Source organism: Hemicordylus capensis, chromosome 2, assembly GCF_027244095.1.
Source record: "Hemicordylus capensis ecotype Gifberg chromosome 2, rHemCap1.1.pri, whole genome shotgun sequence".
Taxonomy (NCBI): domain Eukaryota; kingdom Metazoa; phylum Chordata; class Lepidosauria; order Squamata; family Cordylidae; genus Hemicordylus; species Hemicordylus capensis.
Genome location: NC_069658.1, coordinates 81,348,399 through 81,492,577, shown reverse-complemented (window position 1 = coordinate 81,492,577; position 144,179 = coordinate 81,348,399). Strand labels below are relative to the sequence as shown.

The following is a 144,179-nucleotide window of genomic DNA, read 5'->3' as shown; positions in this document are numbered from 1 at the left end:
AGATAGGGAGGAGGAGCCTGTGCCACCATGGTGATTGGGCAGTGAGGATTTCATATGCAGATATGGAGCAGGAGCCTGTGATGGTTAAGGTCAGTTGGAATGCAACTGTTACTAGTCGGAAGATGTTCTTGATTGTAGAGGAGAGGAATCTATATATATATAAAGATAGCGGGCAGGGAAGAGAGGGGTCGTGAGGGAGGACAGAGCCCCTTCAAGAGAAGGAGACTGCTGTTGTGTGAATTAGATGAGGAAACAAGATGAACAAGATCTGTTAACTCAGGAAGAGAGGGGGGAGGGGAAGAAAGACAGGCGAAGAGTGAGTGGAGGAGAGAGAAAGAGAGAGAAAGAAGGGAGGTGAAGAGAGAAAGAAGGAAGGGTGAGGGATGGGTCAGAACCTGTCAGAGGCCTGAGGGGAATGAGCGGCCATGGCAGTGCTTATTGGCAGCAAGGAAGAGCACAGTCAACCACTGCTGCTGTTTGGGGCTACCAAGGTCATTGGTGGAGGCAGGCAGGCAGGCAAGGGATGGGCCTGTTAGCGGCCTGAGGGGAACAAATGGTCATGGTGGCAGCAGCAGTGAGGAAGGGCCTGGTCAACTGCTGCTGCTGCTGCTCCTGTGGGGAGGAGCTGGAGTGGGGCTCGGGTGAGGCTGGGGAGGTCTCTGGAGATAGGGGGCTGCAGCTTGGCCAGTAGGTACCACAATGCTGCAGCTGCAACCAAGAGGGGTGAGGGGGGTGGAGCAAAGGGATGGAGAAGTGACCAAGAGTGGTGAAGGGGATGGAAGCAATGGGATGGAAGAGGAGGAGCAGGAGTTCGGCTCTGGTGAGGGTGGAGAGATCTCTGAGGTGGGGGGGCTGTGGCACAGGGTGAGGGGAGCAATCAAGCACTAGCGTGCAGATGCTCTCCACGGATTAAGCTAGTTTAAAATATATAGATGTTACAATAAACAGTATGTTTGTGAATCTTTGATTTATTTATCACGCTGCCACCACCAAATTAAATTCTAATGTGTGTTTCTAACACTAACTTTTGGATTGCGCCCAAGTGATAATGTGCGGAGAAGTGGTTTCTGAGACAAAGTAACAGTGTTAGACTAGGGATGTACACAAAACAAGGTTCAGCATGCGGGGTCTTTAAAAAAGACGAGAGCAGGTCCCTACCTGCTATTCACCACCACATGCAGCTTCCTGCTATGACGGTGCTGCTCCCAAGAACCTGTGCATAGCGCTGGTAAGCACACATACATGAGCACCGTTTGCGTGGTCAGCAATACCATGATGATCTCACCCAAACCAGTTCATGCTCATTCCTACCTTAGAACTGGCAAGACTGTACACCACCTCTTATATTTCGAACTTCTATTCAAACTCAAGTACTTAGAACATAAGGCTTTCTAACATAAGGTACTTAGAACATAAGACCCCTGCTAACTTGGCAAAGAGACACCTTTTAACATGGTGATTCTCTTTATTTATTATTATTATTTCTTGTTTACACAGTCAGACAGGTGTTATTGACTGGTTTGTTTTATCCAGACATCGAGTCCTTCCCAAGGACCTGGGATGGCTGAATTTTATCATCAATACTGTTGGTTATTATAGATATCATCGCAAAATATAGGCTGTTGTTATTATTTATTTATTTATTTATTTATTTATTTATTTATTTATTCAATTTTTATACCGCCCTTCCAAAATTGGCTCAGGGCAGTTTACAATTTTTTTTAAAAAAAAGTTATAATGGACCTTTCAGCAGTCCCATAAGTGCACATGGGGGGTGCTGGGGTGGCCCAGAGCGAGTGGTGGTGTAGTGCACATAGGGTGCCAACCACCCCCATGGGTTTCTAACCCATGGGTACAGGGTTCTCTTGTTTCTGAGGTACTGAGTGTGGATTCTATGATAGCAAATGAGATTTTCAATGAGACACCATGAATCCACTCTAATATGCTATCATAGAATCCACACCCTATGTTGGCACCCTATGTGCACTACACCACCACTCGCTCTGGGCCACCCCAGCACCCCCCATGTGCACTTATGGGGCTGCTGAAAGCTCCATTATAACTTATGAGGAAAAACCTTATAGACGCGTAAACTTCAACAATTAACCAAAAATCAGCCCTCTGCCCAAATCCTTTGAAAAAATTCAGGTAGCTTCCCTGCCCCTAACCGGCACTACCACCAACCCCACACCGCTCTAGGCCACCCCTTTCCCCCTGACGTGAAGCGATACACCCTTCATTATACCTAATGGGGGAAAACCTTAAAGATGCGTAAACTTCAAAAATCACTTAAAAATCATCCCTCTGCCCAAATCCTTTCAAATAATTCTGATAGCTTCCTTGCCCCTACCTGGCACTACCACCAACCCCACACTGCTCTAGGCCACCCCTTTTCCCCTGACGTGAAGCTATACATTTGCTGACACCTCCACGCTTCTTTATGGAGAAAAACCTTAAAGACGCGTAAACTTCAAAAATCACTTAAAAATCATCCCTTTGCCCAATTCCTTTCAAATAATTCTGATAGCTTCCATGCCCACCCTAGGAACTACCACCCACCACACTCCACTCTACGACACCCCTTTCCCCCCGACGTGAAGCTATACATTTGCTGCAATCCTAATTGTTCTCTATGAGGAATTCAAAAATACTTTAACAATTCACCAATAATCAGAGGAGTATCCAATTGCCTTTGAAATTTTTGGGTGGTAGGCACCCCTGTCTGTCTACCACCCACCCTGCTTTTGTGCCCCTAGGTGCTCCACAATAGGGGATATGGATTGGTTAGGGTCCCATTATACTCAATGAGAAAAATAATTAAAAATATTTCAAATATTCATAAAAAATAATAGGGGTGTCTGATTGCTTCAGGGTTTTCATGGTTGTTGGCACCCATGGGTGCTCCACAATAAGGAATAATTTCCTGGTTCGATTCCCATTATATCCTATGAGAAAAAAATAAAAATATTTTTCAAAAATTCATTAAAAATCGTATGAGTGTCTGATTGCTTTGGGGTTTGGGTGACAGGTACCCCTGGGTGCCAGCTACCATCCTACCACTTTTCATGTCTCCAAACCAGTCCAAACCAGTCCAAACCAATTCGGATCCGAACCAAACCAGGGGGTGGTTTGGACAAAACCAAAACCAAACCACCCCCTCCTGGTTCGGACCCGGTTCAGATCCGAACCGAACCGGGTGAACCGGTTTTGTGCACATCCCTACTGTACCGGTGCATAGAACAGGTAGCATTTCTGAGAATGCTGCCTTGGGGGTCCTGGACTTCAATACGCTACTTAGAAGCCTAAATTTGGCTTCCAGGACCTCCTGACTACATTTCCCCATATTGCGGTGCTGATGTGCACCACAACAACTGTCTTCTCCCCAGCACTGCCTAAGAGCCTATCTAGACGCTGCATGATGTCCGCAACCATTGCACAGCCAGGCAAGTCACCTTGCGGACAACACGCGGGTCACAAACCCAGCTCTCTATACCTCTAATGATTGAATCACCCATTACAAGGAGGCCTCTACCCTCTGGAGGCATATCCCCATGTGAGAGGATATGGGCTCATCTTCCATGGAAGAGGCCCCTTCTAAAGGAGCATTTCCCTCTTCCTCATACCGATGTCCTCCTTCCCCAAGTCCTTCATTCACCTGACAGCAGAGGAGCTATCAGCCCTGGAGTGGGATGCCTTCACCACGTCCCTGAAGCTCTCATCCGCATGACTATCTATCTCTCTGAGCTTCCCCAGATCTGCTACCTTGGTCTCGAGGGAACAAACTTGTTCCCTGAGAGTCAGGAGCTCCTTGCACCAAGCACACACCCATTACTTCTGCCCATGGAGCACTCTGTGCAATACACTGGGAAGTGCCCCCTCCCCTACTGACTTTCTACCTTCATGCTGGTTTTGTTGGCTGTTTACAGTATTTAGAGATGATTTATTAGAAGGATAGGTCTCAGCTGTAATGGTCAACTATTTAACTGTCCAAACAGCCGTTCTCAAGAATACGAGGGAGGGATCAGTACCAAAATGAGGAGGGATTTGTACTTACCTTCTCTTCTCTGCCAGGCTGCTTTCGATCATACGGGCTTGTTCCAGGCTCCCCCGTACACTTCCCACTAAACTCCTGCAAAATTCCAACGTCCTGTTTGCTATCCCTGTTCGCTATGCTCTTGGGCTTTCACGTCTTATATAGAGAGTAGGTTTCAAACTGAGAAACAGAATGTGGGTCAAAGGAATGTGAGGCCTACCACAGCCCTAGCTGACTCCACCCCCTCCAGGCAGGGACAAACAAAAACACTGGAGTTTGCTAGCCATGGCAAATGCTAGCCCTGGGAAATAACACACAGACTAGAACTTATCCCTTAAAGAGAAACCAGTCCCTCAAAATCTCCCCTCCTCCTATTAGTTTGAAGGGGGGAAAGGCTAGATGTGGTTCTGTTTAGAAAGGCTTGCTCACCTCCTGAAGCTGCTTCTGCTCTTCCCAGAGTAGGCTATAAACTTATGTAAGATTGTGTCAGTGCATCAACAAAGGCTTTACTTTCAAGTTACGGAGGTGACTGTTTAGAAATAAAAGCTTCTTTAGACTTTCAACACCTTTGCTGGGATACAGCTGCCCTGACTGTATATCCTGTGTAATCAACCATGCACTCGGGGCACTTATATTTGATAGTCAAGCTTGCTTTACAGAGGTCATGCCTGGTGTGTAAAGCCTATGCCCCAACTTCCCAATTCCATCCTTAGTCCTGCACAAGAGACACTAACCATCACCAACCCTACCTGTCCCTCTCTGAATCTGTCAGTTAACTCCAACTGAATTTTATAGCCACTTGTTCAGTCCATTCCAAAGCCCCTCCCTTAAGAATTCTCTCCAGAGGAGGTTCTTAAGTTTAAGTTCCTTTTGATTGAAAATGCTTGCTAGCCAATCACCACAGTCCAATGTCATCTCTCTTCCAAAGAAGAAGATTTTATTATTCTTTCACAGCAGGGCTCTGTTTACACACTGAGGCGGGTCTCACGATCAACAAGACCCGCCTCCAGAGGGTTTGCGGAGAAAGCGGGCTAAGCCCACTCTCCCTGCAGACGAGCAGCAAGACCTGCCTGGGCGGCCACTGTAGCCGTGCACATGACAGCTGGCTCTGTGATGGAGCCGGTGGGGGCTTGAGAGTTCGGGGGCCACATGGCCCCCGGTAGTTCCAGCATGCCCTGCATGAGCATGCAGGACATGCTGGAGAGCTCCCCGAGCCGGGAGGCTGCTTTTCAGCCTCCCAGTCGGGGGTCTCCTTGTGAGTTGCTGCAGTGTGGTGCTGCGCTGCAGCAACTCACAATCTGTTAACCCTGGTTAGTGGAGCACTCATACAGCTAACCTGGGCTAAGAGGAGGGCTGCTCAAGTGGGCTAGCCTCTTGTAAGCCGCCTGGCTCGCCTGCGAGCCAGGTGGTTTACACGAACAGCAAAAATCGGGCTAGGTTCTCCTATCTCAATTTTTGCTGGTTGTGAGAATAGCCTCACTATGTGAGATTTCAAGCTGTGTAACCTTGATCAAGACCAAAAGTTCATCAATACTAGGGAACTTTTGTTCATGTAGATATTACAGTTATCATCTATGAATTGAGCTAACTACAGAACCTTTCACAAATGTGTTCCATGTTCTCCTCCATGATCACAATTAAAAACATCATTCTCATGGGACTTAGTATCACACAAGCAGCCGCTGATAAGACTACACATTTCTCTTTCAGAGGTAGTTAATAAATTATATCAATTAAATGATCATTTGTCACTTAAATAGTAACTAAACCACTCATATCAGGAAAGCTGCCAACATTTTGGGCAGATTTACATAGTGTGCATGGAATAATTTCAAACTAATTAGTAAGATGAAGACACTGATCTTCTAGGCCTGTCTTTTCAATTGTTTGTATGGCTCTAAGATATGAATCACTTCTAGCTAACAAGAGAATAAACACAGTGGCTACAATCCTTTCTTTTAACATTCTGACACAATAAGAGCAGTAATGCAAATGCCTCTCACCAAACTGATATTCACCTCCCTTCCCTGGACAAAAATCTATATGGCGAGTGCACAGGATGTAAGCTGGACACACAAAACCTGCTGTATGGTGAGATAACCAATGGTAATTGAACCGTAAGCTGTCCAAAACTCAGATATAGGGATATTTCTAAACATGATTGAGAGACTTTGACATTAATGAGTAGGAAGCTCTGGCAGGCAACAGGAACATCTGGTGCTTTAAACTCTGGGTTGGCATGCAACTTTATGATGAGAAATGGATTCTACAGTGATAGAACAAGTGTGAGCATAAAACAAAGCATTGTTATTACCTTTCCACCAAAGTTTACAGATGAGACATCCAGCCAAGTCTTGTGATTTAGATTGGCTTTTTCAGGCATCTAAATCAATGAGGTTCACATTAACCCAAGTCATTCGAAGAGATGCCACAAGCAAGTCCATCTCTTTTACAAAGGCAGATAATCCCAAGGTATGACCTGCATATGAAGTGCTAGCAGCCAAACAATTCCAGCTTTGCGGCCTATGTTACCTTGAGCCAAGTGTTCCAATAAACAAAAGAGTGTAGGAAATGAAAAAGCTGTGTTTAAAAAACAAAACAAAACAACCAACAGAAGCTCTCACCAAAGCATGATCTCTTGACAAGGTTCAATAAGTTTCAGTTCAGCTTAATGCTGAAATGTAATTTTAGTACCAAAAGGAGTATTGAGCACTTAGAATTCCTCTTCATATCCACTATGAATGTACATAACAAAACAAGTTAAAGAATTTTATATTCAGTGATTCAGTGAAAGCACAGCGGATGGTTTAATGATGTGGAGCTACCATCTTTCAAATGAGAGATTTATGAAGGAAAGCCCCTTGGTGCCTCAGAAAAATAGGAAACATATTGCAGTTCCAAACTCCAAAGCAGCAGTAGCAGAAGCTTAAAGAAAGCATTTGGGCTTCACTTTCCAAATGGCCACTACAGAGCCAAGGCTTCTAAATTATGTTCCATTTTTGATCACGTAGGCATTTAGCATAAATTTTAAGTCTCTTCACTTAATTTTTTAAATGCTAAACTCCCATTAATTCATTTTAAACTATGTGAGAAAGTGCATCAAACAGCTTGATGCCAGTTGGCGAGTTTTTAAAGACAAGCCTTGAAAAGAAATTGAAATTTGTTTCTTTATTAAATTCTGTGGAGTGAATAAAGATTTTAGATACTTAAGACACCTTGCAACAGTCTACAATGCTTTCTGACACAACATATATCTTTTAATGTTTTACTATAAAACATGACGGGCAGGGAGCTTGCCCTGGATGGCCAGATCGGCCACCCACATGATTACCGGCTCCGTCATGGAGCTGGTTGGGGCAGTGGGGATTTGGGGTCTCCCAGCCCCCCAGAGTCTCAAACTGCCCCATGCAGCTCCTGGTGGCAAGCCTGCTGAATTCCCTCCCTTAAACAAGCTTAGCAGAGCGAGCGCTCCGCTAACCTCATTTGTCTGATCATGTGCCACCATGGTGCGGCTCTGTGGCATAGTGACTCATGAGGAGACCACTGACTGGGAGGCTACAACAAGCCTTCCGTCATTGAGGGGCTCCCCAGAATGCCCTGCGCACTTGCGTGGGGCATCCTGGGACTCCTGGGGATAGGGAGGCCGCCAATCACTGTCGCCTCAACCAGATCCGTGACGGAGCCGGTAACTATCTGGGCAGCTGATACAGCTGCCCAGGGCTAGCTTCCTGCTCATCTGTGCGGAGAGCAGGTGAAGCCCTCTCTCCCCGCAGAACCCTCTTGATGTCTGCATAGGGTTATAGTCAATGTCATATTAGCTCTGCCCTTATATATGCTTAACATTCAGCCAGTTCAGATGAACACAGACCCTGACACGCAATAATATTGGGATCATGGTGAGAACGTGCCCACCTTGATGTCACTGGCAGACATGCCAACCCACTCTGAGCACATCCTCTAACTATGTGTAAGGGGTGTTTAAATCCTTTATACTTTGTTATCCACAGCAATGTGATACATTTTTAAAGTATTAGGTCTTAAAACCTAGTGCCACATTGCTCTAAAGTAGCACAAGAATTCTACAACAATTCAGTTGTGGCTCTCTGATCTGAGATCTCTGGCTCTTATACAGTGTCACAAATGTATTCATTCACGTTGCGATCTATGCAACTCTTGAACATCCTCACAAATCAGTGCTATTAAGGACCATAGTTTTATTTTGTCCATCTTATTTTTTATTTTGTCCATCTTATTTTCTGCTTTGCACATTTCATTAGCAGATACAAAAAATGGACTTTCCCAGTCCCCAGTTCCCCCTCCCCCACCTAAGATTCTGGCTGATTAATTGTTTTCTTGGGCCTTTGTACAAAATATGAATAATATGTTATGGTCTTTCCAGAGACAAGTGAGTTGACATGTATGCATATTTATAGAACTATTACTGTGTCTGCTTGAGCTGAATTCAGTTTAAGGTTCTTAGCTGACCTTAACCTTGTTTTTGTAAAATATACCTTTCTCTTAAAAAAGAGTGGCTTAAAATGTTTTAGCAGATAGTTGTACCCATTAAAATTCCTGTTGGGGAGGGCTGTGCATGGTGAAAGGATTATATGGATGCTCTTCTTGCGTAATTACTGTGTAAAAATACCTTTGTCAATAACCCACTTTTTCCCTTAATTAGCCAGTAGAGGATCAAGAGATGCCTCAGAACAACCAGAGGAGGCATGGCTGGACAAAATTAAAGGTATCCTGGAGCATGAATTTTTAAGAAGCACTTGAAAACCCACCTTTTCACCAAGCTTTTCAAGCTTTTTAAATTTTTATCTGTTCTTTTAGATTGTTTAAATTGTTTTAAGTTTTTGTGTATGTTTTAACTTGTTTTCTGTTACTGATAACCTCCCAGAGATGAAAGTATGGGGCGGTGTACAAATCAGATAGATAGATAGATAGATAGATAGATAGATAGATAGATAGATAGATAGATAGATCAGCCAATTACCTGACTGGGTCCATTGGTTCATGTACCAGCCAATCTGAATGACTATCACATTTTGTTCTATGTCTTTCACCCCAGCCTTATCTCATGAGATAAGTAACTAGGGAGCACACTTGGTACCCTTTGTACAGGAAGCCTGTGCTATTGCTCTGGGCTATAGCTTCATATAGGACACTATAAGTCCTGAACTATATGGCTGGGGTATTGGTCCTATTTATTGGACTGGGGGAGGAAGCATACATGTGTTATGGACTAGGCTTTGGGTAAACGATAAAGGCCCATCATATACGTACTATCTTCTGTCTGCTATTGTAGCTGCTTGCTAGATCCCTGGGAAAATATATTTCCCTTTTCTCATCTAAAGTTATTGCTGCTGGTAAGGCTCTCAAAACATATAAAGGCTCTACACATGATCTGTGTGTAGAGCTGGAAGGGGGTTTGCGAGGAGAGCGGGTTGACCCACTCTCCCTGCAAATGATCAGGGAGCCCTTCCAGGGTGGCTGAGTCGGCCGCCCAGATGATTCACTGCTCCATTGCAGAGCTGGTTGGGGCGGCGGGGTTCAGGAGCCTCCTTGCCCCCTGGGAGTCCCATAAGGCACAGCGCGAGTGTGAGTGCCTTCTGGGGAGCCTCCCAATGCTGGGAGGCTTGTTGTAGCCTCCCAGTCAGGAGGCTACTCATGAGTTATAGTGGCACAGAGCTGCACCATGGCAACACACAGTCCAAGAACCTGCTTTTTGGGTGCTCTTGCGCCCAAAACCCAGGTTAAGCAGCGGGCTACCCAAGAGGGTTTGCTGCCACGCTGCTGCCAGTGGAAACCGGGCTGGGCTCCCTTAATCCGGTTTCCTCTGCATGTGAGAATAGCCTCATAGAGTTTGTGTGGAGATGCCATCATCTCCCATGTATGAGAACTGAATGCACATGATCTGTTTCCCATTGCCTTGTTCTTTCCCTGATTACTGAAAATTAGACTGATCCCATGGGTACTTGCATCAGCAACAAGTAGTCAGGAAGATATGATTCAATAAATGTTATTCTTGTACAATTTGCCAGAATCATGAGGCTATCCATGATATTGATTTGACAAAACTGCTACTTCATACAAAAATCAATTAGGGTGGGGCACAATGGGAGCACAACTAGGGAAAAATCATAGGGCACCTTAGGCATGTTGTCCATTGAGGAAAATCCACATTGGTGCAAATCTACATGCTTGCATTTTACTCCAATTGATCAGTACCATAGAAGGAAAGACTTGCTCTCCTTGCCTCCCCAAAGATGTCATCATATCTGCACTGTGCAAACTGCTCTCCGCTAGTTCAGCTATGTGGATCTTTAAAAATGAAGTATTGTTAATAATTTTAACAATCCCAAGTTAAATACATTTGAGACTGTGCAGAACAGTGATTATAATCTAAGTTAGTCCCTATGGGAGCAGAATGGTGTGGTATTTACTATAGATGAAAAAATCCAGAGTTAAAAACTGGTTTTTAATTCTGTCAGATGGACCAAGAGTCCCCGTTTCAAGTGATGCCTCTCTTATCTTTAGCTGGGGGAACGACTGTCCCCATTCAGCACATCATAGAATCCCTGCCAGTGGCTGTTGCTGGTGTCTCCCCTGTGCTTCTTTTAAGATTGTGTGAGCCTCTTTGGGACAAAAAACTGTTTATAACTCCTTTATTCTTTAAATAGCTTTAAGAGAGTATTATTGTTTAAAAGTAGTATATAAATGCTGCTGCTAACAACAACAACTAGCTGAACCGGGTGCAGAGCATCTGTACCTCTAGTTCTCTTCTCGGCTTTCCTCTCGCCCTCCCTGCCCAATGGCCACCACTTGGCTGTTCTCCTGGCCAGCAGTTTCTTTTTCCCCACCCACCCGTCCCTGTCACTATCCGGCAGCTGCTTGTGAACTCTCGTGAGAACTGCCACACATAGGATTAGTGGTGAGTACGTTTAAGAGAAATAGATAGATAGATAGATAGATAGATAGATAGAGAGAGAGAGAGAGAGAGATAGATAGATAGATATAGTAGTGATAGTAATAAAATAACAAGAACAACAACAATTAGCTGAACCCACAAGGAACATCTGTGCACTCTTTGGGGCTGGTGGTTCCCCCTTCCCCCCACCTTCTTCCCCAGTCTCTCCTGCCCTCCCTCCCGCCTTCTGCCCCAGTGTTCTCAGCTTTTTGTCCCCGGCCGCCGGCAATGCTTTCCTTCCTGTCTGCGCGCAGCTCCACTGTCTGCCTAGCCAGGCTGCTCTCAGTGGTGCAGATCTACCGCTGCCAGCCTCCTCCTCTTCCTGGTGGCCCAGCCACCTCCCCGGGCCGGGCCAGGCTGCCACCGCCTCCATTACCGTGGTCAGAACCCTCGTGCGACCTTTCGAGAGTTCCGCCGCTAAGAGCTTGACACGCATCCCCATGGTCGGCTAAGAGAATTAATAGTATAGATAATAATTAATAATATTTATTATTATTATTTATATTTGTATAATGCTTCTCACCCTAGGATCCTATGGCAGTGAGCAACAGACTTTAAGATGATAATAAAACTTAATACAATTACAAATCAAATCCAACACAGCAACAGAGTTGTACACAGAGTTGTACACTAACTCCAGGTCTGAAGGGGCCGTTAGCAAAGCTCCCTCTGTGAGCCTCTCCTACATAGGGGCCATCCATAAGGTTGTGGTGGGCTAGGGATTCCCTTAGCCCTGTTAGGAGGTGAAATCTCCTTCTTGCCACTATAGGTGGTGGTGGTGGTGGTGGCGGCGGTGGCGGTGGCAGTGGCAGCAGCAGCAACAGCAGCAGCAAATCTCTTCCTCCATTCCTCCCTTTCCCTTATCCATTCTACCCCCAACACCAATGGGGCTACATGTGCCCCCTTTTTTACCTCATTCCTTCTGCAAATGGGAACGTACACCCCAAGGCCCCTGTGTCATTGCAGGCACCACTAGGAGCAGTTTCCATTTGAGATGGGAAGGCAGTGCTGGAGCTCTACTGCTGCCTTCTTCTGGCCATGCCATCCACAAATGGGAGATTTCCTCAGTGGTTCCTGCAGTGGTACGTGGCTCTTTGGATGCAACTTCCCATTTGCAGATGGGGTGGGAGGAGAAAAGGAGCACATTGGTTTGCACCATTGCATGCAGGTGATTCTTCACAGTCTTTGCAGCAGCCTCTGAGGCAAGCTCCCATTTGCTAATAAGAAGACTGGGAGAAGGTAGTGACAGAGTCTAGTAGGTGAAGAAATTGCTCGAAACACATGAAGGTGGGCAGGCACTCTAAGGATAGTTAGTGGCCCTTCTGAGGACTCAGGGCCTTTAGCAACTGTGCAAAGATGCCAGTTTTTGATGCTGGCCCTGAATGGCAGCTGAATGGTATGCAAAAAGGGATAATGACTTAATTCCTGTCCAAATGTATACTGATAATATTAGCATTTGCCCTGCAAATTGCTAAAGGTCTGTAGTGGTGGGGCCTAGGCACCTTATTTCCTGTGCCATCATGGCAGTTTACCAATGGTGGGGAATGCCTGGCTCAATCTTGTCTTCTGCACTGCACTGCTGCCGCTGCAGATGGCCTGCTATGGCACTGCAACTCCCAACCTAACAGGGATCAGGTACCGCAAGGAGCTATTGGCTGTATATCACCTCCACAGTGATGATGACAGCTCACCTAGTTCCTGTCATCATGGACTGTCATTATCCCAGTCCTGACTAGTGACACGGACCAAAGAGGTGGGACCAGCATCAGACTCAGACCAAGGCCTTGACACTAATTTATTTATTATTTAGTGCCCTGGTGGCGCAGTGGTAAAAACTGCCGCCCTGTAACCAGAAGGTTACAAGTTCGATCCTGACCAGGGGCTCAAGGTTGACTCAGCCTTCCATCCTTCCGAGGTCGGTAAAATGAGTACCCAGAAATGTTGGGGGCAATATGCTAAATCATTGTAAACCGCTTAGAGAGCTCCGGCTATAAAGCGGTATATAAATGTAAGTGCTATTGCTATTTTTATACCGCCCCAACCCAAGGTCTCAGGGCAGTTCACAACAAATAAAAACAAAACATTAAAATCAATTAAATATTAAAAACAGCTTAAAACAAATCAATAAATAATCCAAAATTTAAAAAGTTACAAAGTTAAAAAGCTAAAAGGCCTGGGTAAAAAGATAAGTCTTTAGACACTTTTTAAAAGCCGTTAGAGATGGGGAGACTCTTATTCCCACGGGAAGCATGTTCCAAAGTCTCCGGGGACTTTGGAAGGCCCGTCCCTGGGTGGCCACCAGACGACATGAAGGTAGCCACAGACGAGCCTCCTCTGATGTACGCAGTGGACGATGGGGATCATGCAGAAGAAGACGCTCTCTTAAGTACCGTGGGCCTAAGCTGTTTAGGGCTTTATAGGTTAAAACCAGCCCTTTGTATTTTGCCCGGAAACTTATTGACAGCCAGTGCAACTCCTGTAATATAGGAGTAATATGGTCTCTTCGAGATGACCCGGAGACCAACCTGGCTGCTGCAGGTTACCAACAAGTGTACTACTGTTTTGAGATCATGAACCTCAAGAAACGGACGCAGCTGGTGTATCAACCAAAGCTGATATAAAGCACTTCTGACCACTGCCTCAACCTGGGGAACCAGGGAAAGGTGTGGATCCAGAAGAACTCCCAAACTGCGTACCTGTTCCTTCTGAGGAAGTGTGAACCCATCTAGAACAGGTAGATCAATATCGCTTCCCGAGTGATAACCCCACACAATAAGTACCTCCATCTTGTCTGGATTCAGTCTCAGTTTATCATCTCTCATCCAGCCCATTACTGCTTCCAAGCAGGCATTCAGGGAGGATATGCCTTCTCCCGATGATGTTGACATGGAGAAATAGATTTAGGTGTCATCAGCATACTGATAACACCCAGCACGAAATCTCTGGATGATCTCTCCCAATGGTTTCATGTATATATTAAAAAGCATTGGAGACAGTATGGAGCCCTGAGGGACCCCATATAAAAGCTCAGATTTTGAAGAGCAACAGTCTCCAAGCAACACCATCTGGGACCTGCCAGAAAGGTAGGAGCGGAACCACAGCAAAGCAGTGCCTCCCACCCTCAACCCCCTCAGACGCTCCAGAAGGATACTATGGTCGATAGTATTGAAAGCCGCCGAGAGATCCAAAAGGACCAACAGAGTCACCCTTCCTCTGTCAAGTAGGGATGGGTCCAGATTGGTCCGGAGGCCATTGTAAAGGCCTCCGGACCGTCCGGACCGGTTCGGACCTGGCCGGTCCAGTCTGGGTGGAGGGGGTTCCTTTAAGGGCGGGGAGGGTTTACTTACCCCTCCCACCGCTTTGCTCCCTCCAGCGCTCATATTTACTCATATCCCTCCAGCGCTCATATTTACCTTCGCTTCTGGGGGCTTGGATTCTGACTGTGTCACTTCAGGGGATTCAGGCTCTGGGGTGCTGTCTGGAGGGGCCCCATATTTGGAGCTTTCTCAGGCATTAGTGTCTATCTAGACCCATTTCAAACTGGTTTTCGGATGGGCTATGGGGTGGAGACTGCCTTGGTTGGCCTGATGGATGATCTCCAATTGGGACTTGACAGTAGGGGTGTGCACGGAACTGCACAGCTGCGGTCTGGCACTGTGGAGGGGGTTCTTTAAGGGCGGGGAGGGTTTACTTACCCCCCCTGCTGCTTTGCCCCCTCCAGCGCTCATATTTACTGTAGAAATTGGAGCGGCAGGATACCTCCCTGCCACCCCTTGCCCCTCCGGAATTCCAAAGGCTCCGGAAAGCCTTTTGCGCACGTGGACGTCGCGCGCAAGCTTCACGTCTCCCCGACGCCGGAGGCCCGGTCTACCCAGCCTCGGCCCCTGCCGGCAGGTAGACCGGGCCTCCGGCGGCGAGGCCAGGTAGACCGGGCCTCCGACCGCCGGAGGCCCGGTCTACCCGCCAGCAGGGGCCGAGGCCGGGCCTCCGGCGTCGGGGAGACGTGAAGCTCACGCGCGACGTGCGCGTGCGCAAAAGGCTTGCCGGAGCCTTTTGCATTGCGGAGGGGCAAGGGGCGGCAGGGAGGTATCCTGCCGCCCCAATTTCTACAGTAAATATGAGCGCTGGAGGGGGCAAAGCAGCAGGGGGGGTAAGTAAACCCTCCCCACCCTTAAAGAACCCCCTCCACAGTGCCAGACCGCAGCTGTGCGGTTCCGTGCACACCCCTACTGTCAAGTCCCAATTGGAGATCATCCATCAGGCCAACCAAGGCAGTCTCCACCCCATAGCCCATCCGAAAACCAGTTTGAAATGGGTCTAGACTCCTTGATATCTGCACATCAGCAATGGCAACAGGCAAGGCAAGATCAGCTGGAGAGGGTGAGAAGCATCAAACTCCAGACCAAAGGACTGGCCCTTTAAGGCTGCCATTTCTTAGGCAGGTAGGCAGAGCCCTATAGGAGTAGACTGAGCTTAGAGACATTTAGGAACATAGGAAGCTGCCATATACTGAGTCAGACCATTGGTCTATCTAGCTCAGTATTGTCTTCATAGACTGTCAGTGGCTTCGCCAAGGTTGCAGTCGGGAATCTCTCTCAGGCCTATCTTAGAGAAGCCAGGGAGGGAACTTGGAACCTTTTGCTCTTCCCAGAGCGGCTCCATCCTCTAAGGGGAATATCTTATAGTGCTCACACATGTAGTCTCCCATTCATATGGAACCAGGGCAGACCCTGCTTAGCTAAGGGGACAAGTCATGCTTGCTACCACAAGATTAATTCTCCTTCCCATTTAAGAACTCACTTTGTGTCTGGTTGTTGTCAGATCAATGTGTCCCATGGACCTGTCCATGGTGCTGTCTCTACCAATTCTGGTGCCTTGTTGCCTTACCTCATTAGCTTCCTGGGCTCTACACTGCAGGATGGGGCAGGACATGGATGTGTTGCTGCTGCTACAGTAAGTGTACTCAGCTGCATTCAGTGTAATAGCTAACATTGTGCCCAGGTGTCTCTGATGATCCCTTAAAACCTCTGTGAGATAAGGTGATGAGTTTGCAAAGATAAAAGAAATCTGGGTCCTCCTCTCAACCACCCATCTTCTCTCACTCCTCACCTTCCACCACTGTGCCATTTTATGATGGCATAATACTTCATAACAGCATAGTGAGGTCACAATGTCATGGCAGTGCAACTACAGCTGCTTCAGTGCTGGGATTTCAAAGCAATTCTCCCCATGTCTGTAAGGCATGTTTTGCTAATAGCTTGAGGATAAAATTGTATTATTTATTGTCTCAATAAACTGAAGGTCAGTAAAATAATGTAGGACTCAAAATACCCCATCATCTATAAATGGTGAATAAATATTATTAAATATATAATTTTACATCACATAGAATCTTGCACAGTTTTATGTGGAAGAGGCATATAGCAAAATGCATAGCCAACTCAGATATCTCCGTCATCTGTCTGCTTGTTCACATAGAACTTCTGCAGTGACCAATATAAGAAAATTTACCTTTAATATGCTAAAATACAACTGTTCACAGAGAACTTGCCAGTTAAAGTGTTGCTTATTACCACAGAAGCTGCAAACTTTGTGTGAACCCATATCTGTGTCTTTTGCATACTACGCATACTACACTCCAACAATATGAACATGTGTAGCCAACATTCATTATGCTAGGAGCTCTTTTGTCATTGCCCTTTTATCATAACTGTGTTGGATGTCTGCATACAACTAATACAGCAATGATAACATCCAAAATGGTGGCTACTGTAGGACATACGACAGTCACCATTACCCATTAAGCATGGTTGAAATATATTCTGAATAAATCCAAATTTAATGATAAGAACTGGCTTGTAAAGCATCACCATGGACATGATGAGCAGCCACATCTTATGGACTTGAGCATGGACTCGAGTCTCAAGGACCCTACAATCCCTGTTTTTCCAAATCAATAGTGGTGGTGGGGAGTTTGATCTGTCTTCAGGCATCAAATAAATATAGCAGGCATGTAGTTTCCATACTAAGCCCTAGTGAAGGCTGCTTCCAATTGGCAATTCAACAGAGATCACAACCCCGGCATCAGCAAATAAACTCTATCAGCACAAGACTTCAGGAATGTTGATCCTACACTATTATGACTCATTAACTGCATATTAATAAAAACACACAACACAAAGCACATTGAGGGGAAATGATAAAAATGTGCTCTTCCAATCAGTGGGCAGCAATACACTCAACTCTTGCTTTCTTCATTTTTATAAAAACAATAAAGTCATCAGGAAAAGCACAGTAAGCTATGGCTGGAATCCCCTAGTGTGTGTGGAAACATTTTCTAATATCACACATTGGGAAACAACAAGCTATTTGTGAAGCTAGTAAGATTTATGTGAAGATTAGAAAGACAGAGGGCTCATTTTATTCATGGTTGCATTTTCCAGCTTTTCCAGACTTTCCATTTTCTTATGACTTAGTCATTGTTTGCTGTTCTCAAGGACAAAAAGTGAAGAACAGAATCAAGTGGCCACAGTGGAAAAGGCTGAAAAGGTTGAAGGGGTTGAGATGGCCTATTTTAAGATAATACGAGGCAATCTATCCAGCATAGCTGTTATCTAAAGCCTCAGCTGAAAAAGCAAATTGAATGCAATATACCAGAATAGCAGCTGACTAAATTGACTAGAGGAAGTCCTAGATATGTAGTAGTCCTTTACGATAATTCCTGAGTAGTGCTATTCAGTAAGTTAATCAGGATGTCAGCAACTGTGTTGACTTAAACATGTACTTCTTCTGTGCAGTCACATGAATATCCTCAGCAAATTTATCATAGCTCTGAAATGAAGAGTTTCTGATTTTTCAGCTGATGTAGCTGGGCAAATAGAGTCCCTGCTGTACTAAATATAATATCTATTATATTAATTTTCGTAGATGTGCCTCTGTGGGGATGGGGATGCGTCCTGGCAACCCAATGGATTGGCTGGGCAGCGGTTGGGCAGCAGTAGGGAAGTGGCCGCTTAGGGAGGAAAGGAAAAGAAGGAAAGCAGGCAAGCGGAGAGAAGAACTGAATGGACTAAGGCAGAAGGGAGGGGGGAAACTGCGGGGAGAGAAAGCGGAGGAGCCTGGCTGGGCAGAGACACAGAAATGGCTGGCTGCTTCGGAAGACACTCGCTAGAGGGAGGGCCATGCAGGAAGGAGCCGGCTGAACGCTTGGCTGCCCGACACTAGGGACTGGAGGAAGGAGGAGGCGGCAATGGCTAGTGGGGAAAACACAAGCAGCCTAGAAAGCGGAGCGGTGGGGTGGGGGAAGCATGAATGAGAGAGAAAAAATGAGAGAAAGAGGGGGAAATGGAGGAGGGAGCAAGCTGGGGCAGAAGGCTTGGTGGGGAGGGGACTGGGGCAGAAGGCTGGAGGGGAGTGGACTGGGGCAGAAGATGGGGGGAGTGTACTGTGGAGGCAAGCGGCGGGCCGCGGAGCTGGTACTCGGCCCAGCGGCGGGCCTGCCAGGCATCCCTGCTTGCTGTGTGGCCTCCACGGCCCAGCTCGCCCGTGGAGGCCTGGCGGCAGCAGGCCCAGCTCGCCCGTGGAGGCCTGGCGGCAGCAGGACCAGCCCACCTGCGGAAGCCAGGTGGCGGACCACGGAGGCCATGTGGCAGCGGTGGGCCTGGTTTGCCTGTGGAGGCAAGGCGCCCGTGAGAGGCCGGGTTGGGAGGGAATTGGGCCGTGAAACTTCCCTGTTCACCACCCAGGAGGAGGAGCGGCGGCGGTGGGGCCCTTTTCGGCCACCCGCCGCCCGGTAAGGCCTGTGGCAGCAGAGGTAAAGAACTCAGTGTGAGGAGGGAGAAGGCAAGAGTTAATGGGGGACGGGGAGGAAGGAGGGCAGGAGAGAGTGGGGCAGGAGGGGGAGGGAGGGCAGGAGAGAGTGGGGCAGGAGGGAGGGGGGAAAGCCAGCCCCAAAGAGCACACAGATGTTCTGTGTGGGTTGGCTAGTATGTGTATTAAATATGTACTGTATGTACTAAATATATCTGAGAACATCATCATCCTCATTATTATTATTATTATTATTATTATTATTGCCTTATTGTCATTGTTGTCATCACCATTATCATCGAAAGAACAAAAGCATTTAAAAAGCAGCATCAGGATAAAAGAATAGTAAAAGTAGAGCAGCATCTGCATTATAAAGTTTTCCTGATCAACCAGGTCTTCAGTGCCTGTTAAAAAGAGAGCAACAACTAGGCCAAGTAGGTCTCATTTAGGACAGAGTTCCATAAACATTGTGCCGCAGCTGAGAAGACCCTGCCTCTTGTGCCTACCTACCTTACTATAAAAAAGAAAGGAAAGATTGTGCCGTTGAGTCAGTGTCGACTCCTGGCGACCACAGAGCATTGTGGTTTTCTGTGTAGAGTACAGGAATGGTTTACCATTGCCCTCTCCCATGCAGTATGAGATGATACCTTTCAGCACCTCCCTATATTGTGAGCCAGCGTGAGCCAGCATGGTGTAGTGGTTAGAGTGCTGGACTAGGACCGGGAAGACCTGAGCTCAAATCCCCATTCAGCCATGATACTAGCTGGGTGACTCTGGGCCAGTCACTTCTCTCTCAGCCGAACCTACTTCACAGGGTTGTTGTGAAAGAGAAACTTTCCCCCTTTCCCCCCTTTTGCTCCAGATCAGGGTCCTAAGTACCCTCATCTTTCCACCTACGCACTAATAGTGATTGGATAAAGAAGGGGTCCTGACCATCCATGACCCTCGGGTAACCTGTCCCCCCTTGACATTTAACATCATTGGCTAGGGGAGATGTGAAAGAGGAACAAGGCGTGGGCCAAGCGACCCCGCTTCAAATGAAACACCGAGTCTTGGCGAACTTTTGATCTGAGGTACTGAAAAATGAGGAAGTGTGCCTGAGCTGACAGGCTCATAATGGGTAACTCGGTTTGAGGCTGGAGTGTGTTCCCCTCCCTTGGTGGAAGGGTGGAGGTCACTCTACAAAAAGACAAATGTCATTCAATTCCGCAACAATTTCCCCATCCCAAGTAACCACTGATATACAATGCAACACCCCGATATCCCCTCCATACAATACAGGTTATGTGTGGGTGTAGGATGTGTAAGTGCGCAGTCCACGTGGTCTGCTTTTGTCAAGCTCTCACCCTGTTTTATCTGGTGGATGGTCCACCCAGAAAAACATAGCCGTGTCATGTAAGTTCAGGGCAAACAGCAAGGTCATCATCACCGCACAGTACCAGATTGAAGGCAACAGTAACCTTCGCACACGGCGGGTGTCTCTCACACCCTCCATTCCTCCTCTGGCCATTGTGCCTGTATTTGGGATAAAACACTTGCAAAATTAAAATACATGTCAAAAAGTGGGGATGAGGGTAGCCTTCAAGGGGAAAGGAAACAGGAGGGGAAAGGAAAAGAAAGAAGGAAAATGCAGGAGGGATGAGAGTGTCAGGTATGCAAGCACGGAAGTAATGGATGAGATCACCCCCATCCTAAATACAGCAGACGCACCACCGAACCGATGGGACACCAGGATAGGTTCCTGGGCTTGCATTCTCAAACACCTGGGGCCAAGTGAGACCGCCCCACCCCATTGCATAAAACACAGGATCAAGCTCCTGTCTCGGGGTTGGGCAGATCCTCCTCTGGTCAGTCAGGATCTTAGATGTGCGAAGCCAAACACCAGATGGACTAAGCCACCAGATGTCATACAGCATTCCTCCCCATACTTTGGAGATAAGGTCATGACTCATAACTGGAAAGTAGGCCGAATCTCTCTAATTTCAGACAAAAGCTCTAGATGGGGGCTGCTCCTGACAGCATGGTAGATTTGCTGGAACAGGGGAATTTGGCATGATCAAACATGGTCAAACAACAGGGGAATCTGGCATGGTCTCCTTTCTGTCCAACTGTGGGAGGCTTAGGTACAGGCTCATAAGGAGGATATCTTAATTTGGAGCATTGTGTGGGATTTGAAAATCCACCTTCTATGACGGCATTCACTCATGGGTTCATGCTAAGATCAAGGCCTAAACTGTAGCAAGCAAACAGACTCATGTCAAGCATTCATCTAATACAATATGGCTAACTTGTTCAAGCAGTTCTTCAATGTAAAATTGACCTGATTAGGCCTTACAGTTGCACGAACTGTCAGCAGACCTGTTCTTGGTGTCCTTATGTCTGTGCAATGAAAGAATCTGAAGCCATCACAAGTTTCTTAGAATTTGACAACAAAGCCACATGACTGGAGAGAAGTGACTGACAAGCTAGCACCCATTAGAGATATTTGGATCTTGTTTATGCAGCAGATGCAGCAGTGCTACATTCCCAGGTCTGATCCAACAGTGAAGGTTAGTTGATGAGTTTCTGAGGGTGATGACCCTTCTGGCAATACATGCCATGAATTGCAAATATGGTGGTGTTGTGATGCAGAAACATTCTTCCTTCTTTGAATGCAAGCTGGAGAACCACCACAAACATACATAGGCTCGCATGTTGTGCAGCAACTTGTGCAGCCATGGAACAACTCTTGGAGGATTGTGGTGAGGGAGTGTAGAGCTGGCAGTCAGAGGCTCTCCTCAGCAAGGAGTTGGTCCATGTAGGCAGTATAAGTCAAAACAAACCAGACGTACCCCTAGAAATGCAGTCACATTTATGAAGAGGACCACACTCATCTGTATTGATCTTTGATTGACAGGAGACATTGGTATTATATGTACCAAAAAGGACAAGGCTGTACTGTTATCAACCATGTATCATGATATAGTGATGGAAGGGGAAGAGAAGAAGACACACATTATTTTGCATTTTATTTTTTGTTTGATTTCTATTCAGTTTTTCAATAAAATAATCTCAAAGAGGTTTACTTTATAATTAAAACAACACACAATTAAAATACAAAAAGTATAGATATTAAAAATAAAAAATCTCTATTTAAAAGTTTAAAAACCTATATAAAACAGTAATACACAAAACAGCAGCAGCAGCAAAAACTGTACTCTCATATAAAAGCCTGAGTGAAGAGCCACATTTTTACTTGTTTTCTAAAAACTGTGATGGAAGCTGAGAAGAGTATGACAGACAATTTAGACCACCTGGTGAGAATGTGCAACTGCAAATGAAAGACCAATGGGTAGCCATAGAAACTAACAATCTGATGGATGTTGCTGCTATTACAAGATTCATGGTACAGTTGTCCAGCCATCCAGACTGGAAACAATGGCCTGCAAGGATAAGACCATGCTTGTTCCTTTTCCATCTCAGGGAACAACTCATGATGCAAACATACAATATGCATATCAATCAGCAGATAAAAACAGCATAGATTGTGCTAGACTTAGGACTATCATCCTTCAAGTGCTGTAGAATGTGCAGGGTGCCACGCTAGGAGTGGGGTGGTCACTGCTGCATACTTGAAAAGTAAAATATGTGTTCTGCAACAGATGGGGGAATCTAATGTAACCTACAGCATTATGGCATAGGTTATTACAAGTATACTAGCTGACCTGGCGCAGAGCATCTGCGCCCCTAGTTCTCCCTGTCTCTCTCCCCCCCACCGTGCCTTCAGTCATTCTCTCCCCGCCCTCTTTCAGCCCCAGTTCATTTTCTCTCGACAGCTGGCCTGGCCATTCATGAAATCTTGTGATTGCTGCCACACATGGGATTAGCGATAAGCTTTATAGAAATTGATAGAGAGACAGAGAGATGTTGAAGGAGCAGCTAAAGGTAAACCAGTGTGTCAATTTGTTAGGAGGTTGGCAAGTGGCACACCTACAGAATAAACTGGATAAATGGCAAGTACCTGAAATAAAACTAATTTTCACCAAGGTAGATATCTCAGTGATCTAATGTGCATGTGAACAGTAACAAAAGTACTGCAACCCTTGCAGTTAATTTTTTTAAGATCAACAGGCTGACTTCCAAATTCTTGTATTAAATATCGAGAGGAAAGGGCCTAATTTTATTCTGCATCATTCCACTGACTGTAATATGCTTTAAATTCTTACAGACAGGTTAAAAATGTCTCTAATGCCTGTATGTCGTGGATTTCCAAACTGCTCTTCAGAAGAGAAACAGGTTAATGATTCAACATAATTGGGTACTGCACTGGCAGCCCTGTGCTTGAAGCAAGGGGCTGTGTGGAAACCCCGTGGGGAACAATTTTAGATCCTTTATCCTTCCACTCCCTACTTCTTTCCTGTTTGTTCTTGAGGTGATGGACAATCCGTTCAATGAGAAAACTCATTTTAAGTGAACCTTTTCTCCAGGAGACACGTCCGTCACGAAGTTCCAGTGTGACTCACACTGAGAAAAACAAAACTTGGTATGCGAGAGTTTATTTGAGGAGGAGTTGGGCTACAATGAAAAGGGCATTACAGGCCAGCGCAGAGTTGTTGCTTTGCCCTGCCACCAGAGTTCAAACTGTGGAAGATGTCTATGGTGGAACTATTTCCCAGAAAACATGTTCCGTCTCTCTCTTACTTCTTGTCTCTCAAGTTGTACTGATGATCTAATAGCATTTTTCTTTGTGCATATTTTGGCAATGCCCCACCACCTGGCAGCCTGCGTACTAGTCTGAGGGAAGTCGAAATGCCTGCATGTTAACCCTAGACAGTGGGGTGCTTATGGATTGGAAAGACCCCGCCGCACCGTGCGTGCCTGTGTGTAGAGGGAGAATAGCCGCCTTGTCTTGTTTATCTGTCTGGAAGCTCAGGACCGGGGTAAAAGAGGAGGCTGCAACGGGAGGGGCGGGAAGGAAGGAAGAGAAGCGAGGGAGGGCAGATGTGGGGGAACTGTCAGGCTCGCACGTTTCGAATCGCATTACGTGAACAAATAGCAGAGGAGCCGCCTGCCAGTAGAATGGGCTTGTGTAACTTTGCAAACGTGCCAGAAAGTTAAAAAATCCCTCATCTCCTCCCCCTGCCTCGCGCCCGGCCTCCCTCCCTCCTGCCGCTCCACTCCAGACACAAACGAGAGCGATTACTCGTTGCTGCGCCCGCAATCCCAACCCATTTCTTTACAGAATACAATACTGGGAAGAAGAGGAGAAGGGAAAACTAAACTAAAAACCGGCCATCTCTTTGCGTGTGACTGCAAAGAAAAGTCTGCTGCCCCCGTGGGAAAGAGAGAGAGAGAGAGAGGAAGGAAGGAAGGAAGGCAACAGGACTGTTTCCCAGTCCATCCTTCCAGTCCAAGAGCGGGGATCCCGCTTGCAACACGCCGTGGTGATGATGAGACTCCTCTCCCGGCCGCCGGTTCTCCTGGGGCTGGCCCAGCTGCAGGCGTGCGTTTACTGGAGCTGCCTGCTGTGGCTGCCGGCGGGTGGGCTGCCGCAGAGGAACCCACCACCGCCTCCCCCACCAGCCGTGTGGAGGCAACGGATTCAGTGGGAGAACAATGGGCAGGTGTACAGCCTCCTCAGTGTGGGCTCCCAGTACCAGCCGCCGCTGCCCAGGCACAGCCAGGAGCCTGCACAGGGCGGACACGTCTTGCTCCTTAGGGGCAATGGCACTTCCCCGCGCAGGGCGCCGCAGCAGGCGGCTCCTGCCGTCGACAGAGGCACCGCCGCCGCCGCCACCACCACCAGGAGGCCGGAGGCGCAACATTGGTTCCAAGCCGGCTATCAGCAGCCAGCCAGTCATGGCGGCCAAAGAGGCCCCAGGACTCAAGCCGGCGGCAACTCACAGGTACGAACCCCGCGCCCCGAGAGCGCCCCCTCCAGGTCGGGCAACAGGAACAGCCCGCCTCCACTGAGCAACCTCCGCCGTGAAGATGGCATGGTGGGCGACGACCCCTACAACCCTTACAAGTACACGGACGACAACCCTTATTACAACTACTATGACACCTATGAGCGGCCCCGGCAGAATAGCCCCTACCGGCCCGGTTACGGCACCGGCTACTTCCAGTACGGTAAGAGCGCGCGCTCCGCCCACCACCGCGCGGCAGAAGCGCAGCCCAATCCTTGGCAGGTTTACTCGGAAGTAAGTCCCACTGTCTTCAATGGGACTTACTCCCAGGTAAGTGCATCCCTATGGTACCTGTATACTTTGCCCCGCGGGGCAAGTAGCGCGCGTGCAGGACACATTCGCGTCTAGGGAAAGCGGGTTAACCCTCTCCTACTCTATGAGGCCCGGATCGGAACCTGCGGTTACTTTTTAGCCATTTTAAAAACCGCGGGCGACCCGCTCATAGCTCTCCAGTTGCCGCGTCCCGTTTGGCCCTTAGGACCTCTCTCCGTCTGCCTAGCTTTGCCATCTCTATAAGGAAGCCTGGAGAGGAAGAAGAAAGCCATTGCACATTTCCTCAAATGAAATCGTTTAACATCTGCATGCAAATTGTAATTTGCATTATAGAACAAGAACAATCTCTCCCTTCCAAAAGGGGGGAAAGGAGAAAAAAAGCAGCCGCGTGGCAAATCCCGCCCTCATCGCCAGACAACGCGCTTAATACTGTGCTTAGTTGGGAAGGGAAGCCAACTCATTCCAGATCTAGTAATCACCTTCTGATCCCAGCCCTCCATCTTGCACGAGGGCATGGGGATTTAGTTGAAAAATGACGCTTTCCAATGCTATCTTTTGACAAAACCAAAAAGTAAAAAAAGTAAATGCCTTCTCCTTCCACAGCAGTTACAACTCTGTACATGGGGCTGAAGTGGGGTGATGTGTGTTTTTGTGGGTTGGGGGTGGGGGTGGGGAGGGGTCGCTTGGGGAAAAATATTTTCAGGACAAAGGACTTTGCTTCCGTAAAGGCAAAGTCCTCATTTCTTAAAGAGTTGGAGTTCAAAGTTCTAGAAACCATAACTTTGACCTAGAAACCTCCAGTCCCTAATATCAGCTCTGCACTTGATTATTTCACCTGCTTCCTTGCATTGAGAACTGGTGGTAGAATAGAATCTTGAAGGTTCAAATTAAGCTTCAGACATTGGAGCAAGAAGCATTAATGTCTCTCTCCCCCCACCCCTTTCCCATTTCCAGTGCAAAGCAAACTAATAACACAAGAGCTACTTCCTTAGGCTCCTAGGATGGGTTGCCAGATGCACCTCATAAGTGTCATCTTTTCTGGTGGCGTTAATTCAAAACATCACAGCCCGCCTAATGGATGCCCACCGCCAGCAGTTATAGTGCTATAAAACAAAGATACTCTTTTTGATCGGGCAAACATAAGTTCCCTTCCTCAGCTGGTGTCCTTATGGGAGAATGCCTTGAAGATTCATGAGGATATATAGCAGAATATGGTACTTCACAGTTTCTGTTAGTCTGCAGGACACATTGTCTGGTTTCTTTCATTCTTGAGAAAAATGACGCTTGCTGTCCTTAAGGTGGTGGGGAACTTGGGAACTGGAGCAGAGAGAATAGAAGACTCCAGCCATGAATCCTTCCGGCAATTAAGCAAAATGAAGTTTGCAGACATGCCCTGGGCTTGATGCTGTTGTTGTGTGGTTGGTTTGATGCATTGCAGGTCTTCCTGACTTAGTGCCAGATCCTTATTACATCCAGGCATCCACCTATGTGCAGAGGACATCCATGTACAACCTGAGGTGTGCTGCTGAAGAGAATTGCTTGGCAAGGTAAGCACCTACTGCCAGAGAAAGGCTCCTCATTTGGGGCAGATGGGCCACTGCCCCCTCCTTGCCAGCCCCACATTCTTTCCAGCCCCCCTCCCTTCTCTCACCAAACATACGATCTCTTCATCTCTGTTTTCCCCTCTGTGTGTCTTCCTGCTTGAATGTTGCTTTTGCATTTTCACTGCTTGCCAGTAGATGGCACTGGCTCTTGGACTTTTTTCTAAATTCCTTTGTATAGCCATTTCCTCCCTCTTAGGGTATTCAGTGGGATCCATTGCCCACAAACCCAAATAGCATATTTAGTGCCTCAGCACCAATCAGGATGTGCCTTTCTTTTCTTTCTCCCTCTAAGGGTGGGCAGGGGCTAGTCCAGCCCCTAACCAACCAGAAATCAGAATAACTTACAGGCCATCCCAGTTATCTGATTTCCCAGGGTCCTTCTAGGAAGGCTAAGCAGACTATCTGGAGATCTGTATGCAAAATGGGAGCTCTCAATCCACAAGCAAATGGAGTTTAGAACAGGTAGGAGCCCTGGCTATCTTTCTCTAGCCTTCCCTTCTCCAGAGGGAAGCCAATTCTTTACTCCTCACTTAGCAGCCTGACCAAGCCCTCAGGAGGCACCGGAGTTCTCCAGTATTTGCTGGGAGCTATTTTTCTTTCCTTTTAAAAAATGCTACTAGCAAACATTGGCAAAATTTCACCCTCCTTCCCTCTTCTTCTGGGACGTTAAGCAAAGCTTTGGGCTAGCCTTTCTCTTTCTCTTACACTCTCACCTCTCTTGAGGGTGAAAGAGAGGGAAGGGGGTTATAGTTTCCAAATAAAACTGAAATTATAGATTGGACAACTTCAAACTTATCCTGTTTGAAATATGTGTGTCTTTAATGCATATATATGTATATATGTGTATGTATATGTGTGTATATACAGGTGAAACTTGGAAAATTAGAATATCGTGCAAAAGTCCATTAATTTCAGTAATGCAAATTAAAAGGTGAAACTGATATATGAGACAGACGCATTACATGCAAAGCGAGATAAGTCAAGCCTTAATTTGTTATAATTGTGATGATCATGGCATACAGCTCATGAAAACCCCAAATCCACAATCTCAGAAAATTAGAATATTATATGGAACCAAGAAGACAAGGATTGAAGAATAGAACAATATCGGACCTCTGAAAAGTATACAGTGTACTGTGCTTGATTGGCCAGCAAACTCGCCTGACCTGACCCCATAGAGAATCTATGGGGCATTGCCGAGAGAAGGATGAGAGACATGAGACCAAACAATGCAGAATTGCTGAAGGCCGCTAATGAAGCATCCTGGTCTTCCATAATACCTCATCAGTGCCACAGGCTGATAGCATCCATGCCACGCCACATTGAGGCAGTAATTGCTGCAAAAGGGGCCCATACCAAGTACTGAATACATATGCATGCTTATACTTTTCAGAGGTCCGATATTGTTCTATTCTTCAATCCTTGTCTTCTTGGTTCCATGTAATATTCTAATTTTCTGGGATTGTGGATTTGGGGTTTTCATGAGCTGTACGCCATGATCATCACAATTATAACAAATTAATGCTTGACTTATCTCGCTTTGCATGTAATGCGTCTGTCTCATATATCAGTTTCACCTTTTAATTTGCATTACTGAAATTAATGGACTTTTGCACAATATTCTAATTTTCCGAGTTTCACGTGTGTGTGTGTGTGTGTGTGTGTGTGTGTGTGTGTATATGTATGTATATATAGAATTGTGAGATTTTTGCCTTCTCTTCATGGGCAACCTAATGGGCACAGCTTGGAAACTAGGCCGGTCCAAAATAGTCAATTAGCTCCACCACTCTATAGTCCCTATGCCAGTTTTCTGTTTGCTGGTTATATTTTGTGCTTTACTTCCCCCCACCCCCCTTTTTTTTTGGTGAGTGGTAGTAATATTGAAAGGAGAGGTCCTTGGCATAAGTTCTTTGGACAAGTTTGTGATTTATATCGCTTAATTTTCAAATCTGATAAAGGATTCAAGTAAATGTTGCATAGAACTGCAACCAGTTCTATAAAGTTAATGCCTTCATGAACTCATTGGGGATTACTCCCAAGTAACTGCTGTGTGCTTAGGATTGCAGCCCAAGGACATATTCCAGAAATGTTTATATTGTGAGAAAGGGAGAAATAAGGTTTGTTTTTTTTAAAAGTACTGTATGTGCATATTTGTGAGAAGAAAGGAAACTAGTCGGCTCTGTGTGTGTGGCCAAATACATTGTGGTATTTTTAAAGTAAAGTAAAGTGTGTCGTCGAGTTGATTTTGACTCCTGGTGACCACAGAGCCCTGTGGTTGTCTTTGGTAGAATACAGGAGGGGTTTACCATTGCCTCCTCCCATAATGGCTTTCAGCATTTTGCTATATCATTGCTGCCTGATATAGGTGTTATCCATAGTCTGGGAAACATACCAGCGGGGATTTGAACTGGCATCCTCTGGCTTGCTAGTCAAGTCATTTCCCCACTGTGGTATTTTTAAGCAGTGTGAAATGTGTGTATGCAAGTGTTACCTGCAAATAGGTGCCCTGAAGGGGGCTTCAATTAATCTTCTCAGCCTACTCCTGCATGGGGTGAGGAGGAGAAGGCTGAGATTACAAGGAGTGGAGAAATGGAAGCAGTGTTGATAGAAGAAGGGATGGAGTTTTTGTGGGGAAGAAGAGGCATGGTGACTTTAGAGGGAGTGAGAGGGCATTGCTACTTTCCATAGTGACACCCACCATGAACCATTCTAAGGGCAGGTTTCCTTTACTCACAGCCAACCAAGGGGTGAATTTAGCAATAAATTAGCACTAAATAGCCAGCTGCCAAGTGTTGGTGGGAATGAGGGAGATTTTGTTTGAGACAAGTAAACAATCTTTACATATGGAGAAAAGTATGGGCTGGTGATTCACTTCTTTTTTAAGCTTAGGGATCAACCTGCCTATTATTAGCCCTGCCTATGATTACCCCTGGCTCCCTCCCCTCCCCTCAGCCCCAAGAAGCAACAGCTGCCACTACCTGCTGCTCGTTGTTTTATATCAGTGTCAGCTCCTTATTGAAACTGATCTGAAGATCTAGAGTTTGAGGATTAGAATGTTTAGAAGAGCACCTTTTGTTTCCATAGCACAGTTGAGGATGTGCTGCAAAGATTTCCAAATGTTAACTGGTGACAGAACGGCAGGCGGTGGTGGTGGTGATGGTGGTGGAGCTATAATTTCAACAGCTTTAAAGTAGTTGAGAATTCAAGCTCCAACCCAGTTCATAAAACACATTGTTCTTATTATCCTCCCTTGAGAACTTGATGACCAAACTACAAGACTTCCATGCCTTTATTGTTTAGAAATTATTGCCTTTCCAAGGCCTGTTTTTCATTAAGTGTTTTGCTAATTTTTGAAAACAAGTCCCCCGTGAATGCATCAGATTGTGAAGATGACAAAATAATTGTTTTTAAAAATCTCAAAACTTCCTCACTACTTTATTCCACTATCTAGATCACCCTTATGAAAATATTCTTCCCCTTCAACATTTCTAATTCACTGCTTTTGACTCATTGTCTAAGTTGGGGTGGCACAACTTTGGCCCTCCTGTAGATGTTGGCCTACATCGCCCACAATCCCTGGCTTTTGGCCATTGTGGTTGAGTATTATGGGAGTTGTAGTCCAAAAACAGCTGAGGAGCCAAAGTTGAGCAGGCCTGGCCTAGGTTAACCCACATACAGTTCCCAGATCACACTGAGCACGTGTCATTTCATAATGAAGCTGCAATCCAATACCCACTCACCTGGGAGTAAGCCCCGTTGAACTCAGTGACACTTCCGAGAAAACATGCATAGCATCAAGCTCAAAACCGCCATTAGGAAAACTGCGATTTGCGAGGGATTACTGTATAGAGAGGACAGATACAATCTAATGAAATCTGCAAGAAAGGAAGGAACTGTCAAGGGGCATGAACTCACAGCATGCAGAGGAGGTGACACATGCTCTGAGACAACAACATTGGTATAAACTGTTGTAGGCTGCTATTCAAAGCAAAATTTGTGGCTGTTCTCATGGGCAGCCAAACCTAAGCTTGGGCAGCCAAACCATCAGATAGACGCATACCAATCCTTATGTACGCTGATGACGCAGTGATTTTGTCTCAGAGTAGAATAGGCTTGAAGAAAGCCTTGGGTGTGTTGGTCGGTTTTTGCAAAGAAGAACAGGTAGTAATAAATTATACTAAAACGAAGATAGTTCGTTTTAGTAAGGAAAACCAAAGTTATAATTGGTCAATCGATGGCCACAAAATAGACCAGGTTAAACAATTTAAATATTTAGGGATGACCTTCCAGTCCAATGGCTCCAAGAATGCTCACATCAGTTCAATGGCTGAAGTGGCTAAACGTAATATTGCAGCAATACAGAGATTTTTTTGGTCTAAGGGGGGGAACTATATTCCAGCAGCAATCAAGCTCTATAAGATCAAGATAGTTCCTCAATTACTATATGGAACCCAACTGGGGATGTATGCAAAATCTGGCGAACTCGAAAAAATCCAAACAGGTTTCTTGAGGAAGCTATTCGGCGCCCCCAACCGTGTGTCCAATGCAGTGATCCGCTCAGAGGCGGACATTCTTAAATTGGAGTCCAAGGCCTGGATGTTATCGATAAACTATTGGATAAAACTGCATCTTTTTCCGATAGAATTAATCCCCAAATTACTGGCAGCAGAACCACAAGCATCCTGGTGCAAGGAAATAATACATAAGCTTTCCTGCTGCGGATTATCTTCCACTTTTTTGTTGGAGGCTGGTGTGACTACAGCACACAAATTGGTGCAGCAAAGACTGGTCGACATAGAAATACAAAATGAGAGGGCTATTTTTACCACAATTTAACAAATCTGTACAGTTTAAGACAGATTTAAGTCCAGCTACTTATTTGTTTATGATTACTCATTGTAATCATAGATGGGCCTTCTCTAGGGCGAGGTTTAATGCCTTTCCATCAGCACTATTATACGGGAAGTGTAACAAATTGCCCTATGAAAAGCGCATATGTCCTTGCGCCCTGGAGATCGAGTCAATGGCTCATATTCTTTTAAAGTGCCCACTTTACCAGGATGTTAGACAGCAATTAATTAATCCCCTGCTAAATAATCTGAAGGGGAAAACTGGGGATTTCCTCGTAAAGTATTCATTAGCTGATGAAGATTCAGTAATTTCTAGAATAGTTGCTAAGTACTGTTATGTGGTTTTTAAAATAAGAGTCTCAAAGTTATGAGTGTATTTTAAAATTGCCATTTTTAGATACATGTATATGCTTATTTTAAGGATATTTGCTATTTTATGTCATTTACTATTGTATATCTCTTTTCTGGTCATTGACCGTAAATAAAGTAATCTGAATTTGGGCAGCCAAACCTAGGCTTGTCTGTCCGTGAGAGCTACCGGGATCTATATGGATCCCAGCACTGTTCTACCGCCAAACCTAGCTCCATAGTCCAGCTCTTAGTTGAAATTAAGAGCACAAGTGTGCCTTTAACCCCGGCTCCAGGATCATGTGTTTGCTTGGGCTGCTCCCCCAACGGGGGAAATCCCCAATGCACTGCACTCAACATGTGGTGCATTGTGAGATTCCCGGAGGCCAAGATGCATTGTCCTGGCCTCTGGCAAGTCGCACATCTCCCTGGAGCTCTGCTCTTGTATGCAGCTAAGCGGCTAGGTGGGCAGGGAGATCATTCAGGGGAGAAGGTAAGTATATTGCAGCCTTCTCCCCACCTCCCAGTCGTGCGAATGGCCTTTATGTCAACTTGCATGGCATCCCAAAGCAAGACAATTTAAAAAATACTTTTAATGAATACTGCATTGTATTTTAATAAAACTCAGCCAAGGCCTATGCTCTACTTGGGTGTTAAAAAACAACAACAACTTAAATGAAAACAACTTCCTTCATGACATTAATAATATTGGCAAAGATTTGAAAAGGAATTATGCTCTGATTGGAGATTAAGTATTTTCTCCCTAAATACAGTTGCTGGACAGAGCTCATAATGGTGCCAATTGGAAAGCATTAAGTGAAGCCAGCAGTGCATTTAAATACAGTACTTTGAGCCCAGAAAATAAAATATGTTGGTACTTCATTGGACATGATTAAGCAACTTCAGTTGTTGGGTTTTTGGATGCTCAGCAAATCACAGGAGAGATTATTCAAACATAGCAATAACTCAGATGTCCTATTATAAGCCCAAACCTGCTTTACAATCCATTTCAATCCCATTTCATGTATGCTTATTTCTACATAATTGCAGCTCAGCTTACAGGTCAGATGTCAGAGACTATGATAACAGAGTGCTTCTGAGATTCCCTCAGAGAGTGAAAAATCAAGGCACATCAGATTTCTTGCCAAGTCGACCACGATACTCATGGGAGTGGCACAGCTGTCATCAGTGAGTGGAGTGCCCAGTATGGTACTTTTCAATTATGTTCACTTGGTATTTGTTTGTTGCTATGTGTTTTTCTCCTCTTTCTCCTGACTTGGAGGCCTTTCACTGAACACAGATTTGTAATCCTGCCCTTGGAATAGAACAGGAATATCTAGGAGCCATTGCAGATGTGACAGAAAATGCCGTCTTATCTGTTTATTTGAAATCATTTTTTATACATACTCGGCTCAGAACGTATAACCATTGTATAATGAGCGAGGGCTTTAGGTAGATGACATTAATAGTTTTACTGTAATACTGTTAACAAACGTGGTTGGTCCAAATCTCTTGAACCAAAAGGGAGTTTCCTGTAGTTTTCAAAATCAAGATTTCTGAACAGAATGCAGACACAGGAGCCTTATTCTCACATTAAAAAAAGTGTGGATACTGTACCTGATATCCATGCAAGCTCTGTCCCCAATGAACATACTCCATAGCCCCACCCCCATGCTGTCTAGAATTACACAATTTGTCTAAGGAGTGCAGAGTTTCTCTGATGCTTTGTATAATGTCAGAATAGGACTATTCCAATATTGTGATGGTTGTGTTAACGTAGTGTTAAACAGCAATGGTGTTTATGATGTGAACATCACCACTCATCAGGAGGTAGTTTTCAGTCCTCACCTTGTTAGGCCATACACTTGACAAATCGACTTTAGATCATAACCCTGATGTGTTGAAGTTTCCATCTTGGATTGTATATGCCTTAAGCAAAAACAGCAAATGTTATAGAGAGAAAAATGTGAGATTACTGGCTGAAGTGAATATATTTGGTTTTGCTAGTCTGTTCTGAAAATGACAGTCCAGCAACAGAACAGAAGGGCTTTCAAAGACTTAGGAATAATATGCATACCAAAGCATCTAGTAACACAGTGGAGGACCAAATAAATGCTACTGGGGCTATACTGTAGATATAAAAACATTTCAGAGATAGAAATGTCCTTGGAATTTACAGTGTGCAAGGCAAGCATTTTCAGTCAGATAAACAATGCCTGAGGGTAGCACTTAGAGGATATAGTACTCATATAGAGCCACTTATGTGCTTCTTACTTTTATTGCAGCAGGAAATTTTGAAATAACAGAGTTGGTGTGTTTCTTTGTATGTGAACAAATTAAATATATTCCTCAATTTAATTTTAAAAGGCAACAATTGTTGAATAATGGACACATATAGAGAGAGGCTATCAATGGGCCACAAAACATTAACCCATTAGGTATTAATACTAAGCATGGTTGTAAAGATGTTCTTTAAAGGTTTTTGTTTTTTTTGCCACAGTTATTATAGCTGTTAGTTTAATACTTAAGCAAAGCAGATCTATCTACTAATTTGCCTGTGGTTTAACAGACATTACCACAGTATGGATGAATTTAGCCATTATGACTTGCTTGAAGCAAGTTCGCAAAGGAGAGTAGCTGAAGGACACAAAGCAAGTTTCTGTCTTGAAGATACTTCTTGTGATTATGGATACTATAGGCGATATGCATGTACAGCGCATACACAGGTAAGAGACAGCTATTAACAATACAGTTTCTTCTTTACTGTTAGACTACAAAGTGATTTCACTCATTAGTTTTAACTGTTCATGGAACGAATGCTGTGAACGAATAGTAAAATAGCCAATAGCCTGTATTATAGTTTTCATGTTATAACTCCAGCACAATGGGGAAAGTGCTGGGAAAGAAAACACTTCTTGGTGCTCCATGAACCCCTTCCCGGGGGTCCATCTTTGGGTGCCTCCAGTTCATCTGGTGATGACCTGGGATAGGGCCTTCTCAGTTGTTGTCCCTGGGTTGTGGAATGTGCTCCCCCTGGATATAAGAGGATTATCTTCCTTGGAAGCCTTCAGGAGAGCCTTAAAGACCCAACTTTTTAGCCTGGCTTTTAATGATATCTAGTTTTAATTTTAATTTTAAACTGGTTTAAATATTTTTTAAATAAGTTGTTATGTGTTTTTAATTTTACTGTAAACTGCCCTGAGCCACTTCAGGAAGGATAGTATAAAAATTGAATGAATAAACGAACGAACGAATGGTGAGATATAACACATTTGCGCTGAAGAACAGAGAATGGTTTAAAGCACCTCCTTCTGTGAAGAGATGTTCTGTGGCTTTTGGTGGCAGTGTAGGCAAAAATCAGGTTTACTGTATTGCTGTAAAGTGCTCCTCATCTTCTAACCATATAAAAAGTTAGGGTTCATAATACTCATCAGCACCATCTTGTATAGGGTTAAATGATCTGGCTTGTCTGGAATATCCCCTTATGGGGATAATTTTGTAAATAGTTTTCTCCAGCTGATAAATCCACTGAATGTACTACTGTAGATAAAGCAGATAAGTAAATTTTTTCTTTTGTTTTACTTTTCCTGAAGATATGTTGAATGTACTTCATAAAACTGTAGTATTAGATGCCAGAATTCACACAGAAAGCTAATCTTTTCAAAAGTGATTGTTCCAGACTCAAACAAAAAACAAGCAAACAAAACTATTATGTATATTTCTCATATTTATGTACCACTTGATGAATTGATGTATCTCTAGGTGGTATACACAATTTAAAACAAATATAAAACAGGGTAAAACAATTTCATAGGAAGAAAACAATTAAACAGTTTAAAATTTCAGTTAAAAGCCAGAGAAAACAGGTGTGTCTTGAGGGTCTTCCTAAAAGCAGTCAGAGATGGAGATGCTCTTATGTTAAGAAAATAAATAAAGCGCACTGAGATCTATGAAATCAAACCAACAAGAAACGGAGATCCTCCACCAAACTGTTCACAAACCATGTGATGAAAAACCAAGCACAACAAGTCCAATAGATCAATATTAGGAATTATATTCAATCGTAGACAAGACAAAACAATGGGAAGTGGTATCAATGAAACAATTTTATGGTATGAGAAGAATGATAAAGTCCATATTGTGGACTTATGTGATGCATAAATGAATAAGTCCACACAACGGTGACACGGTGACCTCCGTTTAGAAATGGATCTTTCTCAAGTGGAATTTTGTCTTGGCAAAGTAACACTGATCAACATGCTCCAAAGTCTTTCTCTTTTACAACCACATCTACTGTTTCTAGAATGTTCTCTCAAAAAAGCAAATTCTTGGCAGGTACAAAGCTTTGTACCTTTGTGCCTGAGTAGCTTTGTACCTGCCAATAACTTGCTTTTTTGAGAGAACTTTCTAGAAACATACTCTGGGCTCCTTGGAGGAAGAGCGGGAACTAAATGTATTAAATAAATGTAAATAGTAGAGGTGTTTGTAAAAGAGAAAAACTTTGGAGCATGTTGATCAGTGTTCCTTCCACTTTAGAGAGATCCATTTTGAAATGGAGGTCATCGAGTCTCTATCATGTAAACTTACTCATTGATGCATCACATAAATTTCCACACTATGGACTTTATCATTCCTTTCATACCATGCAATTGTTTCATTGATACCATTTCCATTTATTTTGTCTTGTCTTAGATTGAATATAATTTCTGCTATAGATCTATTGGACAAAATTGTGCTTGGTTTTTCATCACATGGTTTGTGAACAGTTTGGTAGAGGATCTCTTTGTTTCTTGTTGATGCTCTTATGTTGACAGGGAGCATAGTCCCAAGCCCTGTAGCAGCTACAGAGAAGGCCTGGTCCCAATTCGCCAGCAAATGAGCTGGTGGCAACCGTAACTGGACCTCCCCCAGATGATCTTAATAGGCGGCAGGGTTCGTGACTCTCTTAAGCACCCTGGACACAAGCTGTTGAGGGCTTTATAGGTAATAACCAGCACTTTATATTGTGCTTGGAAACATACCAGCAGCCAGTGCAATTCTTTTAAAATCAGTATTATATGGTCCCTTTGGGTTGTCCCAGAAACCATTCTGGCTGCCTCATTCTGCACCAATTGTAGTTTCTGGACTACGTACAAAGGCAGCCCCACATAGAGTGCATTACAGTAGTCGGGCCTGGAGGTTACCAGCATATGCACCACTGTTTTAAGGTCACTTACCCCTAAAAATCGGTGTAGCTGATGTATCAGCCAAAGCTGATAAAAAGTGCTCCTTGCCACTGCCTCAGCCTGAGACAATTTTGGATCCAGGAGCACTTCCAAGCTACGTACTTGATCTTTGGGGGAGTGTAACTCCAGCCAGAACAGACAGCTCTAAACCATTTCTTGGGTCCCAACCCCCAAAGTCAGTAATTCTGTCTTATTAGGATTAAACTTCATGTTGTTATCCCTCATCCATCCCAGCACCAGCTCGTGGCAGGCATTTAGGGAGGTTATACCATTTCCTGATGAGGTTGACGTGGAGAAATAGATCTGGGTGTCTATCAGCATATTGATAACACCCTGAACCAAACTTTCTGATTATCTCTCCCAGTGGTTTCATGTAGATGTTAAAGAGCATTGGAGACAGTATGGAGCCTTGTGGAACTCCATACTTTAGTTCTCGCTTTGCAGAGCAGCAGTCTCGAAGTGACACCGTCTGGAATCTACCAGAGAGGTAGGAACGGAACCACTGTAAAATAGTGCCACCCAATCCCACCTTCCTCAGGCCACCCAGAAGGATACCATGGTCGATGGTATCAAAAGCCACCAAGAGATCCAAAAGAATCCACAGAGTCACACTCCCTCTGTCAGTAGTCAATTGGAGATCATTCATTAGGCCGACCAAGGCAGTCTTAGCCCTATAGCCCCTTCAAAAGCTGGTTTGAAATGGGTCTAGATAATCTGTATAATCCAAAATTGTCTGGTGCTGAAAGGAAATATGTTGCTTGGAAAGGAATTTCCCCATACCTTTGTGCTATATGTTCATCTCCTTTATAATAAGTTCATATAGATAGCAAAGGCATTCCACACAACATTGATTGTACCACCAGTGTAGGCGGACTATTATTAGGTTCAAGTTCGGCAGTTTTTGTGTTCTTAACAACAAAGGAGTATTTTACTGAAATAATGGTTGACGCACACACCCCATCACAAATCTAGACCACTAGTGGCAGATGTAGTGGGGTCTCTGTCAGCACTTCCAAGAAACTGGCAACCAGTGGTATACCACAAGTCTTTGGATCATAGCCAAAGGATCACAGCCATGGACCACAGCCTACAGATGACATGCAAAACAGCAGCTTTGATTCATTCATTTGCTTTATTTATTTTTGTTTTCATATGAGGGAATTGTGAGGATTGTGCTTATCCTGTGAAAAAGCTTTATCTTCTAGGACTTTGCAGTACTCAGTCAAAAAAACATATTTTCTTTATCACACTTACAAACTCCAGCCTAATGTGACTCCACATTACTAAGAACATAAGAACAGCCCTGCTGGATCAGGCCCAAGGGCTATCTAGTTCAGCATCCCGTTTCACACAGTGGCTCACCAGATGCCTCTGGGAAGCCCACAGGCAAGAGCTGAGGGCATCCCCTTCTTCTGTTGTTCCCCTGCAACTGGTATTTAGAGGTACCTTGCCCCTTAGTCTAGAGGTGGCGTAAAGCCTTTAGACTATGAACCATAGACAGACTTCCATGAATTTATCTAAGCTCTTCTTAAAGCCATCCAGGCTGATGGCTGTCACCACATCTTGTGGTAGAGAATTCCATAGGTTAATTATGCATTGTGTGAAAAAGTACTTCCCTTTGTCAGTCCTACATTTCTGTAAATCAATTTCATGAAAATGACGCTGGTTCTAGTGTTACGCGAAAGGGAGAAAATTTTCTCTCTCTCCAAACTCTCCACACCATGCATCATTTTAAAGACCTCTGCCATGTTGCCCCTCAGTCGTATTTTTTATAAACTAAAAAGCCCCAGATGCTGTAGCCTTACCTCGTATGGAAGGTGCTCTAGTGTTAAATCCAAAATTAAATTACTAATATTTAATCAGTACTAATAGTTGCCATTTCTCTTTTTAAATTAAAACAAAATGCTTGTGATACATGGCCAGATGTGGTTTTATTCTAGAAATGTGTCAGATAACAATGGCTATGAAGAACAAATATTTTTACTCAGTAGACTGGAGTATATCCGTAAACAGAACTGCCAAAAAATAATGGGTACACACACTGGTGCATAACACTCCCACATACAAATACAGTTTAAAACATCCTTTAAAAATACAGTGGTTTACATACCACACAGCCACCCGTGGATGGAAGAGGGCAGCATGTGCACTTGCTTCATCGTTCTGCAAACTGTGTTGGCTCTCATAGCAATGCAGATGGTGTGTTGTGTCAGAACAGCTCCGCCTGACTCCCAGAGTTGTGTGGAGCTGCACTGACACATTGTGCCATTTTCACAGAAGCTCCCGTGACATCACTAAGAGTGCCAAAGTGCTTTGCAGAAGGACAGAGGCAGTGTTCACACCACCCACTTCCATCAGCAGGTAGCTGCCCAGTATGTGCGCTACTATCTGACCTGACAGCAGCGAATGGGGAGAACAGAGCAAACACTACAATTATGGCTTTCCCACTTGCCATTTTTTTCTTCTGCCACTTCAGCATGCAGACATGTAAGCAACCATCACACTGCAGTTTTCAGCACCATTACTTAAGCTTTGGTTCAGTAGGGTTGCAGATCTAGTGGAAGTGCATTGCAGGTGGCAACCAACTGCAACATGTAGTCAGTGGCCTTCTCTGTATTGATCAAGAGATGCTTGAAAATCGCAGTGGCTGTTTCACAGAGAACCATAGACCAAAGAGAGAGGTGCTCACACTGCTGCGAGGCACTCTAAAGCATGCCCATGCTACTGCAGAGGCAGGCTGCTCTGTGCCTACTAAGCAGTGCACAATTGCCATTGCAATACTTCGCTCATCATTCCTAATGGAAATAGCACCACAACTGCAATTACAGTGCTTAGGCACAGAGCAGCCCCACCTCCAGCAGTTTGGGCATCCTTTAGAGCAGGGTAGGCAACTTGCTGCTCTCCAGCTGCTGCTGAACCACCATCAGCCTCAGCCACAATTTATAACAGCTAGGGATGATGGGATTTGTAGTTCATCAACATCTGGAGAGCCACATGTTGCCTGTTACTTACTTTAGAGTGCTTTGCAGCAGCATAGTATATAGTAGGGGTGTGCATGAAGTGCATTTTGTGTTCCATTCTGAGCTTAGAATAGAACGCAAAAAGTGTTCCATTCTGATGGGGCTCGGAAAAATGGTGTGCGGACCCTAATTGGAAAACTCCGCCTTGGATGAGTCATTCTGTTCCAGGCTCAGAACAGCCTCCCCCCCATTTTTAGGGGTGTTCTGTTCCGAGTTCAGAACACTCAAAACGCTCTGTTTCGAAGTGGAACATTACAACTTCAGAACATTCTGCACGCCCCTAGTGTACAGAAGAGTGTAGAGCACCCCTCTTCTATCTACAGCTCTCTGTGTGGTATGTCTGTCACTAATAGCAGTAAGTGTGAAGGAGGTTGGCAACTGTCCCTTCAAAGTTCTGACAGTTAGCCCCCATGGCATGTCTCTCACTCCTCCTCCTAACAGGCTCGCCACGTCTAGCGAGGATTAAAGTGTCTGCTGCTGCTTTGAATTCCTTTAGAATTTTTGTGGCTACATCTGTTGCTTTAAAACCTGTGCTTTGTATGAAGTATTTTCCTGAAAACTGAAGAATACATTCAGATTCCAGTGCAAAAAAATGTATGTGACTGCCAGTTCTCAATATACCCATGACCTTCCTCTCCATGCAAGTACTTAATTCTTGCCAAGTGACACACTGTCTATGGCCAAACACTGTACTTTTCATAGGGGCAGTCAAACTCCAGTTGGATTGATGTCAGGCTGGAGAAGGGATCTGCACCTCGCTTATTACATAGTCTCTAAAGGCCTGTGCATTCATGGCTACATTGAACCATCATTTCAGGACAATAATAGCCTCCTAAAGTCAGCCTAACTCCACTGGAAGTGACTGCCTTGCAAAGTCGAATAAGGAATGGGGAAAAAAGAATAGATCACTGCATTGTTCAAAATGCAAGTACTATGCCAGAATTTGACCGACACTTATTTGGAGAACCAATCTTTCTTATAGAATGAATGGTAGTAATCATATTACAAACTCTTCCTGAAATTTCCCTCTGAATCAAAAGCTGTTTGCCATGCAGCATGGGGAGGTAATTACTATTGTTGGGTGATTAAATCAGTGTGGGTGGGCCTTGTGTGTTCTTAATTTTTTAGCTTAAAATCTTTTTCTAGATATTTTAGACAGAAAAGATAGCATGGATATTTGAAAGTTAATTACTATACAACATATAAGTTTGAACAAAAAAGTTAACGTTTTTGAACAAAAAAGTTGTTAAAAATGAATATATTTGATTTTCCAAAATGTTTATGTAAAGATAGATAGATAGATAGATAGAATCTATCTAAGTGGTCACTAAGAGTCGACACTGACTTGACGGCACTTAATCAATCAAAGATAAATACTCCATAAATGGTAAAACTTTAACTGAGACATCACAATTGTTTAACCAGTTTTCTTAAGATGGTTTATTTTAGATTTATTTTAGATTTGTCAATAATATATTGATTACCAAAATTATTGTGTTAGACTCTCACTTGTATCTACACTAATTTCTAGGGACTCAGTCCTGGCTGTTACGACACATACAATGCTGACATAGACTGCCAATGGATTGATATTACAGATGTAAAACCTGGAAATTACATTTTGAAGGTATCTAGTTTTATTAAATGATAATTGTACAGTGTCATGTGAAATTGCACAGTACAGCATGTATATCTTTTGCAGGTTAGTGTAAACCCTAGCTACTTGGTACCAGAATCAGACTACAACAACAATATAGTACGCTGTGATATCCGTTATACAGGCCACCATGCATATGCGTCTGGCTGCACAATCTCACCGTAAGTGCTTTTCTATTTTCTCTCAAATATATTTATTGTACTTATGAAAAAAGTATATTTAAATGACAGGCTTAAGGAGTGCAGCACTAGGTACTTCTGTCTTTGGCCATTTTCCTTAGCTTCACTGTTGCACTGCTCTCAGATTAGAGCCACTGATGTGGTTAAGCCTTTTGCTTATCTTCAGATCAGTGCAACTGAATGGTCAAGAAGGAACCTACAGTAATACAAGTGTTGACTTCCTTGCCAGTGCAAGATAGTGCATGTGCTGTTGTGCCAGAGGGTGAACCTCTCAGCTCTGTCCGTGCTCTGGAAGCGATCCGTAAGAGAGGAAATGCATATCTGAAGGTTAGCAACATGCTTCCTTTCAGCCCTGCTAACTGGTCAATGAGACACTTTTTATAGTGGCAATTCTCTTCTGTTTAATCGGGGGAGAGCAATTGTCCCTATCCAACCCCAGCACAGCATCTCTCCAGTGTTTGGTGCTGATGTCCATCTTATGTTTCTTTTTAGATTGTGCGCCCTTTTCAGACAGGAAACCATCTTTTTTATTTATTATTCATTCTTCTATGTAAAAGAGAACTTGTATGTAAAAGAGGCAGCATGGTGTAGTGGTTAGAGTGCTGGACTAGGACCGGGGAGACCCAAGTTCAAATCCCCATTCAGCCATGATACTTGCTGGGTGACTCTGGGCCAGTCACTTCTCTCTCAGCCTAACCTACTTCACAGGGTTGTTGTGAGGAGAAACCTAAGTATGTAGTACACCGCTCTGGGCTCCTTGGAAGAAGAGCTGGATATAAAATGTAAAAATAAAATAAAACCTTTTGTTGAAAAGCGGTATATAAATACTGCAAATATTTATATACTACTTTTTTCAAAAAACTACTAAGTTTTCAAAGTGGTTACACAGAAACATAATAAAAATAAATAAGTAAAAATTAATAATAAACATTTGTAGCAGTAGTTGCATGTGGACCCCCATTGTGTCCCCACAGAGCCTTCTGACACACACACTTTTTATTAGGATGTCAACCACAATTTCATTTGGAAGTAAAGAAATATTTCTAAGATAACTGTTTGGATAACCCTTACAAAGACTCATGAATGTCACATAGGGGTGTGTGTGTGTGTGTAGATATAGATATAGATATATTTAACAATTGTTTTTCTTTTTAATAGATATTAAGATGACAGAAAACTGCTGCATCAGTGCCAAAGGTTTTGAGATGAGATTATTCTATAAATTGAGATAGGATGTAAAAACTTTTGAAAACTGCAAAAAAAGGATGAAAATATATACGAAGAATTTTAATGTGACTTTGGAACGTTAAGACCTTTTTTCATTGTATTGCATTCCACTCTTGAGAACAATGCAAGATTTATATGCAAAATTTCAAATTCTACAAGGATTTAACCCATTCACAGAATGCCTTCCTTTTGACTACTGGAAATCAGTACATGATCTGTGAATGAGCTTTAAAATGCCATGTAGAGGGTATTCATATAGGCTGAGAGTCAATGCGTTAGATGCACTTTAGGTGCATCTAAAGGTTTGTGCATGCCCAGTGGGATTTAATACTATGTTGGATAGTAGATTCACCTCTGTCAGATGACAAGACTGCTTTTGTATTCTCCTACACTTCAGAAGTTGCTTGCTATGTGACAAGGTGGGGGCTGCTGTTGAAAGCCTCTTTGGGATTGTGGGACTAATTTAACAGTTAATTGGATCATGGCCATAGAATACCAACAAAGAGCATTGGGCAAAAGAGAACAGCAAGGAAACCGAAGCTTCCATCATTACAGAAAAAAATAACTTGATACATTTGTCTCAAGGGTAGAAACGTATTACTTAATAACTGTTAATGCTTACTGGAGCAATGCCTGTGCACCTACGAGGTATGCACCTCGTATTAGGTATACCTTACATATGAAACATGTTTACATTTTAAAATGTTTAAAATAATTGTTTCAAGCCAAAAGTATACTAAGATTTTGACATAAACCACTTACTCCACAAAAGTATTATGAAACACTGAGATTCCCATTTCCAGTGCTTGCTGCAAACAGTGCTTTCACACATTTTCTTATTTTCTGTGTGGATGGAAAGATCTCCGCTGTAGGCATTTAGGAACGGCTTCCTTTTATCTGTAACCTCTGCTCAGCTGAAAAATAGGACTATGCTTCTATTTTACAAAGCTGCCATTTCCCAATATTGTTGATTATTTCAGGCAAACAAACCTAAGTAAATATGTCCCCAGAAGGGACATATTTCTGGATGGTGCAGGAAACTGCAGAAGGAAGGTGAGATTGTTTTTCCTCACCACATGCACCACCACAGCCATAGTCTGGTGCTTTGTTAGTCAAGATGTCAGTCTTAATTAGACCCACCTAAAATATCACAAAGCAGTGAGCACATTTTTGAGTTCTCCAGAAGTTTCCTTCAGGTTGGATGTTAAACAAAACAATGTGGAGGAAGGGGAGAGAAAAGGCTGGGTGCGATGGGGAAGCCCCACAGTCTGCCGCTGGAGGGCAGGTAGTGTAAAATTTAACTGGGTAGTTATTAAAAACATTAAAGGGATTATAACAGATTACGGAGTGTCACGAAAGAAGCCTTAAAAAGTATAGCATGCAGGTGCTTAAACAGATACACATGAACCTAGAGAGTGCTGTACTTTAAAAGAATTATATAAGCAGGCTCCATAACAAAAGGTACATAGTACTTATTGAGGTCATTCACACAGCCAGGTCAGTGGGCGACGTGGGTTTGGCTTGTTCTACTCACCTTCCCCCCAGAAGACCGATTACTTCTTTTGGAAGTTTGAACCATGCTCCCGGATGAGCTGTGCTGTGTGCCTGCAGCGCGCAGCTCCAGAGGCCAGGACAACACATCCCGGCCTCCAGAGACCACAATTCACCGCATGAGACACACACTGCATTGGGGGGATTCTCCCAGGAGATGGGTGCTCTAGGCGCCCGTCTCTGTGTGCAGCTGGTCTGAAAGCAGCTCGTGCATGAGCAGCAAGCTTGGGCTAAGGGAGCGCTCCCTTAGCTTCGGCTAACAGCTGGGCTGCAAAGTGCTGACCTGCTGGGATGGGGCCTGATCCTGGCAGTTCTCACATGCAGCCTAACCCTGGCTGGGCATCACTAGCCTGGGTTAGGTTGCACGTGAGAACAGCCTCACGATGGCATTTGCTATGTGAATACCTGAGGTATGAACATAGACTATGACTGCCCGTTCAAGAGCCAAACAAAAAATTATAACCTAAACTTGTCAGTTGATTGTAATAGGTGAGGAATAATTCCTGCTACATATAAAACCGAATTCAAATGGTGAAGTAGGTGGGCTTTTTTGAAACCCAGTTCAAACGAATGAAGTAGATTTTCCCCCACAACTGTGAAATAATTTCTAACCCATGGAGTTCTCTTCTCCCAGTCCAGACCACCAGTGAAAGCAACCTATAAATACTCAGTTGTTGGCTATGCTCAGATAGCTGCTTGAGGCTGCATTTTGAGCACATTCCATGAATTGCAAATATATAAGAAGTTCTACATTAAAGCTTAGGGAATGAGAGATAGTGTATGGCAATTTATTTTTGGAGACATTTGACGGCTTGACAGAATGCATGTTTTTAGGTTGATTGGGTGGACTCACAGTCCCCTTGAGTCTCTCATTCCTGTAATTTTTGTCTTAAACATTCAGATAGAATGTTTGTCCTATCTAGGGCCATAACATGTCCTCAGCATGTTCTGGTCAGCCTGACAGGCACCCATTTCTTCTTTTTCATTTGCTAGTGGTCCTCCTACCACTGCTTGAGGCTTGGTGACTGTTGAACCACCAGACATGACTCCCATATTGCCATTCAATGCCATGCATGCACACATGCTATAGCCTTTCATGTGTCAACTGTAACTGTCCACATGAGATAATCAAACATTCTATATATATCTGTATTATGTATGACCTTGAAAAAGTGCAGCATCAGGATAAATTGTAGCTGATACTGTGACTACTGACAAGAGCAGGGACTCAGGAAAGGTAATGGTGGCAGTTCAAGGGGTAGGGTTGGCCTAAGTAACTCTAACATACAGGATCACTATTCAGGCCTCTGCAACATCTGAATATTTCCCATTACAAGGTTATGTTTCCACTTCTTAAAAAGTAGAGATTATCTGTTGCAATTACGATGTGAACAGGAATCATGATTTGGCAATTTTTGAGCCAGGCTTTAGTCAAGATTCATATAGCTGAGATTAGTCTAGTAGGTTAGGAAATTTCCTTGTGGCTCTTGGAACTTAGGAGGAATAAGTGTGCCACATCACTTTGACCTGAAGAAACAAATCCTTTTGTCTTCCATCTGGATAACACATCAGGCATTATCACCTTCACAAAGGCATTTTCTTGACTGCCTTTTGCTGTTCCATAATTTGACTTATAGCACAGAAAGTTTTGCTACGCCAAGCATTTCATGATCATGATTAATCTAAGAGATTTCCAATGGTTAACCAATAAATGAGCATTTTTTTCAGTCAGCCTTTTTGTACATTCCTGTCATTTTAGTTGGACATAACCTGAAGTATACTCATTTCATTGAAAGTGGTCTAGCCTGTGCTTTACAATACAGCAAACACATTGTTTTCACATTCCAGATACTAAAAAGGTGCTTAAATGTTTTTAACTTGAATTGAAATAAGTTTGCTGTCAGGAAACTTGCAAGCAATCAAATGTTACACAATTTCAGTGAAGTGCTACTTTAACTTCTTGAAGGAATTTTCAATATTTACTACAGTTTTTCAAAGAGCCTTACTTTTGAAACCTATGCATCTTTCTCTGAAATGTTATTTATAATTATTCATACACTAGCTTTGTATTTTTCATTGCACTTCCATATTGTATTATGGTTGCAAATTTATGTGAAAATGACCTCAATAAAATGTTTCAAGTGCTCAGACTGTCTTTCTCCAACTTCCACTAAAATATAGCTCTCAGTCCAGTTCTCTCATAGATTAAGAGGAATCTATACACTTGTTGCTCTTTTCACCAGGGAAAATATTCGACACGGACAAATATAGCCCTATTCAGGTGTTCAAACAAGTAACTCCCAAAACACAAGTGCCAAAAGTGGGTGGAAAGTCTTGCCCTAACATGCTGCTCACAGAAATGGCAATGTTTGCAGAGAGAAGCGCAGTAACTGTGATGGCAGGTGCATCTATGGTTGGCAGCCTGGGGCAACCCATCTCCTATTACAGTTACAAATTATCTTCCACCAGGGTTATGTCAGCTGGTAGCTGAAATCATGATTAATGCTGTGCATGTTCAGCTGAAACACAGCTGCAGCAGCTACATTCCTACATCTGAAGCATGAACGTCTCTCTGTGCAGGACTGTGTGTGATTTTCATCACTCTCCCTTCTCAAGTGCTTTGTACAACCCGCAAATATGTCCCCTAAGTCACACAATCCTCAGATTGGTGAAAATGCATGCCGCTGAATACAACATGATGCTTTGGAGGTAGAAATGTGGCCACTGCACATGTACTTCTTTCAGCTGTATGTATGCAATATTAGTTGGCTACTGTCACACGGAGGCTATACACACAACCAATAGGGTGGGCAGGCAGTGGGGAAGGGTTTCACCTACCTTCTCCTCAGATGATCAAGAATTGCTGCTGGGAGTGCGGACCGCATTTCGACATGATCCACGTTGCTGCACTAAGCACGGAGCTCTGAAGACCGGGAAGATGCATCTCAGCATCCAGGTATCCCACAATGTATCACATGACAAGTAGTGGGATACCCCCTGGGTTAGGCTGCTCATAAGAACAGCCTTGCTATTTAAGAAAACTTTGTTTTTGTTTTTTAAACAAGAATTCCACTCATGGAATGAAATAAAATTAATCCATCTGTAGATTTATTCTGAGCAACAGAACCAGATCATAAGCAGTAAAAACGCTATGAAATTTACAAGCCAGCAATAAAACTGGTTTGACCCAAAACTGAAATGAGAGGTTAGTAACTTAGACCAAGCTCAGCCTAAATCCGTTATTAAGTGTGTTTAGAAAAGAACCTTAGTACTAGGGATATGCGAACAGGTTCAATTCTGAACCAGTTCAACATCGAACCAGTTTGGTTTGATGGATTGATAGTGGACCAACGCCTCCCCCCCCCCGCCCAGCCTGTTTGGGGGTTTCAAAGTTTTAAAAAATTCCTCCTCTCCCCACTGGCCTTCATTAATGTCCAAATCACCCAGTTCGGGCACTCATTGGCACATTCTGGGCTTACCCTCCATTGTGGTGGTCATTTTGGAGGCCTCTGCACATGCCCAATGGGCCTCTGCATGGCTGGGTCATGATCCAGGCCACACAGAGGCCCATTGGGCATGCATGATGGCCTCCAAAATGGCTGCCACCAAGAGGGTATGCCCAGAAGGGGCTGAAGACCACTCGAACCAGGTGATTTGGACATTAATCTATACCAGCGGGCGGGGGGAGGGAGGGAGAACCTCCAGAGACCCCCTGCAGGGTTCAGTCCGCTATTGAGCATACCTTAATTTTGAGAATTTCTAATCCTTAAATAACTTATTTAAGTTGAGAATTCTTGTCATTTGTGTGTCTCTGCCTTACTTTGGCAAACACCCTGAACAATACTGTGCACACATAGCCAAAACAAGCATGTGTGCAGCAGATGTGCTTCCATAGTGTAAACATCCATGCATGGGGGACAATTTTAGATGATCTCCCCTTCTTCTGGAAGCATTTTGTGCAATCCATATTGTGTCTTTGTGTGAAAATGGCACCTGTACTGCAGAATCAGATCTGCTTGGGGGGGGGCGCATACACAGCATTAACCAACATGTTGGCCATTCTCAGAAGGTTTCCAAGAGTCCAGTGTCCCATCAACATATTAATCCCAATGGGTGCTGCTTAGGTCTTTGTCTCCTCCTCCTCTCTTGTGAAAATAGGAGTCCAGGCAGGGATAAACTGGGGATGCTATATCTGTGTATGGCGCCCCAGAGAACAAACTTGGAAACACCCTGCCCCCATTCACTATGCTTAATTTTGTCTGGAGAGACAAGCACTGGCCCACTTCCTAACATTGTGCTTGTGCAATGAACAAAGTTGTCCTAGAGCAAGAAGATTACATAACTGCTAAATCACAGGGATTTCTACAACTGCACTCTTGCGCAAAAGTTCCCTCCAAAAAACATGAGTGCCACAAGTAGTGTACTTTGTTGCACAAGTATAAACATGGTTGACTAGTACAGTACTGTTACCAGCTGAGCTTATTCTGCTAGCTCCCAGAAGCCTCCCTGATTGCAACTGCATCTCCAGGCTTGAAGATTGCACTTTTGCTATGCTAAGGAGCTACACGGCAATGTGAGCTCCCAGTCTATGTTATATATGGGGACAAGTCACTTAGTTGGCAGTGGTCTGGTCACCCCTAGATTTGACTACAAGCCCCACAAATTGGAAAGGGGATTAGCTTCACACTCTCTATGAGGGGTGTCCAGCTAAGCAGACTCCCAGGACTAGCTACTGCAAGTGCCTGGCATCTACGATCATTTCAGCCTAGGAATGAAATCTAAACTCCCCTCTTCCTCTCGCAAAGAGAGACAATACCTGGACATTAGGCCAGGGAGAAAAGACAGATAAGACAAGTTTCTTATCTGCAGCCTCCATTACAATAGGGATGAGTTAGTGATGTAACTTTGAAGAGGTGCTCATCAAAACTCTTGATAGAATTATTGGGAAGCCCTTCCCAGTACAGGATGCTCTGGACACATCTGCACACTCCAATTGTCCTCACAATCAGCCTTGAATGCCATAGGCGATTCACACACATTCCTACCCAGGAAGGACTAAGACACAATGCATTCCCAAAAAAGGTTGTTTGGGCTCCCCTGTTCAACAAAGCAGGACAAAAGACAAGTGCCTTCAAGGCATGTTTTGGGATATACATATCCATAATTCCATGACCCAGTGTGCTTCCTCCTTGTGCCTCTCACTCTGGACCCCAGCAGATTGCAACAAGAAACTCCAACAGACCACCTTGGTGTTTCCTTCTCCCGGACAGGTGATATAGCCTCTTGCCTGGCTCCTTCAGGACTGAACCTAAACCTTTCTCTTATTTTTGAAATCTTGCCGCTCTATCTTAAAGTACCTCTCTAGCCCGACTGGGAATTTACACATAATTTGGAACTTTAAGCTAAATGTGCCTTACAATAGTCTGTTTCTCAGCATATTTGTAGTCCCTTTAAACTAGGGCCACATAGTAATTTAGTCTGATTTTAGTTTTAATAAACTCCTTTTTGATTTTATTAAAACCTCTCTCTCAAGCCAAATTTCTTTAGTTCATACGCTTGCACAAATTAAGGCTGATTGAAACTGTCTCTTCTTTTGAGGTAAATTCCCCACATTTGCCCGAACTAGGAGGTGCAGGCCAATCACCCTTGAGGCAGTTTCATTAACAATACTAGTCTGGAACACAAAATCCAGACTTCTCACAAGTAGCTAATGCGACAACCTTGCAGAAGCACAGCATTAATGTTGGCTGCTGTATGCAAGGAGATGCATACAGTTGTCCTGTGATGTGGAATGCTGGGGCACCCCAGCTCATTTTGTATTTTCCAGCCAATAGCAGCTAAGTGTAACAAGTGGTGGCCCAGGGCTATAGCTAGCGGAGAGAGGGACCGTGTTCACCGCTCTCTCTGGTGGCCCCTCGGAATGAGGGAAATAATGAAGAAAATAGGAAGGCGTGAAGCTGGGAGCCCTCAGGAGCTCAGGGGCCCAGGTTCTTTGAACCCATTCCTTCAATCATAGCTATACTTCTGTGGTGGCCAACATTTTGGAATGCATGCTACAACAAATAAAGTTCAGGTCTGAGGTAAGTGTCATACTAGTCCACAGAAATTACCCCAAACCCATTCCATGTAATGAAAAGATTTGCCATGATGCCATGAACTGCCTGAACAAGGCTTCTTTGTCTACAAGAGAAGTGAAGAATCTCTCCCCAAGTACAATGTTTATCTCTTCAGACAAACATCAAATGCAGAGAGAGTAGGGGTTGGGGTGGACTAGAGGGTTAGTGTGCATCATGGCGGGGCTTCCCAGTGCGCTTTCAGGGATGCTGTGCAGGAGTATGGCCTCCCCACTTTATATAACACCTGAATAATGCTCGAGTAATTTTTTGATCATGTAAGTAAATTCTTCTTAGTGAAGGGCTGCCATTTGCTCTCAAATCCGATACTTGAACACATTTGCTCTGGTTGCAAGAAATAAATGCTGTTTTTAAGATTTCAGTTCTAAAATTTGCAAGCACAGACCAATCCAATGCAACCCACCTTATTGTGGTCATTGCCAAGTCTAACAGAAAGCTGAAATTTATCTTGCTTGAACTCAGGGCTGGCTACAGGGTTCTGTGTATGCCCTTGGGCAGAGAATATCACCAGGCTCTTCAGCACTGCTCTTTTCTCCTCTAACTAAATCCTTTCCCTCTTTCCCCCACCCCTTCAATTTGTCCCCTCCTCCTTTAAACTAAAACAAGTCTTGTCCAGCACAAGTCTTATTTTTAACAGTGTAAAAAGACAAATGTTTAAAAATGAAACGTTTTATCCCATTGAACTATCTTAACCACAGTAAATGTTTTAATCACAAGTAAATAGAATCCTCCAGTAATCCTACACTGTGGGGAAAAAAGCAACACAAACTTTTTAACTTCTTTAGTTGCTTTCATAACATGTAAAGAAACATTCAGGAGCAAACTACATTACACAACTGGAGTGGGTATGGGGAATCCTCTTTCCCTGTGTAATGAAGTATTGTGACTGGAGTACTGGGAAAATGCTGTTTCCTTAGACAAGAGAGGGAAAGAAAATCAAAAGCAGCTCTAAATACCTGTCCTCAATCTGTTATTTTGTGTGAGATGCCAAAAGGGGTATCTCCCACCGGGGGATATTTGGGGGGTCCCAGCTGCAGAGATTCTGCCAAAGAGACAGCAAGACATTGCTTGGCACCAAGTTCCAAGGGCTATGGTATTCTGTGTGCTCACAGCTAGTAAACAATGTTTTGGTCTGAAGCGCCTGCCTGTAGGCTTCCAGCAGCATCTGGTGGGCCACTGTGTGAAACAGGATGCTGGACTAGATGGGCCGTGGGCCTGATCCAACAGGGCTATTCTTATGTTCTTATAAACAACCTATCAAAATATATTGTGAACTTGGTGTACATGTTTCCATCTTACATGCAGAAATCTATATTTTTATAACTAGCACCCTGCTTTTTCATGTGACAGCACAGAAAAAACTGTGTAAGTGAAAGCTTCATAGACAAGTCACTGCAAGCAGCAACACAGCTATAAAAATTCAGAATATGAAGGGCTTCTATGTTTTAAGAGGCATTTCTTCCAGAAAGTTAAGCCCTTTTCAGTCATAAACTTGTGCAGATGTAACTAATTTGGACAGATAAATTTCTTTCCTCTGAATTTTTCCTATTTACAGCTGAAAGCTGGTAGCTAGTTTTATTACAACATGATATATGGAGGAGGCTGTACTCTACAGTGTCTAAAAATGAGGGCCAAAGTTCCACTCCTTCCCTCAACCACTCCCCTGCTGGGTTGGTCCATCACTCTTACAGCTTTCATCTGATCGCAGAAGCACCTTCCATCACGCTTACAGCCTTTGTCTCTTCAGATGAAGGCTGCAGGTTTGATGGACCTGCCTGGCAGGGGAGATTGATTGATGCATTGGGTGAGACTTTTGCCTCATTTTTGGAGGCTGTACTCAAGTACAGTATCTTTCTATAATGTCTGAAAGCAGCTATGCTCTTTGCCAATTGCAATCATTTTTTAACTCTCCCCTTCAAGATATTCCTACTTTCAAAGCATAGGCACTGTTTTTAGATTGTTGTTTTTAGTTTAGTTATTGCTATATTTTTTGTTTTATTTTTTCATAAACTGTCTCAAATTCATTTATTTATTTATGGTTGAATTTGCATACCGCCTTTCATTAAAACAATCCCAAAGCGGTTCACATCAAAAAAATTAAGAAGACTATAAAGATCACACAATTAAAAGATTAAGCTGAAAAAAAATATAAAAACAAAGATCTGACTAAAAAAAAATTAAAATACAAGCACAATATAACAAATCCACAACTCTGGAATTATTTAAAAAAAAAACCCAAAATAATAATTTAAAATATCCTTTAAAAAAATCTAATCCTACTCTCACAACTGAATCTATGTGGAGTGGCATAATTTCAACATTTGTCTGTCTGAAGAGGAGTAACACAGGAAGCAGGATAACACATACAGATTTCTGGTTATGTCTGGAGCAAATGACACAAGCATGATATGGGTTAAACTCACACTAATTTGAAATAAGTGCATGGCAGAACTGCAATGCAGACAAGCCCTGAACTTAAACTCTCTAGAAGTGACAACAAATCTGTTTTTAAAGAATAGAAACATATGAATCACGAAAATTAAGCAGCTACACTATAGACTACTGCCTCAATTGTTTTGAGAAACCACACACATACTCTGAAAAAGTCCAATTTAAGTTTTATTTTTCATTTGTTGGAAATCAATCACTACCACACCCACATCCAACTCACACAGACCATTAACAAGCAGGTTCTAACATACCAGCGGTAACTTTAAACAGGAAGTTAGTGGGCTCAGCATTGCAGAATAATCTATTGTGCGCACACATAAAAACCAACAGTGGCTTTGTTAGATCAAGGTAATCCACTTGAAAATTAATGGAAATACACTAATCTGGTGTGCCAGTATTACATACCACTGAAAAATAAACTAGTAAGCAATTGCCACTTATATGAAAAATGCTCATTTTCTTATATGTATATTCAGAAAAATATACATGCACTTGATTTAAATAGTACGTACATTTTTAAAAAGTCATGCTGATTATTCCAGAGGAACAATATAACAAAATATATAGTCAATGGCCAACATCTGGACTAATCTTTTGCATGCACAACAGGAGTGGGGGAGGGTGAAGGGGTTGTGCAATTCCTCAGAGACATATTTTTCCAAGAGGCACAGAGAACTCTAGAAGGAGGGGGGCAGATTTGTGAAAATCACCCTCCCCATTTGTGTGTGTGAAACATTTGTCTGGATGGCAGCCAATGGATCTTTGGAAGTTTAATAGTAGTGACACCATTTTAGTCAACTTGTCTGGGAAATTACTACAAATTCCCAGGTTAAGAATCTCTGTTTCTGCAAACAAAATGCAACATTACATTAAGAGATTGTTTTAAAGTAGGTCAATACAGCAACAGAAAAAGGTGTTAAGATTTTACTTGTTTAAAAGATATCTTTCTCACCTATTTCTTGCATTTTCTTCTATATGAACAGAAAACATGAATCTGCAATTACCTGGCACTGTCCTTGATGTAGATATTTTTAGTGCCAATTTCCTTGATCAAAAGCTTTGCTGTGAATCTAGCCAAGAATGAAAGGGTCACTTAAAATGTTTTGATGTTCTAGACACCCCACAGGAACACTGTTAAGGTCATAAGTTAGATCTGTGAACACTTTTTGGCCAAGAAATACTAAGTAATCATGGCATTTCAAAGACATGGAAAGAGGTGCTCTTCAAGCAATAACATTTAAAAATGCCTCTATTTTTAAAACATAAAATGCAAAGGACTAAATATTTGCTTCCAGTATTAAGCACATAAGTTTGCTTTAATCACTGACCACCACAAAATCCAATTGTAAAATTTTTTTCAGGAACTCAGAAAATATTAGATGTTTGTAATGCAGCATTTACAACGGAAGAAAAACAAGAGAGTTAAAGATTAACGGTGATCCTGTTGATGCCCTGGTTGAGAATTGGAACAACTTGCTCACCAGGGCAGTAGACACAATTGCTCCCAAGCATCCCCTCTGACCCGCTTTAAAATTGGCCCCTTGGTATACGGAAGATCTACGTCAGCTGAAGCAGCAAGGTAGGCGACTGGAGTGCTAGTGGAGAAAGACTCGACTTGAATCTGACAGATTGCGACATAGAGCACATCTAAAGATCTAAGCTCAGGCAATACATGCGGCAAAGAGGAGGTTCTTTTCTGCCAGTATTACCTCCGTGAGTTCACATCCAGCAGAGTTGTTCAGGGTTGTTCAGGGACTAGTATTCGCCCCTCCTCCCTTGAACCAGAATTTGGAGTCGTCAGTTACCCGCCGTGATGTGTTTAAAGAGTTTTTCGCAGATAAAATCTCTTGGATTCGGGCCAACCTAGATGGAGACTCCACAATTAATTTGAGGCCTACCACTCGTTCTCTCGACCCTCATCTAACACAGTTTGTTCTAGCTAGCAGGGAGGCTGTTGTAGACAGCCTGATGGAAATCATAAATGCTTCTCTGACGGAGGGCAAGATGCCTCCTTGTCCTAAGGAGGCAATCATTAGACCTCTTCTAAAGAAGCCTGCATTAGATCCCTCAGAGTTGAGCAATTATAGACATTCCCAACCTCCCATGGCTGGGCAAGGTAATTGAGAGGGTGGTGGCCTCTCAGCTCCAGACGGTCTTGGAGGAAACTGATTATCTAGACCCATTTCAAACTGGTTTTCAGGCGGGCTATGGGGTGGAGACTGCCTTAGTCGGCTTGATGGATGATCTCCAATTAGGAATTGACAAAGGAAGTGTGACTCTGTTGGTCCTTTTGGATCTCTTGGTGGCTTTCGATACTATTGACCATAGTATCCTTCTGGAACGTCTGAGAGTGTTGGGGGGTGGGAAGCACTGTTTTACAGTGGTTCCGCTCCTACCTCTCAGACAGATTCCAGATGGTGTCGATTGGTGATTGTTGCTCTTTGAAATCTGAGCTTAAGTGTAGTGTCCCTCAAGGCTCCATACTTTCTCCAATGCTTTTTAACATCTACATGAATCCACTGGGCGAGATCATCAGGGGATTTGGAGCTGGGTGTTCCCAGTATGCTGATTACACCCAGATCTACTTCTCCATGTCAACTTCTTCAGGAGCTGGCATATCCTCCCTAAATGCCTGTCTGGAAGCAGTAATGGGCTGGATGAGGGAGAATAAACTGAAGCTAAATCCAGATAAGATGGAGGTACTTACTGTGCGGGGTCAGAACTCTAGAGACGATTTTAATCTACACCTGTTGTAGATGGGATCACTCTTCCCCAAAATGAACAGGTTCACAGTCTGGGAGTACTTCTGGATTCACACCTCTCCCTGGTTTCTCAGGTTGAGGTGGTGGCCAGGGGTGCTTTCTATCAGCTCTGGCTGATATGCCAGCTGCTCCCATTTCTTGAGATCAATGACTTCAAAACAGTGGTACATGTTGGTAACCTCCAGACTTGACTTCTGTAATGCTCTCTATGTGGGGCTGCCTTTGTATGTAGTCCAGAAACTTCAGTTGGTTCAGAATGTGGCAGCCAGGTTGGTCTCTGGGTCATCTCAGAGAGACCACGTTACTCCTATTCTGATGGAGCTACACTGGCTGCCAATAGGTTTCCAGACAAAATACAAAGTGCTAGTTATAACTTATAAAGCCTTAAACAGCTTAGTCCCTGGGTATTTACGAGAGTATCTTCTTCACTACGAGCCCCACCACCCATTGAGGTCATCTGAGGAGGTCCATCTCCAGTTATCACCAACTTGTCTGGTGGCTACACAGAGATAGGCCTTCTTGGTTGCTGCCCCGAGATTGTGGAATGCGCTCCCTGCTGAGATACGATCCTCCCCATCTCTGGCAATTTTTAAAAAACACCTGAAAATCCATCTTTTCACCCAAGCTTTCTCAGCTTTTTAAATTTTTAGGTTTAAATCTCTGGTTTATTCTTAAATTGTTTTAAGTTTTTGTATATATTTTTAACTTGTTTTATGCTATTGTTAAACACCTAGAGATGAAAGTTTGGGTGGTGTACAAGTCTGATAAATAAACAAAAATAAAAATAAAATAAAGAGTCTGCACATAACTAAAAAGAAAGAAAAAAAAGCTAAGGGCGATATACACATGTTGAAATAGCGAGTGCATTTATTTATATATGCTCATTTTCATTTCATTTTACTTAGGAAGATGGCATTTCAGTTGTGTTTCCCGCCATAATTCTCCATCAGATGTATGTATACCCTTTTAGAGCATTCCCTTTTTTCCAGTACTGTAAGGATTTCAGACAGTAAACTACAGTTATTCACATTCTAGTCCACAAGTTTATCAGGTCTGATGAACTTTCACAAGATTTCTATTCACACGATTGTTTCAGAAATGGAAAAGAAGCCACATTTTAAACCAAGAACTGTGTGGTCAACAAAGAAAGATGAACAACCTAAATAAGTAATAATTTATCCAATTATTGAGAAACTTTCTTGAAGTTGAAAAAAATTGTTTTTGAACTACAGTAAGTTATAACTGCATTAACTGAGTATAATAATTTCCTCCCAACACCCCGCAAAGAAAACACAGAAGTTGCTGCTACAATTGCAGGGCTTTCTACACAAAGGCACTCACATACAATTATCAGTAAGATATTCACATCTGTTGGCACCACAAGTACAAGATCACAATCTTTCACACAAGTCTGCATTATTTTAAAATATGGCTGCTTGAAGAGATGAAATATTCTTAACAATAGCCAATGCCAAGATGACTAGTTCTTTGCAAAGAGCCTCATAACAGGTTACTTCAAGATTAATACTATATACAATTAAAAAAATAAAACTGAATGAACACTATTTTGCCCACTACCGAGCCGCCCCCCAACCTCTATGTTTTTAGTTTACACAGCTCTGCATGATAATCCTCCATTACAAATCAACTTGTTTTTCAGGACATACTGCTGCAACCATAATTTAGGACACAATATATCAAAAATAGGTGAGTTTGGGGAAAAAAGTTCTGTATTTAAAAAGAGAGATGTATGTACAAAGAAATTAGTCTTCAAATTTAATTTTCTTCCCTTGGAATGCTGTAATTTGAGATATTTGTTCTCGACGTTTCCTACTCGCTTCCCAGGAAGGATGAAGGGGTTGTTCCAACTGTTCTCTCTTAAGACCCTGTTTTATTCCTGCTCCTTTGTGCAACGCTTTCGGTGGGTGACTTTTTCCAAAAGCTGTGCAAAAATTAACAGAGGATGAAATGTAACAATTAATATCAAGATTAAAATGTACTTAACATACCATAAAGGTACATTCATTTTAGATCTTGCCCAATATTTACTGATTATTTCTTATACCTGTGAAGCTGCATCTCTAACTATATTAATATGTTTATAAGTGGTGATAAACAAACACTTTTATATTATTTCCCATGCAAAAGATAAGACATCACAATACACTTGTAGATTTAAAAAAATAGAATTTCAAGCAGATTTGAGGGAAAAACAAAACTCAAAATTATGGATATGTGGATTTTTATGCATAACATCTTGGCAATATAAGCAGTATTTAATTATATGGCATGGTTAAAGAAATTCCATTTTGGGCTACTTATATTGAGCTTGAACAAAATTCCATTTTCAAGGTGTCTTTAAAACTCCATAATCTATAATCCATAAATGGAATTGAAAATAGGAATAGCTACATTTAAAACCAAAATATTAAAATAGGATGTTTCCCACTGTGCTAAGACCTTTTTGAAAATCTGGATAACACTAGGAGTAGAAGATTATTCCAAAAGTAACTTCACTGAGTCATGTAGATCACTTAGCATGGAGAAATGATGGCAGAACAGGATGTACAAACTTTGGTTTTAATAATGCATTTCAAAAACTGAGAATTTAAAGCCTCCATAAAATTAGAGGTTGGACTGAGATACAATGCTAAAGCATGATTTGGCATTATAAGAACAAATCCTGGGAATCCTTTGGCACATGCAGTCCTAAAGGGAGACAGTGTGCAGAAGCCCAAGGCTTGTTCTCACAGTACCAAAAACAAGACTTAGTTGGCATGACATCTCAACAGCAAACTTGTAATACATTAATTCAAGTATATTCATCTGAAAGGTTACTACTGCACTTTGAATACAAAATGATGTTATACTTTTGGCACTGGATGAATCTTTAATGAATCAACAATACCAACCTAAGTTGCCTCTTTTGCTTTTAGGAAGGTGGTCTCCAACAGTTCTAGAAAATAAGGCAGACAAAATTGACAATTAATGTAATTTGCACAGCACTCATGACTTTAAAACAGGATTTGGTCAAGTCTAGACTTTATGATAGTAAAGTGAGATGAGGGATTGTTTGATTTATTAGGAGGAAGTGGTTGGTGCCAAGCTAAGGGAACAGTGTATAAGACTGTATGCATGGAATGTGAGGCCTTTTATACTGGGGAGGCAGGGAGATCCCTGTTAAAAAGGTATGAAGAAAATTTAGCATGAAGGAAGAGTTGCACAAACCAAGGGTTAAAAGCCATTCATCCGCCCCCACCCATCCTTGGACTGGTTATTTAGTTTCAATTACTGTACTTAATCTCAAGTACTCTCAACTGCTTGAAATAGCACATTGACAATGATGTTTGGACATCGAAATGTGTTTGCTTGATTTGTAAGATCTTTTATTTGCTTTACTGTATGCATTAAAGAGGTCTAAGAATTTCATCTGAAGAATGGGAGTATGCATATTTCATTGCCATTATATCATATCTAAATTAGAGTAGGAAAGGGGGTAGGGATGTGTAAAATGTTTCAATGTTGACTTTTTGACTCAAAATGGGCTGTTTCGAGTGTCTTGAGCTCGGAACAAAACACTCTTTAAATAAAGGGCCTGTTTCAAGCTCGGAACAAAACAACTTCATTTTGATTCGAAATGTTTCAACATTTCAACTGCCATTTTGGAGGCCTTTTTCACCCTTGCTGACTCGTTTTCTGGCACTGGTTTCTGATTAGTTTGCAATCTCTTTGCTTCTTGGTTGGCTTGTATAATACAAACCAAGTGTTTCATCAGACCACTGGTCCATTTAGCTCCGTATTGTCTACAGTACACAGAATCAGACTTCTCCCAGGTTAGAGGCAGGAGTCTCTCCCTCAGCCTTATAACCTATATCCTAGGATCCTATGTTTAACACTGTCTGCTTGCCTATTTCTTTTGTGGGTTGGGTGGTAGGTAGCACCATCAGGTCCTACCACCCAGCCTACTTTGGTGTCCCTAGGAGCTAGCCATGGGGAACAATGGGGCGTTTTGAGTTTCCCCATTGTTCCCTATGGCAGAAACATTTGAAACGTTTCAAAGTTTGTGGTGACAAGATGACTTGGTCAACGACATTTTGTTTTGAGCTCAAAACAAAACACAACATCGATTTCATGCACATCCCTAATAGGGAAGCATGCTATTAAGAGCAGAACCCAAGAAACATCATAATATTTTCCATTGCACTGTCTTTAAAAACAACTAAAGTGACTAGTAGGCTGTAAGATGAATCTAAAGCACACCGAACCACCATTTATAGTGGATGAAATCTTGATTAATGAAACCCTTGGGGAAGGATGTCATGCTAGTGCAAAGCTGTTGTGCTAACGACATGCTAAATCTGGAGCTTGCACTACTGCAAGAACGCTTGTGCCACTGTGTTGAGTAATTTGCTTTAAAGGGGACTTTTCACAATTACATAAACCCCTGTTTTTAGCGCAGCTATGCAATCTTCTTAAGCACAACTTTGCTCATCCCACAAGCACTTTGTTAGCCAGGATGTCAACCATACTTTTTTGTTTATATAGTTAAGATGAACTTGTTTACCTATTCTGAGTGAGACTTTCAATATCTATGAAGATGTGTATGGTTAGACAGCAGTTCTCTCAAACTTGTTAAAGATGCTGATGTAGAGCTAGTTCCAAAAGCTTAATATGAAAATTGACTGAACATAGCAGTTGGTAAGAAAAGATACAATGACTGCACACATAGCATTTAGAGTGACTGACCAAAAATTTGTTAATCTATTGTTACATATTAAGAACTATCAGTTTTATTTTAAAATGCATTTTATTACCTTTTAACCTTTTTCGATTTCTGCTTAGGGTTGGACAATGAACTGTAAAATACAGACTCCAGCTTCATTACTTTTGTGCTTTGATAGCTGCCTTGTTTGTCCTGCATGGTATCGGATTCTGAGCCCGCTGAATTTTTAAGCAGCGTGTTTTTGGCCTTCTGTCCTGTAGATACAGAAGTATCAGCAGCTCTCTTCTTTTTTACCATCTTTACTTTGCCAATGAAGAAATCATCGTTACCATCACTTTCATCAGTGTCAGAAGACTGATTGTAGAACCTCTCTTCAGTACTGTCATCAAAGTACTCCTTTTCCAATCCAGTATCCTCACTCTTGCATGTATCACTATCGGATTCATCTGCTACCCTACTCGGGATCTCAGCCAAACTTTCCTTTCCTTCTGGACATACTGTTTTTTCTGTTGGATCCTGGTGAACTAGTGTCTGATGCTCTGCAGCCTGTACTGTAAAATCATCTGAGGGACATTTTTTCTCACTGTCTGTCATTTTCTGCTTCTGTTTCACAGAGCTTTGCTTCTCTCTCATGTCAGTGTCTGGTTTCTCTTTCACTTCAATTTGGTCTTGGTATTCAGCTTGTTTAAATGTTTTGTTATAGGCACTGCTACTGGAACACTGGGTCACCTCAGGCTGCTCAGTAAGCTGTTCTTCCGATTTAAGCTCTTCTGAAGTAGTCATTCTAGCTGGCTTCCGTCTTGCATCTTTAAAGGCTTTTACAGCAGCTAGAAAAATAAGTGGCTTTCTTTTTATGCTGAAGCAGCAATATTAGATGAAGAACTTATAAAAACAAGCCAATTGTTCTGAAATTAGAACTTAATGTTTCTCGTTACATCCTTTGCAAAACAAAATGCAAAATTCCTTTCTGGGCAGCTGCTTACACTGGACAAACACTGCAAGAAATTGACTGTATATACCAGTTCTAGTTGAGCCACCTAATGGTGTAGCAAGAAATGATTTGACTAGCAAGCCAGAGATTGCCAGTTTGAATCCTCACTGGAATGTTTCCTAAACTATGGGAAACACCTATATTGGGCAGCAGTGATATAGGAAGATGCTGAAAGGCATCATCTCATACTGTGCGGGAGATGGCAACGGTAAACCCCTCCTGTATTCTACCAAAGAAAAACCACATGGTTCTGTGGTTGCCAGGAGTCGACTCCAACTCGATGGCACAATTTACCTTCACCCAATTCTAAAGCTAGTGATTATCTTCCACAGAGAGTTAAACAAGGCATAGTGGGAGAGCTGGGTTCAAATCCCTGCTTAGCCATGAAGATCACTGGGTCAGTTGCTATGTCAGCCTAACTTACCTCATAGGGTTGTAAAGCTAAAATGTGGGAGGGGGCAGAAAGAGAGAGAGAGAGCACTCCTTGAATTAAGGATGGAATATAAATCCTCTGAGTACCAGTTGCAGGGGAGTAACAGCAGAAGAAAGGGCATGCCCTCAACTCCTGCCTGTGGCTTCCAGCGGCATCTGCTCTTCCACTGTGTGAAACAGGATGCTAGACTAGATGGGCCTTGGACCTGATCCAGCAGGGCTGTTCTTATGTTCTTATAAATGTAATAAATAAATGAAGAATATTGTTTGGGGAGGGGCCACAGATTAGTGGTTGACTAGGTGTTTTGTTCTGGGTGTTTCCCAGAACAATGAAAATCCCTGCCTGAAGCTTTGGGGAATTGTTGCCAGTCAGGAAGTAGTCCTGGGTTACAGTACAGGAGCAGGCAACTTACATGCACTGGTGAGGCAGGAAGGAGTAATTATTGTCTTTGATTTTTGCCCTGCAATGCTCAGCTCGGTGGCACTCATAGCAGCTAAACCAAAGCCAGGCCCTTGAGTCTTCCTGTTCCTGTCCAGACATGCCACAACCATTTACTGTGCCCACAACTCAAGCTGGCTACCCAAAATGCAGTATAAACATATTTCAAGAACACACCTGCCTCTTGCCAGGACAAGCCAGAGGAATTTTGAGATGTGAAAAATTACTGCAAGAATATTTTTGATTAGAATCTAAAGAATAACATGACCATCACCATTGTCCTCTCATATTAAACTAACATCCTCTGCATTGGATTTGTATAGAAAAGTGCCAGATTATATGAATACAAATACATATATTCAAATTCTCCTGTCCTCCAAATTTTCAGTCAGCATATCTAACATTTCTAAGGGAGATCCAACAACACTTATGGTCAACAGTAACTTTATGTTTAAATCAGCAAGTGCTCCCCTCATACTGCTATAGTGACTGTGGTCTGGAAGACTGCAGTTGGCAGGCAGATATGTAGGTTTGCTGGAAGAATTTCCCACTTTTTATTCAAATGAAGGAGAAATTTGCATTCTTCTAATAAAATAAAATAAAAATATTCCAGACGCTATAAGTAGATTGTTATCTGATTTGGCACCCCTGCCGCTTCTTTGTTCCTTTGCTCTGGATGTGAGCTTCTGCAGTGATCTTCCCTTCTTTTTCAAAGATAGAAATTCTGGCAACAGAGAAAAATAAATACATTATTTTTCTCTGTTGCCAGGATCTGGATATTTGAAAAAGAAGGGAAGATCACTGCAGAAGCTCACATTCAGAGCAATGGAACAAAGAAGAGGCAGGAGTTGAGCTCTTGAAGCCAGAGGCTTTCACGGTAGTGGGAGAAAAGAGACGGAAAAACACTGTGCAAAGGCAAATACTCAGGGACCATTTTTGGCTAATCTAGCAGCGGTTCCGCTACCAATATATTTTCATGGTCCCTGAGTATTTGCCTTTGCATGGTGTTTTTCCGTCTCTTTTCTCCCATTTGGCGTGCATCCCACTATTTTTGCCATTTTCACAGTAGTGGAGCTTGCAAGGTGGGTGGGTGGAGAGCAATTTTTACTGATCTCCCATATGACCACAAGTGTCCCTTTGCTTCCAGAAACATGGCCCTAGGGTTGCACATTCGTCAGGGACATGTTTCTGGAAGGCACAGGGGGCACTGGTGAAGTCGGAAAATCAGCAAAAAATTATCCTGCCTCTCTGCATGCTCCACTGCTGGGGAGGTGTCTGGCTCCTTTAAGAGCAGTCTTCCTTAACTGCTCTGGATGTCAGGTAGTATCTTCAAGTGACAGAAGGAATGCAGGGTCTGAGAGATAAAGGGTTCCATTTTTGCCAGACATCTCAGAACAAGATGAGACTGTATGTGAAGTTCAAGCACCAGTGGATATATTTGAGATTTCTCTCTACTTGATTCAGATAGTCAGAATGGAAAACGTTTAGTTTCCACAACACTGCAAATATTCTGAGCAAACCAATATTATTTGGATACACTAGAACTTAAAATGTATTCAAACAAGAAATCATTAGAACAAAACCAAAAGGTGTATCCAGTACAAACTCTAGTGCCCATGGACTGGCTGGGCAAGCTTTGACTTACCTTTAATACTGGCAATTTTTGTTTTCAATAGTGGGTGAGTTGTCAGTCTAGCAATTGCTCTGTCCAGTGCTGTAGCATTGGGCTGTATTTTAAAAAATGCAAATTTTGTTGAGTGACCAAAAACCAGAAATGCAAACAAATCTTCATATTCTGCTGTACTGGTCTGCAAGTTCACAAATAATTAGGGTTTCCTGCTTGAAAAAAACCCCAAAGTTATCTTTGATAAACAGCAATAGTAAGCATAAAAGGTAACATTCATATGTTCATACTTTATTAGGGTTTGTCAACATATAAAATGTTGGCTTAAAAGAACATTTGTAAAGGGAAAAAGTTCATCCACAGCAGGAAAAAGTTTCAATAGAAATGATTATGCAAAATAAATAAATAAAATTATACAGATGCTGAGCGATGATTTACTTGTTGGCTGAAATGCTCAGCAGCGCTATAAAAAATGGAAGTAGTCCTGTGGAGACACAAAAAGACTCCAGCTTAACTGCTCTATATAGTCTTTCCCTGCATCCCCAGTGGGTGTGGAGGGTGCATTTTTCACCTCCTCTCCCTCCAGATGAAATTTTGAACTGTCCATGAGGGCTACATGACCCTCAAGGACAGATTTCTGGAATTAAATACTCAATCTGAAGGAAGAAGAGTGCAGTGAAAACAGCAAAATCCTCCCACTGGAGCTGTAGGCAAAGTGTATAGAGAAGTTAAGTTTGAGTCATTTTCTATCTCCACAGGGCTACTTCTGTTTTGGTACTGCAGAGAATTTCATCCACTAAAACAATTACTGCTGTTGTACTGGAGTCATGCTTTTCATTCACAACCAGGGTGGATTTGATTTAAATCAAATCGATTTAATTCACGATTTAAATCAAATCGATTTAATTCATGATTTAAATCAAATCAATTTAAATCACAATTTAAATCACTAGTCAGTAAGACTAGATTTAAATCATGGGGTTTTTGTTTTTTGTTTTTTAACATCAAGACTCATTCTTGCTGGTATAATCTTAATATTTACAACCAGATGAAGGTTTCATTTTTGGTCCTCTTCTAGATAGAAGAATTGCCCAAAATAATATTTAAACATTGCATATATACAGCCTCATGCTACATAATTAAAAACTAATCCTTATTTCATGATGAATAACCTTTGGACTATAATGTATCTTAAACAGAAAACTATCTTTAGATAGATTTTTTCCACAAAAAGCATTTTATTTTTAAAAATCCAATTTAAATTCTAAAAAAATCCAATTTTATTTTTTAAAAATCATTTATTTTTATCCACCCTGTTCACAAAGGTAATAATTTTACTAGTTGTGCTAGTGCAAAACTGTTGTGCTAGCTAGTAGCACTACTTCTGGAGCTTGTGAAGACCAGAGTTGCGCAACCACAAGCATGCTTCATTCATTTCAGTGGGAACTTTTGCACAAAAGCATTGCAGCGTGCTTTACTAATTCCCATTTTTAGTGCAAGCTGTCTTCTTGTTCAACTATATTCTTTCCACTTGTGGCACCACTGATACACTTATTTATTTTGCAGCTCATCTCAGTTTTTTGCTGCCCCAAGAAGGTGGAATGCACTCCCTGCTGAGATGCGATCCTCCCCATCCCTGACTATTTTAAAAAATATCTGAAGACCCCCCTCTTCACCCAAGCTTTTTCAGCTTTTTAAATGTGTAGTTTTAATTTTATACTGTTTTAGGGCTTTTAGCTGTTTTGTTGGTTTTACTGTGTTTTAATAGTTTGATTTTAATTGTTAATTTGTTTTAATTGTTTTTATCATGTTATGAACCGCCCTGAGCCATTTTTGGAAGGGCGGTATATCAATTTACTAAATAAATAAATAAATAAATAAATATGACATATTAATTTGTCTTCTATAAACTAGCTTCATGGACCTTATTATATCAATTTCAAACTCCTACTTACTTTAAATGCTTATACTCTTATAGTTCCTGTTTATTTATCTTCTTTAATTTCCCATTATGTTCCTTCCAGAGGAACATAATTCTCCTAACACCCATCTTTTAGTTAGACTAAGGATCCATCTGTTGTCTCCTGCCTTTGTCCATTTTCTTTGGCAGCTCCTTATCTTTAGAATTCACCGCCTCAGATATTTGTATGATTCAGTCCCTTCCACTCTTTAAAAAGTACCTCAAAATATTTTTTTTTCAGTACTTCCCTAATTTATTCTGATTTTTCACTTAAAGTTCTCTTCTTCCATTGTTTTACATACTTCTCTTTCTTTTTCTTGTGTCTTACTTTTCTTTTAATGCGCTTAGGAAATAATAAATGTTATATTGCTACTATTAAAGGATCCACAGAGGTACTTTATCCTCTCTCATTTAAGCAGATTTAAAAGCTTGGGCAATCTCTTGGAATTTTTAATCTTTCCTCTCTCTTTCAGCAGCAGACCTTTGTATCTTACTACAAACTGCTTTTAAAAGCCTCTTCAGTTCAGAAACAAATTTGTGATGCGATGTCGGAGAGGGCCTGATGTTCAGCAAATACAAACCAAAGTGCCTTTGGTTGGGCTTCTGTAAAGCAGTGTGCCGTCAAACTGATTTCAACTCCTGACACCCAGAGAGCCCTGTGGTTTTCTTTGGTATAATACAGGAAGGGTTTTCCCATTGCCTCCTCCTGTGCAGTATGAGATTATGCCTTTCAGCATCTTCCTACATTGTGGCTGCCCGATATAGCAGCAGTGGAGATTTGAACTGGCAACCTTCTGCTTGTTAGTCAAACATTTCCCCACTGCGCCACTTAAGGTAACCTGGGCTTCTGTAGATGAGGTTCTTTGAACCATCACTTTGTTTCCAATTTTACAATTAGTTCCAAGAAGGTTTGTTATTCCACAGAACCCATTGCTTAGGGCCCACAAACACTAACACACACCACAAATGAAACTGAATGCCACCTTTTCTCCTACTTGTAATAAGGGAAGAGAAAAGGAGCAGAAACACAAGGGTTTGGGCCAGCCTGAGGAGAGCAGTAGTTTACTCAAGTTGTAGGCACTGAGAGGGTGGTGTTCAGGTTGGGCAGCTATTAACTTGATTATAAATAGCCTCACTGCATGAATTATCCCTAGGGTGCCCCTGTCCCCAGCTGCTACAGTGAAGAAATTTTCAATGCAATAGGGCAATTCATTTGGTAATCTGTGTTATACATACTCTACAGCCGCAACATGGAAGCCATTTCATGGAACTTCCACAGGTCTTAACAACAAATAGATCAGAACTCAGTATCAGCAAGGAAGCAGCACTGAGCAATGATGAGCAAAGGAGCTTAGTAAAACATGGAGAAAAGTGTAAGTTACTAGGGCAGGTATTCTAAATATTTAGGAATTAATCCAGTATATAGAAATGCCTATATCTAACACTAGAAGCCTTTTTAGAGCCAGTTTACCTCTGCTCCAAGACCACAAGACAGAATGTGTACCTTTGGCACTGGGGAAACATTAAAATTCTTAAGACTGTGAAAATATTTAAGTGCACAGTTCAAAAGTACAAATGTTTTGAAAATCACATGGCTGACTCATCTACATTACAGGAACAGCTAGTCAAAGGCGGACAAATCTTACACCTTCATGCAATATTCACACATTACTAATGTTCTTAAAGTAACCACAACCATTTTTGTTTGAAGTTAGCATCTATTTGCCATTGAAATTTCTCAGAAAACAGTGGTTTTCATACACCCACAGTCATTTCCATTCCAGACAGATTGCTTCAACTGTGTAAAGGTTATTACTAGGATACCCTATCCTGTGTCTTCTGAAGTAAAAGTAAGTTTTTCAATACCTTTATATTTAAGGAGTTCTAAAAAGTGTGTTAGCCCAACAAAAGCAGAGTAACCTGGAACAGCCAGCACCAGCACTGTTCCTAGATGAGAGCAAAGCCCAGCAGACTTCTTGCACTACCAATCACACCTGTCTGTGCCATGTATCTTTTAACCTCAGATAAAGTGCAGGCAGCAAAAGGGTTATTTGTTGATAGAATCTGAAGCATTCACATGTCAGAAAGTACATATCACGTACAATATGTCACTAAGACATCATAAGAGAATCTTTTGATATCTCAAAGAGTACTGCATTTATTCCAACATAAGTTATTTTGGGCGAGAGCCTACTTTAGATACATGAAGTCTTATCCTCAGTGGCTAGAGATATTATATAATCACAAACACACACACCCATAGAGTAGAGAAAGAGAAAAACATGTGAAAGGGCTAAATATATCAAAACCGCTCATAAGACTTAAGTCAAGAGCCAGCAGACAGTTCACCATAGTTTCCTACTATTGCATGAACAGTGAATAATAAAACCAAGGTAAGAGCTAGAAGATAGCTCTTTGATCAGCAGCAACCAAGCCTAGCTTAGATGAGTTGTTGTCAAGGTGAATACGCTCTGAAAAATACCTATTTTCACCAGCCTTCTACAAGGAGCAGAGCTAATCAAGGCAGGGAATCTCACAATGGAGGTCCACCATTAAGACAATTTTAGATTTTATAGTGACTCAGTGCACTTAACAGTGGGGGCCCATTCACAGAAGAGTCTCCTCATAGATCTCAGGACTGAGGAGGTACAGCTGTGAAGAAGTGACCTTTCATGTTCTCCAGTATAGAGAACCTACACCACAAATGGGGCTTAAGTGGTATAAGAATGTACATGGTTATGAATACAAGAGGCAGCAGGCAGTGTGAAAATTCTGGTTTGGGATCCAAGGTTTGAAAGTACAAAGTCCAGTTGAGTGTCTGTTCTTCTGGGAGAGCAGAACCTTAATCGGAGCAGTGGATATAACTGGGCACAATCCAGAAGGAAGCTGTCCTCTGCATTCTCATTTAACTGAATGGGAGCTCTGCAAAAACCTGGTACAGGATCGCTTCCTGTTGGATTGGGCCTGCAGCTCTACCTGGAGCTTCTGCAGCACGCAGCTCTACCTGACGAATGGCCAGTCTGCAGGCAACACTGCTCTCATTTACACTGGGGTGGGATGAGAGAGAGAGAGAGAGAGAAGCAACCAGAGCTGCTGGGAACCAGAGAGGAGAGCTGGTCTGGTGGTAGCAAGCATGAATTGTCCCCTTTGCTAAGCAGGGTCCACCCTGGTTTGCATGTGAATGGGAGACTACATGTGTGAGCACTGGAATCTATTCCCCTTTGTGGATGGGGCCACTCTGGGAAGAGCAGCTGTTTGCTTGCATGCGGAAGATTCCACATTCCCTCCCTGGCAGCATCTCCAAGATAGGGCTGAGAGAGACTCCTGCCTGTAACCTTGGAGAAGCCGCTGCCAGTCTGTGAAGACAATACTGAGCTAGATGGACCAATGCTCTGACTCAGTATAAGGCAGCTTCCTATGTTCCTAAGGTTTGGTTACCCTTAAACTGAATGTGCAGTTTAATGGTATCGCCTAGTTAAACTGCAGTGGCTGAAGCTGGATTCATGGAACTGGTCAAGGCCTTACAGCACCCAAGAGAACAGGATCACTGCTTCCTGAACAAATATTAACATAATTGTATTATACCAATACTACCACAAATCATTATTTTACTTTTTAAAAACAAGCAAACAGACCACAACTATAACCACCCAAAATAATCTGAGCATACTGATGACTTAAATCTATGTTGCGGTGTTGTTTAAAGTAGAGTTTGCATCAAAGTAGCTTTGCAAAAATTGCTCAAATGACATTATACAGAGTAAGCCAATCTGGAACACAGGAAGCTGCCTTTTACCAAGTCAGACCACTGCTCCAGCTAGCTTAGTATTGTCTACCTAGACTGGCATTGGCTTCTCTAAGGATGCAGACAAGAGTCTCTCCCAGCCCTATCGGGAGATACCAGGGAGGGAACTTGGAACCTTCTGCAAGCAAACATGCAGAGGCTCTTCCCAGAGTGGTTCCACCCCTAAGGGGAATATCTTATAGTGCTCACATGTAGTCTCCCATTCAAAAGCAAACCAGGGTGGACCCTGCTTAGCAAAAGGGAGAATTTATGCTTGCTACCATCAGTTTACTTTTTGAATAAACTGATTTCAGATTTTCAAAGATGATGGTGACTTTCATATTAGCATGGCTGGTACAGCAGTGCCTGACATCCAGACTAACACTGCCATTCCACAAGGTGGTGGTGGTGGGAACCGACAATTTTTTGTGACCTCCTCTTCCATCTGAAACCCACTGTGCTTCCCAAAAATATGTTTCTGGGGATTGTGCAGCTCTCAGGGATATATTTTTGGGACGTGCAGTGGGCTTCAGAAGGAAGGGTAGATTGGCAAAAATCGCTCCTCACATGACAGCAGCACGTCCGTTTGGATGTTGGTCACTGTTGCACCAGCACAGTGCTAGTCTGGACCAGTCAACAGAATTCTTGGCAAGAAATGAAAGGAAAAAAAAAAAGGAGGCCAGAAATGGGAGTATGTACAAGCTGAGGATTTGAAATTTCTGGACAAGTATGGCAAAAATCAAGGACACAAACACCATAGTTGTATGCCAGAATGCATGTGGCACTGGGAAGCACAAGAGTGGTTGCCTCTCATTATATCCATTTGTCAACAGACGGTCCTCAATCTAGGCTTGAGCCCGAAACGTTTTGGAGGCCATTATAGAAGCCTCCAAAATGTTTCGGCCACTAGGCTGTTCTGGCGTTGGTGGAGGTGTTCCCTTAAGGGCGGAGGAGGGTGCACTTACCCCTCCTGCTGCATTTTCCCCGCTGGCGCTCCACTGCAGCAAAGCCCCTCGGGGTGGCAGTGTATCTCCCTGCTATCCTGTTGCCCTCATCGGCCAGAAGTACTGGGCGCGCGTGGTGTGCGTGTGCCCGGTACTTCCGGCCGAAGAGGGCAACGGAGCGGCAGGGAGGTACGCTGCTGCCCCAAGCGACTTTGCTGTAATGGAGTGCCCGCGGGGAAAATGCAGTGGGAGGGATAAGTGCACCCTCCCCCGCCCTTAAGGGAACACCCCCACTGCCGCCGGAACAGTTCCGGGCACATTCCTACCTCAATCATAAACAGGTTTCTCATTTCTTAGCAATGAGAAACTCAGTACACTTAGTATAGTTCTACCTTTGAATTAGGACATTTATAAGAATGTCTAAATGTTAACTGTCTCAAGGAATTAGGAACATGGATATTTCAGATAAAAACATCAAGCTGCACAGCAGAATCTTTATATGGAAGAATCAATATTGGAAGTGTTAATACCTTGGGACTGCTGAGTACTTCTACAATTTATTCAGAATATGTACCCCTAAATGACTTTCAAGCCTTTTGCTTCCCTTCTCAAGCATACAAAACCTACATAGTCAGCTCTGGCAGAGATGTAATTTGAAGGACATTTATTGTCTTAACTAGTGAAAACACTATTTACAGATAAAAGAAGTCAATTCAATTCAAACTGTGAACCAACTCTTGTATATTTGGTAAGATGCTATCAAAATATTCCAATTCCCAAAGGTCTAGATTATTTCGATTGCCAGCATTTTAAAATCTTTCATGGAGAAAATAAACACCTAAGATAAGCAGTGCATACTAGGATCTCTATATCAGACAAACATAGACCAAACAGATCCCCACCAGACTATCTTACTAGAATGTTACAGTAAGCTGGTTGCTTTAGTAAGTCTTTTTGAAGTTACAGAGGTAACTTCACACACACACTACTGGAGTTTGGAACATTTGGACCAATACTACTAGAGCTGTTAAGCATATGGGACTTTCTAAGACAATTCTCGACTTTATAAAGATCAAGATCGAAACGGAGGTTACTGGGTCACCATAGTGGACTGGTATAAAACAGATAGAATAGACTTCCATATAATGATTGTACTATTCTTTCATCAGAATACATTTAGTTCAATAAGTGTGATTTCCATCAAGTGATATCTTAGGTTGATTGTGTTTCGAGTTTTGTGCAATTTTGCATGTTTATATAAAGGGTATTGAGTTACTATTCTCTTACATAATTAGTGTGTGTGATATATTCTTTATTAAATGGCCTTTGTTTAATATGATGGGGATCTGTTTGTTTTGTCTTGTCTGAAAATAAACACCTGCCCATTTTAAAGAAATGCTCCCTTGGAAGTGAAGGGCACCCTTCTTTATTTTGTAGTGTGCTGGGAAGCTGAAGGAGACGTACAATCATGTATGAGAGAGGAACTGAAGAAGAGGAACTCTTTGATCACAAATGCCTTCATGGTGCAATCATGCATTCCTTCCAGAGAAGACAGAACATTTAGGATGATAATCTGAAGCAAATGCAATGATATATTTGCTAGCACCAGCATGATACAGCAGCACCACAGCATGCCACATTGCATTGACACAGCACCAGGAAGCCTCACAGATAATTTCTTTATTGCAAGAGCCCTTTGGGAAGGGCTGTAAATATATTTTCTCATGTTGAATGTGAGATTTTCTTTAAAAAAACATATATGTTATTACTTAACACAAATGTATGAAGAATCATACCTTTTTGCAGACAAGCTCAAAATTGATTTCTCTCCCAAGCGCTAATTTGGTAACTTGATCCAATTTTATCTCCTACAAGGAAAAAAGAAAAAAAAAGTTTTTTTCCACTCTTAGATCTTTGCAATAGTTGTAATGATCATTTCATGATTAGGATGAAAGGCTTGACCCAAAAGATGCCCTTCCAATAGGGGCCAAGCTTAGGTTCCCCAATAGATTGAACTGCACAGGCGCGGGGCGCGGTTGAGAAGTGACACAGGCCTCGGCATCGCTCCAGTCATAGCTGCCGCCCGCCGCTGCCGGGGGGTGGAAGGAGGATCCCTGGCCCCTGGTCGCGGCAGTGGATGAGCAGCTGCACGGGGCGCCCGGTTCGGAGCAGCGGGCGAGAGGGAAGGCAGATGCTCGCGGCCGCCGGGCATGGGCGACCCCCGTAGGGAGACGCGAGCTCGGCAGCTGGTGCGGTTGGCTTCTGCTCGGTTGGTCTGTGTGGCGGTGGTGGCACAAAAAATTTTTTTCGGGAAAGTAAGGGGATCGGCGGGGGCACTTTTTGGCGCCCCCTACCAAGTGGCGCCCAGGGCACATGCCCTGCCTGCCCCCCCCTATCATTACGCCTCTGGCAGTGAGCAAGAATTGTTGCCTGTGCCCAATACTATACCAGACTGGTTCTTCTGATAGCAATATAAATGTCTAATTAGTAGTTGAATATTTTTTTTTTTGCCGTTTGTCTGGATCATCAGTTATCTTATAGTCCTTTTAACTGTTCATCTATTTATCATAGTTCCATTTTTCAAAGCATTTATAGACACTACTAGTTGTATCATCTGAAAAAGACAATGAGGCTATTCACACGTGCAGTGGAAACCGGGCTAAGGGAGCCCAGCCTGGTTCCCACTGCACGTGTGAACTGGTGGGAGCCATATGGCTCCCGCAGGCAAGCCTGCTTAATTCTCCCCTCCCTTAAACAAGGCTAGCAGAGCGAGCGCTCTGATAACCCCATTGTTTTGATCCAGTGCTGCAGCTTTGCACTGCGACAACTCATGAGGAGAACCCCGACTGGGAGGCTACAACAAGCCTCCCAGTGTCAGGGGACTCCCCAGAATGCCCCATGCACTAGTGCGGGGCATTCTGGGACTTCCAGGGGCCAGATCCCCGCCACCCCAACCAGCTCTGTGACAGAGACAGTAACTGTGTGGGTGGCCGATTTGGATGCCCAGGGCGAGCTGCCTGCTCGTTTTTGGGGAGAGTGGGTCAAGCCCATTCTCCCCACAAAACCCTCTTAGGCTCTCCACACTGCTAGTGTGATGACCCTTAATGTGTACTCTGCACTATGTTACCAACTGCCTGTCTGAACACCCTGCCTATGCAAAAACGATTCAAGTAAGGATACCTCCTTTGAGATTGATTTTTTCTCTCCAGCTTGAACATTCCCACTTAAGATGACATCCCCAAATATAAAAACTTCTATCAATCATTACAGGATGCATATGCGCTGAAACCAGTGGGGAGTACTCATGCTCTTATTTGCCTGGACAGCATTTGCCTATTAGAGGACTGTATGTTTAAGCTAGGCAGACCCAGCATAGCACTTTATTTTTTTTTTTAAAAAGGTAACCATTCAAAAACAGAGATAAGCTGCAATTCCAACCCAAAAGAAGAACAAAACAGTCTTCACAACAATATACACATTGATGTAAAACGGCAACCCACAGTTAAACACATGTACTTAATATTACAGCCTTGTGCCTCAAATGTACAAAAATGAGAACATGTCTGAATTTATTTTGTGAAAGAGATTAAAAACATTTGAGACAGGATTTTGAGGAATTTTATGCAACCTTGCCACAAACAGTTTGAGAACTGTGGTTTTATAGACAGCTGCCTAAATGCTACCCCAGAGTTCAGGTTTACTTTGCATCCCATGAAAATAAAGCCATACAAGGATGGTTTCCCTTATACAAAAATAAATCTGTATACCAGTTTAAGAAGAAAAGCCCTTCTTTTAAAAAGGACAAACTGGATTAAATTGATCATATACACATAGTAATTCCTTCCCTGATGAAAATGATTCACCAAGGTTATTGCAAAATTCAAAACAGTCCTTTTACCAATATGGACTTCAATCCTGACAAAAAGTACTTGCCAGTTCATGAAAATGTCTGAACACATTGTCCCAGTTATGTTATTGCCTACAGCATTAACTCTCTTTTGTTTTTTTCAGTCTGGTTCCTTTTAACTCAAAGATGTCTCTGAATACAGAATGAGCATTCCTTCACATTTGGCAGGATGGAAACGGTAATTTGGTTGCTCTTCTACAAAAGAAACCCCATTGTTGAATGTTAAGAACCAACAATCTGGCACAGTTCATTATAAAAGCTTACCAATTAATTTTGGGGACAATTCAAAACCTAAGCAAAGTATGCTTGTTCTAGGGATGTAAAGCCAGCAAATCATTTCTCAACACAGGCCACGGTTGTAATGATTAACCATCAACAGATATGCAACTACTGATTTGAGTTAGCATGGTTAGCTTGCCTAATATTGTTAACTGAATAGTTCATGTTGGTCAGGATATAATAAATTGGATTTTTAAATTTTTCAGTTATACGCGAATGTCCTTAAAACCAAGAGGCAGAATCCAGATGGATTCTCATGGAAATAAATGGAGTTTAGTCATGATTAACATGTCTAATATATTCAATGGTGCTTAGTCATGATTAATTTAGTCTGGATGCTGCCCAATCTGTTTTTAGTTTAAGTTTCTTGTACAACAAACAAGTTAAAGCCTACATTTATTTTTTTAAAATGAACTATGATAATATCTCATACATTGCATATATCTGGCCAAAACTATGATATACAATGTTGTGAATGAACTGCATCAACCCTCAGGCTCACATTCTCCACCTTCTACTCTCTTTGTCCTCAACTGAGTGTGCATGGAGGAAGTGAAAGCTTCTTTTTTTTTCACTTGAAAAACAAACCAAGTTCCCATTATTTTTGAATTCAGAAAGTGTGGTTTTCTTAATTACACAGAGCTAGATCAAACCTAGGATCAAACTGTGGTTTGGTATATTGGCTTACTAGTTAAGAAAAACTGAAGTTCACTGGGTTCAGAAACTTTGGTTGCTTACCAGTAACTGTGGTTCTTCTGGTGGTCATCTGCCCATTCACACAGATGGGCTTCAGCTGGAGAGCAATGGCCTAATCAGGAGTTTACAAGCTTCCTGTCTCTTTCTCTCTTGATTGGTAGTTCCTTTCCTCCATTTCCTATGAGGTCACATGGTAAACCCTTACTTCCTCAGTTAAGGAGACTGCCACTATGAGAAACACTTTGCAGTGGGGAGGATGGGCGGGTGTGTGAATCACAAGCTTTCATATTTGGAGGTTTGGCAGCAGAGACACTCAGAGTAAAGTCTGAAGGCAGCATCACTCCTAGCCCGGACATCCAAAGCATAATTTTAATGAATGAGATAAGGGGCAGCCTATGTAGCAGCTTGGCAGATGTAGTCCAAGGACAATGCTCTATCAATGGCTGTAGAGGTAGCTAGTGAACAGGTAGAAAGTGCTTTGATTGGTGAGGGGGGCTTAACTTGTGCCAAGTGGTACGCCAACTTATAGGTGTGGATGATCCAGATGAGAGATCGACAGAGGAGGCCTAATGCCCCTTGTTTGGTTTCCGTAGGTGATGAATAAAGAAGGTGAAGTCCTGAAGGACAAGGTCCTGTGCATATAGAAGGCCAGAGCCCTGAGAACATGGAGGATATGCTAGCATTGCTCCTCACAGGTAGAAGGAGTGTCTGTGCGGTGGTGGGCTGAAGACCTATGAAAAGAAGATCTTCAGGAGGAAAGCGATATCTAGAAGACAAAGTGCAACTTTATCAGGATGGAAGTTTAGGTAAGGAGGGTCACAATGGAGGGCCAGCAGTTCCCTACTCTCCAAGCAGAAGTGATTGCCATCAGGAACACTTTCTTAAATGTAAGTAAGCAGATATCACATGCAGCCATGTGAAAGGCTTCTTCATAAAAACTGGTGAGGACCAGTGGGAGGTCTCATGCCGGTGGGATAGAAGGGGCATCCTGGTAGAAGCCAACTAGGTCCTTCAAAAAGCACTTCACTTCTGGGAGAGAAAATAAGATGGCACAATTAGGGCTAGACTAGTGTGCTGTGATGGCTGCTAAATGAATTTTAAAAGACAACACAGAAAGGCTGAGACTGCTTGAGATCTAACACATACAAAATAATTAGGGATAAAGAGACCGAAGTTGGGTCTTGAAGGTTATAACACATAGCAAAGTGTAAGAACCACTTCCACTTCGCAGCGTAGGATTTGAGAGTGGATGGTTTTTGGATGCCTTCATGATCATAAACCAACAGAAATCATATAAGGCCTCCCTGGAGTGGAAGGGAGGCTGAGGAAAAAACCAAAATGCAAAAGGTGAAAGGGAGAAAGGGGGGGGGGGAGAGAGAGAGGTAAAAAAAATTCTGTAGAGGAAGATAATGTCTGCTTTCTTTTCTAAAACATAACACAGGGGGGGGGGAAATGGTGTTACACTCTTGGCAGGTGACAAAAAAACTGAGGAGGTAAGGGTTTGCCACGTGACCTCATAGGTATTGGAGGGAAGAAGCTACCAATCAGGAGAGAAAGAGGAAGTTTGCAAACTCCATATTTGGTCTTCGCTCTCCAGTTGAAGCCCATCTGTGTGATGGACAGTGACCACCCAGAACAACAATAGTTTGTTCTTCAATGGAAAGGGAAAGCTTTCATTTTCCATCTCTTGCAAGCATGAAGGGGAAGGAGAGAGAGTGTGAGCCTAAGGCTTTCTGCAGCTTATTTGTGATCCTCAATATCATGGTTTAGATCAGGGATTCTCAACGTTGGGTCTCCAGATGTTATAGGACTTCGACTCCCATAATCCCCAACCAAAACCCACCGGGGCTGGACCAAAACCCACCAGGGCTGGGGATTATGGGAGCTGAAGTCCAATACCATCTGGAGACCCAACGTTGAGACTCCCTGGTTTAGACGACAGTTTGAACAGAGCCAGTCAGTTAAAAGATTGCTTTTCTGTGTTAAAAAAAGAAACATGAGTAAATGTATTTGACATTAAGATTAAACATTAGAAACACAGTGATACATCCTGTTTATTACTGTGGGATATCTACTAGACCAAGGGTCTAGAAAGTCACCACAGGTGCTAGTTCAGAAGATATCCTGAGTACTACCAGAATCATTTGTGAAGTAAGTGATCCTGTACTATTTTATGCCTTCCAACACCTGCAAGTTCTCAAACTTATTTTTCACCTCATTGATACAGTATGTACTCAGTACCTAACAGCTCTTTACTTCTGGAATGGTCTAGACACTTATAGCCTGATCCCATGCATGTTTACTTGGAAGGCTCAATTTTGGATAGGTAAGCAATATTGCTTAGGATATGATTAAAATATTTGGTCATGCAATCTTAAACTAAATATGCAAATAAATGATGAGTCTTGGTATCCTTAATACAAAAATCTACCACTTGTCTCTACCACAGCAGGTATGATTCTGTTCTGCAGTTGCTGCATGATTAAATATTTTAGGTTAGGCTCATATTTTACAAACACTGTATTTAGTTGAAGTGTGCAAACAAATATATTTTAATTCTTGTATAAACCAGTTGGTATGTATGCTTTTTTCAGGAAATGAGTGAATTTCAAAATGGGGAAACTGATATAAATGACATTTCTTTGTGGTTTAAAACTGAATCCACTTTGCTTCATGCCAAAAGCACTCTAGAAATTTAAGCTATTGATAATCTAATTCTAAGGACTACAACAAAATAAGGCTATACTCCCAACCAGGCAGACAGGCAGGCAGGATTTCACCTACCTTCCCCCAGAAGACCACTGACTTTCTCTTTGGCGTGCCACTGCACACCCACAGGATCCATGCTGCACAGACTTGTGCAGATCTCTAGAAGCAAGGGCTGGTCGTCTGGGCCTCCAGGGATCCCACAATTCACCACACGATGAGTGCAATGCATTGGAGGATTCCCTTTGGAGTTTCTAGGATTACCCTATGCACCTGACTGTGTATGCAGCCCGAGCATACTCATGACCCCATAGCTGGGGTAAAGGGTGCACTCACACACTATTCCAGGTAAAATCCTGGGTACAAAACCCGGGCTTGCAGGGGAAGCAGTGCCAAGATCAGGCCCAATCCCAGTGCTGCACAGGAGCAACTCTACCCAGATAAGGCTTCCCTAGCCTGGGTAGGGATGCTCATAATAATACCTTATTTTGGGCTTCTATACACTTGGATCTCCATAAGAGAGACATTCCTAATAAGGTTGAAACATGTAGTTCACTAGAGTGGAGTAATCTGACCCTGTTCCATATAAAGTGTTCTAATCCTTTCCAAATGGGCAATAATATGGAGAGGGCTTAGACTCATTCAGTTTGTTTAAGTCCAACAGGTTATTTTAAAACTTGCTGTTTATTGTCCGATTGGTGGTAAGAAATGAAAGTAATTTGTCAAATCTGGACTGTTGATTTGAAATAGCAAGAGGAAAATGTTTTGTCATAGCATGGTGGTACAAGTTCCAGTCTTGTGACTGCTGCTGTGGTCAACGTTATGCTAACTTTGTGGATGGAAATATCATTTAAAGTTTCATTGCCAATTGGAGAGAAACACACCCTCGTTACCTCTGAAAAACTATTTTAACAGCTGTACAGTGATTTATCATTCACAAAGAGTTCCAACAGAAAACCCCTCACCCACAAGAAGAGAGTTTCTAAAATTAATTTGAAATCAACTGCCTCAAAATTCACATTTAAGACCAAACTGACGATTTGCTGAATGCACACAACCAGCATTTTGTACTATTGGCCAAAGAAGCCCCATCAAAGTTGAACTAGGTTGTTAAAAAATTGTTCCCTCTGGAAACAGAGGGAGAGCAACTCACTCACACTCTACTATGCAGATGTCTATGCTGGCAAAAAATGTATGTCTGATGTGTAGTAGTAAGTTGTAACCAACCTAACACAAGAAGCAAGAAAGCACAGCAGCATTGCTAAGGATACATAGGAACATAGGAAGCTGCCATATACTGAATCAGACCATAGGTCCATCTCGCTCAGTATTGTCTACACAGAATGGCAGCGGCTTCTCCAAGGTTGCAGGCAGGAATCTCTCTCAGCCCTATCTTGGAGATGCCAGGGAAGGAACTTGAAGCCTAGATGCTCTTCCCAGAATGGCTCCATCCCCTAAGGGGATATCTTACAGTGCTCACACTTCTAGTCTCCCTTTCGTATGCAACTAGGGCGGATCCTGCTTAGCTTAAGGGGATAAGTCATGCTTGCTACCACAAGACCAGCTATTAGACTATGTAGTCTAATCCAGACTAGTTCTTCCATGGACGGAAATTGGGCAGGGGTGATTTTTGCCAATCTCCCCCTTGCTCTGCAGTCCCCTGAAAATATGTTTTCAAGATTGCGAAAATTCAGCAATAGATTTTCTTTGGCGCGGGGGGTACAGAGGAAAGAAGGTGTGGGGTGTGTGTCAGCAAATATTGCCCTCTCTACTTGTGCAAGTAGAAGTTCTTCCATTAGCAGAAGTATGAGTCCAGACTCATGCTACCTGCTGTTAAAAGACTGAGAATGCTGGCCCACGCCATCTATACCCCATCACAACTCTGCATATTTTAGGATGGGGAGATTCAGTAGGTTGCTTGTGTGTGAAAAATGACTGAAAGGCGAAAAGTTAAGGAAGTGTCACTATCAATTCAAAATGTGCTTACCAACTATCAATCCTAACACTGAAATAACGTATAAAGAAATATAAATGGAAAAAGGAGAGGGAACCAATGTGTAGGTATGAGCAACTTTGCAACACTACATGCTTTAAGGACTAGCTACCGCAATTCCAGAACACAGCTGCATAACATTCTTTTGTCATTTGCGGGGGGAGGGGGTCCAATTAAACATCAGATTAAATCAATCACTGTACTAAAGATGTGCAAATCTATTCAAGTTGAATCGATTTGAGCTTGAATCAGGCCAATTTGAGTGCTTTGAACTTTAATAGAATCACCTAAAATAAAAGGGCTTGATTTGAGTTTGAATCAGATCAACTCTGATTTGAGCTCAAATAGATTCGAATGCCATTCTGGAGGAATTTCCCCTCTTGCTGATAGGTTTTCCTGGTACTGGCTTTGACGGGCTTGTGATCTCCTGGCTTCTTGATTGGCTTATCATACAAATCCAATGTTATTATGGGCAACTGTGATTGGCTGGGTGGAGGGAAGAGAGAGGAGGAACAAAAAAAGTAGGGCATTTCAAATGTCTAAGGAGGGGAGGCAGAACAAGTGTGTCCTTGAAGAAGATACATCTGAAGAGAAGAAAGGAATCAAGGTATGATTTTGTGGTTTTCTTTTCTCAGCATGGAGTATATAATATGTTGTGCTATTGCTGCAATTTTGTTAACTATCAGGTTTTACTGGATCTCAGAGTGATAAAGGCAGAAATTGGGTGCCTGCCTGCGTGCCTGGTGGTTTGGTCAATAACATAATTGGATGATGCTGTGGCAAGAAATGGACAGTGGCAGCTCAGCTGTGTATACTATTTCTTGGTGATTGTTGTGATGAACTCCATGTCTGGCCTTGAGACTAATTTGTGCTTCACTCACTGCTCTGCAGTCTGCATTGCAAGGTGTACTCAGACAAAATGTGGCTGAAGACATTCTAGTTGAGCTTATGGCTATGCTTGCTGGCTGTTAAGGGTGCTGCCGTGGCAGCTGTTGCAATGCTGAAGTAAAGAATCATAATTGTGTGAGAGAGAGCAACTTATGCCAATGATGTTACTGCAGTGCAGGCACTGTGGCTGGAAGTGGATTCTGGATCAGCGATTCTTTTTTGGCCATTATGGACTGTGTGTTTGGCAAAATGTGGTATTCTGTGTAGGAAGGGCTGGGTGCTTCTGTTCTGCAGTGTTTCAAGGCAGAGTTGCAAAATGTGTGTACTCTAGTTGTTTTCGCCATAGTGACAATGGGAAATTCAAAGCATGCCATTATTCCATGGGTAGGTCCTAGAGACACTAAAATGGGTTGGGTGGTCTGGTGTGATGGGTGCTACCTACCACCCATCCTACAAAAAAAACGGGCAAGCAGGCAATGTTTAAAATATAACCTTTCCCCAGAACCCCCATAGGATCCTAGGGGTTTGTGGTTTTTTTTTTTTTAAGAAAGGTTTATTTTATTTTATTTATTTTTTATTTTATTTATTTATTAAACTTCTATACTGCTCAATAATTCATCTCTGGGCGGTTAACATAAAAACAATTAAAACACATATAAAAGTTAAAACAATGCAACAATTTAAAAACAGCCATAAAATTAAAAACAGACAGTTTTAAAAAGCTGAGAAAGCTTGGGTGAAAAGATAGGTTTTCAGGTGTTTTTTAAAAATTGCCAGAGATGGGGAGGATGGTATCTCAGCAGAGAGTGCATTCCACAATCTTGCGGCAGCGACTGAGAAGGCCTGTCTCTGTGCAGCCACCAAACACGTTGGTGGTAGCTGGAGACGGAGCTCCTCTGATTACTTCAATAATTGGTGTGGCTCATAGTGAAGAAGACACTGTCTTAAATACCCAGGGCCTAAGCCATTTAGGGCTTTATAAGTTATAACTAGCACTTTGTATTTTGCCCGGAAACCTACTGGCAGCCAGTGAAGCTCCATCAGCAGAGGAGTAATGTGGTCTCTCTGAGATGACCCAGAGACCAGCCTGGCTGCCACATTCTGAACCAACTGAAGTTTCCGGACTACATACAAAGGCAGCCCCATGTAGGGCGCATTACAAAAGTCAAGTCTGGTGGATACAAACAAACGTACCACTGTTTTGAGGTCATTGATGTCGAGAAACGTGTGCAGTTGGCGTATCAGCCGGAGCTGATGGAAAGTACCTCTGGCCACTGCGTCAAGCTGAGAAATCAAGGAGAGGTGTGGATCCAGAAGTACCCCAGACTGCGAACCTGTTCCTTTTGGGGAAGTATGAACCCATCTAGAACAGAAAGCTCAAAATCGTCTCTGGAGTTCTGACCCTGCATGATAAATACCTCTGTCTTATCCGGATTCAGTTTATTCTCCCTCATCTAGCCCATTACTGCTTCCAGGCAGGCATTTAGAGAGGATATGCCAGCTCCTGAAGAAGCTGGCATGGAGAAGTAGATCTGGGTGTCATCAGTGTACTGGTAACACCCGGTTCCAAATCCACTGATGATCTCTCCCACCGGTTTCATGTAGATGTTAAAAAGCATTGGAGAAAATACGGAGCCTTGAGGGACACCATACTTAAGCTCAGATTTCGAAGAGCAACAGTCTCCAATCGACAAGATCTGGAATCTGTCCAAGAGGTAGGAGCAGAACCACTCTAAAACAGTGCCTCCCACCCCCAACACTCTCCGACATTCCAGAAGAATACTATGGTTGATAGTATCCAACTTTAACCAGGTCGATATGGTCCAACCTTAACCAGATGGTGGTCCGTCCATGACAATAGGAAGATCAAATGAGTCCCCACCCATGGAACACCACCCTGATCAGAGTAGAAGACCAAATCAAGCATGTGACCTGCAATATGTGTCAGTCCAGAGACCACTTGGGATAGGCCCATAGTTGTCATGGCCACTATGAACTCCAGAGCTGCCCAGGACAAACTGGTCTTGAAACGAACACTGAAGTCCCCCAGCACCTCCAAAGCAAATTCCGCGACCAAGACCGTGAGCTCAGTAAGGGATTCTGTTGGGCAGCGGGGCGATCGGTACACCAACAGAAGTCCCAATCTATCCCTGGTCCCTAAACATAAGTACACACATTCAAAATGGTCTTATACCCTAACAGGAACCCTGGTGAGGGAGATGTTATCCTTATAGACCACAGCCACTCCATTTCCCCGCTCACATTCCCTCACCTGATCCTCTACAGAATATCCTGAAGGGAGAAGCTGGGACCAGACTGGTCCACTAGTCTCCCCCAACCAAGTCTCGGTAATATATACCAGGTTGGCCCCTTCATCCATAATCAAATCATGGATGAGTTCAGGCTTATTTTGGACCGACCTGACATTGAAGAGGGACAAGGTAAGGCTATGTAGGTTGCTGGCAGTGCTCCCGAGGTCAAAGAGCTTGCAGGACAGCCGGAAGGGGAGATAGCTAATAAATTTCTCACTACCCTTCCCCTGGAATGGTCTGTTGACCTGCCAACGTTGTTTCTTCTATTTCCCCCCACAGGAATTTAATTGCCCACTTGTCCATTTATTTTGATGTTTGGATGGTAGGTAGCACCCCATTATGCCCTACCACTCAGCCCACTTTGGTGTCCCTAGAACTTACCCATAGGGAACAATGGGATGATTCGAGCCAATAGGATGATTTGGCCATTGTTCCCTATGGCCAAATCACTCGAATCGATTAAAGTTGATTCATCAAAACACCCAGCAATAGCCAGTGTTTTGACAAATCAATTAAATCCACTCATTTCCTACCAGAGAATCAACTCTCAGAACACCTCAGATATTGAAAACAACAAAACCCAGTGCCCCATGGGCTGCTTGTTCTTGGAGTGGTTGGCACCCTATTTGCACTATACCACAACCCGCTCTGGGTGCCCCCCAAATGGAATTATGGGGCTGCTGAAATTCCCCATTATTCCCTATGGGGGAAAAGCTTAAAGGCGTGCAAACTTCAGAAAAAGAAAAAAGCTAAAAATCACCCCTTTTACCAATTTATTTGAAATCTGTGTGGTAGCAGGCACCCATTGGGGCACTACCACCTGACCTACTCTTTTGCCCCCAAAACCCCTCTTCTGCCCCAAATCTGCCACAAAGGCATGCCAACTTCAATTTAAAAAACAGAACACCCCTTTGCCAATTTTCTTTGAAATTCATGTGTTAGCTTCCACCCATTGGGCACTACCACCCAACCCACTTTGGCCACAAAATGGAGATTGGATCTCCAAATTTTTCAGGTCCAAATATGGGGTGATTTGTTTTGTACCTGAATCTGGGCAATTGAGCACAGGAGAGATTTCTTTTGTTTATAAATCACCCAAATCCACCAGATTTGGGTACAAATCATTTTGTAGCTGGATCGATTTGCACATCCCTACTTGCAACATCCTGATCACTTTGGTTGCCCTTTTCTGCTCTTTTCCTAGTTTTACAATATCCTTTTTAAGGTGCAGTAAACAGAACTGTCCCCAACTACAAATATTTATACACCACTTTTCAAAAAATGTTCTTAAAGTGGTTTACATAGAGAAATACATACATAATTAAGACTCTTTCCTGTCCCCAAATGGCTCACAATCTTAATAAGTAACAATAGTGCTAAGGTAGTCACCAGCCACAGCCAATGAAGGGATGCTGTGTTGCGGTTGGGTAAAGATAGTTTTTTCCTCCTGCTAAATATGAGAAAATCACCACATTATAAGGTGCTCATTTATCGGGGTAGTTACCCAAATAGTCATGCAACTCAGTATTATGAGAATGAATGTGGTAAGGAAACACATTATAGGGATATAATTATCTGAAAATGTGTGTTAAGGATGACTCCTTGTGTTAAGGAGGCAATCATTAGACCGCTTCTGAAGAAGCCTGCGTTGGATCCCTTAGAGTTAACCGATTACAGGCCTATCTCCAACCTTCCATGGTTGGGCAAGGTGATTGAGAAGGTGGTGGCCTCCCAGCTCCAAGTAGTCTTGGAGGAAACTGATTATCTAGACCCATTTCAAATGGACTTTCAGGCAAGTTATGGGGTGGAGACTGCCTTGGTTGGCCTGCTGGATGATCTCCAATTGGTAATTGACAGAGGGAGTGCAACTGTTGGTCATTCTGGATCTCTTGGCGGTTTTCGATACTATTGACCATAGTATCCTTCTGGAATGCCTGAGGGGGTTGGGTGTGTGAAGCACTGCTTTGCAGTGGTTCTGCTCCTACCTCATGGGCAGATTCCCGATGGTGTCTCTTGGAGACTGTTCTTCAAAATCTGAACTTTCATATGGTGTCCCTCCGGGCTCTGTATTGTCTACGATGTTGTTTAACATCTACATGAAACCTCTGGGAGAGATCATTAGGGGATTTGGTACAGGGTGTTATCAATATGCTGATGACACCCAAATCTATTTCTCAACATCTACATAATCGGGAGAAGGCATAACCTCCCTAAACGCTTGCCTGGAGGCAGTAATGGGCTGGATGAGAGATAACAAACAAACTGAATCCAGATAAGACAGAGCTACTTATTGTGCGGGGTCAAAACTTGGGAGATAATTTTGATCTGCCTGTTCTGGATGGGGTCATGCTCCCACAGAAGGAACAGGTACACATTCTGGGGGTGCTTCTGGATTGAACCACTCCCTAGTGTTGCAGGCTGAGGAGATGGCCAGAGGTGCTTTTTATCAGCTCAGGCTGATACGCCAGCTGTGTCCATTTCTTGAGATGAACGATCTCAAAACAGTGGTACATCTGCTAGTAACCTCTTGGCTGGATTACTGCAATGTACTCTATATGGGGCTGCCTTTGTAAGTAGTCCAGAAAGTGCAGTTGGTTCAGAACACGGCAGCCAGGTTGGTCTCTGGGTCATCTAGGAGATACCATATTACTCCTGTGTTGAAGGAATTGCACTGGCTTCTGATACACTTCTTGGCATAATACACGGTGCTGGTCATTATCTATAAAGTCCTAAACAGCTTAGACCCTGGTTATTTAAGAGAACGTCTTCTTCACCATGAGCCCCACCACCTGCTAAGATCCTCTGGAGAAGTTTGCCTGCGGCTGCTGCCAACTCATTTGGCGGCTACTTGGGAACGATCCCTTTCTGTTGCAGCCCCTGGACTTTGGAATGCGCTCCCTGTTGAAATAAGAGCCTCCCCATCTCTGGCAACTTTTAAAAAGGCACTGAAGACACACTTTTTCACCCAGGGTTTTAATTAGATTTATAGTTTTGAATAATTTTAATACTGGGTTTTAAATGTTTTTAATCTTTTAAATGATTTTAATCGTTAATTGAATTAATTTTTAAAATGATTTTAATTGTAAGCCGCCCAGAGATGCAAGTTTCGGGCGGTATAGAAATATTTTAAATAAATAATTTAAAATAAATAAATAAGGTAATACGTAAGTAGGGCTTATAAATAAAGACAAGAAAGCATCATTTAATTTTAAATACATGAATAAGTGTATACACTGGCTGCTAAATACTTCATTCTGCAGTTAAGAGAACACTCCTGTCAACTTCTGGGAAGGCTGTGTGAACATTTGCTCCTGACTATCCTTCCTAAAGTTCTATGTAAAAGAAAAATTTCTTACTGGAAAAGCCAAAGCAGACCACATCAGCTTATTCATCAGTCTAGCTCATACTCAAGTAATGACTTGTAAGTAAGAAAAATGCTGGAAATTCTGTGTTGTACATAAACTTTTAGTTCAGAAGAGATGTGTAATTTAAAGCATGCAGTGTAATTCCAATATTTCACTCTAACAGTCATGAAGAGGGAAAAACCTACAATACTAAGCTAAAGAATAAGTCTATTGTATTACTCATTCATTAACTCCGTATTGGGTTTTTTCCTCTCCATGACTACGACTACTTGTTTGCACCAAAGCATTTCCTACTTGTAAGCACACCCAATGAACTCAATAGAACCTACTGCCAAGTTAAATAGCAGCAAAAACTATATCACAAAAGCCATGAACAAAGACAAAGGCAATGATAACAGAGGCACAACGCAGATAGAGACCAAATTAATTTGTCTTTGTTCATGGGTTTTGTTATATAGTTTTTGCCTCTATTACCCATGTTCCCCCAGTTTTTTTCAAGTTAAATAGAGCACTTACTGGCTGACACAATGAGAAAAATTACTCAAAGTAGTCTAATTGAAATTAAAATTAAAAATTAAATTCTTAACTTATCCTTTCCGTTTCGATGGGATGGAATAATTTTCCTCAGCTGCTATTATGGAGTCCTCTTACTCCAACACATTTATATTATATTGTGCTGTGAATATATTGCCATTTTTTCAATTAACTCACTAAGTGCATGTTGGTTGTGATCCTATCACATAACCATTCTTTGCTGAAATATGAAGCTATGGGATTGGGTATACGTGCCTCTAGGATACACCATGCAGTCAGTTTTCCAATACAAAAAATCTGCTTTATTTCTATAGAATTCTTCAACTTTGCTGTGTGACTATACAAGGTGAAATGAGTCAAATCTGAAAATCATTAAGTCAACATCACTCCAAAAATAACCAGAATCCAAGGAACTATGCAACTATTTCCCGACTTATGTTTCTGGAGCAAAACTTCCCATATAGTTTGATATCTCTATACACACACACACACACACACACTCTGAAATGTCTGCAGTATATAAAGGCTGCAATATCATGCACACCAACTTGAGAGTAGGTCCAAGTGAGTCCCATGGAACCTGCACCAGCTAAACATATACAGGATCAAGTTCCACAGGGGCAAAAAGTATTGGCATAATTTACACTTTTAATATAATGCCATATTTCTAAAACTATTTTTACTATTCAAGAGGCAAGCAAGACTAAATTGAAGCAATGACCTCAGCCTAAAATTCAAACTGGACATTATAATCTGGGCATATCAGACAGTATACCTAGACATTTCAGTTTGAAGGTTCCATTCAATTCAGTAGTTACATATGGGAAATATAATTTACTGTCTTTCCTCTAGAATGGAAGCATCAGTGAGCTAGACAGTAATTTTGTGGTCATTTTAAAAGCAGTAGCTCTTCAAATTGCCCTTCACAAGCTATTGCAGGAAAGTATTTCAGCTATCAACATTACAAAAACACAAAAGGAAAAAACTAGGTCATAACATCATTCAATGGAGCAATCAGAAAAGCCAAAATTATAATGTTTAAACATTCCATTTCCTTAGAAATCCTCAGTTTCGCATGTCAGCATTTGCATGGGATAGTATCCTTTAATTTTTGCTTGCAATGTATTCCACATCACCTTCCCTAAAGAGAAGATCGGATTTTGATCATAGACTATACCAGGGACAAACCATGAATAAGCTCTCCTTTTTATGCCAGGTCCTAAACCTGCACATCTAGTTCTAGGTAGTCATAACATCAACACCATCAAATTATCTTCCCCTCTTTATTTCATAGCACCTCAACTAGCAATCTATTATATATTTTGAAGAATTTGTCGGTTGGCTGGTTTGGGTGAAATAACGTCATATTTACCAATGACCTACAGATGACAAATTTTGCATACACAAGCCTGCCACTGAAATGAGCTAATTTTTAAGAAGAAATTCTTAATATAATCATATTTTAACTGTTATTACTCTCAACAGATTTAACACAATAATTAGATCTGTAATTCCAAAACAGCATCCTCAAAAGAAACAGATCTCTCAGATTCAAATTTGCCATATATGGCAACGATTGATAAAAGGAATGCGTGCAGTTTATATCCTACAAATTTCAAACTGTTCTTTCACTTCCCTTTTGTAAGCACATTAATAAAAAATTCTATGATATATACAGGTGGCCCTCGAATAGTGATTTTGCCCATTCATGGGCCACCTTCCTGTATATCAATTTAGTTATCACCGGGGGGGTGTTACTATTCATTATTTAGGTTTATTCGCTATTCTCTATCTACCCCCCACCCCCCAAAATGGTATACCGTTTTAAACAGCCACTCTCCCCATTTATCAGCTGGTGCACAAGGAGATTTAAAGAAGTGGTGTGAGAGGTGCAGGCTGCTCCATCAACTCTCACCTCTGGTGCCGCTTCTTTAAACCTCCCTGCATGTCAGCTAAGACGCAGAGAGAGCAGTTATTTAAACTTTACACCCCTGCATGCTTCTCAGCTAACACGCAGGGAGATTTAAAGTGTAAATAGCCACTCTTCCGGCACATGCTGCTCCATTCACTCTCATCGTGAGAGTGGATTGTTTAGCTAAGGAACGCGACCCCCATTTCTGGAGTTAGGTCAATCACTCCAATGCTGTAGTTTCGTGAATATTGCCCCCGCGAGATCAGAGGGCCTGTTAAGATTTCTTTGAGCGTTCCTAGCAGTGTAATCTATGCAAAATGACTCTGCCCAATCAATGACAGGCCTCAGTTAGTAGTTTGTTATAAGTGCTAACATCTAACTATGTTGAACAGTTTTGAAAGTAAGTTGTACGTTAAGGGATCATCCCATTGCCCTTCCTTCATAGGCCTACCATGTAAGGATTTGCTGTCTGAGCACCATTCCAGTACTATGGTGTGGTTTCACCCTCTGTATTGCCTACTCCCTTTGTTAATTTTGCATTCTAGGATCTCTATCCCCAATGTCTCCCACCTGCTATCTCTTCACCTGATTCTCTGATTTCTCAGAGGCTTGGCTTTTTGAACTAAGAAATTGATTAGATTACTAAAGCAACTCTAGCAAATGTTATCTTAAATCCAGACAATACCTTTCCATGGCCCAGAATGGAAGGCCATGGTCACCTGGTCTCAACTAATCAAAACTACCAACATCCCTTGTGACAGAAAATGGTATAACAGGTGAGTCCAATGTAGAACTTCACAATTATAAACTCTAGCTAGATTTTATAATATTTCACAGGCAGGCACAGATGCCTGTAGCCATAAATTAGCCACTGCTGCTATGACTACAGCACAATCAGTGTTGTGTTCCACTTGTAAGGTCAATGTATAAAGGCCCCTTACTTGAAAAGTCTACTTTAAATCTATGTACAGTTCATAATTAAATTCAGTTCAATTATTTTAGCAAATTTTGAACTCAAGTTTACCTCTTAAATACGTATTGAATATATAAGTGGAACTATTTTGTTGCAACCAGATTTTGATTATTAACAGACATTTCACAGGCCTCTGAAATAATATAACACTAGAATGTCTAAAAATGGTTCAGATTAGAAGAATGAACATATAAAAGGTTTAACAATTAAAAACACAAAACAGATTTAAATCATTAGTTGTGTCATTACCCAATAATTGAGTTAAATAAATAATATCTGTGACACTGAACTGAGCCAGTTTTATGAACTCAGAAGTGGAAAGTGGCAAGATTTAGAACGCAGCACATAAGAATGTCATATTGAAGCCATGTTTTCTATTTTTTTAAGGTCTCATTTTAATAGTTGCCTTGCACAATCACAAATTCAAGTTACAGCCTTTGTAATATGATAATAATTTATCATACTGGCAGGGTAGAACACATAAAAAGAGACAACAGACGGCAACTAAGCAACCTCACACATTACAAGGAAACGTTATAAAAAGGAGTTAACATATCTCCTGTGTGGAAAGGGGTGTTATGGAGTGTGTTTACTGACATGCATTAAGGGATCTTTGAACCCAAGTAACCTGTGCGTAGAATGGAGTGACACCCCAAAGAGAGTAAAGAGCCTTAAAACAATGCAGCTTGTTGAGAAATGTTTGCAAGAGGAAATTAACAATGAATAAATAATAATAATAATGATAATATTTTTTGTTACCCGCCCCATAACAAATTGTTCTCTGGGCGGCTTACAACACAACGTTAAAACATGAGATAAAAACACACAATACAGTTAAATCATAACTGACCAAAAAAAAAAGCGGGGTGGGTGGGGGAGAAAATACAAAAGACAACACAATTTAAAAGGTTTTTTTAAAAAAAACCCAGATATTAATCAACAGGTACTTAGAACCGGTCAATAAATAAACCAGGCAGCACAATTATACGTTTCAAAACAAAGTCCAGGGGAACAGGACTCCTAGACTGCTAGGAAAGAGCCAAACTGTATACTAAGAAGGTTGTGGAATACAGAGATGACAAAGCAAGGAGAAATCCTACAATGGTTGATTTGAGTGAGTAGATGTGGAAAAGACTAGAGCAAGACAAGCATGGGGATGGGGCGGGCTATGTCAGGAGCCTATCTGTCCGATACCCAAATCAAGGTCACTGTCAAGGTCGCAGGAAGCTCTTTGAAGTCCTCCCTGGTCTGCAAAGAAAACACAAGATAATATTTTACTACAGTATCAGGTTCAGACAGTCTCTCCCGCAAACTCAGTACACTCACCAGATAGCACGGCTCCAGAGCAAAAGGAGTGCAAGGCATTCCCGGGGGAGACGTTGCAGCTAGGGCAGCTGTCAGGACTTGGTCAGGTAGCAGAGTAGCAGCAGGAAAAGCCTGGGTCTCTAAAGACCAACACGAAGCTGGGGTTTCCTCTGATTCGGAGACTCGGCTGTAGCAGGCTCAAAGAGACTTATTGCTTTCAGCATTTAGCTGCAGCCTTCGGACTTGATTTATAGCCAGACTTAATTGCTCTCCGCCTTCGGCCAGCTGACACAGAATCAAGATTTATCTGGTTTGTAAAGCAGGCGTCTGCTTCTCCTGAGTTCTTCCAGTTGTTGTATGCATCTCATCAGTCTTCTCTTGTGAGGATACAAAGGTGTTTTGCCATTTACCTCAGTGTTCTGCTCTCCATTCCCTGTCTCTTCTACCTCTGATGGTCTCAGTTGTCCTGAAGCTTCAACTGGACTTGCTTCAGGTATCTGCTGTGGGCTGACAACTGGGCTCTGCCCTTCAGGTTCCCCTGCAGCTGCTGGCAGACTGCCAGCTTCCCCTTCCTCTTTGCTATCTGAGGACGGGGGTATGACAGGCTAACTACAAATTAGTGATCAAGGCTAAGGTGCTAGGAGTAGGCAAAAGAGGGACCTTGAAAAAGAGGAGAATGATTTTGTATGGTTGCAACAGGTTACCTGTACAGCAGAAGACAGGGTTGAGGTTACAGGTGAGCGAGAATGGAGTGAGAAAGGGGAAAGGAGCACTGGTTACTTACCATGAAGGAATCTTCTTGCTGTGGGATTTGAGGACATCTCTTCTATGTTATCCTTCCCACATGTTCCAGAGCCTGGACTGTGTAAGTTGGGTCAGAAGCTTTAAGAGCCTGGGAAGGATGACCTCTCCCAGTTCTGAATATCTAAGTCCAAGTAGAAAGAGATAGAAGTAACAACTATATACACCAACCTGAACATGAGAGTAGAGCATAAGGAGCAAAGAAAGAGGCTGATCCCTTAGGCAGACCAGGACCCCTGCTTGGTGAGCCGAGAGGTCCTCAAATCCAGCAGCAAGAAGAAACCTTCACTAAGTAACCAATTCTCCTTTCTCTGTTGCTGGATGAGAACATCTCGTGTGGGACATATCATAGCCCCCAAAGAAGGGAGGGAGCATCCGTGCATACTCCAGGAGAAGAACTTGCTGCCAAAAGCTGTTTGAGCAGAAGAATAGGAGTCAATTTCATTATTCCTAGTAAATGTGGATGGAGATTTCCACATAGCAGCTCTGTAGGTTTCATGAAGTGGAGCATTTGCAGAGAAGCCTGTTGACATGGCAGCTGATCAAGTAGAATGAGCTAGTATGCAAGTGAAGGTTCCAAGTCTTGTAAGCAAGGGTGATGCACACCTTGATCCACCTGGCTATAATGAAATAGGAAACCTTTTTGCCCATGAAGGTAGAAATGAGAGACAGAGCCTCTGTAGATCTGTGCTGTGTGACGTACATAGATCTTCAAGCATTATCCAACATCCAATTTGTGACATACCTTTTCAGATGGGTGTGCAGGATTGGGACAGAAGGATGGTAGAACTATGTACTGAGATCCCTGTCCCTAGGTCGAAAAGAACCTAAGAAGGGTTGAAAAATCTGAAAGGGTCTCTTGGGTTGAATGTGGTCTGCTCTGTGGGATGTAGTAGGAAGAGCCTTCTTTTTATCCTTGATTTCTAAAAGGATTTTCTTGAGGAGCTCGCCCCCAAAGAGCTTGGAGCCATTATACAGTACTGCAGCTAGATTATTAAGTCATTGGCACTGCCCTGCCAATGTTTTAACTACAAATTTCATCTGGTTACTACAATGGAAACGGTGGAGTGAGCTTCAAATCGGATAGAGCCGAGGGAAGCATCGGCTACAAAGGCCTGGGCTTTTAATTTTATTTATTTATTTGATTTATATACCACCCTTCCAAAAATAGCTCAGGGCGGTTTACATCAAAAGCTTTTGAAGCTTCAACAATGTTTGTGTAAACAGAGTAGGATCAGCTAGGGGTGGGGGTTCATAGATCAGATCTTCCAACCATAAAATGGATTCCCTGGCCAATTTAGAAGCAGCAGAGAAGGAACGTATTGAAAGGCAGGGAGGCGGGTCTCACGATTGGTGGGACCTGCCTCCAGAGGATTTGCGGGGAGAGCGGACGAAGCCCGCTCTCCCCACAGACGATCATTAGCCTTCCCCGGGCAGCCGGATCAGCCGCCCACACGACTGCCAGCTCCGTCACAGAGCTGGCGGGGGCTTGGGAGTTTAGGGGCCACACGGCCCCCAGGAGTTCCAGCATGCTCTGCACAACCGCACAGAGCATGCTGGAGAGAGCCCCGAGCTGGGAGGCTGCTTTTTAGCCTCCCGATCAGTGTCTCCTCATGAGTTGCTGCGGCATCACACGATTGTATAGCCCAGGTTTGCGGAGTGCTCGCTCCGCTAACCTGGGCTAAGGGGAAGGCTTCCTAAGCGGGTAACCTGCTGTGAGGCAACCGGACTCGCCTGCGAGCCCAGTGTTCCTCACGGTCTGTTAAAATCGGGCTAGGCTCTGCAGCCCAATTTTAGCTGATCGTGAGAATAGCCTCAGGATGTTTCATAGGCCCTCCTTAGAGCTGCTTCAATCTGTTTGTCACTAGGATATTTCAAAGAGCTTTCCCCATCCCTTGGAAGGAGCAATTCAGATAGGCACGGATCAGTGGGAGGAACATTGAAAAGATCCAAATTTTCTTTTTGCAAACTGTATAATTTATCTGCTACAGCTGTGGGTTTCCTATCAGTAGCAGGACGTTGCCAATTGCCATTCCTGTTTTAGGGCATCTAAAAAAACATTCAGGAAAGAGAATAAGAATATCCTTATTCTTAGAGTTGGTGGCAAGGTAGAGTTTTGATGGTGCTTCTCTGTGTCCCAGAGATTCTGTGGCAACAACACTATGTTCCCTGATCCACCTTCATCCCAAGATCTCTTTACAAACAGGAATGGTATACTTAATTACCAATCTGACAACGCTTTCCCCCTTGAATGGGGAACTATTTTATACTGAGGATGTATACTGTTCTATCTTTAAACAAAAAGGTCAGAGGCAAAGGCCTCACTGCTTCCCAGCAGCGGAGAGCCTATCACAAGGCTTCATTCAAACGATAGCTTTCTTGTGAGATCCATCAGTAAACCCAGAGCTGGTCAAGACTTGGACAATTCCTTGGACTCAAGGAAAAGCTAAAGTTACACCAAGAATATGCATTCATGAAAGAGGACCACCACAGATTAGAGTGCTCCAAATCCTGCCTCTTCTCTTTCCCTTCCTCCGATCTCAGGAAGGCTGACTCAAAGTGTCATGTTGAGGGATTCTGTTCTTATACTCTGAACTGATGCTGGTTGAACAAAGAAATCTTTTTTAAAAGCAGATATGTGGAAGTAGATACCTCTAATGAAGTAGTGACAAAAAGGTGTTTTTGCCCCTTTCTTTCATAGATTAGGTAGGTCCTATTCAGTAGCAGGTCTGGCTTTGTTTTTCTGGCTAAGGTGGTTGGGTGCCTATCCTTCCAGCTTGCTATTAGTTCCTACTGCCATGAAAATATCCAGGAATCTTTCATTAGGCTATTCAAGGGGTGGTTGTCAACACTGGCTGTCCTTGTCCATATGTGGACTTCCATGGTCTTCAGCCTGGGTTGAAGGGTGATCATTCACAGTTACTTAATTTAATGGTTGGTGAGAACAGCTGGTCAGACTCACCCTTGATTAGCATTTAAAAGCACATTTAAATTCCTTGATTGGAATGTAAAAGAAATACTCCGTAGTGAATCTCACAGTATGCTCCTATATGTGCATATCAGAAATCTCTTAACCCTTTCTTAGCAGTGAGAAATGTACACAGTCATCTTTTGCACATTACTCCCAAACCCTTCACACATCTTCTTGAAGAGGTTCTTTATAGGCACCAGAAGGAAGAGTGCACACATAAGCACAAAACCCTAAAGTTTTCAAGAAGAACCCTAAACAGATGTTCTGAATCTAGGTACAGATCCAGATATAGGGCAAAATGGGAACAGGTTAGGCTCGTCATGCTTCCCCATGCTGATGTGCTCTGTGACTCATCCTCTTGCTGTTCTTGGGTTCAGCTCTTTTCTATAGAGGCATAGAGAACCAAAACTAGGAGCTTATCCTCCTGAGCAGAATGCTTTCTCTTAAGATGGAGTATAGGAGGAGTTAAGAGGGAGTATAGAAGATATAAGCAAGAGTAATTGTTATTTCTTTTTTATCCCAGAAGCTCTCAGTGCAGTCTATAATAAGTGTCTAGTCTGCTTAAATCCTCCTACATTCCATCTTGTTATAAATTGCAGACATTCAAGGCTATTACAACATGCCCTTGTGAAGCAACATCCCCATGTGATTCATATTCAACCTGAAAAAGAGTTTTGGAGGACTTGAGCATTTCCTTAACATTGTGGGTAATTTTGGTTGGAACGCACAGTGGTTGGTTCTAATAAAGGCATTTCTGAACACTGTCAGACCTTAATGCAAAAATATTATGGCATATCATATCTTGAGAATAGGGAAAATTGAATTAAAAAGATATCTATGAAACCCAACAGATAACATCTTAGAAGACAAAGAATATTACTATCACTCCTCTTCTTCCTCTGCAAACACATCTTCCATGACCAATCTGGATGTTTATGAAATTAATCATGTACAGAGGCAGAACTAGCTAGGAACATAGTTCTTTGTCTCTTTCCTGTATTTTAAAATAAATATTTTATACAGTTCTGGCAAAATGAAGTCTGAAGAATCCAAAAACAGTTTTATGTTCCAATAGCTTCAAGAAGTCCTGCAAACAATTAACCCAGTTTTTCATCCACGTAGCTGGAATTTTTAACCAATGTCATTTCCCCACAAAGAAGGGCATTTCTAGCTTTTGAGTTTGAAGTGCTCAGCATTACTAACATATCCAATTACTACATACAATCATTAGTAGTCTTTAATAAAACTAAAGCACAAATACCAAGGGAAAGAGTCCTTGTGCCAGACCACATCAGTGTAATATACCCAAACAACAAGTTTACTGGTTAGTAGCAGGAGTTCCTCAGATTTCACCAAATACACACCATTCTTCTGATAAACGTAAGATAATTTTTAAAATACGAGTCTCTAAATCTTATCTGGGTGCCTGAAAGCACATACCAGAAGGTGCCTGGCAGCCACTCACTGAAGCCTTGCAGATCTGGGTCTGGCCAGTGCCTGGGCAGGAGATGCTTCAGAACCCTATAGTTCCAAAGCATGGGGGGAAAGGTGGGATATAAATTAACTGCATATTCAGTCACTCTTTATACAGACCACCATCTCCAATCCTTAGAATGGGGTAGGTAAAAGGAGGTAATACAATGCCGATCATCCTCAGTCACAATTTTTTATGTTGGGAGTTGTAATGCAACAAAAACTGGAGAGCCAAGGTTACCTACCCCTGCCTTAGAAGCTACCAGGATGTTTCGATTATGAAAAGCCAGTGTCCCTAACATTGTTCAGATTAACCTACAGCCTGAATGTGAGAGGATTAAACTAGATGTATAGCAAATCTGTTTTGCTAGCTTTTTAAAATCAGTGCAAGTTATGCGCTTTTAAGAAAATATGTTTTATTTTCCATCTGAAGTAGTTTATGCCCCCTTGCTCCATTTCAAAACATGCCTCTTAAAGAAGCAACATCATGTTTAAATATGAAAGAAGTGAGAGCATATCCCTTTGCAGGAAAAGGAGTTCAAAAGTGCGGCTATAGGGAAATTTCTATAAAGGGAGGCTCCTAATGGGCAATTGGAAGGAAATAGGATAATTACTGGCACATGCAATTGGTCTTCCTGGGTTTTGGTTGTTTCTGAAACATAAAACCAAATTTCTATGATGTATTTTCACTCCACCCCTTCCATAAATAGAGGAGATACAACTGTGAACCTGGAAGGGTGTGAAGAATGAAGTCTTAAAGTTCTAGCAAAGATACCCCACCCCAAAGCAGCTAGTTCCTTTTTCTTCTACATAAATGAATTACATCTGTATAGCTGGTGAGATGTTGAGAAAAGAAAGTGATTAATCCACACAGCTTACTAGTATTTGTGGAATGGAATTATACTGCTCTAACAATTTAGAAAAGAAAAATGCCCTGCTTAGACAATTCTCATCACCTTGTAATCACTGTAGAACAGATCACTAGAATGTCATGTGGTTTAAGGCCAACCAGAACAATTTCTTTAATTGTAAATACAAGAAATTCTATAAACTCCATCTTCACTACATGACTAACATTCACAACTCTCCAAACAATGTGTCATCAATAAGTAACTGTTTTAAAACACTATATTTTTACACAGTTTCCTCCCTCTTCTTTCCATACGTTCTCTGCTCACTGCTTCCACATAACATTTGTTGAGGTTCCTGTTTTTGAGTCCTGTGCCTGTTCTGCCACCCTGCCTCAGGATTCTTCTCTACCTTTTGGGACCACTTCCCACTCAGCTTTCTGGACTTCCTCCAAAGTTCTTCCTGTCCCAAAGTCTATGTCAGCGGTTCCCCCAGCCAAACTTCGCTCACAGAAGCTGCATTCCCTGTGCCATCAGAATGGTCATAAACCCAGTATCAGAGCAGCTCAATCAGTGGCAAAGCTTTACTTCCACGGTCATATAATCTCGTACTATATATATTTATATCATGCCCTTCAAAAGTGATGTAGTTTCTGATGAAAACATTGGAGCTATTGACATGACTGTTTGGGAGGGCAGAAAGGCTGTGAAACCTTACCTTCCGCCCAGACAATCCTTCAGAAGTTGCTGGGAGAATGGACCGCGCACCCAGATGAACAGCACTGCGCCAGGCAGCATGGAGCTCTGGAGGCCAGTATGATGTGTCCCAGCCTAAGGGTATTCCACAATGCATCATATGTGAGCAAAGTGCATTGGGGGATTCCCCTGTCAGATGGGCGCTCCGTGGGTGCATGCAGCCCAAGGAGACACATGATCCCAACAGCCAGGTTAAGGGAGCCCTTGCTCCCTTAACCTCAGCTAAGAGCCAGGCTTAAAAATAAGGTTTGGCTGTGAGGGAGTGCCGGTATCCGCGCTGATCCTGGCACTCCACACGAGTAGCCTAGCCCAGGATAGGCTGCCCTAGCCTGAGCTAGGCTGCTCGTCAGAAGAGCCTCAATGTGTTACAAATATGAACATCAAGGTTTTTTGCTGCTTAATTTGCAAGACAGCTATTTAAGTACAACAGAAAATGCTGATCATCCAAGTTAAACCCAAGGCTTCAGTCTGCTTGGCCAAAAAGGAGCACCACACAGTTGTGCCCTGCAGTTCCACAGATACTAGAAAGATTCTTTTAACTATATTTGGTAGAATGTAGGAGTGCTAAGACAAAGATCTGAAGTTATATCCAGCTTGGCTGCTATTTTTTCCTCTCTCTCTTTTTGCTGTACAGTATATCTGTTTTACTAATCAGCACTCTGTTAACCTGTATAACAAGAACGGAGAGAAATAAAATTTGAAACACATCCTGACAAGTTACCCAGTGGATGTCCGACCGAAAAGATGAGTATAAGCAGACTTCAATTTGTTATGTGCTTTGAAAAGGTGTTTTATAAGCATTTTAAGTAGTGCTACAGATTTTCAGCAGCTATAGGAGAAAGACAGTTTAATGTACTTTTAATTATCTGGTGAGAATATTTGTTTTTTAAACACTTGCAAGTGTTAATATGTTGTGTAAGTATGAGACTTGCCCATCTGTATGTGATAGAAAACTGAGCATCAACATGGTAAAACAGTATTATTGCAGTTTTATCTTATGGTTAAGCCTCCTTTTACAATATTTATCATTTTATACAGTCAAGAGACAGATACCATATAATTAAGCTTTTCATTGCTACAAAAAAATTCTGTAAGAAAAGCCTGCCAGGCATTTAATGGCGCAGCATGTCAGTGTAAGAGAAGTAAAAGAGTCTTGCAAATGCTAATGAATACCCTGGCTACAGAAGAAAAAAATACTTTGGTTTCAATCCATTTTGTCAGTTACTGCTTTGCACATTAGAGCGGTGACAGAATCACACAAAAATGTAAGGAGTTGGCAAGTGGGAAGACTAGGAACTATGATGTCAACTTCCAGAAGGGCCATCCACAGTCTTGAACAGCCTAGGCACTTAACAGTAATAGTTGAGTTCAGGAATTAAAACTTGAGGCATGCAAGGCTGTTGGAAACAAATGCAAGTTTAGCTTGGCAACCGCTAGAGCCAAATTAGTCTAGCACCTTGACAGTTATAGCAATAAAGAGTAAAATACAAACTTAAAATAGCCTCCCACCAAGTTTGTGGTCTGTTGCTTCTCCAGATGTTATATTTACAGCCAGACTGGTCCATACAAGATCTGAAATGAGCTTATTTGAAGTGCATTTAAAAGAAGACCTATACAGATTACTGATACATCATCATACTAGAGATTTGAGCAATGTGCATGGTAGTACCTTCATGGCATGGATTTCTTCCAGTAACCTCTGTGCACGTTTATGGTTTTTCAATACTGCCTCTTCAGTGCCCCTGAAAGAAGTAATTTAAGTAATACTGCAGTAGCATGTAGATTCTGTTCTATTAGCTATGAAATAAGTTGTGGTAAGTTACCAATACTATGACAGAAATTATTTTCTATTTCTAAATTGTCAGTTTGCACAACAAATGTAGATGTAACCATCTCCAAACCAAGGCCACGAAATGAGGAACTTTCAGTGGGCCACATGAGCAACGTATAGTGGTACAGAGTTGCGAAGAGCACTTCAAAGTACACTCCCAACTCCCCTCCCCCTAATTATTTGTAAATTTATATGTGGCAATGCCACTACATATAAGTGGAGGCTTGACAAATCTCAGGTACTAGGGAGTTATGTAATTGCAGCACCTAGACCAGGATATTCAGAGGAGTAATGCAGCTAGGTGATTGCAGGGTCTGGACCTCATGGCCTGGAGGGACGGGGGGAAGGAGGAGATAAACTATGTTAGCAACTACGTTATTTGTAGAACACCTAAATTATTCTAGGGTAATTTCCTGCCAAGCAAACATACATGGAAAAAAAGGAAGGATGGATGGACAGGTGAAAATAAGGTGGGAAGAGAAATAAAAAAAGAAAGAAAGAGTGGGAGGAGGGAGGCAGAAAGAAGGAGAGCGAGAAAGAAAAAAATGAAAGAAATTTCTGCACATCTGAGGCTTGGAAGTACGTGAGGTGCTCTCTTTCCCCCTCACACGAACACTCCACGGAGCTGGTGTGCTGTGCTGGCCCTCTCTGGAGCAACTAGAATGGAACATGCTTAACTATCTTTGACTTCTTCAGTCAAGCCTTCTCTCCTTATCCTTTATCTTTTAAAAACACAGAAAAGTACAAAGTGCAATAAATATTTTTGGAAGAATGGTTTCAAAATAGATTATAAAGAGCAGCACTCAGGCAGTGTGAAGATGACCAGGGAAACAGAGCGTGGAAGCTTGGCTCCCCACTTTCCGTGCCAGATAAACTGCCCCTAAAATTTCTGTTAGCCACCTAATGGCACAGCGGGGAAGTAACTTGCCTAGGGAGCAAGAGGTTGCTGGTTAGAATCCCCGCTGGTATGTTTCCCAGACTATGGGAAACACCTATATCGGGCAGCAGTGATATAGGAAGATGCTGAAAGGCATCATCTCATACTGTGCGGGAGATGGCAATGGTAAACCCCTCCTGTATTCTACCAAAGAAAAACCACATGGCTCTGTAGCTGCCAGGAGTCAACTTCAACTCGATGGCACAATTTACCTTCACCCAATTCTAAAGCTAATGATTATCTTCCACAGAGAGTTAAACAAGACATAGTGGGAGAGCTGGGCTCAAATCCCTGCTTAGCCATGAAGATTACTGGATCAGTTGCTAGGTCAGCCTAACTTACCTCATAGGGTTGTGAGTTGACACTGACTCAGTGGCACACTTTTAAAGAAAAATCCTCTGGTACAGGCTCAATTCTATTTCATATACTATGGGGAAAGACCACAAAGGCCCTTCAAGTTGAGTCAAGATAGTCTTGTTGTTGTGGCCCAGAATTGAAAATCACTCAGAAATGGGTGGCAGGTTGGCTGTATATTATTATCACCTTGATACAGCATGGTGGATATAGTGGGGGATTAGCCCAGGATTCATTCACAGTAACAATTAAAACTGTTTTACATGAAAACCATAATAAGAAAGAGAGAGAAGCTATACTAACTTTTTTGCCTTCAGTTTTGCAATGTGTCTGGTGAGTCTGCGGACTGTTAGAACTCTGACTTTCTTCACTTCTTTTCTCATCTTCACAACCTATTTTGGAAAGAAAAATACTATATAAAATATCACCAATAAAGTTTGCATAATACTCAGAGCTAAACTGCTTTTGTATGCTAGTAGATCTCTTGCTTACTACAACTTTAAATTCAAATTTCTGTTAAAAAAAAAATCAGACCACTTGCCAAACAAATTGGCCAGTTGAGGACCAAACAGACAGTCTAAAAACATGTCTGAGCTCTGAACAGAAACCAGCCATGTAAAAGCCAAGACATTCCTAAGCAGCCATGCTTGATATTCTTAGACCTAGGTAGGCTCCAGATTGCGACAGCTTATTTTTGTTTCTAGTTCACTTGTGCACCTACCAATACCACAAACACACCTGTACTTTTTTCTAAATGCTGTATTTGTACTTTTGCAGGTCAAGACTTCCTCCAGTTGACAATATAAATGTTTTAATTTAAGATGATGCCAATGTAAGCCTTTGCTCACTTGCTCCCCAGCAAGAGGCTGCTTTAAGTGTCTGTTTTCTAGTGCAGAGTACTGGCTACATGCAAGTTGCTTGCAAAGAATCCCCAGGCCCAAATTTTACGTCAGAGATTCCACCCCCCCTCCCAACTTTTTATTTATTTCAAATAATATGTAATACAACTAAAATTCAAATATAATCTTTTTTTTAAAAAAAGAACACAAAGCTATAGTTCAGTTCAAACTTTATTTCGGTAATCAGCCAGCAGGAAGAAAATGTACCAATACCTATTTACATACTTGTGACAACTGTAACAAAGATCCATTCGGTACATACATACATACCATATAAAATCTCTCCCTCCTGATCTTCATATTTAATAATTTAATATTTATCTCAGTACCATGAAAAAGAAATGGAGGGACCAAACAACAAGTTAAAACCCCCTTCATTTAGGACTACAATTTTCAAAACCCATATAATTAATTAGACAAAATTGTAACATTCTTCATTTCCATTTCTCAAAAAACAAATAACCCACTCTTGTTCAAACTCTGCTAGGGAACACACTTCCACAATCCACAACTGTTTATCCGTAGTAAACTTGTCCTTCCAATGCTGTTTCACAATCCTTTTGGCAATTCCCTATGCTCGAAGAATCCATTGTACTTGATATACAGATAAGTTCCATACTTTGGGGACAGGGCTCAGGAAACCCACTAGTCTACTTGTCTATGATAAGTGAAAAATAATGTCCGACAAGTGAAAAAACTGACAATAATGTACAGGGTGGATTTGATTTAAATCACTATCAGGGTGGATAAAAATAAAAAAAATCCGATTTAAATCAAAAATCCGATTTAAATAAAAAAATCAGATTTTTTTTTATTTAAATCGGATTTTTTTTATTTTTATCCACCCTGCTAGTGATTTAAATCGTGATTTAAATCATGATTTAAATCAGTTTGATTTAAATCAAATCCACCCTGATAATGTACCAACATAGCTCGACGAGTAAAGTTTTTGTATGGTTGGTGAACAGAGCCAGCATTTCTTGACCCCTGTTTGGGGACATACCCCAAAAGGACATGAACATCTTTTACAGCCAAACATTGTTGCATAGTCATATTAACAGTTTTATGAATTTCCAGCCCAAACAATGCAACAACAGTACAAACCCAAACCATGTGTGCGGGTGTTACATTCTCTAAATTGCATCACCAGTATTTGGGAGTCTGCAACCAACCTTTATGAAACATTATTTGTGAGGTCAAATGAGTACAGAACAGGAGCTTCTGCTGTATTAACCTCATTCTTATCAATTCCAATAGGATTCCAAGAAGCCTTGGGAGGGTTTAGGGTTGGCTCTGCTAGTGATTCTGTTGATGCTCTGGTGCAAACATGGAATAATGAACTCACTAGAGCAGTCGATACAATCGTTCCTAAGAGTCCTCCCTGACTTGCTTTAAAGAGAGCCCCGTGGTATTCGGATGAACTACGGGAGCTGAAGCGGCAAGGTAGACAACTAGATCACAAGTGGAGAAAGACTCGGCGTGAGTCTGATTGGTTACAACACAGAGCGCATTTGAAGATCTATGCTCTGGCAGTGCGGGTGGAAAGGAAGCAGTTCTTTTCTGTCTGCATTGCTTCCACAAACTCATATCCAGCTGAGTTGTCTAAGGTTGTGAGAGGGCTAGTATGTACTTGAATTTAACCCTTGAATTTAAACTTGGAACCATCGGTTCCTCACTGTGACATTTTAAATGACTTTTTTGAGGATAAAATCTCTCACATTTGGGCTAAGCTGGATTCCACAGTTACTGCAGAGTCTACTGTGGAGGTGTCCAGAAATTCCTATGGGGTTAGATTGGCTCATTTTCAGTTTGTGACACCTGAGGAAGTGGACAACTGCTTCAGACTGTGCACCCTACAACCTGTTCTCTTGTTCCTTGCCCAATTTGGCTTATCTCATCTGATAATCACATTATCAGAGGGGGTCTGGCAAATATGATAAATGCTTCTCTGAGGGAGGGCAGGATGTCTCCTTGTCTTAAGGAGACTATTATTATACCACTTTTGAAGAAACCTGTACTAGATCCCTAGCTAATTACAGACCTGTTTCTAACTTTCCATGGTTGGGCAAAGTGATTGAGTGGGTGGTGGCTTCTCAGCTCCAGGCAGTGTTGGATGATGCAGTTTATCTAGACCCATTTCAAACTGGCTTTCATGTGGGCTATCGGGTTGAGACTGCCTTGGTCCGCCTGATGGATGATCTCCAACTGGCTATCGGCAGTGAGAGAATGTGACTCTGCTGATCCTTTTAGATCTCTGTGGCTTTCAATACCATCGACCATGGTATCCTTCTGGACTGCCTGAGGGAGGTGGGATTTGGTGGCACTGTTTTACAGTGGTTCCACTCCTACCTCTCTGGTAGATTCCTGATGGTGTTACTTGGAGACTGCTGTAAAGCGAGAATTGAAGAGTAGAGTTCCACAAGGCTGGTCTTGTGGTAGCAAGCAATGACTTGTCCCTTAGCAAAGCAGGGTCTGCTCTGTGTGCATATGAATGGGAGACTAGAATTGTGAGCACAGTAAACCAGCTCATCTGGTGGTGACTCAGGATCAGGCTTTCTCTGTGGCCGTCCCAGGGCTTTGGAATATTCTCCCTGCTGAAATAACAACATCTCCTTCTGTTTTAGTTATCTATCATTTTTATACCACCTGATATGTACTTCTCCAGGCAGTCTACAAAATTTAAAATATTTTTAAATCAGCACAGATTAAAATACATGGAAAATTAAAACAGCAGCATAAAATATTCATTAAAACAAATTATTAAAATTAATTCTAATTAAAAACCTGTGAGAACAGGTGAGGGTCTTCCTGAAAACAAACAGAGAAGGAGATGCTCTTATTTCAGCAGGGAGCATATTCCAAAGCCCCGGGGCAGCCACAAAGAAAGCCTGGTCATGGGTTGCCACCAAACAGGCCGATGGCAACCGTAACCGGACCTCTCTGGAAGATAGTTTTCAGGAAGACCCTCAAGACCCTCCTGTTCTCACAAGCTTTTAATTAGAATTAATTTTAATAATGTTTTATATTGTTTTTATTGTGTTATGTATTTTAATCTGTGATTTTTAATATTAAAATTTATACACCGACTAGAGATGTACATACCAGGTAGTATAAAAATATGATAGATAGACAGACAGAATAATTCTGAAGTCTAAAGAATCACATTTTACTGTCTTCAGGGCCGCTTGCCATTGATGGTCATCCATCAGGCAAGCTACCATTAACTTCAGCACCACACCTACATAATGGAAATAAAATTTTTGGCCTAGCTTACAGTGCTGTAATAAGTATTACTAAGATAATATATGTAAAGTGCTTTGAGCACTAGAGCTGCTTGCCTGACAACATCACACTTTGCTCTTTTGTTGAGGATATTTTCGTTGATCCAAGCCTTTAAAAAATGTTTTTGTATTTTATTGTAGCTTTCTTTTGATTCAGTGTGCTTTTAATTGTATGTTTTACTCAACTGTTGCTTTACTTTGCGAGAACTACCCAGAGACAATTTGTTATGGGCCAGCCAAAAGTCATTATTATACAGATGCTAAATATTCACCAGTCAAATATTAAACATGATATAGATGCTAAATATTCACAAGATAGCAGTAATTATACAGAGACATGTGCGGGTGAGAAGGATCAGTCATTCTAATAAAATCTTACTAGGATCAAAGACTTTTCAAATTTAGCCTTATTCAGATTGGCAGCCTAGGGCAATCCAGGCCGCTGATCACAGACGTGCCTGCCATCATGATTATGGCAGGAAAGCTGGTGTGAGAACTGTGAGATATTCCCCTTAGGGGATGGAACCACAAAGGGAAGAGAATCTAGGTTCCAAGTTCCCTCCCTGGCTTCTCCAAGATAGGGATGAGAGGGATACCTGCCTGCAATGTTGGAGAAGCCGCTGCCAGTCTGTGAAGACAATACTGAGCTAGATGGTCTGACTCAGTATATGGCAGCTTCCTATGACGTTTTCCTATGCAGACAAACAGCACTGTAATGAGGTGGTAGGGGGTGAGTGGCGCACCAGGGCAGGACTTCTGATCCACTTCAGCACTGTAAGCCTGTTGGGAAGCTTTTCATTTACGTGGCTAAATAGGGCTGTTGTGTTGCTCTGAGATCTGCTTGACAGCCTAGTCTTGTGTCCATGTTGCTACTCACTTGACATCCCAGCCTGCTGTCCTAGTGAAGATTAACGGGGAGTCACTATTTAGATGGCTAGATAGGGAGCTGCCTGTGAGAAGCAAGTACAGGAGGCCCTCTTTATTCATAGGGGTTCTGTTCTAGCCTATAGATGCAAATATGGAAACAGTGAATTAAGAAGCCTTACCCCTATGGGAATACAGGGGTCAGGTTCTGTGATGGTTGGCAGAAGGTCCAGTCCTGCCAATCATTATTTAAAGCCTAAGGAACCAACTTATTGTAATGGGACTAAAAATAGAAGCAATATTAATATGAAAAACCCTCAATATACTAAAAGTTCTTAAAATGTTTATTCTAAGAAACAGAAGAGTTTGCACCTTGAACCCAATTGGTCATGGATTAGAAACCTGGCCAGGTTTACACTTTCACTTAGCCAACATCCTTCTTCCTACTACCATACCAACAGGAAACACTGGTTTATATAAATACACCTGAAAGGCCAACATGTAAATAAACTATTCCTGTAATGCCAAGGAAATGTCCATAAATATCCCCTTTGATCATGTTTGAATGTATTTCCTTCCAGATGCATAAATTTTAACCAACAGCCATGCAGAACAGAAAAACATTTTACTGAGAAACTCATAACACTGCTCTTTAATGACTGATAGGAAAACAGACCTCATACTCCTGGATCTAAGCGAAAATTGTGGCTGGCCACTACACTTTTGGCCAAGCTATAAAAGAAGCAGAAGCTACCTTGGCAATACACCTTAAGAACTTAAGAACAGCCCTGTTGGATCAGGCCTAAGGCTTATCCAGCATCCTGTTTCACATAGTGGCCCACCAGATGCCTCTGGGGAGCCCACAGGCAAGAGGTATGTGTATGCCCTCTCTCCTGCTGTTGCTCCCCTGCAACTGGTATTGAGAGGCATTGTGCCTGAGACTGGGAGGTAGCTCACAGCCACCAGACTAGTAGCCATGGATAGACCTGTCCTCCATGAATTTTTCTAAGCCCCTTTTAAAGCCATCCAAGCTGGTGGCCATCACCACATCCCATGGCAAGGAATTCCATAGATTAATTATGCGCTGTGTGAAAAAGTACTTTCTCGTGTCGCTTCTAAATTCTCCAACCTTCAGTTTCATGTGGTGACCCCTGGTTCTAGTGTTAATGAGAGAAGAAGAGAATTTTTTCTGTTCCCCCTCTCCACTCCATGCATAATTTTATACACCTTGATCATGTCTCCCCTTAGTCGCCTCTTTTCCAAAGTAAAGGGCCCCAGATGCTGTAGCCTAGCCTCATAAGGAAGGTGTTTCAGGCCCCTGATCATCTTGGTTGCTCTCTTCTGTTCCTTTTCCAGTTCTACAATATCCTTCTTAAAATATGGAGATCAAAGCTGTATGCAGTACTCCAGATGTGGCCACACCATAGATTTGTATAAGGGCATTATAATATTAGCATTTTTATTTTCAATCCCTTTCCAAACTATTCCTAGCATTTGCTTTTTTCACAGCTACCATGCATGGAGTAGACACTTTCAATGAGCTGTCCACCGCGACCCCAAGATCTCTCTCCTGGTCAGTCACCAACATCTCAGATCCCACCAGCGTATATGTGAAGTTTGGGGGGGGGGGTTTGCCCCAAAGTGCATCACTTTACACTTGCTTACACTGAACCGCATATGCCATTTTGTTGCCCACTCCCCCAGTTTGGAGAGATATTTTTGCAGCTCCTCACAATCTGTTTTGGATTTCACTACCCTAAATAGTTTAGTGTCATCTGCAAATTTGGCCACTTCACTGCTTACCCCAACTTCCAGATCATTTATGAACAAATTAAAGAGCACTGGTCCCAGTACCGATCCTTGGGAGACCCCACTTCCTACTTCCCCGTCCATTTATTCCAACTCTGTTTCCTGTCCAACCAGTTGCCGATCCACACATGAACCTGTCTCCTTATCCTATGACTGCTAAGTCTGCTCAAGAGCCTTTGGTGGGGAACTTTATCAAAAGCTTTTTGGAAGTCCAAATATACTATGTCAACCTGATCACCTTTATCCACCTGCCTGCTGACATTCTCAAAGAACTCCAAAAAGTTAGTGAGCCAAGACTTTCCCTTGCAGAAGCCATGCCGGTTCTCATTAAACTAACTTGCCACCATTGTTCCCAGTAAGAAAGATTGTACCTTGCATTTTGAAATGTGATGCTGTTTGTCTTAGCAGGTGACAGTCTTTCCATCATAGCATTTCCATTTTAAGAACAGCTGCGCTGCTGCCTGGCATGCAGCTATTAAATGCACTGGCGGGGTCAGAGGGGGAGAGTATGGGAGCCCTACATTAAACTGAACAAAGTGAATCAGCCTTATTCTATAGAGGCTTGAGTTGATGTGGATGAAAAGCTCACACGCTATAATACACACAGGCACATGCAAGGCCCACAATTTAAGGAATAACAACAGATCATTATGTACTCAAACATATATATTTAGCGTCCTATCCAATGTTTATTTTTTCCCCTAGGACTATGGGGATATATATTTTTAGGAACCAATATAACCAAAAGGTCAACTAACAGCTAGCCCGAGAAAGCAGGAACAAGGAGCTCACCCTTTCCAGTAGGGGCACAGAAACACATGAACAAGTTATACTAACTCAGAACACGGGCCCTTCGAGCTCAGTGTTGTCTATACTGAGCAGCAGCAGGGCTCCTAAATTTCAGGGATGGATTCTCCCACTAGCTGTGCTTCTGGAGAACCTTTTAACTGAGGCCAAATCTAGTCCTTCTGCATGTAAAGAATTGTGCCTCTATAACAGAATTTGTTAACTCCTTGTCTATCAAAACAGAGCTCAAAATGATAAAACACTGATTGAACCACTGGAATTTAAAGCATTGTCACAACATAAGAACAAAGCTCGGCAAGAGAAGATATATAACCAATCAGGGCACTATAACTGCTATAACTCTGAAAAGAATCCAGAGAACACTGAGGCCATCCAGACCTGGTTGGTGGGGGGGAATTCCATAAATAGGGGTTAGTACAGAAAAATACATCCTTCGGTCACTGCCAAATAGTCCCCCCAGATGGTAATCTGAACAAGCTGGCAATTTGATAGGGGAGAAGACAGTCCTTAAAGTACCCTGGGCCCAAGTCAAACAGTTTTAAAGAACTGTGCCTCCTTAGTTTGGTAGAGTGCAACCAGAAAGGTGTGTGTTCAAGTAACTTTTTCATTCAGATGTTTTTATCTGATCTTTCAGATATAGAACCCTCTGGGGCAGCTTACAATGATAATGCACTGAACAAACAAGTCAAGCATAAAAATAGCAAAAAAAAGTATTGCAGCATGGTCAGCATGGTTGCTTACCACACACAGCTGCCGCACATGCATGGAGTCCATGTGCATGCTGCTGCCAGGGTGCTGGGGAGTGCACCGCTGCAGCAGGAAGCAGCGGAGGAGCACGTACAGACCTGATCTCTTCATTTTTAACGGTGCCTGAGCCGAGCTTTGAATCAGTGCACAAATCTCAATTTGTGCATATTCCCATCTAGGATTCTCATTCTGAACTGGGAAGTCTGCAGTGATAACACTTTTGTTGTTAAAGTGTCCACTATGCCTCTTGCAGTAGATTCAAGAGTGTTATTTATGAACATAAATCACGCTTCAGTCAACATATAGGAATGATTATTTTAAAATTGTAGCGTGTGTGTGTGTATATATATATAAATAAATTATGACTCTCAGGCAATTACTCAACATCAATTAAACTTTTCCTGTGTAGCCGAAACAAATCTAGCATTTAAGCCTTACAGACAGAGTAAGCTTACTTAGATCAAATATACTTTCTAGCTTCCTTTCATAGCCAATGGAATCCCAAGCATTTTATAATCACACTTGTGAAAACCATAGTGCAATCAGAGGAAAGGGTTTTTTATTTAGTGCACTCAACTAACAAAAATTCAGGAAAGTTTAAGTTTAGAGATTGGGATGCGGGTAGGAGTGAAAGAATGCTAAGAGGGTGTGTTAAAGGATTTGCTGGACTATGACCAAAGATTATAGATTGCAAAGACCTTGTAAGGGGTGGCAAATATTGGAAAGAAATATTACATTAGAATAAAATGTTGTGCTTGGCTACTTTGGGGGCTTTTTTAAAGTTTGAACTTGAAAAGCAATCCAACCTAAACTAACCCATAGCCAAGAATTTAATAATACTCAGGAAAGTCTGACCAAAAAGATTCTCATGCATATCCATTGCTTTTAAGTCACTAATATTTACAAATATGTTGCAACTCAATTATCAAAAACAATTGTAACAGTAGATAGCTGACACACAAGTACATAGATAAAACCAAACAGTCATAAACATAATGCACACATTATCTAACTACATCAAATAAGTTTCCAAAATAATATTTAAAACAAGGAATATCTTATTAGAAGTTGATCCCAGGAGCAAAAATGGTTGTTCATTATCCTGTATTTTGTTGTTCCAGTACGAGAAAGATACTTCATTATTATAAACACATACACACCCGTCTACTGGTTGTTGTCCTTCACTTATCATACTTAACTGGTGAACTTTACAAGACAGACTATTTTCCAGAGTTTAACAAGTCATTCTAGTTTAAGGAGTTACAGTTTATCCAGCTTTTAGTAATTACTTGTTTAGGGACTACTGTATAAGTAAATGTATGACTAATTCCAGATCTTCTGCTAATTCATTCAGTCACATTTGTATATTGCCTGAAAATTACATCTCTGGGTGGTTCACAATAACATACAAATTAAAAACAGAATTAAAATGTTAACACATTAAAATTTAACACAATGTTAAAACTACAGGAGAATCACCGACTCATCATCCATAGTTTTGTGTATCCGCGGTAGGGTAATGGGCACCTGACCTCAGTATACGTGGAAAAAAACCCAGCAGAAAAAGGGTTAAGATACATATCCACAGGTCAGGGGTGGGAGGAAATGACCTCTGAAGTAATTTCTGCACACCATTTTGTGTGAGAGAGCCATATTCTGGCTTGTTTATGAACACACACACGGAAAACCCCTGTGATTTTTCCGGCTTAAAAAAAAAAAATCGGCAAATGGAAACATCTGGGGGGGCATTGCTGGATATCTGGGGACATACTGAACACGATAAGACACTTTCCCCCATGATTTGTGGACAATTCTGCCTGTTTTGAAATTGTTATTTTTAAAAGCTGTGATTTCCCCCCGGCAAAAAACCCTGCAAATTGCAACGTTATGGGGGCATTGCTGACAGCTAGGGACAGACTGGGCACAGTAGGCCACTTCCCCCCCCCCCCGATTTTTGGGCAATTTTGCTCATTTTTGGCACCTTTTTAAATCTCCGGGAACCTAACCCTTCCAATCCCATTGCTTCAGTTACTCAGTATTTGCGGTCTCCTCATCTACGGTAATTGCAGAGAACAGAATCCCCATGAATACTGAGGTTCTCCTGTATTAAAACTGAGAATCTAATTAAAAGTCTGGGTGAACAAATGTGTCTTAACTGCCTTCTTAAAAGTATATATTGGGACTTTGCGCCATCAATAGAAATTGCAGTATAACTGTGTAATCATGCTGTTCACTATGCAATTGCTTGAACTGCTCAGGAAGCATCACAACTTACGGAAATGGGAAAAGCTGAATTTCCAAAAGACCTCCAGGTGGTTTTATTGAAGTATCATTCAGCAATAGTTTCAGCTAATTAGATTTAATTCTAAGTACAAAAGGTGGAATCAAAGATCTGTAAGCAGCAAACAAGTTTTCCTTGTTTCTCAGCTTCCAAGAGGCATCGGATGGTCACTGTGAGAAAGTGTTTTTTGTGGGTATTTGGACTGATTCAGCAAGGCTCTTCTTATGAATCCATAGTCCCAAGGTCAGTGACTTATTGCAGGGAGAGTTGTATATACTGTATGCTTAGCAGGAATGGAATTCAAGTATTTCTGCACACAGGCTATGCACTGGAGAGTTGCGATATGGCTCAAAGAAGAGTTTTAGCCCCTGATAATCCATAAGGTCCAGATTCTTCAAACTAGATGGGCTTTGGAAAATTCACCTCCAGCTAGTGTACATGGGCAAGACCTTCTTGTCCAGCAGCAAACCCGAGAACTTAGTCTCTGCAATACTGGGGTCTCTGTCTGGACCAATTTCAGTTCCAGATTAGTATGCAAGCCATGCCTCCAATAACACAGCATACAGTTTTAAGTTAAGAAAATGTTTGTTCAGTAGAATCTACCCATTCACCAATCAAGGGCTAACTGCAGGGGCTTAAAACATATCTGGAAATCATCTACATATAGACACAGCTGCAGACTGCAGTGATACAGCCCCTGGTGGCGCAGTGGTAAAACTGCCGCCCTGTAACCAGAAGGTTACAAGTTCGATCCTGACCAGGGGCTCAAGGTTGACTTAGCCTTCCATCCTTCCGAGGTCAGTAAAATGAGTACCCAGAATGTTGGGGGCAATATGCTAAAATCATTGTAAACTGCTTAGAGAGCTCCGGCTATAGAGCGGTATATAAATGTAAGTGCTATTGCTATTGCTAATCTTTATGGAGAAGACAGTCACAGAGAAAACTACCTTGAAGGTCAGCCTCCTCCTGTGCAAAAGCCTGGAAGAGGTAGAACCCATGCAAATTTGGAAAGTACAGTACTACAAGACAAGAACTTTATGAAGATGGGTAGAATGATAATTTTGGATATCGAAGCAATTTCTAATTCTATATTCAAAACAGCTTCAGCTCTTAAAAAAAGAATATACCAGATGTTATTGTCTTAGGAAGGCTTTATGAACTTGAGTCCTCAATGTAAGTGATTGATGGCATTATTTATTATTTGGAATGTTTATATATCACTTTTCAACAGTCTCCAAATGTCTGCAGAAACTTAAAAGGGTTTAAGTTCAAGAAAATGGAACAGGCAGGCACTGACTATGCATTCCAGAGGCTTGCAAACAAAGCATGTGCACTTCACTTGTTGCTATCTTGCATCACAGGATGGATTCCACCCAGGCTCAGGAAAACAAATCCTTGCTGATGTCCAGGGTATACAATGTCCTGTATTGCCACCTGACCCACAAACTTGTTAAACATTCCATACACACATCAGCTGCCCCATGTTCAAAGGTTTGCCACCTTAGATGTCTATTGAGGCAAATGATTTTGCTGGCAAGAGCTTCTACCAGTATCCTCAAAAAGGACACTTAAGTGAGACATCACACTTCCAGGGTAGCCAAGGAAATGGGCAAAAAGAGAGTTTATGGGAAGGACCGTGGCAGAGAAGAAAAATGGATCGAGAGATTGAGATTCTTCAAAGTTCTACTGAAAACTATGAAGTCATTTGATTCAAATCAGTTTCAAAATCTGATGCCTGTTTTTCCACGATGGCAACTGTTCTCTCAGAGCAGGTGCTGCAGCTGACCTGCTTGGCCAAGGGGCCACCACAATTAAATATTAAAAAACTACAGAAGTAAATACCAAGAAAATGTAATGCCAATAATTGTCAAAGTAGGGCACAATTAGGAAAGAATTGTGAACTCAAATGTAAAAAAGGAAAGAAAAACTCTCCCTTCATTGTAGGAACAGTTTAAAAAGACAAAAGTAGAATGTCTTGAAAGACTCAATGAAGCAGTAATTTTTATTTTTTTTTAAACAAAAACTGTCAATGTTATGGCCTCAGATATGCAGCCATCATAAATCAATTAAGTTTCTTCATGGATCAGAATATCAAGAGGGCACAACTGCATGGAAACAGCACCATACAAACCACAAACACATGGATAGAGCAAGTATTAGTGACAAAGAGTGCTGCTATGACTTCATAAATTGCCTTAAGGAAAGTACTTCTGGTCACCCCTGCTCCTGACACATAGGTAGTAGAGGCGTGCACACTCCCAAAGACAATGATATGGAGTTAAAAACAGCCTTCGTTTATATCTGTTCGAAGGATTCAGGCACAAGAGCCCTGCTTTAGGGTCAAAGGTTGAACAGTTCAATCATTAGGTTTTTTTCAATCCTCCTATGATCTATAAGAAGGTACTACAGAACAAAACAATACCAAAAAATAAATAAATCTGTGCAACATCCAGGGGGGAAAAAGGAGAGCTGGTCTTGTGGTAGTAGGCATGAATTGTCCCCTTTGCTAAGCAGGGTCTACCCTGGTTTTTATTTATTTATTTTATTTTATTAAAATGTTTTTATACCGCCTATACCGTCTCTGGGTGGTTTACAACAGAATACAAACAAAGTAAAACATTCATTAAGACAAAAATGGGGGGGGGACACACTTTAAACAGTTTAAAAATTTAAAACTAATATTTTAAAACAGCATTAGAACCATTAAAACCTTAATTAAAAGCCTGGGTGAAGAAATGTGTTTTTAAATACTTTTGAATGGGAAATGACATGAGAGCACTGTAAGATATTCCCCTGAGGGGATGGGGCTGCTCTGGGGAGAGCACCCGCATGTTTCCATGCAGAAGGTTCCAAGTTCCCTCCCTGGCATCTCCAAGATAGGGCTGAGTGAGATGCTTGCCTGCAGCCTTGGAGAAGCCGCTACCAGTCTGTGTAGACAATACTGAACTAGATGGACCAATGGTCTGACTCAGTATATGGCAGCTTCCTATGTTCCTATGACATTCCTCCTGTGCAAGAGAGGGAAAACTGAAATAACAGGGATTTTTGATGACCTCCCTTCCCTCCAGAGACCGTAGCTTACCAAAATTAACTCCCCAAGGGTTCCCAACTCTCAGGACATACATTCAGGAGGCACAACAGGCTCCTACGGAAGGCAAGATCGCTGAAAATGGCTCCTCATGCAACTGGAAAACCTGGTAAGTCTACGGAATGTTAGTCTTGATGTCAGCCACTAAAGTGGCTCTTCAGATGAAAGCCATCCTAAAACTTACACTGTTATTGAGGTAGCAGTATTTATGGATTGCTGACCTTAAGCAATAGTTAGGGTGAAACTAAATGCGACTCAATATGGATCATGTCAAAGCCCTACAAAGCAAGTGTTGCATATGGAAGTGAGTGAAGTATTGTCAGGGACATCCTCCCTTCACTTCTCTCCCAGACAGCAAGTTTTTTTGTAGATGATTTTCTCCTGGCAGAGGTTTTGGAGACCCATTGGGAGAAAGCAGTATTAAGAAATGGTTTCCAGGTGGAATAAGGAGACAAGCATGGGAGTGGTTCAGCTGCCTCTTCTCTTCTGCACTCTTTTCTCCTGTCCCCCCCACATTCTCATCCCATTTTGTATCCATACAAGGACAAGCCAATCTGTATTATATGGTTCTGCTGCTGCCACATGTAGCTAAGAGCTTAAAGTACTATTCCTCTTATAGGAATACATTTTTGTGGTGCATGTATTTTAATATTAGCAAATGCAGTTACCACACTGCCCAAGCATGTATCTATTCTCTTATACTTTTTACAGCCCTGTGGTATTTGGATGAGTTACAGGAACTGAAGCGGTGAGGTAGATGATTAGAGCGCAAGTGGAGGAAGACTCGGCGTGAGTCTGATCGGGTAGAACACAGAGCACATTTGAAGATCTATGCTCTGGTGGTGCAGGTGGCAAAGACGCAGTTCTTTTCTGTCCACATTGCTTCTGCAAACTCACATCCAGCTGAGTTGTCTAGGGTTGTGAGGGGTCTACTATGTACCCCTCCCCCTTGAATTTAAACTTGGAACCATTGGTTACTCACTGTGACATTTTAATGAGTTTTTTTGTGAATAAAATTCTTCACATTCGGGCTGGCTGGATTCCACAATTATTGCAGAGTCTACTGCGGAAGTGCTTAGCAATTCATCTTATGGGATTAGATTGGATCATTTTCAGTTTGTGACTCCTGAGGAAGTGGACAAACTGCTTCGGACTGTGCACCCTACAAACTGTTGCCCAACTTAGGAACATAGGAAACTGCCATATACTGAGACAGACCATTGGTCTATCTAGCTCATTATTGTCTTCACAGACTGGTAGCAGCTTCTCCAAGGTTACAGGCAGGAGTCTCTCTCAGCCCTATCTTGGAGAAGCCAGGGAGGGAAACTTGAAACCTTCTGCTCTTCCCAGAGCGGCTTCATCCCCTGAGGGGAATATCTTGCAGAGCTCACACATCAAGTATCCCATTCATATCCCACACATCAAGTATCCCATTCATATGCAACAGGGCAGACCCTGCTTAGCTACGGGGACAAGTCATGCTTGCTACCACAAGACTAGCTCTCCTCTCCATAAAAATCTTGTCCTATCTTGGAGAAGCCAGGGAGGGAAATTGAAACCTTCTGCTCTTCCCAGAGTGGCTTCATCCCCTGAGGGGAATATCTTACAGTGCTCACACATCAAGTCTCCCATTCAGATGCAACAGGGCAGACCCTGCTTAGCTATGGGGACAAGTCATGCTTGCTACCACAAGACCAGCTCTCCTCTCTCACCTGATAATCATATTATCAGAGAGAGTCTGGAAAGTAATATAAATGCTTCTCAGAGACGGCAAGTTGCCTCCTTGTCTTAAGATTATTATTAGACCACTTTTGAAGAAACCTGTACTGGATCCCTCGGAGCTAGCTAATTACAGAACTGTTTCTAACCTTCCATGATTGGGCAAAGTGATTGAGTGGGTGGTGGCTTCTCAGGTCTAGGCAGTGTTGGATGATGCAGTTCATCTAGACCCATTTCAAATTGGCTTTCATGTGAGCTATGGGATTGAGACGGCCAGCTTGATGGATGATCTCCAACTGGTTATCGACCAAGGGAGTGTGACACTGCTGATTTTCTTGGATTTCTCTACGACTTTCAATACTATTGACCATGGTACCTTCTGGACTGCCTGCGAGAGGTGGGATTTGGTGGCACTGTTTTACAGTGGTTCTGCTCCTACCTCTCTAGTAAATTCCAGATGGTGTCACTTGGAGACTGTTGCTCTGCAAAGCGAGAACCAAAGTATGGAGTTCCACAAGGCTCTATACCAGGGTTTCTTAACTTTGGGACCCCAGATGTTGTTGGACTACAACTCCCATCACCCCCAGACCTGGACTTTGTGGCTGGGGATGATGGGAGCTGTAGTCCAAAGACATCTGGGGGCCCAAGGTTAAGGAACCCTGATTGTGAGCAGAAAGAGGAGTGGTGGAGGGAGAGAAAGAATATGGAATAATGAAGGAAAAAGAGCAGTTTGTTATCTGTCCATATTTGCTGTTTCATATATGATGCCAAAGTGAGGACTTCCCAATCCAACCTTTTGCCAAAAGAGGTCAAGGAGAGGCAGCTGGGTGCTGGCATGACACCTAGGATTTATGGTGCTGCATATGCCCATTGGTGCAGCGCAGGAAAATGACTTGACTAGCAAGCCAGAGCTTGCCCGTTGGAATCCCCGCTGATATGCTTCCCAGACTATGGGAAACACCTATATTGGTCAGCAGCAATATAGGAAGATGCTGAAAGGCGTCATCTCATACTGCGTGGGAGATGGCAATGGTAAACCCCTCCTGTATTCTACTAAATACAACCACAGGGCTCTGTGGTTGCCAAGAGTTGACACAACTTTACCTTTATACACCCACACCTTAGAAAGGATAACGCTGAGACTCTCAAGCAGTCAAGACAGAGGGATTAACACACAGCAGACCCAGGCAAGAAGAGAAGCCTTTGAGGTCAGAGTCTATTTCAGGATTTCACTGGGGTTTCTGCTACACACAGGAACACTTTGGTGGCAAACCCACACAGAGAAAGTGGCCTAAAGAAGACTCTGTGTTTCAAGACCATCCAAGGCAGTGCAAAGCAGGGGTTTTCCTGCAGCTGTTCCATGCAAAAGCACTTAAGTAGTAATTATAGCTCAGTTTTGGACTCTGTTATGCAGTCAGGTCAGGAGCTCAACAGCCCAGTAATGCAGCTTAGGGAAGGGGAAAAGTGTGAGTGCAAGGCAGGAGAGCTGTATGGGCTCTCCAGGACAGAGGCTTGATAGAAGGTGATACCAAACTCCCACAGTAACAGCAACAATGCTTCAAAGAGGACACACAGGGAAATCACATGGGAGAAGGGGAGAGCAGGAATGTATAAAAATAAGGTTCTGACCTCTGAAAAACTTTAAAGGCAGAAAAACTCTATGTGCCTATTGACAGGAAGCACAGACCAAGAGCACTTTATGATGTCCCATCTTCATAACTGGTTTGGAATCTTGTTCTTTATTCAGTTCTGGGGTGGCTAAGCAGGTTAAAGGCTATTTCAGCCTCACATGCTTTTAAGCATTTATTTGTCAGGACGACCTCAGGTTCACTCATAGATACAGGATTCAGTGGGGGTGTCTCCCCATTTGCTTGGTGGCTCTTCCACTGGTCTAGCTTACTTGCATAAGAATGCTGCTCGATTGAGGCAGAAGCCAACAAATGCTATGGCACTAAGGGCTGTCTATGCTGAGTTGCAGGCTTATTCAAAACCAGAGTTTCACCAATGGCAGCGGGAGAAAGGAGGTTGTCTACTAACATTCTACCATGAAGGACACAGCAGGCGATGGTGGGTTTTGACTCTTTTGAAAAGCAGCCTATTTTAGCCTTTGAGAAGAAATCATGGAAGTCCAGCTTCCTTATTAATAAGGTGTCGCAAAAGAGGAGCCAAGTACACAATATGAGATACATAATAAAAAGAGGGGTGTCTTCCTATATTTTGATCAGGAATAATGTTTGGTTCCTTCTTTTATTAATTGGATAAGAGTTGATGTTTTAATTTGATTCATTGTCATTGAAAATGCAAACCAGATGAGCCAAGTGTATACTGTCACCAAGTGAAGTGCTAATTATAATTAAGTTGTTACAGTTTAGGACATCCTTATTCACAGACAGGAAACAGCATTTGTGCATGTTTACTTTGTATCACTTAGGAGCAGAATAGCCAAAGCTTACGCTTAATCAAGTTTTCACAACCTTCAAAATCTCACCTAAAATTGTAGTTATACCTAAGAAAGAAGCAGACACATCTAAACACAAAAGTTTTCCAACTTGGCTCCCAGATGTTGCTGGACCACAACTCCCATCATGTCTAGTCATAATAGCCTTCTACCATCATGGCTGTAGATGGGAGTTGTAGTCCAACATCTGGGGACTGAAGTTTGAGAACCCCTGTGTTAAGATTAAAGAACTTGGTATAGAAAGCAATGGAAATGTTGAAAATGAAGTTTCAAGAGAATAAAGTTTTCTGCATTTAGTGACTCAATTATAATCCCCTTTTGAGGCCCCCTTTAAACTGACATGGAAACAGCTGTAGTAAGCTTTACAGAACACATATGCTATGGCCACAATTCTGTTAAATTGGCAGTAAGATGTCAATTTAACAGAATTAAATTGTAGCTCAGCAGCATTTGGATCTCAACTTGCTGGATCCTTCTTTGCTTTGTGTTCAGAGCTTGCCTTGATCAAATGGGGTAGTCATTCCCCTCCCGCCCCCGCCCCCCCCCCCACAACACACTCATTTGCATGAAATGCAAATACCAAATATAGACAAAATGGCTTCACTGGATTATTCATGCTATGTACCTTATACAGTGACAGTTGTATAATCAGATCTAAATTACCATAACACTGAAATAGTGTACAGATACTTGGAAAATAAGAAGGGTTGTCTAAGGATGGCTTGTGTCAAGTAGCACCAGCCACTAATTACAAAACAAATGCAATTTATACTACTATATCCATTCTTCTTTGAACTTCTTTCCTGATGTCTGGATTTAAAGCATATTGAATAAGAGGAGAGTTTGTGAATTCTTTAGATCAAGCCTATAATTATCAAACTTTACATCAAACCCAGTAGTTAATTTAATTACCCCACCACAGTGGTGTAGGATACTTTGATATTCAATCACTATGGTAACAAGATAGACTCTCAAAGGTTGGAATGAATCAGCTGGCCATGCTCTATTTTATTTTGCTTTTTATTATGATTTGCACCATAAGCTAATTTCGCCCATGATAAAGGATCTGCCAGGTTGACCTGATGAATTTTATATTTGGTTTCTTTTAGCGGATAAAGATAATAATATTTCTTATAATGTAGCTAAATTTTGTATTTTAGCCTCTAGATCACATCTGGCAATTATAGTTCTCACTTAAAGGGAAAGTAAACATAACAAGTATTATAGTAAGTATGGATCTGCAACAAAATGTAGTATATACCCAGTGTGCACATGGTGCACATCTTTCCCCTTCAGAAGCAGAAAAGGGTTGAGACAGACTTAAGGGAGTATTATTCAAGCTGAGAAATTTCTCACTCTTTTTGTTCAAGCCCTCCTTCCCCCTTCCTCACTACAGAGTTCCATTAACCAAACCTACCTGGTTGTGTTAACTGCTCTAAGTTCACAAACATCCCACTCCATTGAGTTACGCTGGGGCAGTTTGAGGTTTGTTTTTGCCCTCCTTAGATTTTTTTTTCCTTTCAGATTTTTGTGAAGGAGGCTTACTATATCTCTGGGGTACCCCAAACCTGTCAGTACCTCCATCTCACCTACAGATGCTCTGGCTACACATTCATAAAGAACATAACATTTCCAGATCTTTTGAAAATATACAAGGTACTTAGCACCAATACAGCAATCTAAAGTACCTTATATACATACTGACCTACACATAACTTTTTAAAAGTTATTTTAAAAGCCAAAAACTGATAACTATAAAACTAAAGAAGAAATCTTTCAGAAATCATGTTTGTTAATATAGTTTGTGGACTCAAGAAAGAGATTAACAGAAGTCTAGGGAGCAGAGTCCTCCAGCCAAACAGTATAAACTGGAACAATATCATATTAAAGCAAATAGAACCTTAGCTTCAGTCGAACACACCTGATGGGTTGCTGGTGTTTAGGGAAGTGCTTCTCAATGAAACACAAAAATCCACTCTCAATTAAAACGAAAACACAATTCTGAACTTCAAGACTACAACATTGATTAACAGTTCAGTGACTAAAATCAGAAGGATGACACTGCACTGACAGACCTCAGCAGTGAAGAGTGGATTGCATTAGAGGATGTTTAACATACATCCTCTAGAGATACCTGCAGATAAACAAGTAGACAGCTGTTGACCTCATTTTAACTATGCTAAACACACATAACGAGGATGTTCACATGAGCAGCCCAATCCAGGCTAGAGCAGCACAGTCTGGGTTGGGCTGCTTGTGTAGAGCGCCAGGATCACTCCCAATTCCAGCACGTCGGCCCCCGCTAGCCCAGCTTTTTAACCTGCTGTTTTGCAGAGGTTAAACAAACCTGATGATTGTGAGCACCATTGCCACTGGGCTAAAAGGCACCCCCCAGCCTTCCACCATTTCCGGCAGCGAACCGGGGAAGAGGGTCACGCTAATGAGAGCAGCCACCATGCTCGTGGCACGGGGCACTCTGGGATGGGGGGGGGACTCCTCCCACTCCTGCCTTTTGCCTTTGCCACACCACCACTCGTGTGGGCGTGCAGCGTAGCAAAGACACCATTGCTCGTTTGCCAGGGAAGGCAGTCCAGCTCCTGCCTTCCCCACAGACCTCCAGGAGAGGTGCAAGCAGTCCTGTGCACAACCTCACTGTCTACAGCAGGGTTGCACAACTCAAATGCCCTGGTGGGCCGGGCCCACCCACAACTTGGCGTGCAGGGGCCGAGGTCACATTTTTAGCACATTATTACATTAAAATTAAAAATATTATTCGTTTCTTGTGGATCTATTCCCCCTGTTAATGGACCCATAGTTTTAACCAAGGATAGTGGCCAGAGAATAGGTCCTGTCCCTGCTCAATCAGCGGGGCCACTGGAGTGCATGTCAGCCCCAAACAAACGCCAAGGTCTCTCTTCTCCCTAAATTGTTACTTTCAGGCTGCAATGCTAGGCATGCTTACATGGGAGTAAGACCCACTGGATAGACCATGGAACATATTTCTGAGAAAATATGCACAGGGTGGTGCTATAAGGCAGTTCCCAGCTCCTGTGTTGGCTGCAGGATACCTAGCGGCCAGTAAAATAGTCCCTGAGGGCCAAATCCGGCCCCCGGGCCTTATGTTGTGCAGACCTGGTCTACAGCAAATTCCCATGACTCAGTTTGCCCCTCTCTCTTTAAAGTGCACCAGACAAGTAAGCAGTCACATATTTTATTTCTAACAACCTGTAACTAGCCTACATGACCCAACTACATGCACTATGAATAAAATGGGGGAGGGTTATTTCCCCTCCCCAAGTATAGACATTTCATATTGCTCATTGATTCCTTTTGTATATTTCAGCAGTTTATGAAGAAATTAGAGTAAATGTGCCTTAACTGCTGATCACAGTTTGCCTTTAATGTTCTGCAACTGATGATGTGGCAACTTGAACAGCTGCTGGAAGTGTTCCTAGGGAGTGAAAAAAAATATCATTCCCTGAATTCTAACTCTGAGAGTTAAAGCTTGGACATTTCATAAGCTTTAGAGAAATAGTTCTTCAGGACATGGTCTGTGAAAGAATGTCAGATTTTTAAGCAGAATCTATAACAGGAAATTCTTATTACTAGTCAACTTGTGTTCACATTAAAGTATTGTAAACAAGACAAACTTGTATTCCCAAGCAACTAAAAAAGCCTTTTAACATTCCACAATTTATGTTCTCAAACAAAAAGAATAAAGCTATTGCCTGCCAATACAATGCCAGCAGACACTGACAAAGCTATATGAAGCAGATCCTTGGCAGATGAGTAAAATCATGAACTTGCTATTCAATCTAAAGACCTTAGTTACTTTCAAAAGAATACTGCAGTTTTATATGTTCCACTTTTTAACTGGCATTTTTTTACTTGCAACTCTCCATAAGTGATTAACAGCTTTTTCTCTGCATGAAGGGCAAATCTACAATCAATCAATTTTAAAAGCCAAAATCAGCTTTGGATAGTGCATGGCTATATTGAACCAAGAGAAATAGTGTGATACTTTTAATAATTGATGAAAGAAAGCACCGTTTCCTTCATGCTAGCTATGGTTTGCCAATTTAAAGAAATTGGACAAAATGCTAGAAAACGTAGGCCGCAGGATTTGAACTTTATAATTGGCTATGAGAATTCTAGCATCAAGTGGACAGAGTCTTCTCTAGCCATTGGCTCAGGTGGTATTAAGAAATGTCTTAATATTCCAACTTATCGGCCACCCCCCAACCCTCACGCATGACTGTCAAGCCTAGGAACGGAAAAGGAAGCTGGAGCTGGCAATGCTACTGACAGTCAACTGTTTGAGAGTCTAGCACAAATGGGTGCTTGTGTATGAAAGAGTGATACATGAATGGGGTACAAGTGAACAGGGAAAGACAGGCCAAGAAAAGTTATTGAAAATGAACATCTGCCATTTTTTTGCATGTCTTCATATTGCATATTGTATACAGTACTTATCTTCAGGGCCATATTAGTTAAAAAGATTAGACAACAAAATGCAATTGTAAAAGGAAAACAGGACAAAAGAAATAGTAGGTCCCTAACAATATTAAGCCTATTTTCATTTAAATTTCATTATCACCAATAAGAGCATAGCTGGGAACAGGGATGGTTCTTCCATGAGGCAAGGTGAGTTGGTCACCTCAGGTGCAGATTATTGTGGTGCCAATGAGACAGCAAGATGTCCCCCACTTTAAAAAAAAAAGTGGGGGAAGAGGGTGCATGCAAGGGATGGCATTTGTTGCCCTGCCTCAGGTACACAAACGTCTTGACCTGGCACTGGTTAGGAAAGACTGAAGGGCGATTGTAAATTTCAATAAGTATTGAGTTCAGTGGTGGTTAGCTATGTACTGCTGTAGACCCATTCCATCTGTAATTGGACCCGTTATTCCAAATCCTGATTTTCTACACGTTTTCAGAAATCTATGAGATACACAGAGAGAAGAATAACTTCCATATATGCATGTTTGATTGATTAGCATTTTTGCTATCACGGTTTCAGTCATCCCATTGCAACTGTGACCCACAAAGGCTAGAAACGGACCTTTTAGTTGTAGATATATACTTCAATCTTCAGCATTAGATATCTATGGCATCTTACTACAGAGTAGACCCCACTGAAAATATGTGACATCCAACTGATACACCTAGCTTACAAGTCAACTCAGATAAGCAAAATTATGTAATAAATATCATCATAACCATATGACTATGTATCACCAGAACTATAAAGTTCATTCCATCCATGAATATTTCTCACAAATCATGTTGGGGCCTTTACTATGCCCCATCTACAGGAAAGCAGAATAAAGTTCTGAGTTTCAACTCTCTGCTCTATTAAGCCACTACAGTTAAAAGTGTATCACTTTCATACAAATGGCAGGGCAGCATCCTAATACAAACAAGCCTTAGAGTCTAAGAGTACTAATCATACCTCTGTATTTACATTTTCAGTTTAAACCTACCTACACGAGGCTGTGCACAAATAGCCACTGACAAGTATGACTGATCTTGTGCTGCCACCTAGTAGCCATTTGGAGAATAATTTTCACATGATAAAACAAATATGAAACAAATTTGCAGATACTATACACTTGAAGATCTGATAGCATTATATCATTAGAACATGGTCTAAAAATCATGGCAGTAGAAATAACTTTAACATAGGACCATCATTTTTTACTGAGTGTTTAAAGTGTTTGGGGAAATGTTCCTGTCAGACAGCAAATCAGATTGCAAATGCTAACCTGGATAAAACCTGCTTTATTAACAACCTTTTTTACCCTGACCCTCCAGCACACTGCTGCTCAGGGTGGCTTACAATAAAAGCAACCCTGAGCAGCACACAGGAGGCAACATAAAATTAAAATAATAAATTAAAACAGGGCTTCACAAATCCCAGGTGCCAGGGCACCTAGAGTAAGGATGTGCCCGAAATGTTTAGGAGACCATTATAGAAGCCTCCAAAACATTTCAGCCACTGAGGCTATTTCGGAGGCGGCGTGGGTGTTCCCTTAAGGGGGGGGAGGGTGCACTTACCCTTCCTGCCCCATTTCCCCTGCCGGTGCTCCGTTGTATCAAAGCCCCTCGGGGAAGCAGCATACCTCCCTGCCGCCCGGTTGCTGTCCTCAGCCGGAAGTACTGGGTGCACGCACACACGATGGCCGCGCGCCTGGTACTTCCGGTCAAGGACGGCAGGGAGATACGCTGCCACCCCAGGGGGCTTTGCTACAACGGAGCGCTGGCGGGGGAAATGCGGCGGGAGAGGTAAGTGAACCCCCTCCCGCCCTTAAGGGAACACCCTCGCTGCATACAGAACATGGAGCAGCGGTTCCAGGGACATCCCTAACCTAGAGAAGGATATTCAGAGGTAGAGTATTATTGAATAAAATCTTTTTTTGCCCCGTAAGAACATCAGAACAGCCCTGCTGGATCAGGCTCAAGGCCCATCTAGTCCAGCATCCTGTTTCACACAGTGGTAGGGATGTGCACGAACCGGTTCAGAGGTCTGGCATTCAGACCGGTTTGGCAGCAGGCTGTGTGTGTTACCTTTAAGGAGCGGGGAGGGTGCTCTCATCCCCTGTCGTATTTCCCTCGCCGGCACTGCCACCAAAACTGCTGGCACCTCCTTGCAAACCTACACAAACGGTTTGGGCGGCAGCTCCAGCAGGGGAAACACGGCCGGAGTGGGCGAGAACCGTCTGACAGATCCCTACACAGTGGCCCACCAGATGCCTCTGAGAAGCCCACAGGCAGGGGGTGAGGGCTTGCCCCCTCTCCTTCCGTTGCTCCCTTGCAACTGGTATTTAGTGGCATCTTGCCTCTGAGGCTGGAGGTGGAGTGAATGGGCTAGAGCTCCAGCCCCAGGTAGCCCTGTTTGTTTGAAGTAGGTCACCTGTAGAGGGGATAAAGAGAAGCCCATTCACCTTTTCCCTCCAGAATGCATGTCACTATTTATTACATGTATAGCCCACTCTTCTTCCAAGGAGCTCAGAATACATGGTTATGTTCATCCTCTCAACAACCCTGTGAGGTAGGTTGGGCTGAGATGACTGACTGGCCAAGAGTCACCCAGTGAGCTTCATGGCTGAATGGGGATTTGAACTTAAGTCTTCCTGATCCTAGTCCAACACTCTAAGCACTATGCTATGCTGGCTCTGTAATTTTGTCAAATATTCATGGTCTGGCTCCTAGATCCAAAAAAACCCTCCAAGTCTCAACTGGAGCAGGTGCGCAGCTTGGGGGTACTCCTGGATCCAGACCTCACCCTGGTATCTCAGGTGGAGGCTGTGGCTAAGAGTGCTTTTTATCAGCCTAGGCTGATCCGACAGGTGTGTCCATTCCTTGAGGAGGATGACCTCAGAATAGTGGTGCACCAGCTGCTAACCTCCAGGCTTGACTACTGTAATGCACTCTACGTGGGACTGTCTTTGTACGTAGTTCAGAAACTTCAGTTAGTTCAAAATGCGGCAGCCAGGCTGGTCTCCGGGGCAACTCGGAGAGACTATATTATGCCTGTTTTAAAACAGCTGCACTGACTGCCGATATGTTTCCGGGCAAAATACAAAGTGCTGGTTATTACCTTTAAAGCTCTGAACGGCTTAAGGCCAGGTTACCGTAGAGAGCTCCTTCTTCGGTCTGACCCCCACCGCACGCTAAGATCATCTGAGGAGGTCCGGTTCCAGTTGCCACCAGCTCGTCTGGTGGCGACCCAGAGGCGGGCCTTCTCTGTAGCTGCTCCTAGATTGTGGAATGCGCTCCCTGCAGAAATCCGTAATTTGAATTCTTTGTTGGCATTTAGGAGAGCCCTAAAGAGCTACTTGTTCTGCCTGGCCTACCAGGGTTTTCAAATTGTTTTAAAGGGTTTTCAATGTATCGGATTTTTATAAGGTTTTGAACTGTTTTATTTTTAGCTGTTTTATTGTATTTTAAAATTTATATTCCCGATCATTGATTGATTTTAACTGTTTTATGATATTTGTGAACCGCCCTGAGCTATTCTGTAAGGGCGGTCTAAAAATTGAACAAACAAACAAACAATGCATTATAAGCAATTGCACCGAAGCTAAAATGGTTTAAAGTAGAAAACTATTAAAATCAGGATTCAAAAGGTCTCTTGGATAAAGAGGGCTTTTAAATTTCTTTTAAGATCTCCAGGGAAGGAGATTAACAAGGTTCTTCAGGGAGGACATTCCGAATACAGGAGAACACTATTGAAAAGACCCTGTCCCTAGTCCCCACCAGCCAAATCTGTGTTAGTGGCAGGGTCAAAAGTAGGGCCTTTGAATAAGAGCTGTGAACCCTGGCATATTCCTATGGGTTATGCGGTCCACAGATACTCCATTCCAAAGCCATACAAGGTTTTGAAGATCAACACACACAGTTTGGATTTGGACCAGAAACAAACTACCAGTCAATGAAACTCACAGCAGTTGAAGACACCACATTTTCAAAGATAGCCCCACTTTTTTATCATCTTCATCATTTTATATCCCACTCTTCCTCCAAAGAGCCCAGAGAAGTGTACTACATACTTAAATTTCTCCTCTCAACAACCTTGTGAAGTAGGTTAGGCTGAGAGAGAAGTGACTGGCCCAGAGTCACCCAGCAAGTATCATGGCTGAATGGGGATTGGAACTCGGGTCCCCCCAGTCCTAGTCCTATTTTTCCACTCACCTGAATTGGAAAATAGGGACATGTTGGTAGGCATGCATAAAGCATACTGCAATAATACATTCTAGATCAGACCTGCTCAACTTAAGCCCCTCAGCTGTTTTTGGACAACTCCCATAATTCCCAGGAACAGTGGCCAATAGCCAGGGATTATAGAAGTTGTAGGCCAACATCTGCAGAAGGGCTGAAGTTGAGCAGCCCTGATCTAGATGCACCAATGTATGGGTAACTGAGGCCAGGACTGGTTTCTCCAGGTAGGGTCAGAGCTGGCATACTAGCCAAAACTGATAAAAGGCTATTCTGGATACTGTTGCCATCTGGGCATCCAAGAGAACCCTCAAGCAAGTAACTTGGTCCTTCAGGGTATGAGTATAACCTCACTAAGACCACATTTACCTTTTGGATTTCAAGCAAATATTTTCACAGGCTATTTTTCTTGAATAGATCAGAGACTTGAGCATACCTGCAAAATGACTAACAAAATGCAGAAACTTACAGGATTTTTGTTGTTGTTTTACAAACTGTCAAGACCTTGTTTCTCAGCACTGGAAATATTATATTGTTAAGTCTATTTGAAGTGATTATAGATTGAAATATCTATACAAATTTAGTCACCTTCAAGAACACATTAGAAGAGGGAATTTCCTATACAGTACTTTTAGATGTACACAGCTGTGCTAGAATGATACTCTCCTCCTCCCCACTCTAAGCACCAGCACAAAAACAGTCATGCTCCAGATATACCTGGCATTTGATATCAAACAGCCTAGAGGCCATACAATGGTGTTGCCTGAAGAGAACATTCTACAGCCAACAAGTACTTCTCTCTGGATTTGTATTTTGCATTTATTGGTAACTGCATATCCAACTCCTCAAAAGTTCTTCCAGGGCAACTGCTGATGTACAGGTTTTTGTCTGTCTGAATCAATCAGCACAATTAAATCAATCAGCACACACAACTAAAAGGCAGCAATTTTTTTAAAGACAATGTAAAGCCAATCTCATCAGGAAATAATAAAAAAAAAAATTAAAGTTTGAATGTTGATGAAAAGACCTGGAAAAAATAAGAAGCTCTCTGCCTGGTGTAAATAAGATAGAGGAGCCGTCAAGTGAGCCTCCCTGAAGAGAACATTCTACAGCCAACAAGTACTTCTTCCTGGATGCCGCCACCTGCACCCAAAACAGTAGGGACACCCAAAGGAAGGCTCCTGATGAGACCACAATGTACAGACAGACACATGTGGCAATAGGCTACTCTTCAGGTCATGACAAAGAGAACAAATTTCTAGATACTCAAGTGACTGTCAGAACAGTGGTTCATGGAACCAGAGGAGAGATAACCCTGGACTTAACCCATAATGGCACCCAGGGGACCTGGAGAAAGATGTCATTGTTGAACCAGTAGGAAACCAGTACCATACTGCTATAAAACCCAAAATATATGCAAGTGGAAAATTGCTAAGGAAGTTATCCAATACAAATGTCCAATGCGTGCAGCGTGCACAGGCACATCTAGTACTTCCAGTCATATCCGGTAAAGATTGCAATGGGACAGCAGGGAGGTACGCTGCTGCCCCGACAGACTTTTAGGAAATCCAGCACCGGTGGGGGAAACAGCAGGGTGTGTGTGCATCCTTCCCCCCCTTAAAGTCATCCCCCCGCCACCATCAAACCAGCCCCTGTTGGTTCCATGCACATCCCTACTTCCTGTGTTCCAATGAATATATGACTGTGCGAATGAGCACTGTGCTGGAGATGGGGCTATAGGAAGTCTGGTGCATCCACAAGAGGAGGCCTGCCTGCACGTAGAACAAGAGCTTGAAGATGTACACATCAAAAGAAAAACACAGCTTGTTGGCAACTTCTGAAGGAAGGTGATGTTGTCCAAACTGTAAAACAGTTAAAGCAGTTTCTGCCAGTTAAGTGAAGCCAAGTTGTCAGCCAAGAAGACCTGGAGGATGGAGTGTGACCTGGAAGGTGTTTCTGAGGAGACACACTAGACTAGAGTGTACGAAGAGAGCTCCTCAGCCAATGAATCCTTTGGGAGATTACTAACGCAACCCAGAGGCAGTGTACATGTGCACCAGAACTCCCAGCCTCCACACACCGCTACAACTGATGATGAATATTTATATACCACTCCCCAACAAAAGTTCCCAAAGCGGTTCACATAGATATAAACAAATAAATAAATACAATGACTCCCTGTCACCAAAGGGCTCAGTCACAATCTTAAAAAAAGAAGCATAAGACAGACCCCAGCAACAGCCACTGGAGGAATGCTGTGCTGGGGATGAATAGTGCCAGTTGCTCTCCCCCTGCTCAATAAAGAGAACCACCACTGTTTTAAAAAGTGCCTCTTAGCTCTGTTAGCAGGGAATGTTTCTGAAACTGGTCAACAAGCATACATTTGTATGCTTGTTGAGTGTATGAATAGGGAACCCTAGGAACGTAACATCTTACTAAAGTCTAAAAATAAACTGCATTATTCTGAATGTATGGGGTTGGTTTTGTGAAATTATTCTGTGGACACAAAGCCTGGTCACAAGAATCCTCCACACAGAGCATCGATCCCTTTGAGCCCCCTAGTGGTTTAGTTGAAGGAATACATTTGTAACACTTTCTGGTTTTTCTACAGGGGTTCTTCCATTTCTGTGACTGGAAGTGTTCCTATGCCTTTTCCACCCACCCACCAGTCAAACATTGGCAAATGAAGCCATTTTCCATCATTGACTCTCCATGCTGTGAAGAGATTCATATGCTGATTTCTAAAAGTTATGAAATGGTTAAACAGTTGGCAACACTACCACAGCAGAGTGGCAACACTACCACAGAATAACTAGAGCAGCAGTCCAATGGAGACTTAAATTTCCACCAAATAAGTAGGCACAATAAGTAGGCACACCATCCAACACCACACGAAGAGGGATGTCACTTTCGTTAAGAGCTGTCTCTCCACACTCCTCATGTTTTTGAAGCAGACATCTCTAACACCGGGTGTGGGGGAATATGGTTCTCTAGAAACAACAACCCAGAAGACTCAATCTTGCAAAGCTCTTCTTAGGACCACTGGCTGGACCTAGAATGCGAGCCTGACACGCGAGACGGCTTCTCGATCAAAGCAAGGGGATCCAGAGCACGACTCACCTCGTTGTTGAGGTTGAGGACTTGCGCCATGGTCGCTGCGGAGGCTCCTCACGGAGTCTAGCCCTTAAGCACTCCGCCAGATCACGATCTGGAATTAAAGGGAGGCGAGAGCAACAAAGTTATGCGAGCATCACACACTTGTTTGGTCTTCCCGGCTGCCGGAGCTTGGCGTGCTTGTCTCTCCCATGCGCGGCTCATCTCTCGGATCTCCTTCCGGTAGCACAACGGAAGAAGACCGCCGAGCAAAACCCATCCAGAGAGTCGGGTCATGCGACTCGGATGTCTCACGAAACCCGAGCGGCCGCGTGCGTAACCATTTATGCAGCGCTGCCAAGCTGGAGAGAACCAGGACGAACCTGGCTCCCAAGGTAGTTGAGAGAGTGTTTGCACATGGGATGGCCTGACCACGGCCAAGCCGCTCACTTTTGTTATAGTTCCGGCGGGCTTCAAATACGTCATCTCCCCCAGTCATAAGTCAGTCGTAGAGTCACACACGCAGTGATTAGTGGCGGGTACACTACACTGATAACAATAGTCCCTCTAGCTACCCATAGGGAAAAAAATGGAGACATTCAGGATTTCAGCTCAGCTGTGACTAGGCAGCCAGCCATAAAGGTTGGCGCTCGTGCCTTTTCCAAGTTGCGTATTTTGAATGAAAACAAAGTTTAAGTGATCCAATGCACACTCTTCACCATAATGTAAAATTACTTCTACTAACAATTCATCAAAAAGGAAGTGCATTGTCCATTACAATACACATAACAATAACAGCCTTTGATGCAGCCATTCACATAAATACCAAGAAAGAACCATTTAGTACCATTATTTAGACTACAGCAGCAAACTGACATACACTTACTCAGAGTTAAGTCCTATTTAACTCAAAGTCTTACATCTGAGTACACATGGAGACACGATCAGGCTTACCAAAAGGGGACAGAGATCAGGTTGAAAAGGAGGAAGAACATCCCACCCCCCACTCTCATTTCATTTCCTTACCCAGCTACAGAGGTGTGCCTAGGTAATTTTGGAGCCTGGACCTAGAGACCTTTGGAGGGCCCCCTCCCCTGCAAATTAAGTATCATCATACTTGGCTGGGTGACTACACACTCCAAGACAGACTAAATTGGATTGGGCGCGGGGGCTGGGGCTGTGGAGGCTCTGGACTTCGGCCCAGAAGTCCAGGAATAAGAGCACCTCTGCCTACCTATAGACAAGTGTGTGAGAATGGGTGGGGCCAAAAGTGAAATAATGCAAGTCCCTCCAACACCAGATCTAGCACTGCTATGCAAAAGCGGGTAGGGAGATGGAGTGGAATTATGGAATTCTTCACAACAGTGGCAATAAGTGGACAGACTGCTGTAAGACACTTTTCACTCACAAGCTCTCCTCACACAAACAGCTGCTTCCTTCCTTCCTTCTTCCTTCCTTCCTTGGTTATTCTAATGTGCCACCCCAGTCCTCATAGGGTGGAAGCCTTGTGCACCGATAGGAATCTAGTGAAGGACTTTGCCCCAGCACCCACTGCATCCTGACACTGACCCAGCACAGGATCCATGGCAGGAGTAGGGGCCAGATTTTATCCTCACTGTTTCAGGGTCCTAAAGTGAAACCGTATACATTTCACAAGTTGCAGTTGTTCGCTTATATAGGAGAAAATAAAGGAGTGCATTCAATTGGGGTGGTGGCAAAACCTGTTGTTGCCAAGTCAAAGTCATAAAAAACCCCTGGTTCTGATATGCATAGGCCCATTCTGTTTTTTGATTTCACTGAAATATGATGTGAGTGATATTGTGAGTGGGATGCTATAATTTTAGACATTATTCCTTTGCAAACTTCTGCATTGTTTGACTTCCATAGATTGTACTTACTCTGCTACCCTTTTCAGTGCTTTTAGGTTGAGTGATGTTTTGTACATCACTTATGAAAATATTTACATAGAATTCCAAAGGCGGCGCTTTTGGCATCAACAATGCATGGCAATATATGCACTTCTAATAAATGTTGCATAGGACTGACAGACCTTAGGCTAGTGTGCATTAATCTATTCAAAATCCTCAGAACATTTCTTTGAATATTATTAGCCTAACTACGCAACGGGGAAATGCTTGACTAACAAGCAGAAGGTTGCCAGTTCAAATCCCTGCTGGTACTATATTGGGCCACAGCGATATAGGAAGATGCTGAAAGGCATCATCTCACACTGTGTGGGAGGAGGCAATGGTAAGCCCCTCCTGTATTCTACCAAAAGAAAACCACAGGGCTTTGTGGGCGCCAGGAGTCGAAATCAACTTGACAGCACACTTTACCTTTTTAACCAAATAATCTCATGTTGGATTGTATGCTAGTGATTCACTGGCCTCTGGGTGGCACTATTGTTTAGGGATTGTGCTACTTTGAAACTGGAATGTTCTTTTAAAAAACCTGAACTCTAGTCTAAATGGCTATGAGATTCTACTCTCCTGTAGGATTTACAATTTAACATTTGGGTCTATGAGCCTTTCAACATTAAGACATACAAGTGGCATGTTAGGTCACAGGTGTGGCCCATCTAGCTCATCATCCTCTCTATTGCAGTGGCTAGACAGATGTCTCAGGCAGGTTCAGCAGCAGGACATGATAGCAATATCCATCTCTTACTGTTAATCCTCAGCATCTGATTGTCAGAGGTATGTTGCCTCTGAAAATGGATGTTGCCATCATTGTTCATCACCGCTAATGGATTTATCCTCCATGTATTCATCTCAATCTGCGAACCAGTCATTCTGACAGCTCAGCTGCCATCGCAATGCCCTATGGTAATAGTCTTTGGTTCCTTAAGACTGATCACACACGGTTTGTAAAAGACTCCAGCTCCAATGGTTGTATTGTGCTTTTCATAGCTTTGTGCAATCAGTGCACAATGAGGCTGGGCAGTTTTTAGATAGAAGCTTCTAAGTAAAATTCAGATAGTATATCAACAGGCTGTGAGTATTCTGTTGTTCATATTGCACAAGTGCAAAATGGTGTACATGCTTATAGCTCAGTACTATGCATTTTTATTTGGACAGAAGTCCCATAGAGTTTACTGGTGCTTTCTCCTAAGAAAGTGTGCACAGGAAATGTATAGCTCTACCCGAAATAAAACACATGTACAAACAGACTTGACTAATGCAATGGAACTGGTGCCAATGGAAGCTTCCATCCTGGGCCTTATAACAGCTCTTTGCTGCTATAAGGCCATGATGAAGAGTTATGCTTCTGCTCCTCACATTATGTGATGCCAGCCCTGGTTGGGTCCCCCATGACTGCTACTTGTTGAGATAAAAATGCAAGCTTTAATACATGTTAAACAACACATTTGGTTTGACTCCAATTTTGCTTTGCTTTATAGTAATCACTGCAGGTGTACATGCAAGCAGAAACTATTAAGGGAAGATACTGATGTTAGGCTGTCCATCAGTATGAATGAGCAGTTGATGAGTGCCCTGGATTTTAATCTAAAAACCATTAATGATCATATAATGTATGGAGATGTTCTACCAGTGGTTGGAAATCCAGCCTTCTGGAGATGACTCCTCTCACAGCTAAGGATCTCATGCTCCATAAGGGAGTGTATTTGAAGTGGAAAATGTGTGAAGTGAATTCACAGTTTGAATTTGGAGAAGAGAACGAGAGCTGAGCATTTATCTGGAGTTAGCAAAAATGGGATGTAACTCTGAAGAAAGCTGTAAAGGTTGCTGTCTAGGAGTCTGATGCAAGAAAAGTTGGTATGTTGTGTGTGCTTATAGAACTGTGTATGCCTTCACTGGTTTTCTTGTATTTAACAGTTTGTAAGTCAGAAACTGCATTCAGTGCTCTACACACACACACACACACACACACACACACACTCCCCACTCTACCTTTGGGTGAGTACTGCAATACTTATGTATTATAAATAATAATAATTTAATATAATATATCACTATTCCACAAGTTCTCAAAGCCGTTTACATTGCAAAAGAAATAAGAAAATGAGTCCCTGTCCCAAAGTTACTCACAGTCTGAAAAACAGTGGGTGTTCCTGCGAAGAAACAATTATGTTCCTGAGATATATTTTACTTGTTTAAATACGTAAACAAGATATTATCTGTGAGGAAGAATGGTAAGGAACAGAAATTTAAAAATATAGATAGATAGATATCTTTATTTTGGTCATTGACCAGCAATTAAAAATATATATATTGAGAAAAATTTTGGGAATAAGCTTTCAGCAAACATTTGAATGTGGCCCTCTGTTGCAGCCTAGGAGAAAGCTGAGTAACAGGAGTTCTGGGAGTGTTGTATGAAATACCTGGATAGTTAGTTATGTATGCTAATACAGTGGTCCCTCGACCTACGAACTACTCGACTTACGATGTTTTCGAGTTACGAATGACAAAAAATACCGGAAGTCGTTGCCGGTTTAGATGCGGCTTCCTTGACCTACGAATTTTTAGATGCGGTTTCCTCGACTTACGAATGTTTCCGGACCTCCGTGGATGCGCTTTTCGACTTACGAAAATTTCGACCTACGAACGTGCGTTCGGAACGGATTATCTTCTTAAGTCGAAGGACCACTGTACCTGTATAGTTAAGGTGGGGTTTAAAAAATGAATTCAATTTTTATAAGACCTGAACATCCTATTCATAACAGCGTTGGTCAAACCAAGTTGCAGCTCAAAGAATTGCTTACAGCGCCTCCCTCTTCATACAAATGGCCTTACAAGCATGTTTGTGGAGTGGGAGAGAGTGAGTGACAGCAGCAGGGTGGGACTTCCTCTCTGCTTTTGCTGTTGTAAGCGTGAGTGCTCTGGCACTGATAATATGGCACTGATAATGTCTGAAGAGAACTTGTGTTGTATGCTATTCTCACTCTTCCCCACTGGCAGAGAGAGAGAGTACTTCTGTTCCTTCCCCATCAATCCCCTCCTCTGGTGAAGGGAGAATTGTTTTCCTCCTCTTTTTCTGCTGCTAGCAGAGGAGGAGTCTATTCTTCTTTCTTCTGTCCCACTTTTCTTCCTTTGTCCTTTTTTTGCTTCTGCTATTCTGCTGCCTTCCCCTCCCACTCCTGGGCTTTTGAAATGGCAGAGGGTGCTATTTTGTGCTGAGAGTACACAAAAACAAGGAGGAGAATGCTCTCCCTCACCCTGCCTTTTAAAAAAACAGGTGGTGGGATGAGCTGGAGGAGCAGAGGGAACAGTAGCACTTGCCAGAAAAGGAGTGTGGCAAGAACATTGAGGAGGGACTTCCTGCCAACCAATCTGCCATTCATTCATTCACTGTTTATTTATCATATTTACGTACCACGTGATATGTGTATCTCTAGGCTGTGTACACAATTTAAAACAATAAATATAAAACAAAGTAAAAACAATTTCACAGAATAAAAAACCCCTCAAACAGCTCTTGGGTCCTGACCAGTGTTCCCTATAATCCCAGATGTTGTTGACTACAGCTCCCAGAATCCCTAGCTGCACTGGGCTTTGGCTGAGAATGCTGGGAGTTGTAGTCAACAACATCTGGGATTTTCTGTTAGAGGGACATTGGTCCGCCGAACCCCCCCCCCCAGTCAGTAACTCCATCTTATTCGGACTCAACTTCAGTTTTTTTATCCCTCATCCAGCTCCTTAGCAGGCATTTAGGGAAGTTATTCAATTTCCTGATGAGGCCAATTTAGAGAAATATATCTGAGCATCATCAGCATATTGATCACACTCTGCACCAAACCTCCTGATGATTTCTCCCAATGGGTTCGTGTAGGTGTTAGAGCATTGGAGACAGTATAGAGCCTTGTGCAACTCCATATTTTAGTTCTCACTTTGCAGAGCAGCAGCAACACCATCTGGAATCTATCAGAGAGGTAGGAACAGAACCACTGTAAAACAGTGGTAGCAACCTCATCACATCTCATCCATGGGATGGCCCTGGGCACAATTTCTAATTGCCAACAAAAAAAGATGCCACAGCTCATGCCTACCTATCCTTTCTGATGTAAAAATGTTGCCCATAAATCCAGATTACAGGAATCGTGATTATTCAGTGCTATGAAAAAAGCACTCTGCACAAACTCAGATAGATTCCCTTAACAATTTCACTGCATATATTGAAGAAAGATCTGTCCTGGCACTGGAAATATATTATAGAACTCAGCCCAGGTTAAAATTAATTCCTGTGTGATTGGCCATTTATCAGAAAGCGCCAAGAGGAGGGGGGTGGAATAAGGTGATGAACTGAATGTGTGCACCCTGTAGTGAGAGTTTGGGTGTATGCACATGTTCTATGGGGGAGATGGGCAAAGTTGAGGGATCTTTAAAGTCAATCAAAAAATTTGCAAGTGGTTTTACTAATCAGAGCTAGAAGTCCTGGGCTAAAAGTGAGGTACGATGACACATGTGCACCCTTCTACCTCACTGCCCAGTTGTGTGGGCACATGGGCTGCCAGCAGCCATTGAAATTATAGAGCCCAGGGGAAGAAGCAACCCAGCCTCAGGAATTTCCACAATGCACCACACTTCTCGTGCAGTGCATTGTGGGATATCTGGAGCTCTGGTGTCCTTCCCCTGGCCTCTAGATTGGTGTGCTGCTCTCCGCAGCACCGATCATGTGGGCACATGAGTAGAAGTGCCTGGAGCTGCCAGGATCATGTGGGTAAAGGTAGGTAGGATCCTGCCTTCCCCTCAGTCCCTCAACTCCCCCTGCCAACCCCAGCCCAAGCGGTCATGTGAACAACCTTATAATGTTTTGGGCTTTCATGAGGAAAATATGAAAACATACTGCACAAAGGGAAATCATCAACATTTGCCTACAGCCCCAGAGAAAAGAAAAGCTTATATGTCCTGTCTCTAGAGCAGCTGCTGATGTCACCTAAGATCTTACCAATTCTATTTTGTGATAATCAACACTTTAGGAACATAGGAAACTGCCATATACTGAGTCAGACCATTGGTCCATCTAGCTCAGTATTGTCTTCACAGACAGGCAGTGGCTTCTCCAAGGTTGCAGGCAGGAATCACATTTCTTAAAAGAGTGTGTGGTAGCCAAAAGAGCATGGAGGGAGTAAGCAAGTTGTTAGAGTGGCCTGATTTGGAAAAACAGACTTGGGAAGAACTAACCTCGGGTTTGAGCGATAGAACCTCTTTTTGAGGTCCCAGAAAGAAACCTTCAGGGAAACAGGATGGAACAGGTGCCCTCATACTAGGGAATTGGAACGTTCCCCTTCTCGTAATCAGGTTAGTAAACCTATATGTCATTTATGCAATGCTCCTGCATAGGAATAGGGAGGGAAGACGCGACCAAGAGGATCACGTGGATGAGACAGTAAATCTCTTCTGGAAAAATTTGTATGGTTATGTGCAAAAAGACAAGTGTATCTCTTCTAAATAGCAATGGGACAAATTGTGGAAATGGACGTTGGACATAATCCCCCCTATTACCTGATGTGCCTTGTAATCCCCCATCCCTGAGTTACAGTACTGCCTGCATATACTTTGTAACCCTGTGGGTCCCCAAATCCTTGTGTGTAAATCTTTGTGTATATATATATATGATGTACAAACAACTCCTTTGTATATAATTGTGCTTTGGCAACGTACTGTATGCTTTGGTAGTTTGTTGGTTCAATAAAAAAAATCTTGTCCTATTTAAAAAAAAATAAAAAAATCTTGTGCTATCTTGGAGAAGCTAGGGAGGGAACTTGAAACCTTCTGCTCTTCCCAGAGCAGCTCCATCCCCAGAGGGGAACATCTCACACTTTGGTAATACAGTGGGTGGCTAAGCACTGTTTGTACACATAATGAACTGTTAGTACAACCATTTAAAAAGCTGGTGTGTGTACCCAGACATAAAAAGCTCTGGAGCATCTGGCCAAATGGTGAAATGCATTTTATAGTGTTTCTGCAAGTGATCTGAAATGCATGGAAATTGAATATCTGCCTCAATGTGTGGTTGGATAAATGGTTTGTGGCTCCTCAGGGGACTGCAGTAGGTCCACTAAAACTTTACAAGCAGCAACCACACGGTAATGATTCCTTGTAGCCACTTGGTTTTTATTTAACCAGGTGTTATTGCTTATTAATAGGATTGTCAGTAACTTTAACAGCTACAGGACAAGCAGATATCCAATAAATACTGCTTTTCCAACCATGGCACGCCATGGGGAAAAGGAAACATATATTGAATTTCTGCCCCTCACGCTACTATCAAACACATAGAACATCTGTCAGAAGGAAGGTTGAATTCCCTGTTTATTAATATTAACTCTGCTCTCACTAGAACTAAACTTTAACCCCAGCAACTAACAGGCTCTGAGCTTTCAACGATGCAAACTTGCCATGCAATTCATTCTGATTATTTCAGAAATAATATCATCTGACAAAATATTTGTATAGCATGTTAGTTATAACAACTGATGCAGGGAATCCACGGTATATTTCCTGAACTGCAAAGATTTATCCATCTTTGCCCCTGCATAAGAATAGTTGTACAGAATTACTAGTAGGTTATAAGTTTATTCGGTCATTGACCAGCAAACAGAATTACTAATATATAGGCATGCTTGTGCTGATATAGTTAAGGTGACATGTAAAAGTTGCTGAAAGCCATTAAAACCACTGAACATTCTGCTGATCATTATATCCAAACCACCAATCCAAATCATCTGATATTTGGCAGGGAACAAGCACCAGGACTTCTCCAAATTTCATGCAGATCCATTGAGATGTGACCAAGCCACACCAGTTTGAAATCTGATCTTTAAGTAGCGATTTCACTTGTTGGCAACCAATGGGACGATTCTCATGATCAGCAAAAATCGGGCTAGCCTCTGCTAGCCCGATTTTTGGTGACCGTAAGAACCACCGGGCTCGCAGCCGAGCCTGGTGGTTCTTGAGCGGGTAACCCGCTCGAGAACCTCTGCTAAAAAGCAGGTTTGCGTAGCAAGCGCTCCTGCAAATCTGCTTTTTGCAATTGTGAGTAGCCGCGGCGCACCTTGGCTGATTCGGCCACCCAGGGCTCCCTGCTCGCTTGTGAGTGGGGAGAGTGGGCTTAGCCCGCTCTTCCCGCTCACCAGGAAAAAACCGGGTCTCACTGATCGTGAGACCTAGTCCAATATGTGATAAAAAATAACATATTTAGTTTGTTTTTTGCCCATTTAACTATGTCAAAAAAAAAATCAGGTCCATAGTGAAATGCATGTTCTGTTGTTGTTTTAACCTACTGAGTAGTTTTCATGATATTAGTCTTTGATGAACCCCATTACATTTAGTGAGGTTGTACATGTCATTATCAAATATCAAATGGCCTGATTGCTATTGAGAAGAGTCAGCCTTTTTTCTTGACATTCACTCCATGAGTGCAGGCAGATGAACTCTCCAGAACTCATACATGATCTGAGTTCTTTCCCAAAGAATTAGAAAAGATTTCCATAATTTGCTGAGTCAGTTCAGGCAATTGTTCCATCGCCTCTCTGTGTCATGAGCTTGTCTGTCTGCAGTCTGGTCCCTGGTCTCTATCCGGAGAAGCCGGTAGCTCAGGTGTTGCTCTGTGTCTGCAAAGAAGCACAAAAGAACAAATCACTATGGAGTACCCAGTCCAAACCAAGTCCCCCGCAACCCAGGTTGCTCACCAGATCCTGAGCCAAGGGTCCAAGGAATCACCAGCAGCCCATCCCAAATGAAGTCATCCAGTACCCAGCTCAGGAATCAGGATACAAGCAGGGGGAGCCTGGGACAAGTTCCACCACGAAGCTGGGAGTTCCACGTAACAGAAGGCTTGGACTGCAGCAAGCTCAACTGACACATTGCTTCCAGCAGCTTGTTCGTTGCCTGCCAGCTGATTTATAGTGCTTGGCTTAATTGCTCTCCTCCCCCGGCCAGCTGTCAGAGATTCAGTGCTTATCTTGCTTAGCGAGGAGGCACTGACTTCTGAGTGCCTGCACCTGCTGTCAGTGTTTTGCACATCTCCGCTCTTGGGGTGTTAATGGTTGACCGTTCTCCGGTTCAGGGTTTGGCCTTCCACTGCCCATCTCCTCTGCTCCTGATGGGCCTTCTTGTCCTGAACCTTCACCCTGGCCCATCTCAGCTACCTCTTGTGGCCCAACAACTAGCTTTCCCTTTCAGGTGCCTCTTCACTCGCTGGTTGCCAGCCTCCCACTCCTCATCAGTATCTGTGGGCAAGGGCATGACACCCTACCAGTCTCCATATTAGCTGCTTCCATTACTTACTGCATGTGGCGACAGCAGGAGAAGTATCTCGGTTTATCTCATTCCCATCACCCTAGCACATTCCAGAACAACATGCCATCAGAAATCTGTGGTGCTACTGCTATTCCAGATGGTGTCGATTGGAGACTGTTGCTCTTCAAAATCTGAGCTTAAGTATGGTGTCCCTCAAGGCTCCATACTTTCTCCAATGCTCTTTAACATCTACATGAAACCGTTGGGAGAGATCATCAGGGGATTTGGAGCTGGGTGTTACCAGTATGCTGATGACACCCAGATGTCAACTTCTTCAGGAGCTGGCATATCCTCCCTAAATGCCTGCCTGGAAGCAGTAATGGTCTGGATGAGGGAGAATAAACTGAAGCTGAATCCAGATAAGACAGAGGTACTTATTGTGCGGGGTCAGAACTCTAGAGACGATTTTGATCTGCCTGTTCTAGATGGGGTCACACTTCCACAAAAGGAACAGGTTCGCAGTCTGGGAGTACTTCTGGATTCACACCTCTCCCTGGTTTCTCAGGTTGAGGCAGTGGCCAGGGGTGCTTTTTATCAGCTCTGGCTGATACGCCAGCTGCGCCCGTTTCTCGATATCAATGACCTCAAAACTGTGGTACATCTACTGGTAACCTCCAGACTTGACTTTTGTAATGCGCTCTACATGGGAATGCGTTTGTACGTAGTCCGGAAACTTCAGTTGGTTCAGAACGCGGCAGCCAGGTTGGTCTCTGGGTCATCTCAGAGAGACCATGTTACTCGGCTTAGGCCCTAGGTATCTAAGAGAGCATCTTCTTCATTATGAGCCCCACCGCCCATTGAGGTCATCTGAGGAGGTCTGTCTCCAGTAACCACCAACTCGTTTGGTGGCTACACAGAGACAGGCCTTCTCGGTCGCTGCCCCAAGATTGTGGAATGTGCTCCCTGCTGAGATACGATCCTCCCCATCTTTTGCAATTTTCAAAAAACACCTGAAAACCCTTCTTTTCACCCAAGCTTTCTCAGCTTCCTAAATTATGGGGGTTTTAATTTCTGGTTTATTTTAAAATTCAAAATTCGATTTTGGGGTTTTTAATCACTGTAATTGTTTAATTGTTGTTTTAAAATGTTTTAAAATTGTTAATTGTTATATTGTGTTTTTAATTTGTTTTATCTCTTTACTGTTTTAGTAGTGTGTTTTAATTGTAAACCGCCCTGAGCCATTTTGGAAGGGCGGTATACAAATCAAATCAAATCAAATACATACATAAATAAATAAATATTTGGCGATTATGAGGTTCTATTCCTCTTCCTTGTTGCTCTGATACAATGGTGGCCCCTAAGATTTGTAGTCTCCCCAAGGCTACTGAACTTAAGAGAAATTAGGGAAGGAGGAAGGGTCTTCCAAGATGCATGTGGCAGTATCACCACTACTTTTTCCATAGCACACTGCTCAGCAAGATATCAGGGTGATAGGGGCTGAAAAAAAGCCTCGCCTCCAGTGCTGCTGCTGCTGCTGCTTCCTTCACCACACTTCCACCAAAACCAGTGAGTAATGGCTTGGGAGGGAGGTGATGGGGAGAGGAACTGTGTTCCCTCTAGGGTGTGCGCACATGCACACACTCACAAGTTTTTTTAATGTCTGCTCAGTTAATTTTAGATCCTGCTCAGGTTGAATATGACCAATACGAATACGAATATGACAAATATTTATATATTGCTTTTCAAGAAAAGTTCCCAAAGCTGATTATATAGATTTAAATAGATAAATAAAATGGAAGGTAAATAAATAGATAAATAAAATGGAATCTGGAAGGTCCCACTCTGAATACTTGTGCACACACACTGCCTTGATACGGCTGCCCAGAACAAAACTCATTCGGCACACAGATGAAAAAAATTAGAGAGAACACTGAAGAGAAGAGTTCTTCATGCTCAGAATAACTGTTGGTACTCTGTCAGTCACCCCTCATACAGCGGAGGGCTCTTTTGGGCCTCCAGAATTCTGCTTTGCATCTGATCCCAGAGAAATTGGCCAACACTTGTGCTCATACATCCCTTTGCCCTCATAATAAAACTGCCCAGGTTGGAACAGAGGCAACCACAAATGTAGTGATGCAAAGGGTTGTGCTCGCCAAAGGTCAGCAGACTCCTCAAATTTGCTATCTTGCTTTGGAGCAAATGTTCCATTTCTCATGTTTGTGACTTTGTGCTGTTTTCAGAGGTATTAAAACAAATAAATAAAACTATAGGTTTCTGAAGCTCCAAATGAAGTGTGATATTTTGCTCTATCTAAATGAAGGCAAGACTCCCTGCTCTTTTGTAGAATATGCAGCTATCAATACATCCAGCTGTAAGCTTTATGAAAGAGATTAGAGTATTCCAGTTCAACGATAATAAAAGCAAAAGTTCAAATTTC

At 42.6% G+C, this 144,179-nt stretch overlaps 2 protein-coding genes across 3 annotated transcripts; one reads left to right on the top strand and one right to left on the bottom strand.

Annotated features, from left to right (window-relative positions):
• Positions 1-23,981: 23,981 nt before the first annotated feature.
• LOX (lysyl oxidase) lies at positions 23,982-46,842 on the top strand. 2 transcript variants are annotated; one of them, XM_053302583.1, is made up of 7 exons: positions 23,982-24,923; positions 26,472-26,580; positions 32,886-33,023; positions 34,405-34,561; positions 41,612-41,707; positions 41,783-41,898; positions 43,075-46,842. In XM_053302583.1, exons 1-7 carry the CDS (start codon positions 24,239-24,241, stop codon positions 43,079-43,081), a joined length of 1,308 nt encoding a protein of 435 aa, XP_053158558.1. In that variant the 5' UTR covers positions 23,982-24,238; the 3' UTR covers positions 43,082-46,842. The 2 variants fall into 2 exon arrangements, with proteins under 2 accessions (XP_053158558.1, XP_053158559.1); XM_053302584.1 differs by lacking the exon at positions 43,075-46,842 and having other exon boundaries at positions 41,783-41,902.
• A 10,044-nt stretch (positions 46,843-56,886) lies between these two features.
• SRFBP1 (serum response factor binding protein 1) lies at positions 56,887-131,999 on the bottom strand. The gene is made up of 8 exons (XM_053301442.1): positions 131,568-131,999; positions 102,083-102,171; positions 100,327-100,399; positions 72,735-72,806; positions 64,272-64,353; positions 60,856-61,591; positions 58,954-58,997; positions 56,887-57,983 (listed from the first exon to the last, which is right to left on the bottom strand). Exons 1-8 carry the CDS (start codon positions 131,595-131,597, stop codon positions 57,805-57,807), a joined length of 1,305 nt encoding a protein of 434 aa, XP_053157417.1. The 5' UTR covers positions 131,598-131,999; the 3' UTR covers positions 56,887-57,804.
• Positions 132,000-144,179: the final 12,180 nt, after the last annotated feature.

Excerpts from the sequence above, each read along its gene's own strand:
- SRFBP1 (XM_053301442.1), bottom strand. The coding sequence starts at position 131,597 with ATGGCGCAAGTCCTCAACCTCAACAACGAG. Across the intron at positions 102,172-131,567 it reads TCCTCAACCTCAACAACGAG|GTTGTGAAGATGAGAAAAGA; the intron begins GTGAGTCGTGCT and ends TTTCCAAAATAG. Across the intron at positions 64,354-72,734 it reads TTGAGCTTGTCTGCAAAAAG|CCCAATGCTACAGCACTGGA; the intron begins GTATGATTCTTC and ends TTTAAAATACAG.
- LOX (XM_053302583.1), top strand. The coding sequence starts at position 24,239 with ATGATGAGACTCCTCTCCCGGCCGCCGGTTCTCCTGGGGCTGGCCCAG. Across the intron at positions 34,562-41,611 it reads CATGTACAGCGCATACACAG|GGACTCAGTCCTGGCTGTTA; the intron begins GTAAGAGACAGC and ends ACTAATTTCTAG. Across the intron at positions 41,708-41,782 it reads CTGGAAATTACATTTTGAAG|GTTAGTGTAAACCCTAGCTA; the intron begins GTATCTAGTTTT and ends TATCTTTTGCAG.